We start from the raw sequence: 144179 nt of genomic DNA, 5'->3' as shown, positions 1-144179 counted from the left end.
GTGAAAGCCGTCCCTCTCAGCTGGACAACAGTGGACAGGCTTTGGAGGAGGATGATGTGTTCAACCATGTCAAAGGCTGCAGACAGGTCGAGAAGGACAAGGAGGGAAAGTTTACCTTTGTCACAAGAAATCTTACCTCAGCTTATTTCTGAGGCTGGCAAACATTTTCCTCATTTGCTGCCGAATCCTCTGATTATTGGGCACTATCTTGATCCTATTGTGGGGAACATGCTTTTCAGTGGCAAACAAAGTAATCTCCTTAGTGAAGGAAAAGCTCCACAAATACATCATTGAATTGAGGAAGTCTGTGTGAGTGCTCCAACTTCTCGGAAGTCCAACCTAAGCTGGATGCTTACAAATCTGATTTAATTGGATGATTTGGTGGGGTTGCCAGTGCTTATTGCATGCAAGAGCTGGGTTTGCAGAAACTGGGCCCACAGCCTGAATGCCAAGACCGGGAGATGTTTCCCATAGTTGCTTGAAAGGCCCCGGAATAGAATTTCTGCATGGTTTCCCTTGGATCTCCTGATGGATCTGTGGCAACAACACCTGGGAAATGGTATCCCTGGACCATTTAGGGAGTTGGGTGTCATTAAAAGTCATGGATGAGGCACGAAGAAGAGATTGAGATGTTAGGTTCAGTTTGACCATTATCCACAATAACAAAACTGGATTCTGCTTAATCTTTTTTAAATATATCCCAAATACAAATCAACTGCAAAATGTACAATAAAAACAGAACATGCTGGAAATGCTCAGCAGGTCAGGTAGCACCTGTGGAGTGAGAAACAGAGTTAACGGGTGGACTCTTCTGGACTCAGCTCTTGCCAGATGGGTGGATCATTTTCAGGTCAGGAACCCGAATTCCTATCGGATTGGCTTTGCCAAGCCTCTTTCCCAGAACAACAGCGTGAACATCCTGCCTCTGGGCTCCAGGGTCAGTTAGGAAGGGCGGGCAGGACGATGCGCCCATTCTGTCAAAGAAAGGATGTCTAATTAAAGGGACGAAGACATGGAGGTCCAAGGGCTCAGTAGCATTTGGATCTTTGAGATTTAACTCTCCCATCCAGGGAAAACCATCTACACTTGGCTGGGAAAATTCTCTCCAACATTTGACATTTCAGCAGAACTGGAAGAAGCTGGAAATGTGACAATTCTAAGCAAGTCCTGGGGCAGGAAAACTGGGGAAGGGAAGGTTAAACCATAACAGAAGGTGTATGATAGTATGAAAGGCAGGAATGATTAAATGACAGACAAAAGACAAAACAAACGATACACATCTGTGCTTCTCTATTTTGATTTAGCTGTAGTTTTGAAACAATTTCTATTTTTTTTTCTCATTGGACTGGAACTGATCAACTGGTCAACCATCCATGAAGTTCCACTTTTGGGGATTTGCTGGGGGGGTGGGGTTAGTGGCAGTGGGGGCGGGGAAACAATTGGTACTTCAGCCAAAAGCAGTAATCCTGAGTTGTAACAGCGCAAGTTTTGATTGGCAGTGTCACCATTCCACTTTAAAGATCAGGCAAATGCAAAGTTCTAGGTCATGGCTGTTTACAATAGAGAAATCTGCTCCTATTTCTTATGTTCTTATGCTCTCTGGCACAGTATAATAAAAAAGTGTCTGTATGCAGCAGGAAATGTGGTGGTGATGACATTGCGGTGTCAAATTCACCACATCGGCCTGTTTACTGTCAAATGGCAGAACATACAGAGCCTTTAAGTACATTTGTTAGAAGCCTGTACGGTTGATTATGCCATAAAAAGAGGGAAATGTACCTCATACAACAAATCCAAGTTTCGGCCAGAAGAATAGAGACCCAACCTTGGATTGCTTTGGGTAGATCTCCCTAATTGCCCTCCTACCTCTTGGTTAAGTCTCATTTTTTTACTGAAACAAACAACCCTGTTCAAGTTTGATCAAAGTAATCAAAGTTTTGTCAAACCTGCTAGGTTAGTCCAATTTTATCAGTATATCGTTAACAATAAAATCCCTCAGTGTTGAGGTGTGACCACACCTTAGACAGAGTCAGGGAGACTGCCTTCTAATGAGATGACTAACAGCAAGCACCCACACAAAATATGTGCTCGAAGGTTTAAGACAACAAAAAAAAAATACAAAGCAGCCTGGTCTCAATTTGTCAATAAACATCTTGGTGAAGACTTTGAACACAATTCTCCTTCGCAATCCCGTTCAAAATCGGGCAAGGTTGTACCAGGGAATGTGAAAAAATTCTGGCAGTGAGGCCCACCAATAGGCCGGTGCTGGCTGCCTCTTCCCTGCCTGCTACATACAAATGGCAGCCAGAGCCTGGTGCCTGGGTCTCCAGGCGATTTCCCTCTTACCATATTGCACATCCCAGGGTTATTATGGGATGAAGCCAGTAAGCCCCAGAAAGTGACAGTAAAGGGTGTGAGGCTCTTCCCACAGAGGGAGTGACCCCTATTATTGATTATAACCCTGCAAAATGCCATAGGATGTTTTTCTTAATTAGTGGCACTTTGTAAGTTGTTTGTTGTAGCAGTCTTTTCTCACTCCTGTCTAGCCCCAAACACTAAAGTCTCCAGTTTTGATCTGATCCCAGTTCTGGGACTCCAGTTTTTGGGGTGCTTTTGCCCCTGTTATAGAGTTGATTTTCCAGGCAATCTTTCTTGGTGGAAACATTGAACTTTATTTACAAGATAGCAGCAGCAGCTACATGTGTGCACCTAATTCAATGGGCGTGATGTTCCACATCTGCCCACCGCTGGGATCTTTCGGCCCTGCCGCAAGTCAATGGGCTTCTGGCTGGGGCGCCACCTCACCCGTGCTGGGTCCAACCCACGATGGGCCTGGAAAATCCCGGTCTATAACTAAAAAAGAACGCCCCTTAGAGGTTCCCTGCACTACAAACTGATTGGTTTACACAGATCATGTGATCTTACAACACAGGATTATTCTTAAAGCTACATTTAGGCTCTATCAAAACCTCCTACGTCTATCAAAACGATAATCACTACAGCCTCCTTAATGTCCCTCGATAACTCTTTTGGCCCAATTCCCACTGCCAATCTTCCCATTTAGCACTGCCGGAATCCCTCTTGACAGCTGGATCCTTGTTGGTTCCTGATGTGCAAATGGGATTGGGGCAGGTTTGATGGAGTGAATAGAGCCAACCAAGAGAATCTTTGTTCTTTTTACTTGACGAGACAAGTACGGGATGGATCTGATAACTTTAAAGCAATAGCAACACATGTGCAATTCGATCCCAAGCAATATTCACTCAGAATATTTAAATATGCTGGCTCAGTGCCTATTTTCAATGGTAATACTCTTACACCTGTCACTGGAACTAACCAGTGATCGTTGCCAAGACATTGTTGTCTGACTGACAGGACGTGCAGCGTCTTCAAAGAAATTAGCCTGGATCTCCCCACAGGGCACAAACATCACCAGAAAACAGCAAGGCAGGAATGGTGTTTACAAAATGTCACGAGGAAGAAGTATGCAGGGTCAGATGCATGTGATTAATTAAAGAAAGGCCTGCCATTGCAAACATTTGGAAGCTTCTCTTGTGAAAATTATGTGAATAAGTCCAGACATTATGCAAGAAATGGACTTTTATTGTCCAAATGCCAGAGAGGTACAAAGAGTACCCCCCTGACACACCCTTCCACCGCTGCCCCATACCCCAACAGCTTTACCGGTTCTGATTGGAAATGCTACTATGGGAGATTAAGCCAACAAAGGAGATGCTCTTTTGAAAGGACATAGGGAGTTGCTTAGGACTAGTGTAATGCAGCGCATCTAAGTAGTGAGTGTCCCAGCATATAGCCCATGCACAGTCACTCAATACTGCAAAAGGCTAAGTGACTTAACTCTGTCAGACAAGGCAAAATAAGCCAGCTTCACCATCTAATTATGCACTATATAGAGCATGTCTGTCACTTACAATCACTTCCTCTTCATACTATGTTATATTGCTGGATTTGCTCATGTATGACCCAGAGATATGATGTTATATCACCAGATTTCACCTGAAATTGTACCTTCATTCACATTCGTACATCTATTCACTCCATGTGGAATGGGATGCTTATTATTTTCACCTGTCAATTTATATCGATTCTTGGGTTTATTCATTGTTATGGCAACAAAAGGTAATTTTCACTGTTTTTCATCCTTCTTCCAAGAGGGATACTCTCATCCCCTAGGAAGAGGAAGCATATTCTAATGGAAAAGATCACAGAACGGGCTGGACATAGAGAAGTAGTGCTAACTAAGGGTGGAATCCCAGTGGCGAGTTTGGTGCTGGTGGGCATTTAAGTGGATGGGAGGGTGACAGGTCCACCACCTTCCCACCTCCACCACGATTAAGTCTGTGACGGGAAGGCCCAGGGATGGCCTTCCTACTCCGCCACCAATTGAGGCCTTTAAGTGGGCAATTAGTGTCTACTTAAGGGTCTCATCCTGCCACCTTCCCACCATCACTCACCTGCGCCTGAGTTCCTCTTCGATGCCAGACCTCAGGTTGGTATAGTACTGGCAGCAGCCACCGCCTTGCTAGTGATCCTGCTGAGTGCAGAAGAGCTGCCAGTCTCTGACTGGCTGGCAGCTGTTGGCAGGCAGAAGTACCCCCCCCCCCCCCACCCCTGGTGTCCTTGATCTTGGGGAAGGCTCGCTGCAAGTCTGTTCGGCACAAGATGCAGTGGGCCTTCCCAAAAAGAGATGACAAGGGAGCCTTACTGGCTCTCCAATCAGCGGCTGAGGCCCCTGTCACCTCCACAAGACTCCACTCCTGGGGTCTGCCTTTGTGTCCTGCTGCTCCTCCTGTCTCATCCTGCTTTAATATCAAGAAACCATATCACAAAACGTTAGTCTCCTTGTTGAAATTGACATGTAATTTTCATTCCTCAGGAAACCACTTGAACCTCCTTTCCTCCTTGAGGTGTGCCACAGGCTGTCAGATCAGAGTCCTCTGCATTTCCTGTCTTTGACAGACTTGGCAGCTGGTTACCATGGTCACATGTACTATATTCCTGGGTTCACTGATACCATTGATATCATTCGATCTGACTTCTATCAGGTCAGCTGTTAACCTGAACCGCTGCCCAAAAGTAATCGCATGACAAATACGCACTCACAGAATATACATGCCCTTCTGCCAGTTCCTTTTCAATGCCTGCATATGTGACAAAGATGGGCGCAGGGCAAGGTTGCCTATGAAGCAGCACAAGAGGTGGCAAGTCCATCTCAGGACAGCAGTCATGAGGCAAGGCTAGCCAATAGGCTCATAATTGGGTAACAGTAGCGGCCTAAGACTCATAATGGGAAACAACTGGAAGCCTTCTTATTCCTCCTGCCTTTGGAAATCCTGTCGCTGTAAAACTGCGCCACCCTGTCTGGTTACCACTGATTGTCTGGATGAACTGGCTTGCTTTAGCAAATAATATATCTCGAACAATGATCAACTAATGTTCGTGATATCTCCATAGTAACCTTGAATGACCCAGTAGCATAAACGTTTAGGTTGGTTTTGACCTTAACAGCAATTGGCAATCTGGCGTCTATGGGTCACGTTGGATAGGTCAAATTGCAACATGTTGCCAAACTCATTCCTTTAACTTTTCTGCAGTGGATAGCAACCTTGTTTGTCTATATTATATGGAAAACAACATGATCTGGGCAAACAAGGTTGGCAACTATGGAAAATGTATAATGTTGAGTCACACCCTTGGATATTCACTAATGGACATAGTATTGGAAAATGGGGAGGTGCTAAAATGTGCTTTCACTCAGGAATTCCTCCTCATTTTCTACCAGCTGGTAACTTTTACACCACAACAAGTAGCCAGGAGTAGAAGTCCCAAAATGCATCCTCTGTTGTTGTCAAATTTCTGTAACTCCAACTTTTTAAAGAGATAAATGATATGAAACAATGTGAAATGCTGCCAGCATCATTATTCTCACTGGAACGTTCACTAACATTTTTTTTTACTTGTAAGTGAAATAAGGTATCGCACAGGAACTTTAAAGTCCTTTGACACCACTAGCACAACAAGGAGGCAGTATGTACCCTCTACAAGATACACTGCAGTATCTCGCCAAGGATTCTTCAACAGTACCTTCCAAACCCATGGCTGCCACAATACTACAACACAATTACCAGCTCTGCTCTTGGTGAGACCCTGGCTATCTGTCACAAACAGCACCAGTATATTGTTGCTGCATGAGCTATTATTACTTTTTTATTATTCTTTGATGGGATGTGGGCATCACTGGCAAAGCCAGCATTTGTTGCCCATCCCTAACTGCCCTTGAACTGGGTGACTTGCTAGGCCATTTCAGAGGACAGTCAATAGTCAACCACATTGCTGTGGATCTAGAGTCACATGCAGACCAGACCAGGATGGCAGTCATGCTGCAGGTAATTTAATGCTATAATAATATGTTCCCCATTCCTGCCATGGTGGATTAGAATAGTATTTTGATAGTAGGTTTCTCAGTAGCATTGCCAACTTGCATTGCATTGCTGGTAGTTTTTAGTCCATTGCTAATAGCAATTATCTTAACATTTAATGGAACTGAATCCAGCTATTAGACCGGAACTCAAACATCAGTAAGATTCCTACCTGTCTGATTTTCGAATACACAATCCAATTATTGGGATATCTCAAAACACCTAATTTACAAACCAGGCAAAACCTTCTATGTCCTTTTAAATAGAAGTTTGTTTTTAAAACCACTTACTTCTGTATCTTAGTATTGGAAACATTATTTTTGGAAAATATACTTTATTCATAAAATATCTGGCAGAACATTCCAAAACATTTCAAAGTCGCCATCACAAAAGTACAGTCAGATTCAACTTTTACACCTGGATCACAAGGTGTATCAACACGGTCAATGAATATTACAATCATTTCAATATGGTCAATGCAGACAATCAGACAATGGTATTGGAGTTATCAACATAGATCATGTTGCACTCTGAGGTGCTTCAATACATTTATAATACACTTAGTATTCACTGCATACATTCATTTTGAGCTGTACAGTCCAAGGGGCTCTCAACAGTTCCCAGTCCCTTGGTGCACTGTGGCAGAAAGGTCTTAGACAGCGACCTTTCCCCATTGCGCCGGCTGCCCCAAGCTTTAGAGCGTCCCTCAGCCCGTAGTCCGGGACTTTGGAATGTGCCAGTCTGCAACACTCAGTCGGGGACAGCTCTTAGTATTGGAAACATTAATTATTAAGGCTTTCAGTGAGTTTTTTTGTATCAGCGGTGGGAGGAACGATTAGAACATGGCAGTACACATAACTTGCCCCTTGTCTGGTTTTGGACCTGGCAAGGAGTGACAATTCTAAGCATCAGGGCCCCCTTTCTCTCAGTTTACTTAAAAACTTTATATAGAACAGCTCAGTTTAGCTGGAAGCCACTTGTTTACGAAAATGTCCTGGAATAAGAGCTTAGCTGCTGATCAGCATGAGTCATTGCACCAGTGAGCTGGCCAATAACTGACTGAGTGCATCCCATCTGCAGTTGGCAGACTCAAGTGTCAGACAGCACGAGTACTAAAAACTCACCATCATAGAGTTGTAAATGAGTAATCTATGATGCCTCCTTCAACACCAACCCATAAATATGCATTTCTTTTTCCCTATCCATTTTGCATTATATTACCTATTTGGTAAACAGAGGAAAAGCTCCTAGTATCCGTTTACTGTGTGTTAACATTATGGGATAAATGCTGACCATGGCTGCGAAAGGCCCATGCCTTTAAAGGGAGTCAATGGCTTTGGAGAGGATTTATATTTTTTATTTTGAATGTTTACAATTTGAGATACAGGACAAAGTTTAGGGACTTCATCTATACTATGCAACCCAGTAACAAAAATACAGCCAATTGATAAATGCAGGAACCAACTCTGTAACAGAAACAAAGAAAGTAACCATCAGCCTAGAAAGTCAACCATGCTGTGCCCATTTTTCAAATGATGAACGGACGAAGTGATAGGTAGAGGAGGTGCACACTCACTACTACCCAGAAGTGCACCACCCACCAACTTGGTAAAGACAAAAGTCTAGCCACTCAGAACCCAAACTAAAATAGGCATTAGACACCTTTCATATGAATAAAAGAAGGCTAATGCCTGTTTGAGGGCTGAAGGCCACGTATATGAAACCTGACGAGTTCCCTTTGTTAGTTATACCCTCTAAGAATTCTAGTAAATTTGTCAACCACCTGTAAAAACGTGCTGACTGCTTTCAGGTTTCTCCTCATGCTTCATCTTAATGTCTCTTTCAGGATACTTTAAATGTTTTCCCAGCTAGTGGTGCCGAGCTAACAATATATGCTACAAAAACAAAAATACCTAGAAAAAGTCAGCAAGTCTGACAGCATATGCAGAGAGGAAAACAGTTAATGTTTCGAGTCCGAATTCATTAGAACTAAGGAAAAATAGAAAAGAGGTGAAATATAAGCTGGTTTGGGGGGAGGGTCAGGTAGAGCTGGATAGAGGGCCAGTGATAGATGGAGATTGCCAAAAGATTTCACAGACAAAAGGACAAAGAGGTGTTGACGGTGGTGATATTAGCTAAGAAATGTGCTAATGGGGACATTAAGGGTAGAAATCAGGATGAGCAAGGGACAGATAGCCCTAGTGGGGGTGGGGTGGGGAGAAGGGATCGAAATAGGCTAAAAGGTAGAGATGGAAGGAAATACATTTAAAAATAATGGAAATAGGTGGGAAAAGAAAAATATATATAAATTATTGGAAAAAGGGGGATTGGAAAGGGGGTGGGGATGGAAGAGAGAGTTCATGATCTAATGTTGAACTCAATATTCAGTCCAGAAGGCTGGAAAGTGCCTAGTCGGAAGATGAGGTGCTGTTCCTCCAGTTTTCATTGAGCTTGAACATTGCAGCAGGCCAAGGATGGACATGTGGGCATGAGAGCAGGGTGGAGTGTTGAAATGGCAAGCGACAGGGAGGTCTGGGTCATGCTTGTGGACAGATCGAAGGTGTTCCGCAAAGCGGTCACCCAGTCTGCGTTTGGTCTCTCCAATATAAGGTAATGTACCGACTATGATATTGGACTAGTAACCCAGAGATTGTGAGGTTAAATCCAACTGTGGCAAAACACTGAACTCCCTGAACCTGGCATCAGGAGAAAGAAATGAAAGCTGTTGGGTTGTCCCAGAAACCTAACTTCTTCACCAAAGTTCTTCATAAAAGGGATCCCCTCTTGGACTGGTACACATGTGATTCTTAATGCATTTTGACATGGCCCAGCAGACCGTTCAGTTATAAAGGCCCATTCACACCTTCTCAGAGCAGTAATAGGCAGTAATTGAGGTCTTGCCAATATCCTGAAAGGCAACAAAAGAAAACTATAGTTCCTTACATTATCCTTCTGTTCCTTCTCATGAAGCGGCATCCCAAACAGTCTTTGGAATCTTTCACTGTTAGCGAGCTGACTTTGACTGTGTCCACCATTTGCAAGTCATTAGGATTGCTGCTTCTTGTGTATCCCTTGGCCAACCGAGTCACAAAACAGTCCAAAATCATGTCTAAAAATAGTAATTCACTTTTCTTATTTCTGTTCTAATCCAAAACATTTTGAAATCCTCTTTCACAAACTGTATTACTTTTCTTATGCTTTCTCCTCTGCATGATGTGATGGTTGGGAACAGACTGGCACAGCTAGTTTGTTTTTGTTACTCAGTCTGAACAACCAATTTTCCAGGTTTTCTATACCTGAACTCAAGCTCCATGTTACTGTTAAATGATCTTTAACATAACCACTCACCTCCTATTTAACCCTTCAGAAAAATCTTTTTATTTGTAAGTACATATCAATCTTATTAAGCTACTCCTTATGATTACTATAAATCATATTCCTTAGCTTAGGCCTCTAGCTCCACTATTAATTCCTTCAAGCTTCTGCCATTTATATGTAGGGCTTTGACGCAAACCCTTTCTCCATCCTTTATTGTAATCAAAGAAAAGAGACAGAAAGAGAGCGAGGGAGATAGAGCGAGAGAGAAAGAGATTAAGAGAGAAAGGAAGTGAGAAGGAAAGAGAGTGAAAGAGAAAGAAAGAAAGGGTAAAAGGCAGAGAGAAAGAGGGAGAGGAAGAAAGAAAGAGTGAGAGGGAAAGAGAGCGAGAAAGAGAGAGAGAAAGAAAGGGAGAGAAAGAAAGAGAGAAAAAGAGAAAGAGAGAGAGAGAAAGGGAGAGAGAAAGAGAAAGAAAGGAGAAAGGGAGAGAGAAATGGAGAGAGAAAGGGAGAGAGAAAGAGAGAGAGGAAGGGAGAGAGAGAAAGGGAGAGGGAGAGAGAAAGAAAGGGAAAAAGAAAAAGAGAAACAAAGAGAGAAAGGGAGAGAGAAAGAGGGATAGAAAGGGAGAAATAAATAAATAAATAACTCAATCAATCAATCTAAATATTGCCTTCTGCAACCTCAGGAAAGTGCTTTACAGTCAATGAAGTATTTTTGAGCTGTAGTCGTCGTTGTAATGCAGTAAATGCAGCAGCCAATATGCACACAGCAAACTCCCACAAACAGCAATGTGACAATGACCAGATAGTCTGTTTCTGAGCAGTTGATTGAGGATAAATACTGGACAGGGCACCGGGGATAACTCCCATACTGCAAGCAAGTTTACGCTGGTGTTAGTCTAAGCTCCTCGCTGTCAGCTAGTAAAAACATTGTGTGACACGATAGAGATCATAAAGTCTCAAATTTCATCCGTTAACTGAGCTGAGTTTTTAATGATCATAAATGTGAAGGTTTTCCAAGGGTAAGGGAGAGAAAACTGAACAACATTCCACTCAAAGATATGTGGCTACAGGCAAGAATGTATAAGTAAAGTAGAAAATCTCTCTGAATTTGCCATTATTCTCCCCAAAAAAGCGAAGGCTAAGAGGAGATTTGATAGAGGTGTTTAAAATCATGTAGGGTTTAGATAATGTAAATAAAGACAAACTTTCCCAATGTCTGAAAGATCGACCCCTAATTTAAGGCGATTGGCAAGAGAACCAGAGATGACAGAATGAGTGGTTAGAATCTAGAATGCACTGCTTAATAGGATCATGGCTGCAGGTTTAATAGTAAAACCTTCTAGAGGGAATTGGATAAATACTTGCAGAAGAAAATATTGCATGGATATGGGGAAAGAGCGGGAGTGAGGGACTAACCAAACTGTCCTTCAAAAGAGCTGAAATAGACTTTTGGGTCGAATGGTCTCCTTCTGTGCTATACGATTTCATAACCTATGATTCTATGAACTCTCTCTAAGCATGTGGAACATTTCACTCATTCCAGAAATTAGGCAAAACTAAAATCCTGTGCCATCAAATTGGAGAAGTTTAGCTTCCCTAGAATTGGGGTTCTGGTGGCTCCAATCCAGGTGATCTATATGAAGAACTGAAGTTATGGTAGTCCAACCATGAACCTTGTTACCTCCCCCACCTTGCTCTGCCACCACAACTGAAATATCCCGAGCAGCAGGCTTCAAAATAGGTCAGGAGATACCAAGTGAGGGTCTTTTTTGTCTGTCTAGGCTCCATAACAAGATGCAACCAGACCCAGCTGGAGATGTCAGGTGAGGGCCAGAGAGAGTGGGAAGGGCCACAGACAATAGCATAGTTACTCTGCAACTGAAGATACAAAGATTGGCCAGTCGGTAGGAATGCTCGTGTGTTCTCATAGTCTCCTTCTGTTCAGCAGTTTAAATAGAAGTATAGGAAAGTGAGCCAGACATAAGAGGCTTCTAAGCAACCCCTGCCAAAGGAACCTAACAAACAGCCCAAGGGTGGAATTTTACGGCGGTGGGAATTTATGGTCCTGCCGAAGTCAATGGACTTTAGAATGGAACTGCTTGCCGCATTTTCCTATCCTGTCCCCACCTCTGCCACAACAGGGATGTAAAATACCGGCCTAAGTCTTTCTATTTCCATTGGCCCCTACTCTTAATACATTAGTTTCAGTGAGATGAGTAGTTACACAGAGTTCCCTCTCCCCTAAATGTATGCACATGTGGGTGGTAGGTATGAGCAGGACATGGTTTGCTGAGATGCTGCAATAGCCTATCGACACTCACCATCCATGATCCCAAGGCATCAGCAGGTACCTGGCCAAGCAAGCAAAGGGTAACTGCTGACTACAAAACTGCATCGCAGCATGAATTACCATTGAAGAACTGAGGGACAAAGGAAAAGGAGGAGATGAAAACTTGAGCAAATTCTCTCTCTACTTCTACCTCTACTTTGAGGCATCAGACTAATTGCTGAAGAGTGTGCCATCTTTTAACTTGGCACTACTTTAAACATCATCAGCTGCATTTGTATTAAAGGAGCTTCTATAAAATAGGAAGATGAAGCTGGACTAAAATAAGTTTTCATTGTGGCTCCTTCCAGTCTGGAAATATAATTGATTTTCAATGACCTACCTCACCTCATGAGAAGCTAAAGCGGGAACTAATTAAGAAATAAATTGCATTTATGTAGCTCTTTTCACAACCTCAAAACATTCCAAAGTGCTTTACAGCTAAGGAGCAAAGAAGCCCTGCAAAGAATTTGAAGTGCAGTTACTGGCACAGCAAGATCCCACAAACTGTTTTTAGTGATGCTGGTTGAGAGATAAATTTTGGCCAAGGAGTACAGCCCCCAGAATAGTACCATGGGATCTTTTTCATCCACCTGAGAGGGCAGGCAGGGCCTTGGTTTAACATCTCAAATGAAAGACAACACCTCCAACAGTGGAGCACTCTCTCAGTACTACACTGCAGTGTCAGCCTAGATCTTGCACTCAAGGTGGACTTGAATCAACAACCTTTTGACTCAAGAAGCAAGAATGCTATCACGGAGTCAAGGCTGACACTTACTGCACAAAAAAGGAAATTTGTAACATTGTCAAGACTCCAATTATTTCTGATGACCAAAAGAGTGGCCAGCATGACTTTCCAGTCAGCAGTGGAATACTACTCATTTCCATTTGTGCATAAGCTCTGCCTTGTTACATGCATCCTTTACATCTGAGATAAATGTCAAAAACAATTGTGGTTTCAAGCAGAACAAAGAACCCTTATAAAAGCTTAATGCTTCAATTTTACTCCAAGTACCAGTGTGATACTAGTACTGTTTTGAAGTGTTATGAATAGTTAGCATGAAATTATGTTATCTTCTTTCACAGTCCTTGGAATGGGGTTAAGGATCATGAGCTCAGGAATTCTGCGTTTGACTAAATGAGACCAAGAAAGAAGGGAAAAAATTGTTTGGCTTGAGCCAAAAATTGTTCTCTTCACATTTTCAGTCGTGGGGAATCATGATTCACAATCTACCCATGGCCTAGTGCCTTTGAAGCAGGCAACATGTAAACTCTGTGCTCCGTCCTCATTGGAATGATTGTAGCATTCAGCCGAGTGTGCAGGCTGCACACTAAACAGGAGCCAAACAGCATACACGGCTTGCACGTGTTTCAGCTAGCCTGTGCCACTTAAAGGCAGCCTGTCCCTCTTAAAAGGGAGCTGCACCCATTTGAAGGGAGCCGCTGCAGCTTGCTTGTAGTGCAATTGGCTGCAAGTCGAAGCTGAACAAATGGAGAACCAGGGAAGAGAGAGTGTTCCAGGTTCATAGATACAGTGCTGGAAGCTTTAGTGATAGAGGCCACCAGGAGGAGAAAGACCATGTTTCTGAGGGGGACCAGGAGGCTCTCTATAAACCCCCGCCAAAGGGAAGTGGGGGAGGTAGCTAGAGAGGTCAATGCCCGCTGTCTGGCCCCAAGAACCTAGCAGCAGTGCTGGATGAAGTTTAATGGCCTCATGGATATGGTCAAGGGCAGTGAATGCATCTTCAAAGGGCATCTCCTACCCACCACACCACCAACGTTTCACGCTGGTCAATGCAATATGCCCCATCACATAACCACCAGCAGTCCCTAGCAGCCGGTGCTCAAGCCTAATATTCGGGAGCTCCACCTTCCCCTCACATACCTTCCAATGATGTTAGATCACATCTGCCTCTCACAGCTTCCACATATCTTCAGCTATTCAGCTATGGCAGGCACATCATCCATTTACAGTGCAGCGTAATCACTGATTTTCTTCCTTTTGTGTTGCAGGACAATGTGGATCTCAATCGAAGGGAGCAGGGCAGAGCTGACCATCCATCTCTTGTTTCCTATTCCATTTCATCCTTTCTCACCCTGACCCTCCCTTCCGATTTTCAGCTTTCAGACACCCAAGAACGGCTGCCAGTCTGGTCTCAGGAGGAAGGGCATGAGCAACACCACACCATTGATGAAGAAGCATCATCGATTGACCTGACACTCACAGCTACCAGTTCAGATACTGGCACTGCGCAAAATGTAGAGGGTAGTATAGAGTTGGGATCTTGCATGTGATGAGTCACGGGCACAGTTGGGCTACAGGCAAGGGTGGTCCCTGTGCCAGCTCACCAGAGGGTGATTTGGACGAGTTCTGCTACCAGCAAGTCAGATGAAGAATTTGATGGGGTGACATATAGGACAATGCTGGTAAACATGCACACCAAGATGCTTGGTGCATTGGTGGATCTACCAGACAGCTTAGAGTCACCGGCAGGAGCAAGAACAAGTTCAGCTACAACATGGAACAGAGAATCATGCAGAACTTAGAGCCCATCTTTTCCACCATGGTGGTGGTGGCCAGCTGAGGAATCTAGAGCCACCTGGATGGGGAATCTAAGAACACAAGGTCACTGTCTTAGAATAAGGGGCCAAACATTCAAGATTGAGATGAGGAGAAGTGTCTTCAGTCAAAGGGTTGTGAATCATTGGAATTCTCTACCCAAGAGCAGTGGATGCTCTGTCGTTGAGAGTATATCCATATCTAAGACAGAGGTTTAGGGATTTTGGATACTAAGGGAATTAAAGGAAATTGGGATTGTGCAGGAAGGTGGAGTTGAGGTAGAAGATCAATGATCTTGTTGAATGGTGAAGCAGACACCAAGGGCCAAGTGGCCTACTCCTGCTCCTATTTCTAATGTTCCTATGTTCTTCCATCACTCCATGACAGCACGTGCAGACCCAGCTGTGATGCAGCATCTGGTGGCCGCTGTCTCAGTTTCCTCTGCAGCACAGCTGGCAGCCAGGCAATGTCTCAGTGTTACAGTGGAAGCTCAGACAGAGGTCACGGGATCCATGCATTCTGCTGTTCAATCTCAGACTGTTGCTATCATGAATGTGGATCTCAGTGCTCAAAGGGGCAGGTTCACTCAGCAGTCCAGCAACCTGTCCTCCAACAGATTACAAGGGTCACTGAGGTGCCACCCAGGTTGAGTGCCAGTGGCTCCATGGTATATGGTTCCCCTGCCCTCTCTCTGGATTACAGTGTTCATGCTTATGCCACCAGTGCCCTGTTGGTAACCTTGTAGGCAGCCTCCCAATACTGAGCTAACGCAGTCCACATCCAGGCCTTCGAATTCCAGAGCTGCTCAAAGGGGTCCCACATGGCCTTCTGCATTCTCCCCCAGTAAAGTCAGCAACGTTCCAGCAGCCATGCTGGGGTAACACTGCACAGGAGCACAAGGGCAGGCAAAGGCACCCACAAAACAAGTACTAAAGGATTGCACTCAGGTGAGTCATTCAGGTTTTGTTTGCATAATTGGATGTGCTGTTGGATAAATACGCTGTGGAAAGGTTACTGATAGTGGCTTTTATTGCAGTATTTTGGCCAAAAGGATGCTGTGATGGAACATCGCAGATGGGTAGGAAGGTGGGATTAATGGAATCATGGTGGTGAAAGGATGATGTCCTAAGGGAAGAGGAACATGCAGATAGCTCAACTGGAGTGAAAGAGTTCTGGGTCCCTCCTCCCTTCTTCCTCAGCTGTGGGGCTCAGTTGGTAGTGCTCTTACCTCTCAGTCACCAGGTTCTAGGATCAAGTCCCACTCCAGCATTTGAAAACAAAAATTAAGGCTGAAACTCTAGTACAATATGAGGAGGTGCTGCACTGTCGCAGGAGCTGTCTTTTCAATGAGACTTTAAACTGAGGCCCCATCAGCCTGCTCAGGTGGATGTAAAAGGTCCCCTGGCACTACTTCGAACAACAGCAGGGGAGTTATCCCCAGTGTCCTGGCTAATATTTATCCCTCTATCAACATCACAGGGACAGAATATCTGGCCGTTATCATATTGCTATTTTTGGGAGTTTGTTGCGCGCAAATTGGCTGCTGCATTTCCTACTTTACAACAGCGGCTGCAACTCAAACGTACTCAATTGTCTGTAAAGCACTTTGAGTCTGGTGGCTGTGAAAGGTGCTGTCCAAACACAAGTCTTTTTCCTTCTCTTCTTTTTCCTCCTGAACAGTGGTGACAATGGTTGCATAACAATGAGGTTTTTGACAGAGGCAATAGATTACGACATACTTGGAGACACAGTCCAGTGAGAATGGCAGAGCCCCTCTCCCAGCTGTCCAGACAACAGAAACATTGCTTAAGAATGCCATGATATTTCTGGTGGCAGTATGACTCTCATTGTACGTCTCATGTGGTCAGATGGTAGTGGTGGTGGGGGAGATGTCATTAGCCATGTGGAGAAGCATATCTGTTGTCTCTGAGCAACCAGCTTTTGGTTTGTCATGGTGACCCGAAGCTGGTGGGAACCATAACCCGCCTCAGGACGAAGACATCACAGCTGATGCAGGATAATGGACTTTCATGGATATAATGGTCTAGGCACGGTGGTACACTAACTGCAAATTAATAGAGAGGAACCCCTTGCATTTCCTGTAACTCTCCCCATTGACATGTGGGGCCTGCAGAGCTACAGGTGTGCAGTCGATGGCTCCCTGTGCCATTGGGAACCTTGTTACCTTGGCAAAGCCACCTGCCTGCTCATCCTGCTTCTCTCTGGCTAGAGAGAAAACAATGAACTCACCACTCCTCGCACACAACGCCTCTGTCATCTCTCAGATGCAGTGATGGACGGAGTGCTAGGATATGTTTGGAATATCGCCTGCTCCCATTTGAAAGGCTCTGGTCGTAAAGAAGTTTCAGAGTAACAGGGAACTTGGCAGCCACTGGCCATTGTAGAGTGAAGGGTTAACATCAGAAGCATACATGATACTGATGTGATAATGAGGTCAGATCACATGACTGAGAAGTAAGAGAGATTTGGAAGGGCGAGAAGCTCCAACCTCGTGTACAGGTCCAAATGAGAAAATACTTGCATTAAATAAAGAGTAATAGTTTAGAGAAACTACAGACTCCAATGGTATACTTTGGGAGAATAGACTATCCCCAAAACCCCAGTCTAGACCCCGACCACACAATGAAACATGGTGGCAGCAAGTAAAAGACCCAGTGAACCTTAAAAAGAACATACAGGGCTAGCAAGAAAAGAGATCCTCAAAGGAATGATAAAGGGAAAAGGTTGAAGTCATGCCCGGAGCAGCAGGTACAAGCTGAGACACAGACCCAGAGACTGGACAGCAATGAGCACAGGCCCAAAGCAATAGCACAGAGCAGGAACAATTCCAGGGCTCAGCAGAAGCGTGGAATCCATACTACCACTCCCAGAACCATTCTAGTGTGCAGCAGGCCCACAACAGGCCCAGAACTGGGACAGCTGGAGAAAAGGATTCACAAGGTACAGAACTGCTTCAGGATTACACAAAAAAAATCAGAAAGACCAGGTCAGTACCCTACTTTATGCTTATGGATCTATTGATGATGACATGATAGCGAGGTGGGGGTTGATAAGACTTCAACTTCTTACAAAGAAGTCCTGCATCCTTTCAACTCTCATTTCAGCATCCATAAGAATTTGATAATAGAGAGGGCAAAATTTAATAAAAGAAAGCAAAGACCAGGTAAAAGCATGGATTCATTCATCAACCATTTCTTTAGGCTGACAGGAAACTGCAATTAAAAGATGAGGTGATTCAAGACAGAATTATAGTCAGGGTCCTAGACAAAGCATTATCAGATCTCTTACAGATAAGGGAGGATTTAACACTGATGAAAACAGTGCAGATTGCAAGACAAATGGAACTCAGGAAAGAGAATCGGATGTTGTTCACAGGGAAGTAGAGATCCTGTGGGGAAGATCGAGTGAGATCATTCAGTTTGTAGGTCATAAAAGAGAAAAAGTGCCAAATCACCCATGACCTGATTGAGTGATGGAACTGGCACAAGAGCTTGCATGGCTTACTCCTGTCCTTGTTGAATAAAATGGTTGAAGGAAAGGGGAATAAACTGATATGGAAACGGGGCAAACCCATGGGATTAGGATTACTGCTGACTTGAATGATTAAGCACCAATATGGACTAGCTGGGCCAAATGGCCTGTGTCCATGTTGTAACTAATCTGTTTCTATTTCTGTCTAGCCCGCCAAAATGGGAAAAAGCACACCAACAGCCATCTTGGAATGTCTTTAGTGTGGCGGGAACAAACTGCCGGAGTGAGAAGAATGTCCGGTGGGGGGGGGGTGGTGGTGGGGGGGGTGCTACTAAAACTATTTATAAATATACTAGAAAGTATATAAACTAGAAGCTGTCTCCATGCTGAGTCTGCACATTGTTCTGTCCAACACCACACTGACTCCGAGGTGTGGGTCATGTGTTCTCTTACATCACTGTGTGGTCGGTAATGTACTCAGTCCCACATTAACCCCATATATGCCAGACCCTTATACCACACCTCCTCCAAGTCTTTATCCAATGTATTTAGTGTTATACTAGTTTACTTCATGTCTTACATTGTTATAACTGTATATTTTCAGTATTACTACATTATCTCTATTACTACATTACCACTACCCCATCTCTCCCCTTAAAGTCCTTGAATTCAAAGGCTCAAGTGGCCTAGAGATATTATAACCCTTCCAGATCTCATTCTCACTACTGTTGAAGAGTGGTAGGCTCTCTTCTTGCTGGATCTTCTTGTAGGTTTGGAGGTTGGGCTGCGTCTGGGTACATTTTCATCCTTTTCTTCCATTCATTCGTGTTGAATCGCACTTGGTTTCTTGCAGGGTAGATGAACATTGTAGTCGTCTCCTTGTTGCTCCTTTTGCTTTTTCTGTCGTCATGTGAGTTGTCTCGATATCCTCTGTGACTGAGAAAGAGCGTTCTCATGATGCGAATGGGGTTTAGTGGTACACTCAACTCCGTGTTTCACTGTCGGCATGGACAATGGCTGCCACGTTTCAGCATCTTTGTGGCTTTGGCATGCTGGCTGGGAGTTGCAGCATATGTCCAGTGGTTGCGGTGTTGACCTGCTGTACCGTTGTTGGCGCCGGAGGCTGAGGCTCATCGGACTGCTGGTCGCTCTCCTACGTCCTCCACTTGAGGCATTGTGGTTACCTCATGGGTGGTTGGCTGGTCTGACCATTATAGGCAACAAGGATGGACAAGCCTGCACTGCAAAGAGAGAAGACAATTCAGAGCTGAAGTCCCAGTCAGGATACTCTTTTTTTGTTTGAGTACTCAGGAACTTGCAGTTCTGTATGATCAACAACTGTGGTTGTCTTGACATCTTCTGCCATTTTCTGGAAGTCAAGGGCTACACAGGTATATCTACTCAGGAGAAAGAAAGACTGGTTATGGATGACATACTTCAGCTCGAATATTTGTTTGCCGCCACATCTTAGTGATTCCAGAATCATGCCTATGGCTGGAAGTTGGATTCCTCCGGGCCTATGGAATGGTGCGTCTGTTGTTTGAAGCCAGAGGTCTTTTAGCCAAGGTTCTTTTTTCCAACAGGACTGTTACACTGGCTTCTGTCTGAGACCTGCTGAGTTTTTCCAGGTAATTCTGTTTTTGTTTTGGATTTCCAGCATCCGCAGTTTTTTGTTTTTATCTAAAGATTCACCACCCTCAAGTGAAGAAATTCCTCCTCATCTCAGTCTTAAATGGCCTGCCCCTTATTCTGAAATTGTGTCCTCCAGTTTTACTCACCAGCCAAGGGAAACATCCTATCCACATCTACCCTGTCACACCCCGTAAGAATTTTGTAAGTTTCAATGAGATCACCTCTCATTCTTCAAAACTCTAGAGAATGCAGACCCAGTTTCCTCAATCTCTCTTCATAACACAATCCCGCCATCCAAAGGATTCATCTGGTGAGTCTCCACGGCACAATCTTACGGAAAATACACTCTTCCTTAGATAAGAAGACCAAAACTGTATACAATACTCGAGGTGTGGTCTCACCGAGGCTGCATACAATTGAAGCAAGATGTCTTTACTCCTGTACTCAAATCCCCTTGTGATGAAGGCCAACATACCATTTGCCTTCCTAATTGCTTGCTCCAACTGCATGCTAGCTTTTAGTGACTCATGAACAAGAACACCCAGGTCCCTTCAGACATCAACACTTCTCAACCTCTTAACATTTAAGAAACATTCTGCCTTTCTATTTTTTTCTCTCTACCAAAGTGGAGAACTTCACACTTATTCACATTATATTCCATCTGTCATGTTCTTATCCATTTACTTAGCCTGTCTAAATCCCCTTGAAGCCTCCTTGCATCCTCCTCACAACTCACATTCCCACCTAGTTTTGTTCTTCAGTAAATTTGGAAATATTACATTTGGTCCCCACATCAAAATCATTTAAATAGATTATGAATAGCTGTGGACTAAGCACTGATCCTTACAGTATCCTACTAGTAATAGCCTGCCATCCTTAGAATGACCCATTTATTCCTACTCTCTGTTTTCTGTCTATTAGCCAATTCTCAATCCATGCCAGTATATTAGCCCGAATCCCATGTGCTCTAAATTTGTTTACTAACCTCCTGTGTGGGACCTTATCAAAAGCCTTCTGGAAATCCAAAAACACCACATCCACTGGGTCTCCGTTATCTATGCTGCAAGTAACATTCTCAAAAATCTCCAACAGGTTTGGCAAACATGATTTCCCTTTCATAAATCCATGTTGACTCTGCCCAGTCATATCACTATTTTCCAAGTGTCTAGCTGCCACATACTTTATAATAGATTTTCTCTCTATGATGGCCAGAGTATAACAGCACAAGCACCTCACCATCATTGACGACTAACCAGCCTTCAATGAGAGAATAGTCATACGAGAACACTTCAGCTTGATATTCTTCAAAGGCTTCATCAAAGAGTATCTAAGAGTAGCAAAGTGTCATGCGAGAGCATAGCAATCAGTCTGGACACCAGGCATTACTCGCTGTATGGAAGAAATGATTTCTAACTGTCTTACGATAAACAGTCAAGAACAAAAAGAACTACTATCTCCTTCTACTTTTCCATTACGGCCATGGGAATGGACTTATTTGAATTTAGGGGGAAAGCTTCCTTCTTGTCACTGATTACTACTCATGGTGGATTGGAATAAACAGATTGCATAGTATCACAGCAGGAGCAGTCATTCAATCCCCCAAGAGAACTATGTAACAGATGGCATCCTGGACATTGTAGTGTCCAACAATGGGCTGCAATTTGCTAATGAGCTATTCCGCAATTTCACAAACGAACAGGGCTTTGTTCGTTTAACCAGTTCACCTTGCTATCCTCAAGTGAATAGAGAAGCTGAGAGAGCGATGTGAACCATTAAAGATTTATTGAAGAAAAATGAAGACCTTAATCTAGCCCTTCTGAGTTATCGAAACACATCACTACAAAACTATTTCTCACCATCAAAGTTACTAATAGGTAGGAGATTGAAAAGACGGTTTCCATCTCTAGCACAAAAGTCAAACCCAATATCACCAAAAACAATCACAAGAGGGTAAAACAGCATGAGGAAGAACAGAGAAGAAATCAGACTCAGAACTTTAATCACGAGCAGGCAGCATGTGAGTTACCAGTGCTGCAGCCGATGGAGAGAGTATGAGCCTGAGACCAACAAACGCAGGAACAATTATCGAGAAAACTCCATAACTAAGATCGTACAGGATTGAGACAGACCGGGGTATCATAAGGAGAAACTGCAGCGCCTTAATGTCAATGGAGAGAAAGCCAATAGAAACTTAGTCTTACTAGATCCTGATGAAGAAGAAGAAAGACTCACTGCAAGCTCTATAGTTACCCAGGAGAAGAACACTCGCATCGACAAAAGGGAAATTATGGAATATCCTCAACAACAAAAGGAGATCAGAATGAGATCAGGGAGATTGGTCAAGGCATCTCAGAGACTTAGCATGTGAACTCTGAAACTTTGGGGACAGATGTAAGAGGATGTTAATATGCTAGGGATAAAGGCTTGGGGGGAGGTGTAGAGTCAAGGGTTAACATCAGAAACATACATGATGCTGATGTCATAATGATGTCAGATCACATGACTGGGACGTAAGCGAGACCTGTAAGGCTGCAGGTCTTGAGAAAGAAAGTAGCACCATCTTTGACCTTGTAAATCTCAGGTGCCTCAACATTGCTGAGGTGGAGGTAAGAGAAGAGCTCCTGAAAACCCCAGGTAGATAGGGCCTTCTGCGTAGAGTCCTCCTCGTCCTCGTCCCTTGGCACCTCCAAAAACACTACACGACTTCCACAAACTTTGCGATGGCAGAAATTAATCAAAAGAGCCTCACCTGGAAGTTGGATGGTGGGCCCTTTAAATAGCGCTAGTGGGGGTGGAGGGGTCCCTCATGAACTGAACGCATATTCAGCCGTGAGTGATTAGCACAGGCATTCACTGGACTTGAGCCAAGTATCCAGAATGTGGGATGAACCATCTGGGATAGCTGATGGATGTCACGATTTTCCCACATCAAAATCTTCTGCTCATGCACAGCACGTCTGCACTAGCGCCCTTCCCAGCACTGCGGTGCCACAGGCATTATGCCAGCAGTGCCCGGGAGCTCTGCACATACAATGTTGTCACTTTGAGGCTTCCGTAGTGCCAGCACCAGCAGCACTACAGAGCCCAATTTAGTAGTCTTTATATTGATGCTGTTGCTATAACTGTAGTGGCTGTAGAATGTTAAACCATCAATCACTGGGACTAAAGGTGAGTTTATAGTTAGTGGCATTAATGTGACCTAACTTTTAAACTTTTTTTTGGGTTCAAGAATGAATTTGTTAAGTAAAATCATATTATATTGGAAGGTTGAGGAAACCAATAAAATAGAACTGATATCTACTCCGCTTGTTCTGGTGCCTGGAGAATCTTAATGAAAATGTTGATTTGAAATAAACAAAGAATATTTAACTTAGAGTGGGAGCATTGAATAACAATCAGGAAGTATCAAGATTAGGTGGGATGATAGAAGGTACAATAAAAAAAAGCTTTTTAAATGATGTCTCTCGAAAGAATCAATAGAGTTTCAGGGTGACTCACCAGCCATTTGTCCCACCACCCACAGGTAATGTGTGATCTCTACTCACTCCATCACCTTGCCAATGTAATGTTTTTAAACTTGACACCATTTGGTTGCAAGTTATTAAGGTTAACTGGGTCTTGGCACATTCAACGTCCAAAGGAATTGTCATGCAGAGTAATAAATGATATTACCTGCCTTTGCTCCGGATAGAGTTTGTTTCTCTCTCTATGAAAGAAACTTTATGATAAGTATCTTAAGAGGGCTCAAGTCATGAACAGTCATCCCTTAAAAGAGTTGTTTTTCATATTCTTAGCTGATCTCTTGACCATAGTGTTTTTTTTATTTGTGATATAATCTACTCTCTTATCTGGGAGACTACTGATCCTTTATTTTGTGTTCCTTGCTAACAAAAGACCTCTCCTTGCAGACAAAGCTTTCTCTAGCTAAAAGCCAGCCATACCCTGAAGAACTCTGTGAAAAGCAACATAACCATCCCATTATTTCCAGCTACAGCACATGTCCACAAGCCATTTATAAGTGAAAACAAAACAAAAACCTTAATCATATGATAATAAACAAATCAAAATCCTACACGCCTACATATGTGTATAAGAATAGAGTGGGCGGAATTTTCCATACCCGTTGGTATCGGAAGTCCTGGTGGGCGTGAGTGGACAATATGGCGAGAAGGCCAAAAATAGGTTTCACGGCATCGCGAAACCAGTTTGCAATTGTCAATGGCGGGCCACGTTCCCTGCTGCGTGCAGGACACGTCAGGAACTTCATTTTAATACACCTGCGTGTCACTATAAGCCCAGCTTGTTGGAATCAACAGCCCGCATCTGGATCATCCGGGCACATTGGTGTGATTTCATGCTGACGTGTTTCACAACAGCATTTATAAGGTGTGCACCTGGTGAGCTGCACTTCAAGGGGAACTCAGAGGTGAGAGCACAGTAACGTTGCACAGCGCTCACAAGGGTCGCCTGTTGGAGCTTGAGGCACTGCGCGTTCAGGCGAGGGCACAAGTAAGTCGCATTTTCCCAGCTGGCTGACAGTGTGGTGCCACGACAAAGGCTGCACTGCGGATGAGGTGAGTTTGGGAGGGTGGGGGGGTGGGGGGGGGGGGTGCGGTGGGGGTCAAGGGTTGCACTGTGGTTCGTATTAATACACGAGCATATGGGGGAGCCGTGCATTAGGGAAAGCTTGTAGAAAGTGAGCATTCCTCCACAGCTAAGACAGTTCAGGCGTAGCCAAATTGACATGCTTGGAGTCAGGCCATTAGCTTATCTGCCACTCAAGCAATGCAGACGCCTGAAAGTGCTCCAGAGCTTTTCACCTCTCGGGCACAAACTGCAAACTAATGAGTGTTTTAGAGAACTGCAGAACAATTGGATAACTGGGCACGTTGTACAATCCTCTTGCAGAAGACGGCCATGGTGCAGTCACTGCTGGAGGCGCTCACAGCCCCTTGCAATGTCTTTATTAAGGTTTGGACCAGTGTCCCCCCATGGTTCAAGCTAACAGTGCAGCCTTGCAGTGCGGGTTAGGAGAATGCCTGTGCCTGAGCTGAGGGCGCAGCATGTAGTCCAATGGGCAAAGCTGCCGCCAATCAGTCGGGTGGAGTGGGGCGGAGGTGGGTGGGGTTTCAGGCAGCCACACAGCGCACTAATCTCTGGCCAGCACTCTCTGGGCTGCGTTAAGGGGCCTTCAGACTTACCCAAGAGAGGTTTTTAGAACATCCAAGCTAACCCACGCATCTCTCTCTTTCATCCTGCAGGAGGAGTACATTAGGAGCATAGAGCCTGGTGAACTAACTTTATGCCTCATGGCTTACAGAGAGTGAGGCCGCAGGAGAAGAGAGTGACGGAAGTGCATAGCTAGGTAGAGGGAGGAGCAGCATCCTCTGGAAGAAGGGGCGGCTGGGGCTCCTGCGCACACTGCTGAGGAGCCACAGTGAGCCATCGCTGGTCAGCACCCAACTAGACCCAGGGTCTATAGATGGCGCTTGTCATTCCTGCAGATGACTGAGAACCAGTGTCGCCGAAGACTGTGCATGACCAGGGAACTGATCGGTCACATCTGTCACCTGCTGCAGGATTTGGAGCCACTGGGACTTGGAGGGCATCCACTGCCAGTGGCCATGAAAGTGACAGCGGCGCTCAATTTCTACGCTAGTGGCTCATTTCAGGGCTCCGCAGGTGACCTCAGTGGGATCTCACAAGCCTCCACCCACAAATAGATCCATGAGGTCACGAACACCATCTTCAGAACTTTGTGCATTTTGCACGGGATCATGAAAACCTGGAAGCAAAAGCACAGGGACTTGCCCAGATCTTGGGTTTCCCCACAGGTGCCGGGTGCCATCGACTGCACTCATGCGGTGCTCCGATCACCATGGCAACAAGTGTCAACTGCAAGGACTTCCACTCGCTGAATGTTCAGCTGGTGTGCGACCACCACAAACACATCTTGCAGGCCAGCACATGGGTCCCAGGGAGCGTCCACAACTCCTACATTCTCAGTAGGTCTCAGATCCCTGACATCTTGCAGGGACCACAGAGGCTGCTGGGTTAGGCTCCCTGGGGGACAATGGCTACTCACAGAGGACGTGGCTAATGACACCTGTGCGGCAGCTGTAGAGTGCAGCAGAGAAAAGGTACAACGAGGCTCATGCTGCAACTTGCACCTTGGTGGAGCAGACCATTGGGATGTTGAAAATGAGGTTCTGGTGCCTGGACCGGTCTGGTGGAGCCCTGCAATACAGTCCACAGAGGGTCTCATGCATCTTCGTCGCCTGCTGTGCCCTTCATACCCTGGTGCTCTGGTATTGCAACGTGGAGAGGAGCTGGCTGAGGAGGAGACGGAGGCACTGGACATCTCCTCCAATGAGGAAGATGTCGCTAGGGATGAGGGTGAGGAGGTCCTCGATGGCAAGGATGATGGCAATGAGGCCATTGCACTGGCCAGACAGGGCAGGCACACTCAGGAGGCCCTCATAGCTGCTAGATTTGTGGAGGATGATGACCACATGCAGTAAGGAGACACCATGGATCTTCAACATTGCATCTGTGAATGTTTGACTCCTGTCTGGCTGATGTCAGCGCACATAACTGCAGTGATAAGGCTCCAGTCATGGAGACACAGCAGATGCCCATAGTCCCTACATTCCAGGAGGATGATGATGAAATGCAGTGTGGACATTCCATAGATCCTTACATAGTTTATGTGAATGTCTGGCTTCTGTCTGGCTGATGGCTCTTCACTTGCACTCTGTGAACAGGGTCATATCCTGGAGATGCAGCAGGGAAACTTTAACTTCTCCTGATCCTATGGCATTTCTTGTGAGCTGAACCCTTCAAGACCACACTGTCACCAAACACAGATGCTGATGAGATGGGGGGGGTGGGAGGGGGGGCGGTTAGTCACACCTCAAAGGTGCTGAGGGCGCACAGAGAAAATGATGGAACTCTGTGCCACCTGGCCAGGGCATTCTGGCAGCAATGATAAGCCCCATCGAGGTGCAGGTATGACTGGGTTGTCTAGTGACTATGAAGGCACACTCTCAGTGTGCTGGGAAGGTTGCACAATATACAGGGAAGAGGCCCAGAACTAAGACACCTGCCTTTGTCTTGTGCAGAGACTGAGGTTTCACATCTGAGTGACACGGACACTGCTCATCAGAACAAGGAGCCATTGGCAAGAAGACGTCCCTGGAAGTTTATTAACAAAGTGAACAGTATGTACAAGTGATTAACACCCGTGCCCAGGCTGTGCAACTACATCTTCTTAACCTTCCTACCCCTGCCGCTACGTCTTGGTGCTCCCCCAACATTCACAGCGGAGTTGGAGGCGGTCTGCTGACTGCTACGCCCTGTCTGTGATGACATGACGGGCGTCGTCTGGAGGGCTGAGGCCAGGAGGGCCCTAGCATGCTTTCAGGGTCCTGTTGTGTGGTAGTGGCACCCTCCTCGGCCTGTGAAGCTGGAGTTGCTGGGGTCACAGGAAGAGGGAATTGGATGGCCCCTGCTGATCCTCCTCCCTATGGGTCCCTGACCTTGCTGACTCCTTAAGGAGAAGGGGAAGCTGGAGTGAGATCAAGCTACTCCACACTGTTGGAAGCCAACTATTGCATCAGCGATGGAGTTCAGCCCACGCAGAAGTGCATAAACGATGTCCTGGACCAAGGTCTCCATGGCGGCCACCATCCTACCAGTGTTGACCTTGGTACATTGGCATGCCGGCACTATCACCTCAGACTGAAGGCAGACGGACTCCTCCACCATGCCTTGCAATCTGAGGAGTGCAGCGGACATCCCTTCCTGATGTTTCTGAGCTTGCCTTTGCAGCTCCAGTATCTGAGGTATGACTGAGTCCAGAGGCTCATCACCTGACTCGGACTCAGCAAGGTCCTGGCCTCCGGCAATCCTCCGAGTGCCAGAAACCTGGGAAGACCTCGCGCCACCTGCTGTGGGACAGACTGTGTGATGTGCTTCCCCGATTGCAACCCTGAGGCTACTCTAAGGCTAGGTCCCACCAAGGTGTGTGTCTCTGCGCTGGTGGAGGGTGGGGTGAGCGCTGTGATGAGTCTTCAATGAGGGTTTCAGCAGATTCCTCTTCTGAGGTGTCTTCGGGACTTGAGTTGAGGACCTGGGTCGTGGACTCTGTCGGCTGTTTGGCTGATGTGCCTGCGAAAGCAAGAGAGGTAATTAGTGCATAGCAATGGCCTGTGAAACAGGACACATCACTCACAGCATGGTTGTCTGATATATGTTGCACTGCTGGATTCCTCACTTGGTAGAGCAGCGCTGACCTCACCATCGGCACAGAAACAGTCCAGATCCTCAGCAACCAGCTGGATGACTCTATTTTCAAAGTCCGTGAGGACCTTGATTTCAGGCATTCTTCCACCAGTCTGCGGCCTCTCCCTTTTGCTGTGTATCAGCTTGTCCTGCACGAAGACAGAGGAAGAGAATATAAGCAGAATGCCTGCCTGGCATGTGCGGGCGGCGAGTGGTCCCATGGATGGGTTGAGGACAGGGAAGGTGTGTGTGAGAGAGTGAATGGTGATGTCCCTTGAATTGGCAGTGTATGAGATCCCTGTGGATGTGTGAGTTGAGTGGTGATGAGTGACTTACCCTGGTGGAACGGAGGAGATCATTTATCCTCTTTTGGCACTGAGGTGGCTGTCCTCTTTTGTAGGGTGTTGGCACTGACCACCACTGCCACCGCCTCCCAAGCCAGATTGGTGATGTTGCTGCCCATCATCTGGCCAGAGCAACGGGCCTCCATGGCGTCCAGAGGATGTTCCAGGGACGCGTCACTGAATCGGGGGACCTGCAGTCTCCTTGTCTTTTAGGGCCATGTCTTCCAAGCAGCAGTCCTGGGCTGGAAGCATTGAGAGGTGTGCGTGTGGCTACACTTTAAATGTGGCGCCCAGCGTGAGGAAGCGGTGAGGTGATGACATTGCGGGTGAATCGGAGGTCGCCCACCAATGAGACGCCGTGTTTTCTGGGAATGCATGATTAATGAGGCAGACCTGCAAAAGAGGACAGCCACCCAGTGCCAAAAGAGGATAAATGATCTCCTCGGTTCCACCAGGGTAAGTCACTCATCACCACTCAACTCACACAATGACAAACCAATCACACATCCACAGGGATCTCATACACTGCCAATTCAAGGGACATCACCATTCACTCTCTCACACACACCTTCCCTGTCCTCAACCCATCCATGGGACCACTCGCCACCCGCACATGCCAGGCAGGCATTCTGCTTATATTCTCTTCCTCTGTCTTCGTGCAGGACAAGCTGATACACAGCAAAAAGCCGCCATTCTGGTCGGTAGGTAAAACGTTCTTTTTCCTGCCCGCTACCACATTTAGTGCAAATCCGGGACGATTCCGCCCAGTATTTTATACCACTGTGACCGAGATATTCAGTAGCCTGTGGAATTGTATGGCGAATCCATGTTCTAAGCTTGATTGCACTGTAAAGTGGAACATCAAACATATTTTGTCACTGTACACCTGTTAGGTTCAAGTTTGATTGCTAACACCCCATTACCCTGAGGTGTCACCAGGTATAAAGGGTTGGGAAGAGGTAAAGAGCAATTCTAGTGTTTGTAGTAAGGGAAAAGGGGTATTGAAGCCATACCAAAAATAATATATGGGAACATCCCTTTTTTTTCAGCACATGGTTACCCCTATGTTCCACTCACATTATGATGCAGCCACTAGAGGCAGTCCTGCTTTCAAATGCAATGCTGTAATGTGTACAAAGCAGTGTGGGTGACGAAAGAGGCATTATAATGCCAGATGGTTTCGTTCTTTGCTGCTGTGCACAAAGTAACTGATTAGCACAGGTAGCGTTGGGATGCCCCCTCCTCAAGATTTACCTGATGCTCAAGTTCCCGCTCGCACCCATTGACCTGCAGGTTTACAGAAGTATAATCCTAAATTTGGAAATGAGGTTCAGGAGCTAAAATCGCATCCGGCCATGGCATGTGTTTGTCACTTGCCCGAGCAACCCATTTCCACCCCCACTGCCCCCAACGTGCATTGACCCCAAAACAAAAACAAAAACAAAAACAGAATTACCTGGAAAAACTCAGCAGGTCTGGCAGCATCGGCGGAGAAGAAAAGAGTTGACGTTTCGAGTCCTCAAAACGTCAACTCTTTTCTTCTCCGCCGATGCTGCCAGACCTGCTGAGTTTTTCCAGGTAATTCTGTTTTTGTTTTGGATTTCCAGCATCCACAGTTTTTTTGTTTTTATCTCTGTGCATTGACCCCACCCTGAGTACAATGTGAGCCCCATGTACGTCTGGAATACTGCGTGCAGTTTTGGTCTCCTTATTTGAAAAAAAGATATAATTGCATTAGAAGCTGTTCAGAGAAGGTTCACTCAACTGATTCCTGGGATGAGGGGCTTATCTTATGAAGAAAGGTTGAACAGGTTAGGACTATACCTATTGGAGTTTAGAAGAATGAGAGGTGATCTTATTAAATGCTTTGAATGCTGACTGAGCTCTCTGTCCACCCAGGCCCATAATGTGGTTTTGTTTTCTTCTGGCATTTTGGTCTGCATTGAGAATCAAAAAGTCATGACTTCTGAGCGAATGTGTGTGCAACATTTTACTGCCAGAAAGATTTACTGCTGTGGTTCAGCTCTATAATCTAAATGGAACATGTCTGTAGCCAAACCATACTGCAGAACTAACCAGTGGAAGCACTAGGCTTTATTTTATCTTCAGGTGCTTGCGTATGCAAGTAACAAATTATTTTTGGAGACTGGCTGACTTGATGAGAAGCAAAAGCAACTCAATATTAAACCACTGATTTTCCTTTATTCTTATCTGTGTCTGACAGATTTTGATTTTAAATTGCAGATGGCAAAGACATGTTGGAAACATAGCAGGTCCTCTTATATATGCAGGTCCGGCTCTGATAACAACGCTGGGACCTGGTGCACCATTGTAACCTAATGCCCGAGCAGAGGAGCAATGATGGCAACCCCCTCAACCCAAACCTACCAGGTTCCAAATCAAGGAGCAGACGAGGCCCAAAAATGTTCACTGGTTATTTTTCTGTTCCTTTGTGGGCCAGGAGCAGCATGATTGTTCCTCTGGGCTGCACAGGAAAACATTGGGCCTCTCCCCCTCCCCAGTTTGGGATTCCCCTCCTCAAGATTTACCTGGCGTTCAAGTTTCTGCTCACACCCATCAGCCAAGTATTGATTCCTGCAGGTTTGTACAGAAGTATAATCCTAAATACGGAAATGAAGCTCAGGAGCTAAAATCACATCAGGCCACGGCATGTGTTTGTGACTTGCCCTGGGAACCCATTTAACCCCCTCCCCCCACCACGCATTGATCCCACTTTGAGTACAATGTGAGCCCCAGGTACATCTGGAATGCTGCGTACAATTTTGGTCTCCTTACTTGAAAAAAGGTATAATTGCATTAGGAGCAGTTCAGGGAAGATTCACTTGACTCATTCCTGGGGTGAGGGGCTCATCTAATGAAGAAAGGTTGAACAAGTTGGGCCTTTATGCATTGGAGTTTAGAAGAATGAGAGGTGATCTTATTCAAATATTTAAGATCCTGAGGGGATTTGACAGGGTAGATACTGGGAGGATGTTTCCACTTGTAGGAGAGATGAGAACAAGGGGACACAGTATAAGAATAAGAGGTCCACCTTTTAAGGAGGTGAGGATTTTTTTTTCTCTCTCAAAGAGTTGTTAGTATTTGGAATTCTCTTCCCCAGAAAGCAGTGGAGGTTGGGTCATTGAATTATTCAAGGCAGAGTTAGACAGAGTTTTGATAGACAAGGGAATCAAGGATAATGTGGGGAAGATGCAAAGTGGAGTTAAGACCACAACCAGATCAATCATGATCTTATTGAATGGCAGAGCAGGCTCAAAGGGCTAAATGCCCTACTCCTGCTCTTTAGTCAGTCCTATGTGCACTCTTTGCATGGCCCAGAATTTCTGATTTCTTCAAAAGGAGCAGACATCACCTGCAGCTTCCAGCTGGTGCAGACCAAATACTCTAATTGAAATAGAAAATGCCAGAAATGCACAGCAGGTCAGGCAACATCTAAGGAGAGAAAAGCAAAGTTAACATTTCAGGTTGCTGACCTTTCATCAGAACCGGAAAAAGTTTGAAATGTAATGAATTTTAAGTAAATAGAGAGGCAGGAGGAGGAGGAGGCTGACAAAGCAAAGAATGAAAGGAAAGGGCTGTAATAAGGTGGAAGGCAGTAGAGATTAAATAACGCTAGGGATGATGGCTCAGGTCAAAAGGGGATGTAATGTGGCAAGTAAAGAAACAAAATATCCATCTGGAGGAGGCGTAAATGACAATAGCAAAATCACTACCAACAGCTGCTGTCCAAAAAATGGGAACAGAGATAATTATATGAATTTGTTGTACTCCAGAAAGTGGTAAGATGCCTTTTCGAAAGATGACGTACTGTTCCTTGACCTTCCGTTGAGCTTCATTAAAACAGTGTAGCAGGTAGAGGACAGAGAGGTCTGAGTGGGAGCTAGGTGAAGAATTAAAATGGCAGGCAACCGTAAGCTTAGGATCACACTTCATAGAATTATAGAAACTTACAGCATAGAAGGAGCCCATTCACCCTATCATGTCTTTGCTGGCTCCTTTAAAAAGCAGTTTGCTTATTCCCATGCCTATGGTTTTTATCAATAATTCTACATGTTCCTCATCCTCAAGTACCAATTCAACTCCTTTTTAAAATTATTTCTGAAACCAGCTTGTGCCAACTTTTCAAGTACAGCATTTCAGATCTATAAGACATAGAAGCAGAAATTAGGCCATTTGGCCCATCGAGTCTGCTCTGCCATTCAATCATGGCTGCTAAGTTTCTCAACCCCATTCTCCCGCCTTCTCCCCGTAACCTTTGATCCCCTTACCAATCTTAGATCTTGGCAGCATTCTGAGTGAAAATTGTTTTCCTAGTTTCCCCTCTAGACCCTTTTCCAATGATTTTCAACCTATGACCTCTAATTGTTACTCCACTTGCCAGACAGAATTTTTTTATTTTATTTACTTTATCAAAACTTCTCATTATCTTGAAAACCTCTGTTAGGTCACTATCCCTGTTCCAAGGAGAATGATCTGAATTTTTTCAATCTCTCTTCATAAATGAAGTTCCTCATCCTGTTAACATCCATCCATAGACAGGTTGGGCCCAATGGCCCGCTTCTATGCTGTAGGCTCTTTGTAATTCTGTTATCTTCCCTGGATTCTGGTGCCCAGAATTACTCACAATACTCCAGCTGAGGCCTAACCAATGTTTTGTAAAGATATAGCATGATCATGATTGGCTTTTATATTCTATTCCTCTATTTATAAACTCAAGCAACCCTTATGGTCTTTTAATTACCATATCAACTCGCCCTGCCATCTTTTTCATACTTGTGCATATGGACACCTGTTAATTGTATATCAATTGTGTTTAATTATATGCAGGTGGAGGGTATTAATCGGGGTTTCACTTGAGCAGATATAACGAGACAGTCACTGAAACTGGGGGCAGTTAAGTTAGGAGCTATATGCTTGTAAATTTTTCACTCTGTAAATAAATGTTGAATTGAGTAAAGATTGGCTCCAGCACTACCCTTCACCAACTGGCTCTCTTGAATATAACAACATCCATGTCTCTTTGTTCAATCACACTTTTCAAAATCAGGCCATTTATGGTGTACTGTTTTTCCAAATTAGTCCTCCCAAAGTGCATAATTTCTCTACTTTGAACTCCATGCTTTTGCCCATTTCAGTTGAAATTTGCTGCTGTGGGAAACTGTAACCCAAAGGTTCTGAGGTCACTAGCTTGTCTTGCTGCTGTTGATATCCCAAAACTACAACTGCACTTCTGTTTCTGTCCCTGTTACCTGGCACAAGACCCTGTCAGGTATAGCCTCTGTGGTGGTGTAACTGAGCCATGCTATTGATGCATCTAACTATATTTAGGCATTCTGCCTATTAAGCACATAAGAACCTAAGAAATAGAAGTAGAAGTTGGCCATTCAGCCCATTGAGCCTGATTTCAATAAGTTAATGGTTGAACTTCTACATCAACTTCGCTTTCCTGCCCTATTCTCATATTCCTTGATTCCCTTAGGGTCTAAAAATCTATTGATCTTAATTTTGAATATGGAACAGGGAAGGGGGAGGGGGTGCAGGTGTTGCGCAGGCTTGGCATCTAGCTCTCTCCTGAATGATTGCTGAGTTTACATGTCTGCCACGCTAATTGGAGAGCATTCTGATAATAATAACTCCTTGTACTCCTGACATCAGTCCTCAAATTGCCTTTTACTAGTTTGCAACTATGTCCCTATGCTCTAAAGCTTTCCTATGTTTTAAATTTGTGCTTCAATTTAACCTTTACTATTCGATTTATTTACCCTGACAAAGTCCCCTCTTATTGGCATTTTGCCAAGGATGAAGAGTCCAATTTTTTCCAAATCTTTCCTCATAACTCAGCCCTCAGGAAATATTGATTGTTTTCGAGCAGCTTTGAGAACCATGGCAGTTAAGTGCCTTTACCACAAACTCTGGAAGTCAACTAGTTCCACGAGATATTTAATTACTTTACCAGGTCAAACAAGGATAAGAGGCAGCCACACCTTCCAAGAATGCACTGTACTTCTGCATGCCACATAAACTCCCCTGAAATGCTTCCAGAGCTTATCAGAAATAACTTGGCAGTTCCAAAAGGTTACTCACTGTTCAAGTTTACACCTCTTTATTTGTTCTGTCTTACTTGCATGAACTCCAAGGGAAATCTCACTTGGTAAGTAATCGCTTATTTCATACATCCGACATCATCGTATTTTAATCCACTTGCTAATAAGTGGGTTAGTCTATATACAACCATGGCATTATCATTAAATGGAGATACAGGTGCGTCGGATGCCTAGGCCTCTTCTGGCTCCTGATGAGCCAACCCTCTTCATTTCTTTTTTCTCCAGAATGCAAGATGTGAGGTAGTCCCAATAAGATACCATTACGGCCTTGTAATAAGAACTGAGTCAAAAATAGGAACCTCACAGTGGAAGGCACCAAAGTTGGCAATTTCTCACTCGCGACCACTATGCCAGTTTGTTGGCATATTCCCACCTCTGGCCTATTTTCAGGGAAGTGCCTTCCAAGGGTTGACGGTTACCTGTCAGAGGTGAGCAGCCAGTTAAAATGCCAATTGAGCACATTCTTCACACATTGCCTGGGACGTGTACACCGATGTGGCTGGAGGCCATGGATGGATTGATGATAGCCTACCAGTGGCAGGCTTGGGGTTAAGGGAGCAGAGGTGCATCCTGCAAAGTGGCCCAGCATGGACCCACTGGGCTGTGAAGGCCACAGCTCCAGCAGCTGGGCACCTTCTGAAAGGGCTCCCCTTCCACAATGATGGCCTGAACACTGTGGCCATAGTATATGTTAAGCTCCTTTTGAACTCTTTAAGGGACACCACAGGCACCCTCAGTGGCCCACACAGTGGCACTGCCCATGTGCCATCCATAATTGGATGGCGCTTCTGGAGGCAGCCTCTTAATTTGCCATCTCTGGTAAGATTGTGCAGGTGGGTTGATCTCATAAATCATCAGCATCAGGACCCAGAAATGGTCCCGTCCCTAGTTTAACAGCAAAAGCAGTAACATTCTGCCCCGCATGTCTAAATCCCTCCATGGCCTCGCCCCTCACTTTCACCATTGGAGAACTCTGTGTTCCTCTAACTCTGTCCTCTTTTGATCCAACACAATCTTTGTCCCACCATAGCAGCTGAGCTTTCAGCCATCTTGTCCCCAAGCTCTAGAATTCCCTTCCCAAACTGTTTGACCTTTCTCTTCTCTTTTAAGATGCTGCTTAATACCTACCTCTCTAAACAAAGGTCATCAATCCTAATGTCTCCTTCTTTGGCTCAGTGGAAAACTCGATCTGTTTTATGTTGAAGATACTTTATAAATGCAAGTTGTTGTTGTAATATGAAGAACTTGCATTTATATAGTGCCGTTTGCATCCTTGGGGTGTCCCAAATTATTTCAGCCAATTAAATGCTTTTGAACTGAGTGACTACTATAATGTAGACATAACACAGTCTCACAAACAGCAGTGAGGTCAATGGTCAGATAATTTGCCTTGGTTGAACGGTAAATGTTGGTCCGTATATTAAGATATCCCCTGCTATTTTATAAATAGAACTTGAGAGAGGACATACAGGACTTTACTTAAGCATCCATTTGAAAAAAAGAGCACTTTGAACAGTGCAGCACACTGCCAGCACTGCCTGGATACTGTCCTCAAATGCAGGAGTGAGTTGAACCCATGACCTTCTGACACAGGGGCTAGAGTATTACCATTGAACCAAGGCTTTTGGGTCCAAGCACTCTTTTCCAACTGGTCTACTGCTAAAAGATTGAGGAAAATTTATCTGACAAAACACAAGGCGACATTAGTTAAACCACGTTTAGCGTATTTGTGTACAGTCCTGGTCTCCATATTGTCCAATGGAAAGAGAGGCACTGGGGAAAGTTATACCTCACAGATAAAACTCAACTGGCCAGGACTCAAATTCTTTGAGGAAGAGAAGATTGAGGTGACTTGACAGAGATCCTCAGGATTATGAAACAGTTTGACATGACAGATGCAGAGATGTTTCCATGTGTCAAGGCAATCTGTGAGGTATAACCTCCCCAGTGCCTCTCTTTCCATTGGACAATATGGAGACCAGGACTGTACACAAATATGCTAAATGTGGTTTAACTAATGTCACCTTGACACCAATTTGCCTTGGTTGATGTTGGTTGCATGGTAAATGTTGGTCTGTATATTAAGATATCCCCTGCTATTTTATAAATAGAACTTGAGAGAGGTCATACAGGGATTTACTTTAGCATCCATTGGAATGCGCCTAAAACCAGGGGGCCATAAACATGAGATTGTCACTAAGAAATACAGGAGAAACTTCTTGATTCAGAGAGTGATGAGAATGGGGGACACAAAGTAATTGAGCCGAATACAATTAATGTGCAAGCGAGATAAAGAGGGGGCGGGTAAGGAAGGGTATGCTAATTGGGTTAAAGGAGGAGGGGAGAGCACTCTAGATACGATCCTTTGGGCCGAATGGCCTGTCTCTATGCTGTATAATCCAAATAATAACATGTTTAGTCTAACTGTCCCTTGCAGATGTCTTTCAGTTTGCAACCCCACCCCCCTCTCCCCCAGGCAGACCGGGGGCATTTAGCATTAGGGACGTTCCTCATCTGAACATTGACTGGGCTGGGCTAAACGCACAGTTTCCGCGTTGCAATGTCGATGCGATGCTTCGAAATTGATTAGCAAGTAGGTCCTCCTCCCCCCCCACCCCACCGCCCCCACCGCCCAATAAAAAAAATTTCCATTCTGTACTTCTCTCTGGCGAATCTCATGATCTTAAGGGTTCCGCCCACTCTCTCTAAAGTCAAGACTCCTGTGGTTGCAACCACCCCTGCCCAGATTGAAGGGGGTCGGTCATCTGCAAATTTTATACGAAAGACTGGTTTGGGAAGGGAAATTAGACGACACAACCAGGCGGCTTCAGTCTTACGCACTTCTTGGGAGGGGCGGCAGGATTCTGAGACTTGGGAAGCTGCCAAACTTTCCTTGGGGAGGGGGAAAAAAAAGAGAAAGAGAGATACATTTCTCTCTTGCGTCGTGTTTCTCTCTCTCTCTCCGGAGACAGGGGTTTCCACCGTCAATAAACGCGCGTCACCCCAGTGGCTCTGAGCCTGGGATCCGCCCGGCAGCGTCACAGCCCATTCGGAGGAGGCGTGGAGCACGTCTTCCCCCCCCACCTCCCTCCCTCCTCTTCCCAGACAAAGCATCGGGGCTCAGTTCACCGGCTCCTGCCCCACCGACCGGGAGGCTACAAATTTTCCTAACCCAGTGCCGCCGGCCAGATCCCTTTTTTTTTAAAAAAAAAAGGTGGTGGTGGTGGGGGGGGAAGGAAAAAGGAAGATCCCAACTATACACCCAGCCACCCCACGAGAGGAGAGACTGCATCCCCGGCCATGTCTGCGTTCGCCTGTCGCGACTACTTCGCCGCCGAGTGTCTGATGTCCATCTCCAGCGGGGCGGTGGTGCACCGCTCGCCGGTGAAGGAGGAGGAGGAGGAGGAGGAAGAAGAGGAGGAAAGTTCCGAGGTCACTTCCAGCGAGGACAAAGAGGTGAGCGACACGCTGAAAGACGGAGGAGGAGGAGGAGGAGGAGGAGGAGGCGGCGGCGGAGGAGTAGGAGTAGCAGGAGGAGGCGGTGGAGGCAGAGGAGGAGGAGGAGGAGGAGGAGGGGGCAACCTGCTGCTGGTGGCGAGCATTCTGACCGACCTGCAGAAATGCCGGCCCATGTCCTCCAACTCGGAGAGCAGCAACTCGAGCCTGGAGAGCGGCTACGCCACCCTGTCCGAGGGTCCCGGCACCCCGACCCTGGGCACGGCCGACGCCACGCCGGAGAAGCGGAAAAGCAGGCGGGCGGACCACCAGTGCGCGGCGAAGAAGCACCAGTGCTACCACGCCGGCTGCGACAAAGTCTACGGCAAATCTTCCCACCTGAAAGCACACATGAGGACTCACACAGGTAGAAAACCCACCCCCCCTCCTCCCTCCTCCCCCCTCCCCCCCCCCTTCTCCCCCCCCCCCCCCCCCTGGGGAGGTGGGGGGGGGAGTGGGGGGACTTTTACTCCTCCTGATCTTTCAGACCCAAACTTGTCGCCACGTTTCATTTTGCACCTTGATGACCCTGTTTCAGATTTTCTTTGTTCTTATCCACATTGGGGCATTGGGTTAGTCTTTGGTTACCGCGCTGCTTTGATAGTGTTAAAACTAGGAGCCAACTTCACGGCGATCAGCTGCCCCTTGGAGGTTTCCTACAGCAAAACCCACCCGGTTTTTAAACACACGGCAGTTTTCTTTCTTCCCTCCCTCCGAAACCGTTTAGTGTGATTTTTGTTTTTTTGTACTTTAATCCGTACCTTGCCAAATCTGTGAAAAAGGGACATACATTCTGCTGTAATTCCGAGAAGGGGAAGGGAGGGGAGGGGTAGGGCTGGACAATGAGAGGCTCTGGCCATTAAACGGTAGATGTTGTATTTATTAAAGTCGATTCAATTTGACGTTTGTTGCCGAGCGAAAGGGGAAGTGATATTTAGGAGTGGTTTCTGTGGCCCGGAGGGGGGGGGGGGGGGGCGGGGTGGCCGTTCTGTGTCCGAAGGGGGTGGGGGTGGGGGGGCGGGGTGGCCGTTCTGTGTCCGAAGGGGGTGGGGGTGGGGGGGCGGGGTGGCCGTTCTGTGTCCGAAGGGGGTGGGGTGGGGGGGCGGGGTGGCCGTTCTGTGTCCGAAGGGGGTGGGGGGGGGCGGGGTGGCGGTTCTGTGTCCGAAGGGGGTGGGGGGGGGCGGGGTGTTTCTGTGTCCGAAGGGGGTGGGGGGGCGGGGTGGTTCTGTGTCCCCGGGTGGGGGGGGGGCGGGGTGGTTCTGTGTCCGAAGGGGGGGGGGGGCGGGGTGGTTCTGTGTCCGAAGGGGGTGGGGGGGCGGGGTGGTTCTGTGTCCCCGGGTGGGGGGGGGCGGGGTGGTTCTGTGTCCGAAGGGGGGGGGGGGGCGGGGTGGTTCTGTGTCCGAAGGGGGGGGGGCGGGGTGGTTCTGTGTCCGAAGGGGGTGGGGGGGGCGGGGTGGCGGTTCTGTGTCCGAAGGGGGTGGGGGTGGGGGGGCGGGGTGGCCGTTCTGTGTCCGAAGTGGGTGGGGGGGGGGGGCGGGGTGGCCGTTCTGTGTCCGAAGTGGGTGGGGGGGGGGGCGGGGTGGCGGTTCTGTGTCCGAAGTGGGTGGGTGGGGGGGGGGGGCGGGGTGGCCGTTCTGTGTCCGAAGTGGGTGGGGGGGGGGGGCGGGGTGGCCGTTCTGTGTCCGAAGTGGGTGGGGGGGGGGGGCGGGGTGGCGGTTCTGTGTCCGGGGGGTTGCGGGGTTCTCTGGGTGGGGGGGGGGCGGGGTGGTGGTTCGGCGGGGGGGGGGGGCGGGGTGGTGGTTCGGCGGGGGGGGGGGGGCGGGGTGGTGGTTCGGCGGGGGGGGGGCGGGGTGGCCGTTCTGTGTCCGAAGGGGGTGGGGGGGGGGGGCGGGGTGGTTCTGTGTCCGAAGGGGGTGGGGGGTGCGGGGTGGTTCTGTGTCCGAAGGGGGTGGGGGGGGGGCGGGGTGGCGGTTCTGTATCCGAAGGGGGTGGGGGGGGGGGCGGGGTGGCGGTTCTGTATCCGAAGGGGGTGGGGGGGGGGGGGCGGGGTGGCGGTTCTGTGTCCGGGGGGGGTTGCGGGGTTCTCTGGGTGGGGGGGGGGGGCGGGGTGGTGGTTCGGCGGGGGGGGAGGGGCGTGGTTCTGTGTCCGAAGGGGGTGGGGGGGCGGGGTGGTTCTGTGTCCGAAGGGGGTGGGGGGGGGGCGGGGTGGCGGTTCTGTGTCCGGGGGGGTTGCGGGGTTCTCTGGGTGGGGGGGGGCGGGGTGGTGGTTCGGCGGGGGGGGGGGGGGGGGGGCAGGGGCGTGGTTCTGTGTCCGAAGGGGGTGGGGGGTGCGGGGTGGTTCTGTGTCCGAAGGGGGTGGTTCTCTGGGTGGTGGGGGGCGGGGGTGGTTCTGTGGGGGGGGGGGGGGGGGGGGGGTGTGCGGGTTGGTGGTTCTGTGTGGGGGGGGGTTAGTGGTGGTTCGGGGGGGGGGTGGTTGTGTGTGTGGGGGGGTTAGTGGTGGTTCTGGGGGGGGTGTGCGGGTTGGTGGTTCTGTGTGGGGGGGGGTTAGTGGTGGTTCTGGGGGTGGGGGTGGTTGTGTATGTGGGCGAGTGCGGGGTGGGGGTTCTGTGGGGGGGGGGGTAGTGGTGGTTCGGGGTGGAGGTTCTGTGTGGGGGGGGGTTAGTGGTGGTGGTTCGGGGGGCGTGGTGGTTGTGTGTGTGGGGGGGGTTAGTGGTGGTTCTGGGGGTGGGGGTGGTTCTGTGTGGGGGGGGTTAGTGGTGGTTCTGGGGGGGGTGGTTCTGTGTGGGGGGGGGTGGTGGTGGTGGTTCTGGATGGGGGGTGGTTGTGTGTGTGTGGGGGGGTTAGTGGTGGTTCTGGGGGGGGTGGTTCTGTGTGGGGGGGGTGGTGGTGGTTCTGGGGGGGGTTAGTGGTGGTTCTGGGGGGGGTGGTTCTGTGTGGGGGGGGGTGGTGGTGGTGGTTCTGGGGGTGGGGGTGGTTGTGTGTGTGGGGGGGGTTAGTGGTGGTTCTGGGGGGGGGTGGTTCTGTGTGGGGGGGGTGGTGGTGGTTCTGGATGGGGGGGGTGGTTGTGTGTGTGGGGGGGGTTAGTGGTGGTTCTGGGGGGGGTGGTTCTGTGTGGGGGGGGGTGGTGGTGGTGGTTCTGGATGGGGGGGTGGTTGTGTGTGTGGGGGTGTGCGGGTTGGTGGTTCTGTGTGGGGGGGGTTAGTGGTGGTTCTGGATGGGGGGGTGGTTGTGTGTGTGGGGGGGGGTTAGTGGTGGTTCTGGGGGGGGTGGTTCTGTGTGGGGGGGGGTGGTGGTGGTTCTGGATGGGGGGGTGGTTGTGTGTGTGGGGGGGGGTTAGTGGTGGTTCTGGGGGGGGTGGTTCTGTGTGGGGGGGGGTGGTGGTGGTTCTGGATGGGGGGTGGTTGTGTGTGTGTGTGGGGGGGGGTGGTGGTGGTTCTGGGGGGGGTGGTTCTGTGTGGGAGGGGTGGTGGTGGTTCTGGGGGTGGGGGTGGTTGTGTGTGTGGGGGGGGGGGTTAGTGGTGGTTCTGGGGGGGGGGTGGTTGTGTGTGTGGGGGGGGTTAGTGGTGGTTCTGGGGGGGGGTGGTTGTGTGTGTGGGGGGGGTTAGTGGTGGTTCGGGGTGGAGGTTCTGTGTGGGGGGGGGTTAGTGGTGGTGGTTCGGGGGGCGTGGTGGTTGTGTGTGTGGGGGGGGTTAGTGGTGGTTCGGGGTGGAGGTTCTGTGTGGGGGGGGGGGTTAGTGGTGGTGGTTCGGGGGGCGTGGTGGTTGTGTGTGTGGGGGGGTTAGTGGTGGTTCTGGGGGTGGGGGTGGTTCTGTGTGGGGGGGGTTAGTGGTGGTTCTGGGGGGGGTGGTTCTGTGTGGGGGGGGGTGGTGGTGGTGGTTCTGGATGGGGGGTGGTTCTGTGTGGGGGGGGGGGTGGTGGTGGTGGTTCTGGATGGGGGGTGGTTGTGTGTGTGTGGGGGGGTTAGTGGTGGTTCTGGGGGGGGTGGTTCTGTGTGGGGGGGGTGGTGGTGGTTCTGGGGGGGGTTAGTGGTGGTTCTGGGGGGGGTGGTTCTGTGTGGGGGGGGGTGGTGGTGGTGGTTCTGGGGGTGGGGGTGGTTGTGTGTGTGGGGGGGGTTAGTGGTGGTTCTGGGGGGGGGTGGTTCTGTGTGGGGGGGGTGGTGGTGGTTCTGGATGGGGGGGGTGGTTGTGTGTGTGGGGGGGGTTAGTGGTGGTTCTGGGGGGGGTGGTTCTGTGTGGGGGGGGGTGGTGGTGGTGGTTCTGGATGGGGGGGTGGTTGTGTGTGTGGGGGTGTGCGGGTTGGTGGTTCTGTGTGGGGGGGGTTAGTGGTGGTTCTGGATGGGGGGGTGGTTGTGTGTGTGGGGGGGGGTTAGTGGTGGTTCTGGGGGGGGTGGTTCTGTGTGGGGGGGGGTGGTGGTGGTTCTGGATGGGGGGGTGGTTGTGTGTGTGGGGGGGGGTTAGTGGTGGTTCTGGGGGGGGTGGTTCTGTGTGGGGGGGGGTGGTGGTGGTTCTGGATGGGGGGTGGTTGTGTGTGTGTGTGGGGGGGGGTGGTGGTGGTTCTGGGGGGGGTGGTTCTGTGTGGGGGGGGTGGTGGTGGTTCTGGGGGTGGGGGTGGTTGTGTGTGTGGGGGGGGGGTTAGTGGTGGTTCTGGGGGGGGGGGTGGTTGTGTGTGTGGGGGGGGTTAGTGGTGGTTCTGGGGGGGGGTGGTTGTGTGTGTGGGGGTGTGCGGGGTGGAGGTTCTGTGTGGGGGGGGTTAGTGGTGGTGGTTCTGGGGGGGGTTAGTGGTGGTTCCGGGGGGGGTGGTTGTGTGTGTGGGGGGGGGTTAGTGGTGGTTCCGGGGGGGGTGGTTGTGTGTGTGGGGGGGGTGGTGGTGGTAGTTCTGGGGGGGGGGTGTGTATGCGCGGGGGGGGGGGGGGGGTGGTTCTGGGGGGGGTGGTTCTGTGTGGGGGGGGTGGTGGTGGTTCTGGGGGTGGGGGTGGTTGTGTGTGTGGGGGGGGTTAGTGGTAGTTCTGGGGGGGGTGGTTCTGTGTGGGGGGGGTGGTGGTGGTTCTGGGGGTGGGGGTGGGGGTGGTTGTGTGTGTGGGGGGGGGGTTAGTGGTGGTTCTGGGGGGGGGGTGGTTGTGTGTGTGGGGGGGGTGGTGGTGGTAGTTCTGGGGGGGGGGGGTGTGTATGCGCGGGGGGGGGGGGGGGGGGGGGGGTGGGGTGGGTAAGGGAGGTCTCACGGGTTAAGTTTCTGCGGGGCCCTCCCTACATGTCCCAACTTGCCTGGTTACAACTCGGGACAACACTGACCTGTCCGAGCTGCTGTGGGTGACATGGTCTGGCCGGGTGGGAGGACCCGCCGAGCGTTCGGGGATCACGCAAGTGCTGATATAACAGGATTAGAGATCTGATACTGTCAGAATCCCAGTCGTGGTGTACGTACCTTTCCTCCTCCCCTTGAGCTCGTTCAGACCGTCTTGAAATTGAGCAGGAGTGGGGGGTGGGGGGCGGGGGGGGGGGGGGGGGGGGGGTGGGGGGTGGTGGGGGAGGGTAGACGACACTAAACCCTGTTACTGAACCGGCCAAACTTTGTGACAATTACAGCCATTTAGCTCCAAATCGGTAGTGGGGAAGGGGGCGGTCACCTCTGTAGCATCGAGGGGGCGTTGGTGCTGGTTACGAATGAGGTGGCAATTCCTTGCCACATGGCACTTAGCGGCCAGTGACCTTCTCTCTCTCTCTCTCTCTCTCTCTCTCTCTTCTCCCCCCCCCCCCGGGGGGGTGGGTGGGGGGGGGGGGGGATGAGCTGCTTCTAATCCAGGAGGCAGTCGAGCCAGGCCGGGTGAAACCTTTCCTCCGCCACATTTGCGGACTCCCCAGCCCGTGTCTCGTGTTAAAGACTGTCCGTGGCTTGCGTCATTTTCCCAGCCTTTTGCAGCGTGTGTCCTTGGCGGAGGGGTTTTTTTTTTTAATGATGATGATGGGGGTGGGGGTGGGGGTGGGGGAGTGCTGTTTGGTTGGATAGAGAGGCTCTGAGCCCAGCATCCTGACTCTGGCAGGCTGCCAGCATCGCCCTCCCCGCCGCCTCTTCAGTCTCCAGAGCCGGGGTGGGCAGAGCACGCGTTTCTCTTTTGAAAATAGGGGGAAAATGCCCATAATAGGGATAGACCGGAATTCCCTGCACACTGTACAGTAATATGCGATGAGTCAATGGATTTTGGCATTTTTTTTTTAAAATGGCAAATTCCTGACAATTTGGTCCATTATCAGGCACACACTTGGAAGCAATGTCCGTCGTCTTTGACACTGGAAACCTAACATGTGATGGGTAATTCTAACTAATCAAGCAAGACCTCTGGATTCAGACTGTGTGAATTTTTTTTCGGAGAAATACACGTACATACTCTATACATGTGTCTGCGCAAATGTAGTCGCCTGTTTGCTTGCTGGAGAGAAAATTGGGCAGAAAAGCTTTGACATCCTTTCAATGTAAAATGATGAATGCAGTAAAATGGTGAAATACGTTCAGAATCTGGATGGCTGGAAGTTAAAAGGCTGCGATCTGTATCGGGAACTGCAGCACCCACGGAGGAGGAGGAGGAGGAGGAGGAGGAGGGGGGGCGGGGTTCCAACTCTCAGCCAATGGTGAGCAAGCTAGGGCGCGGTTGGTGTGTCGTGAGCCAATCAGTGGGGGAAGGGGGCGGGGCCGGGTTTGTCTTGACCCACGTGTTAATTTCAGTTGCGCCTGAGCCAGCGGCTGATCATCGGGGTGAGTGAGTATCAGCTCGCACGCTATCTCAACGCAGGTCCATATACTGCTCCTTCATGGGGGTGCAGAAACTAGTGGTACCTCCCCGACTGAGATCAGTTAACTTGGCTCAAGCGCCAGGAATCAAAACCTGGGACCTCCTGTATGTAACTGAATTAATGTTTCCCTCAATCTCCATTTACTGCAATGAGAATGACACTTGGCCTCAAATTCTACGCCTATTTATTTACGAGTTAACCTCCCCATTCAGGAGGTTCCCTCACTGGGAAGATGCGATGCAACCGAATGAAGTTCCTACCAGCTGTATGATTTATAGTGGCCCTGCTGTCAAGGGCGCATCCTGCTTTTGAGGGGACAAGGCGATTTGGAATTGTTTGGCCAAACACACAATTGGATAGGTCAAATGATTATTGAAATATTGTACGGATTTTCAAATTCATAGGCCATTCTGTTTTTTTTTGAAGTTATTAACGGGGCAAAGTCCAGCATAAAGGACCAGTTGATCAGCCATGATCTTACTGAATGGCGGAGCAGGCTTGAGGGATCGAATGGCTTTGTATGTTCCAGTGAGCCGGTTGCTGCTTTCAAGGGACTTTATTAATCCAATTAAATTGTCTGTTTCTCTCTCCACGGATTGCTGGGTTTTTCCAGCATTTTCTGTTTCTGTTTTGGATTGCCAGCATTTTGCTTTGAACCTATTAATCTGTGTTGCGATTTGGAGTGCATTTTCTGATTGACCTACTAACTAGCAGTAGAATGTGGCTTGGGAGAATTATCCATACAAGGTTCAATGAAACTGGAGGCCATTCAACCTATTTTGTCCATGTCAGTTCTTTGGTAGGATACCAAATCCAATTTCCCAGTTGCCCCTCCACAGCCCAGAGCAAGCACTCCTGAATGGGGAGGTTAACTAGTAAATAAATAGGTGTAGAATTTGAGGCAAAGTGTCATTCTCATTGTAGTAAATGGAGATTGAGTGAAAAATTAATTCAGTTACATACAGGAGGTCCCAGGTTTTGATTCCTGGCGCTTGAGCCAAGTTAACTGATCTCAGTAGAGGAGGTACCACTAGTTTCTGCACCCCCATGAAGGAGCAGTATCGCCTGGAAAGTGTGTCTGTGTGTGGACAGTACCAGGTTCACCTTCAAAGCCCTATGTGATCAAACAGCTGCTAATGCTCACTGGGATCAGAAGGCCTAATGGGATAAGGTTCTGGACGTTGCCCATGGTGTGGTTCACCATTATGCCTTCAGGAAAAGAGGGAGAATAATAAAAACCCAACCATTAGATGTACAATCAGTATATTCACTTCATAACTTTTGCTGCAAATTCATACTGGGTATTTGCAGAAAAAATAAATTTTGTAGTGCACAGCCTGTAAAGGTCCTTCCAATAGTTCCCAGCTTATTGAAAAGAGCATGAACTGTGAAACAGTTTGCATTTAAAACAGACTTCATTGCAATAACGAGCAGTAGAACAATTTTGTGGTTCTTGTTCTGTGCAGAGTGATCCATAGGAATAGATGGGTCTTTTTCAGAGTGGCAGGTGGTGACTAGTGGGGTGCAGCAGGAATCAGTACTTGGGCCCCAGCTATTCACACTATATAGCAATGATTTGGATGAGGGAACTGAATGTAATATTTCCAAGTTTGCTAACTATGCAAAACTTGGTGAGGATATGAGCGATGAGGTTGTTAAGAGACTTCAAGTGATTTAGATAGGTTGAGTGAGTGGGAAAATACATGGCAGGTGCATTATAGCGTGGATAAGTGTGAAGGTTATTCACTTTAGTAGGGAAATACAGAATGGCAGGATATTATTTAAATGGTGATGTACAAGGGGACCTGAGTGTTCTTGTACACCAATCACTGAAAGCAAGCATGCAGGTGCAGCAAGCAGTTAACAAGGCAAATGGTATGTTGACCTTCATTGCAAGAGGATTTGAGTATAGGAGCAAGAATGTCTCACTGCAGCTGTACAGGGCTGTGGTGAGACCACACCTGGAGTACCGTGTACAGATTTGGTCTCCTTACTGAAGAAAGGAGATACTCACCATAGAGGGAGTGCAGTGAAGGTTCACCAGACTGATTCCTGGGATGGCAGGATTGTCATTTGAGGGCCGACTTGGCCTGTATTCATGAGTTTAGAAGAAAGAGGGGAATCTCACTGAAACATATATAAAATTCTGACAGGGCTGAACAGACTGGACGCAGGGATGATGTTTCCTTTGGCTATGTTGGGAGCCTAGGACAAGGGGTCAAAATCTCAGGATACAGGATAGACCATTTAGGACTGGGATGAGGAGAAACTTCTTCACTGAAAGGGTGGTGAGCCTATGGAATTCTCTACCACAGAAGGGGGCTAAGTCACTGAATATATCTAAAAGGAACTATATTTCTGGACTCTAAAGGTGTCAAGGATTATGGGGAGAGCAAGGGAGTACGGTGTTCAGTTAGAGGATCAGCCATGGTCATATTGAATGTCGGAGCAGGCTTGAAGAGCTGAAGCTGAATGATCTACTCTTTTTATGTTTCGCTTAAGTGACAAATGGATGGATGGATTGGTGGTGGTTTGGGGGGAATGAAGCTGGAGGTATTACCATTATTTGTTGTTATTTAACTGTTTATAGTTGAATAAGCCAGATAGACTATTTATAAATCAAGTGGGCCTAGAAAATAGGGACAGGTGGCACATGTAGTTAGTCAGCTGGATCAAAGAATTATTTGAATGCCTGAGTGCTGCATGGATGGCTACAAAAGCAAACTACTATCAGGCTGTTCTGTACATCAATAGGCCTGAACTCTTCAGTTATTCTAATTAGTATTTTACCAAAGAAGTCAATCCAAGTTTTTGTCCTTCCTGCTGTGGTAGTAAATCTCATTGCTATTATTTCCAAATCCAAAACGAAGATTAGCCTGATGTTGGTCCAGATTTAGTTATGATGATGAGACATGGTTTTGAAATGGACACGGGCAAATTGCCTGAGGGTCATGATTCTCAAACAGTTACATACTCTACTTCATGTTATATAGTTTGTGGGCTTCTATCTTTTCACAGCATTCCTAAGAGGGGGGGGGAATAAATTGCATTTAGTTTTGGTCACTTGGCCTGAACCTCCTGCCTCCAAGCAGAAGGTTTGCGCCCATTTGTGAAACAAAAATAAACTGGGTTTGGATTGGAGCTGAGAGAATTATTCTGCAAAAATGTTTGATACAAGTGAGGAAGGCCCTTCTGCTCACTAAGGTTTATGAATCCACTAATCTCCTAAGACGTTCATTTTTTTTCCACTGTGACATCTTACTGTGGTTTTTACACTGCTGTTATTCTGTGCCCATTCTGCTGACTCCCCAACTTGCAAGTCTGGGGTCAGGACCAGTCATAGGAATGGGAGTAGGCTACTCAGTCCCTTTGAACGATAGCAAACACATCAGATCATGGCTGATCTGTCCCTCCAATCCATGTTAACGGTGTTGCCGCATATCCCTTGATACTCTTGCCTATCAACTATCTACATCTTGAAAGCAATTGCCCTAATGCCCACAACTTGGGGGAGTGAATTCTGAGTTTCTGCTCCCTTTTGTGTAGAACAAGTGCTTCCTGATTTCCCTCCTGAGTGCCCTTGTTCTAATTTTAACATTCCTCGATCAGAGGATATAGATTATTTGTATCTACTCTGGCCTTGTAAACACCTCAAATCTCCTACACACAAGGGAGTACAAGCCAGGTTTATGTAACCTGTCCCTCAGTAATTTTGTTTCTCCCATCCCTTACCACTCACCTCTTCTTTGCATGGTACCTGGTATTGTGGCACAGTTTTGAGAGTGTCAGTCAGCTAAATACCAGGTTGTAGGTATCCTCCCCTGATGCGCCCACACAAACATCTCGCAGGGAGGTCAATTGATATAGCATTTGGGGTGGAGAACATGCACTGATTTCCTCTCTATCAACTGAAGACATTGGAACCAGTTATAGGGCTCCTATCATTGTCCAGTTAATTCATCACATTCCTGGTTTGTCTGGCTTAGTGTTATTACATATAGTTTTACTCACTGTGGCATTAGGGGAGTGATGGTGTGTTACAGTTCACTTGGAGCCTGAGTTGCTGTGGCAACATGCATTTATACATGCATGTTGTAGTCTTGAGCTATGGCTGGTGACAGTAGAGGTTCCAACGTTCTTCCTACCACATGGCTGACTAGGTATCTCTCCCGCTCTTACCATCTGCCAGTGGTGTGTGTTGGAAAGGATTTAGAGATTGATAATCAACCTGCTTGGCCATCGAATCCTGGGGTGGGACTCGAACCTGGAGCTTCTGGCTCAAAGGCAGGGATATGACCCACTGAACCACAAGATCTCCATATCAGGGGAGTATTGACCCAAAGTTTTGGTTTATCTTGATGAGCTTTTCTCTCAAAAAATTACATATTATGCTTGATTAGCCCCTCATTGGCCATTTAGTAACCTTCAGTATAGATATATATAAACATTGCTAATGCATTATACTGATCTACTCTTTTAAAATATAATTTAGCTATAAACTTTAGGTGTGACTTTAAGCTGTGGCACTATGAATGTCCCCCATTTTTATGTTGCAGGGTGGATTTCCCTGCACTAAATTAACAAACAGTTGCTGATAAGAACCTAATTTACTTTTTCCTTGTGCGTCCACTTGAACATTGAGATTTTTATTCTGAGCTGCCAGGCCATCTCTGTTGAGAAGGTCAACACAGCCCAGTGTTGAGGAAAACCTCCTCACTAATCTGTAACCAAGAAACTTGGCACCTTATCTCTGGTGGTGAGGTAAACCATGGGACTGATGATATCGTCCCAGCACATTTGCAGCAGGACTGCAGTGGTTTAAACCCTCCTGAACTGACCTCTCTCTATAATGAAAGCTTGACTCATTTGAGTTCTGGCCTGGTGCTCTGTGAAAACAAGGTGTGCTGGGGAAGACATGAGAACCAGCAGGTGCTGCAGCAACTCCGAAGTGCTGGCAACCCTTAAAGGGGAAACGACCTCAAAATGCAACTTTTTTTTAAAAATAAAAATGTTAGGTAGATGAGTTCCAGCTTTTAAATTGATGTGTACATTTTTCTTGGAAAGCAGTTTATCAGATAAGCAAAAAGAATAAAGAAGCACAAATAGGCGCAACAGCTACTGGCAACAAGTCACTCCTGTTACTAAAGAACTCCACACAAGGGAAGGGGTGATAGCTGTTACTGTTCATTATCATCCTAAAAGCATCCTTTACCCAAGCAGCTGCATAGACCAAGTGCGGGGTAATTTTTGTGCCTTGTATCATTAACCTGGCTTTGTCTTAGTGTTTTCAGTGACTCTGTAACAAGCTGTTCCTTAATCCAGGCTCAAATGCTATTGAAATGAGAGCTCTATTGGAGATTAGGTGGTGTAATGGATTAGAATGAACAGTCCTTTTAGTTTGTAACTAGACAGATGGATGAAAAGCATGGGGGATGGGGGAGGTGGGGGGGAACTGTGGCATGCAGCTGATGGTGCTTTTGAGCTATTGAACCCTCTGTGGTCTTGAAGGGCAATTGCATCTATTTCCTGGTTCAGTCTACTTTCAGTTCATTAATGAATTCAAATGATCAGGGAGGTCATTTTTTTACGTGCTAAATTCCCGCCTTGCAGTGCTTATTACTTGACTCAAATTCTGATTCTCTTTAGCTCAAAGTTGACTGAATTAATAGTAGACTGCATGTCGTCCCAAGAGACTTCATACCGAGTTGTGATGGAATGAGTTTGAAGTGAAGAGAGAGCATTCCAATTTACGATCATGTAAAATGGAAATAGGTTTTTGTGCGTGATGTTTAACAAGATTCAAGCTGGTTGGTGAAGTCAAAACTAAGTCACGGATCCTTTCCTTGCCGAGAGAGTTTGTTGACTTTGTCCAGTGTCCCAGCTGTCCCCTATGTGTTCAAATACCCATCACCTGTTTCCCTTAACAATAATTGATAAAATACTGTCACATGAGAGGTAATTGGCCTCCATCCTGAGCTTTCTAATGTATTACAAAATTTGAGTCTGTTGAGGATTTCTCTTATGTAGGAAGGAGTCAATGTTATGCTATCAACACAATCTTTATCTTCTAATTAACACTATCAAGTTATTACTCAAGGAACCTGATAGCTAAGAGTAATTTTTTCAAAGGATACAAATTACGGAAAATACCAAGTGTACTTTTAGCACTAGGATAGCTTGGAGCAAGGTTCCCTGTCTAAGACACACTGTACTGTTTGCTGAGATTAGCTAATTCCAGCACAGACCTCTAAGGTTGTGCAAATGTGTGCATGTCCACCAGAGCTCAGAATTTTGCTTATTCATGACTTTTACCTTTTAAGTAGTGTACTGACACGAAAGGGGGTGATTTTAATCTAACTCATCGTGTGGCAAACTTATTGCATAGGGTGTAAACCCGGCTTTATATTCTGCCCGGTTTTACCCTCCAGCAGAAAGTAATATTGGGCAGAGTGTGAAACTCATGTTCCCCTTGATCTGTGTGGGTTTCTTGCCTGAGTTAGGTTAAATTTACCCTCATTTAGCACTTAGGCTTACACACTGGGGAGAAAAGTACCAGCAGGCAGCTTGGAACTCCACCCAATAATTGGTAACTACCTACATGGGGGAGGAAGAGGACGATGAAATCCATGAGTTGAAACAAGATTAGACTAAAATCATTCCCGTGCTTTTGTTTAAATGGAGCTCACAATCACTGTCTAATTTTTAAAACCCCATTTTGCCTTTCAGGGGAGCGACCATTTCCTTGCACCTGGCCGCAGTGTTTGAAGAAATTTGCCCGTTCAGATGAGCTGGCTCGACATTATCGTACCCATACGGGTGAGAAGAAATTCAGGTGCCCAATGTGTGAGAAGAGGTTCATGCGCAGCGACCACTTGATGAAGCATGCTCGCCGACACCCTGACTTCAAACCCAGCATGATCGTCAAGCCAAACAGCAGAAGTGCATCACCCCCCAACATGCTGGCACCCACCTTCCACAGCCTGGCATCCCCTTCCATTGCCAGTCCTCCCCCTAATCCTGCTGGTCCTGTGTTCAATTAGACTGGAGGGCGGAGGAAAAAACCCAGTTTGTACCAAAAGTCTTGTTAAGCGTGAGAGTCTAGCACCCACCCTCCAAGCATGTGTGAACTGTGCTTGTAGATCTTTGCTTTTGAACCATTCGATCTTTGTGGACTAGTGTTGGGGGAAGGCCTTTCATATGCATTGTTTTTGCACACATAGTGACTGTAGCCAGCGACTGAAATTCAGCAGCTAGCTTCTTTGTTGGGTTGGTATGAGAGTAAAAGAGTGTGAGCTGTGAACCTTAAAATTGTGCCCATTATTATCCATCCTAGTTGGACCTGTTGCCCATTTTTACTTTTGAAATTCTAACTTATTGCAGTAACTCCAGACAGGTTTTGGAGTACATTGAAGTGCAACCATTGTTTAGTCAACCTAGTCAAAAGTTGACCTATTTTAGAACTACTTCTGGAATCAAAGAAAAGTCACGCAGACCGAGACTGATCGAGCCATAGCTTTACAAGTAAACTCAACAGCCACAAAAAGCTGCACTGTTAATATGATGTAACACATTTCAGGGCAGTTTTAAGTGGAGCAGGGAGAGTTTAAAAAAAAAAATCATCTTTTCAGGTTTTATAACAGCTTTAATACTATGTTCAAATATGAATTAAAAACCATAAGGAATCAACTTTGCTTGGTTTCTCACATCAGTTCACAGTGATCTTACAGCTCAGTTTAACTTGGTCATACAGTTTCCTTCCCTAGAGAGTTCTCATTGGGTTTAACTCAGGGACTAAATTACTGTAAATTGCAGGATTCCTACAGTGACAATGATTTGCAGCTATTTAATTGATCTGTCTCAGGGCTACAAAGGATCTTGCCGCATGTCATAGAAACAGACATAGCACTGCAATTCTGGACACTGGTATACCTCCTGCAGAAACTTCTTCGATTTCTCTGTTCTGGTTGGGGGTGCTGCTGTTTGTACAGTGAAAGTGCTGAAATCTGTTTCTGCACTTTTTGTATGCAAGTAATGTATAGTAATTGTACTGCTGGTATGATGATCCTTACGTGATGAGTAGGCCAGACTGGGCACAACAGCTATGTGATTATGAGATTACTACCAGCCTGTTGGAAATCTTCTGGTTTACAGCCCAGTTTAACTTTGCTGTAAGATTTTAAGATTACAAAAGACTGTACTACTCAATCTGAAACGTGGCTGTACACGTGATCAATCTTTTGAAGATAAAATATGACCCAGGTCTTAAACTAGCATGGAGAAATCAAACTTGTAACATGGTCTCTATGGTGACAATGGCTTGCATCTGGACTAACTTCACTGTGACCTGGTTTGCTAGAAAATAATTACCCAAGTAGGGCATCTTTATTCAGATTACTTGATTACAGATTGAGTGCAGTGTTTTGTATCCCAGTACATTGGAGAACAGTTCCCAACTTATGACCACTTTTTCTGGGAAACTTGCTCATGATGAAATTGGTAGAAAGAAGGCTAAATGACACTGTCCGTTATGATTCTAGAACAAATGCTACAAACTGTTTCCCCACAGAACCTTCAGACCCTTCGGGTTACTCTTGTGGGCTATTTACATCATTGGCAGCAATTGTGCAAACACGTGAAGAAAAGTGCATAGCCCAAGCTTTCACTGGAGTTTTATTGAAAGGTGATTGACTGGAGTTCCCGGTTCAAGTCATCTGTGTGCAAAAATGATATAGCTATGGGGTTGTGTGCATACTGCCTTTCTTAAAGTGCTCCTATATATAAGGTATTTTTGTAATGTTTCTACTCAGGGGGCCGTGTTGCTGATGCATGCAGTTTCACCATTCAAATGTGGAGTGTGTGCGTTTGTACCTGTTCAGTGTGTGAAATTGGAACAGTTGTTCCTAGTAATTTGCTTATGGTAAACTGTTGATCAGTTACCCAAAGGGAAAATATTCATATTCTTTATCTTAAAGTGTTCTACTCTACTAAAATTGCTAGCTGTGTGTTTGGGGAAAAAAAATGATAAATATAACTTTAAAAAGTAATGTAAATATTTGTGAAAAGCATGTTTTTAAGGTAGTGATTTAAATTTACACTAATGACTATTTTATCATAAATAGCTCGTGCACTAATGCGCACACCTCAAGTTGTGTTTCAGGAATTCTAGTATATGCTGTAATCCATAAAAATGCCTCTATTTCAATTCTCCAGGGAAAAAAAAAACACAATCTTACAAAATACTCTGAATAGAAAAACTCCACCGGCAGCTGTATTCTCACCTCCCGATTTATATTTTCATTCTTGTGCAGCTGGACATCATTCTTGAGAAGTCACAAGACAAGTTACCTGGTTAGCTTCAAGTTTTTTTTTAAAATTACTAGTACAGGTGCTGATGGTGGACACAATTCTGTTATTTTTATCTGTCTTGACATATTCAGTGGGACTTTGCGATAGAATTGTGGCAGGTATTATAGATTTCATGTTATTATGATTTCAAAATTCTTTCATGTATGAAGCTAGGGAAGGAAGAAAATAAAAATATGTATTGAATGACCCTTTTTTTGGCATCATGGGCTGAAATTCCTCTTTTAATGAAAAGTGGAGGAGTGACGCACTAACAAAATCACAAATACTCACCTTTGAAATGCTCCACTTTCTGTGAATGTAGCTTTAATAAAATCAGATACATATCCGTTTTGAAAGAGAAATTTCATTCCCTCATCTTAATATGGCTACAGTGCCATGGTTGGTGTGGTCCCTGCTGCATCTGGATATTTTGGGCACCAAACAGTGGTGCTCTGGTGCTGTTATCTTGTCTGTGGTTTTGTTAAATTCATCTAAAGAAGGTCATAATTACTGCACAACAGTTTTATAATTACAATAGTGTCAGAGGATGTGGAATCTGATTCATTCGAACGTGCAGCCAGGGCAGAAAAGGCCGATCAGCCGATAAAGCTCATCTATCTGGCGTCATAATTCTCATCTCACCCTTTAGTTTATCAACTGCGTTTTAATAAATCAGCCCTCATTGAAGCTTTTTAAATTGCTTATTCAATTTCATGAATTCAAAAAATGTTGCTATTTTTTAAGCAAAAGTCGTAGTGTCACTATTTTATAGTCCCATTGAGCAATGCACATTACTATTGGGAGCAGATACCCGATAGCACAGCATTTTCAGTGTTTTGAAACACTCCGTCATCAGGGTGCCTTATGACTTGGTGTTGCTTTAGCGAGAGAAGTTCTATTGTTCCCAGTGCCCAGCAGGCTTGCGATACTGGCAGTAGCATGGGCTATTTTCCAGTATAAAGATTGATTCTTGTGCCACTAAACTGATAGCTCATGACATATCAATCAACCGTATACATTTGAGATAAAGCTTTTTTTTCTCTTAGGGTGGATCACGTAATTGTCCACCTGTCTGACTGGGATGCCCACAAGCCTAGCTTTTTTTTGACTAAGATGACAGACACAATGTAGCTTGGTCACACACTATTCGTAGTGATATTGGAGAAGCTTGCTGCTTGGATTGCACCACCCTACCACTCAAGTGGTACTGCTTGGAGCTGAGAAACTGGAGCTGAAAAGTAACCAAGAAGTTTCTATTTGTAGTGTACTTTGTATTTTATTTGTAGGTGTTGCTAATGAGGTGTGAGGAATGCCATACATTGCGATGTTAGTATTTAAGAATGTAAGAATTGTAACATTCCAGTTTGTAATTCATAATCTTCATCCACAGCTGCGGGCAGCTCACCATTTATTTACAATAAGATAAATATCCAGTACAATGAAGCCAGTCATGGGGCATAGGTGAAGGTCTAACATTAGGATTTTAGATTAAACAGGCATTGTTTGAGCCAATTTTGCCTAAATTGTGTAAGTTGCCATTTCCACAAATGATGGGATAAATTACTCAACTTCTCAATCAGCTGCAGTGATGTGTGAAATCTGTAACGTTTTAAACTGAAGGCCAATTCTGACCTGATATTTCACATCTCCGGCTGGTTTTCAGCATTCTCTGAATTTTCTCCAACTAAGGTGGGCAGGGGGAAATTATCTGGTATGACTCCTGCATGATTGAGACCTATGAAAATATATTGGCTCTTGGGAGGAATCTTAATGGTAGACACATTTATTGTAAGGGATGCTCCTCTGGTTTCCAGAACATATTGCACATTTTTAAAATTCAACGTTATTGTATTCAATGTGTGTTTGTATTATTTTGACAACCTTTTATTCTTTTGTTCCCCCTTAATTTTTGCCTCTTCCTGTTTGTCTCATGAGAGTGATCACTTGTGCTGGGGTACAATTTAACATGCAGCCTTTGGTACTTTGTGTGTGTGTGTGTCTGGGCAGCAAATGTCTGTCAATGCAATAACGTCCTCACCCGATGTTCAAAAGTGTATAATGGTCAGGAGCAGGAATCCGAGTTGAGGTTTGTTTTTTTTTTTCTCCCCACCTCCCTAGGCAGTAGTGTTCCCATTACCCTGAGATCACACAACTCAGGGCAGATCTGGGATGTCCTTGATCTATTGTGGTAAATGCACCCCGCTTCCATCCTGAGTAATCAGGAAAAGAAGTTGTGACAAGGGATTTGCAATGAAGAAACAGTTCTTAAATTGGCCTTGTTTACAAGTATGTTATTTAAAGAAAATAATGACCTCGTGAGCTCTTTTGGAATAACATTGAATAATAAGTGCAGATTATTGTGGAATATGAACTGGATCTTTATATGTCGTCAAAGTTTGGCAATTTAAAATCTTTTTAATTTTCTCAAATAGACAGTTTTGAAAAGAAGCCTCTTATTCAGGAATTACCATTATATGTGCCTAAAGGAATCCTGTTCCTCACTCAGTATCCTTGTGTTTCAAGTCTGTATGTGTAGTACCCATGTAGCAGTTGGTATTACTGGAAGTTTTATTTTACTTTTTTAGTCATTTTATGGATATTGTATTTTATAACTTTCTGGTGATCAGTTATATTAGTACATGTGTTAATAAATACAGTGAGCTATGAAGCATTACAGAAAGACTGCTGTTTGAAATTTTGCATGGATGACTGAATTTTGTATACAGTGAATAAACAATGATGTCCTAATTAAAATACATGGATTTTTTTTAGGTGTATATATATATATATATATATATGTATAGGGATTAAATATGTGCCTGTGGACTGTAAATGCTGGCCTCTTTTTTTTAAGTTTATTTGCTCTCATTTTATTCCTCTCTCTGCTGATTTACACAGGGACACTGCTGCAGACACTGCGGTGGTTCAGTTGCAACTGTTGTGGTCCAGAGTGGCAACTGCTGCCCTGGGCCCTTCTTTGTGTCAGCCAGTGTTTTAAACAATTTGGCCACATGGGACTTGACCAACCATGTGCAGTTTTATTTATTCTATCATGGGATGAGAGTGTTGCTGGCAAGGCTAGCATTTGTTGCCCATCCCATATTGCTCTTGAACTGACTGGCTTGTTAGGGCATTTAAGAGTCAGCCACATTGCTGTGGGTCTGGAGTCACATGTTGGCCAGACCAGGTAAGGAAGGCAGATTTCCTTCCCTAAAGGGCATGAGTGAACCAGATGGGTTTTTAATAACACCAATGATAGTTTTATGGTCACTATTACTGATTAAATAATGCCAAAATCCCTGTAAGTTCCACCTCAGTGGGCTCTGATGCTAAGTACAACTTGTATGATACAGGCATACATGGAGTGTTGGATGTGGGGCTGAGAAATGGAGAGATACCACTATCCCAGGGACCAGCTTTCAAATCTGAATTTTTATTAATTTCAATTCCATGATGGAATTTGAACACATGTCCCCAGATTGTTAGCTTGGGCCTCAGTATAACTAGTCTAGTGCCATTACCACTACGCCACCATCTCCAACCTTAGTTTGCACTAAGTGTTGCTTTCACTTGGCACTCTTGGCTTAGAAGGTTGTAAGACCAAGTCTCACTGCAAAATGTGAGCACATAATCCACACTGACTTAAGTACAGAATGGAGGGAGCACTATATTGCATTTTTTGGAAGTGTTATTCTTTGGAAGGGCTTCAGATATACTGTCCCAATCAAGGTTACAGTGGTTCTGGTGCACATTACTAATCCTGTGGCACTTTTGATAGAGGAACAGGGAGTTCTCTGATGCCACTTATAACTCTGAACCACTTTCACCAAAACATGTCAACTGGTTGTTCATCTTTTGTTTGTGGGATCATACCATACAATGCTGCTTTGTTTGCCTGCATAATAGCAATAATAGACTGGTTACTTTCTGAAGAAATGAAAATAATGAATGTGATGCATTTTGGGGTTTTCTGATGGGTGTGATAGGTACTACATAAGTACAATATCTTGTCCCTGACAGTGCAAGACCACTGTTACCAAGGCTGGTGGAAAAATTTCAGGTACAGCCCAGTTATTGGTATTTGGGAGTCTACCCCTTTTTGTGTCTATTCTTAATTTGCACTAGAAATATTTGAACACACTTCTTCCATCTTTCCCATCCAACATTGTGTGGGCATGGCTGGCAGAGTTAACATTGATGAAATAATACCATCTGCCAAAATCCCTGCAAGTTCTATCTCTGTGGGCTCTGATACTAAGCACAACATGCATGATACTGGCATACATGGAGTGGTGGAAGTGGGAGCCACAAATGGAGAGGTGCCACAATCCCAGTGACATTCCAAATGATCTAATTAACATTTGGAGAGCAGCAAAAGTAAGTCTGCTCTGGGTTAGAGGTTTTCAATTTGCTTTAGCTGCTGCAGTGATGCTAATGACAAAAATTGTGCAGACACCTCCTTATTCAAATTACTCTGGACTGCAGAATGGGCCTGGAGTCATGTGCAAAGAAGAAGCAAAAGTTCTACTGCACCATCATCAGGCAGTTGCCCCAGGAATCTTCAGCCAAAGTTCTTTCATGGGTTGTTAATAGCAATTAGAGGAGTGGAAACCATGGCACCCTTCTGTCCTGCCCTCATTCACCTTTGAGTGTCCTTCGTCCATTTCTGCTGAGCGAAATGTAAAGTGCCCCCACAGTTGCTCTGATAGAGACCAGCTCAGAACATGCCAAGGATGGGACCCTGGAGACTTTCTCTTATAATAACACCAAACTATGGGCCATTGAGGAGTTTCTATGACTGCACTTTGGAGTTTAACTACAAAGTGACCAACACTTCCGTCTTTGTGGAAACCACATTCTGCATATAACAAACTGGAAAACCATCTCAAAAGATTTTCACACTCCAATTCAAAGATTTTGATGTGGCATTGGCAGAAGGTTTTGAACAATTATATTGGATATATTGGATATCATGACTCTGTTCCCAGAATCCGAATGCTACAGCATAGGAGACTATTTGGTCCATTGTGCCTGTGTCAACTCTTTGGGTGAGCTCTCTAATTAATCTTATTCTCCTGCTCTTTCCCCATGGACCTGTTCCCTTACAGTATGTACCCAATTCTCTTTTGAATGTTAATATTGAACCTGTTTCCACCTCCCTTCCAGGCAGTGCATTCCAAATCACAAGAGGTTACTGTGGAAAAATAAGTTTCCACGTCACCACCTGTGGTCCTTTTGTTAATCATCTTAAATTTGTGCCCACTAGTCACCAACCTTTCTCCCACTATAAACAGTTCCTCCTTATGGTTCCCAAAGTCAACTTTTCTGTATTTGAATTTGTGATTTTGAACACCTCTATCAAACCTCCTCTTAAACTTCTCTGCTGTAAGGTAAACAACTTCTCCAGTCTCTCCACTTTACTGGAGTCCCTTATCCTTATTACCATTGTAGTAAATCTCTTTCGTACCCTTTCCAAAGACTTCCCAAAGTGTGGTACTCCGAATTGAACACAGTCCTCAAGCTGAGCCCTTAACCAGTCTTCTGTAAAAGTTTAGCATAATTTCCTCCCTTTTGTCCTCAATTCCTCTATTAATAAAGTCAAGGGTGCAATATTTTTTCAACAGCCTTCTCAAATTGTCCTGCCATATTAAAATATTTGTGCACATAAATTCGCAGGCCTCTCCCCTTCCTGGACCCCCTTAAAAATGGCACCATTTACTTAATATTGCAACAGCAATTCTTATCAAAATTTACCACTTCACACTTGCACAAATTATATAGAATTTACAGTACAGAAACAGGCCATTCAGCCCAAATTGTCTGAATTGAACTGAGGAACAAAAATAGAGCAATCACACATTGGGTGCCTATAACATACTCCCAAAACAGTCAAACAGGGATGGAAGAGGAAATAAGTAGACAGACTTTGGAGAAGCCTAAAAACAATAGGGCAGTAATAGCAGAGAGTTTCAACTACACTAAAATTAACTGAATAAAATCAATACAAAAGAATGCCTTCAGGAGAACATTTTTAGCCAGCGTATAGGAAACACAACAAAAGAAGGGGCAGTTCTGGACTATATGGTCTGGGTAGGTGAAAGGGGTATCAGTGGGAGCATATTTTGGAGCCAGCGATCATTTTTCAGTTAGATTTAGTGTAGATATGGAAAATGATAAATATGGGCAAAGAAGCTTATGTCAAATGCTGAGAGCTCACTACTGCAGAAAGCCCAAAGGATTAGAGAAAGTGCAGAAGTGAAATTAAAAAGGAAATTAGGAAAGCAAAGAGAAGGCATGAAAAGCTATTGGCAAAAAAGTCAAGGGAAACCCAAAGATGTTTTGTATAAACATAAAACCAAGAGGATAACCAAGGGAAGAGTTCAAGACCAAAGAAGTAACATGTGTGGAGATGGAAGATGTGGACATGGTTCTTAAATGCTTTATATCAGGCCTGGATGAAAAGCATCCCAGCCTGCTAGGAGAAGCAAAGAGAGGAAATAGCAGAGACCCTGATCATCATTTTTCAATTGAATATAGAAAGTTCAGGGGGAAACAAAAAAGGAAATGAGAGGCAAATAAGAGAGTATGAGAAGAGATTGGCAGCCAACATAAAAGGGAATCCAACAGTCTTCTATAGGCATATAACATAGTAAAAGAGAAATAAGAGGAAGGCTGGGTAGATTAGGGATCAAAAAGAGGACATACACTTTAGAGAGGATGCAGAAAAGATTTACAGGATTGTTTCCATTGGAGTGAGATGAGGGACTTCAGTTACATGGATAGAGAGGCAAAGCTTAGATTGTTCTCCTTAAATAAGAGAAGGTTGAGAGGAAATTTGATAGAGGTGTTCAATATCATGAGGGGTCCAGACAGAGTTAATAGAAACTGTTCTAATTACTAAAAGGGTGGAGAACAGAAGGCACTGATTTAAGGTAATTAGCAAAAGAACCAACGGTGGCATGAGGAAAAACTTTTTTACACAGCGAGTGGTTAGGGATGCACCCCCAGAGAGTGTAGTGGAGGCAGATGAAATCATGGCTTTCAAAAGGAAATTGGATAAGCATCTGAAAAGAAAATAATTGCAGGGCTATGAGGTAAGGGTGGGGGAGTGGGACTATGTGAGTTGCTCTTGCAGAGAACTGGCAAGGGCACAATGGGCCAAAGAACCTCCTTCCAAGCTATAACTATTCTATGATTCTATGAATTCTCTCAGACCACAGGTGTAGTGCCAGAGTACTGGAGGACTGCTAACAGTACCATTGCTTAAAAAGGGGGAAAGGGATAGAGTGAGTAATTACAGGCCAGTCAGCCTATATTCGGTGGTGGACAAATTATTGGAAAAATTTCCGAGTTGTATGAATCATCATTTAGAAAAGCACAAATTAACCAAGGATAGTCAACATGGACTTGTCAAGAGTCTGTCGAATTTGTCTGATTTTTTTGAGGAAGTAATAGGGAGGGTTAATGACGGTAGCATATTTGACATAGTCTACATGGACTTTTAGCAAGGCTTTTGACAAGATCCCACATGGCAGACTGGTCAGAAAAGTAAAAGCCCATAGAATCCAAAAGAAAGTGCATGTTAGATCCAAAAAAGTCTCAGCAGCAGGAAGCAAATGATAATATTTTCGTGACTGGGAGAATGTTATCATTGGGGTTCCTCAGGGCTCAGTATTGAGTCCTTTGCTTTCTGTGGTATGTTATCAATGATTTAGACTTTAATGTAGGTGGCATGACTAAGTTTGCAGATGAGACAAAAACTGGCTGTGTGATTGATAGCGAGGAAGAAAGCTATAGGCTGCAGGAAAATATCAATGAACTGGTCAGGCGGGCAGAAAAGTGGCAAATAGAATTCAATCCGGAGAAGTGTGAGGTAATGCATTCGGGGAGAGCAAACAATGCCAGGGAATACTTAATAAATGGTAGGTTACTGGGATGTGTAGAGGAACAGAGGGACCTTGGGGGAATGTCCACAGAAGGTAACAGGACAGATGGATCAAGTGGTTGAGAGGCCATGCGGGATACCTTCCTTTACTAGCCGAGGCATAGAAGATAAGAGCAACGAAGTTATGCCAGAAATTAATAAAACACTAGTTAGGCCACCACTAGAGTACTGCATACATTCCTAGTCACCTCATTACCAGAGGGATGTGATCACACTTAGAAAGGCTACAGAGGAGATTTATGAGGATGTTGCCAGGAATTAAGAATTTTAACGATGAGGAAAGATCGGATAGGCTGGGGTTGGTTCCTTTGAAACAAGGGAGCCTGAGGGGAAATTGAATTGAGGTGTATAAAATTATGAGGGGCCTAGACAAAGTGGATATTAAGGTCCTATTTCCCTTAACAGAGAGGTCAATAGCCAGGGGGCATAGATTTAATATAACTGGAAGAAGAATTAGAAAGGAGTTGAGGAAAAATGTTGTCACCAGAAGGCTGGTGGCAGATTGGAACCCACTGACTGAAAGGGTGGCAGAGGTAAAAACCCTCATGGCATTTAAAAAATACATGGATAAGGACTTGAAGTGCAGCAACATAAAATTTCTGGATTCGGACACACAGATACCTAAATAGGCAACTAGTCACAAGTAATGTTAAGATAATTTATTGAGTTCATTAAGAAACAACAGTTTGGATATGATACATGAACTAATTAGGCAGAAAAAAAAGTATATGACCCGTAACAGCTCGTGATAACAGCATTCTGCTCTCTATTCGAAGTGTTAGGAAACTCATCTCTCGATCTTCCTCTTTCTTCTCTGGTCCATCTTCCATCTGAAGAAGGCAGCTGCCCAATGAGCACTGCCACCTCACCAGCACCTCAGCAGTCACTCCTCACAACCACCGGTATGACACCAATCCATATACCCTTTTTGAGGGGCTGGTAGTATACCCAGTGTCAATCACCTATCTAACTACTCTGACCAATGGATACAGGACAGGTACTCAAAATGTCAGGGCGGTTACCAACCCCCTTGCATGTCATCCCACTCGAGGTCAGCTTTTTAGGTTACATCTTACTGAGGGTTATATCCCCGTCCTTCTTAAACAATTCCATAGATAAGGGGGTACAGAAGATGCCATCTTAACTAAGGAATGACAACATCAACTAAGTGACTTTGCCTGTTTCCACAGACTGTTTAAAAATTGTTGCCTTTTAAGAAAGTTTTTTTAGCAGTGTTATATTGTGCAGCAAATATCTGTTTATTCAGCACTCCAATTTCTTAGAGCAGCTTACAGGGTTATGGACCAAGAGTTGGAAATTGGAATTAGGCTGGAAAGCTCTTATTTAGCTGGAACATACATGATGGGCCGATTGGCCTTCTTCTGTTCCTTAAATTTTCTGTGGGCAGAATTTTACGCCTCGTGGGCAGACGGGTACCCAACCCGATTGGGCATGAAATCGTGCGTGAAGACGTCAGGCGAGCATCCCGACCTCATTGCGCACTCGCGCGATATTTCACTCAGCAGACACGGTAAAAGTCGGAAGCGCGCCCACCAACAATCAAGCGGACAGCTAAGCACATTAACGGCACAATTGTCTGCGATTTTTCATGGCATGTCCAACCTTACAGTTGGCGGACAGGCATTTCAGCCAGGCGGCCTTTGCATTTTTCATCGAAACTCATCCAATGGCGGGATGTTGGGGGCCAATCCCAGCTGCTCCTGGGCCTGCCGATTGCACACACCTGCCAAGGGTAAAATTCAGGCCTATATTTCCATGGCCCATGCTAATGTTTTATGCTCACATGTGCTTCCTCCCATTCAACATCATCCAATCCTACCAACGTATCCTCTATTCTTTTCTCCCTCATGTATTTTTTTAGCTTCTCCTTCAATGCATCTAGGCTGTTTGCCTCAACTACTGCTTGTGGCAGTGAGTTCCACATTCTAATGTTAATCAGGCCTACTCTTGTGAAAATATGATACCAGGGAAGGTAGGTGGAATTAGCGTGGATAAGGATATGTTAATCCAATCAAAAGTACAAAACAGAAATCCGTAATCTAGCTAATAAATTCACTACTCATTAGAACTGACCAATGTTCTCTCTAAACTGGGTGGCTGCAAGGCAACCTGAACGTTCCAAAGCAGCTGGTGCACAAGTCAACCTCTTTAAGTTGCCACAAAACATTTTAAAGGGCCGCACGCACTTAAAGGAATCAGCCTCACACTTTAAACTAAAGCGAAGGTGCATTGGTACTGACCCAGGGAGGTTGGATTGTCAGTCTGTGTTGAAGTAGTTGAGATTAGTTGAGATGCTACAGTTGGCCTTTAACCCATGAGTTAAGGGAAGGAACAAACAGCCTGGGCTCCTGCTCCTGGTTCCTACCCAATGATCCAATCTCCCCACCCTCCAGAAAATTGGAGGGAGTGGCTTTTGAAAGTGGAAGTCATCAGGTTCGACTGTGATTTCACAATGAATATTCTGCCAACACCAGGATGTGGTATTGAAGGTCAAATGGAAGATGTAGGGATTATACCCCCAGTTTGTAAAAGTAACTAACCTTCATGCATCTGTGATCATTAGATATTGAATGCAGACTTACAAGAATAGGATTTTTATAACATTTACAAACTGAAGTCTTAACAAAGCAAGTGAGCATTTGCTTTGGGATGTCTGGACTGATGTAATAATGCACTGTCTAAAATGGTCCTCAGCCCAGGGATATCTATAGAGGACTGGATGTCCTCTGTGCCTTTCTATCATATACTCCCCTATTCCCCAAAAACATTGTTTTTAACTGTTTTGTGCTCATCAAGATGAAATACTAGTGCTGGGAAACACTTTCTATTTCTGGCGTCCAGCATTAAGCATTTCCCAATTGTTACAAAGTAATAGCTTCTGGCACTTTTATTTCCCATACTGTGCTGCGGTCATGAGGCTCCCTTACTGCAAGACGATGTGCAATTGGCCTTAACTGTTTACTCAAAGTAGCACAACAGTGGCCACAGCAAAGTATGTTTGGATTCCTGACACATGACAAAACAAGTAAATACCCTTAAGCTGAGGAGATAAGCCAAGCAAAACAGCAGGCACTTGGGGCATTCATCTTTCCAAAATAAAAGTTGAAACAGCTTATTCTAAACCATTGGGTTAAATCAGCTAATGCAGTGTGTTTTGTTTGCCTTGCAAGGTGTAAGCTTGTGATTCTTCTTTCCAAAACAAATAAAATGCCTCGTTTCTCAATGTTGATCTGGATTGCTTCTAGTTATACATAGGATTTAGTGACACTTCTGTGAAGAAATTAATAAGATTTCTATAGTTAGATATTGCATGATGTATGCAGTTATGCAAATCCTTGATAATTCATGTTTCCAGTTAGGAGCTGCAGCAATTGTTGACTGGCGACTGTTTGAATAGAAGGCACGGGGAATGCTGCCTCTGGATAGAATAAAGCCTGCAATCATTGATTTAACCATTTGGAGAAGTCCATTAATGCCTCAGTTGGCAAGCATAGCCTGTAACAGAGACACAGAAACCATTGGGTGCTGATCTAGTCAATCTCAGTCGGGGATGTTACAATTGGCCTCAAGTTTGGGAGGAGAAAATCAGCTACAGTTTCTAATTGTGATTGCTGAAAAGTGCATGTAACTAGATCTTGGGTGAAGGCAGGGTTTGGTATAGCTATGATATTGGTCAAGTCGCCTGCTGTCTTGGTTTACACATGAAGTAAAGGCCTCTTAGTCAAGATATTGGACACTAACTTGGCAAGTATGGAACATCACCGCTGCAGAAATCAACAATCAGCTCTTATTTCTGCCATAGGAATATTGATTATGAAGAGTAGATTTTCTTTCTGAATGCAATGAACAACTTGCAGTTAATGTAAAGTTTCAGTAGTGCAGGTAAGCATCAATGAACAATTCACCTGGACCTCGATACTATCCTAAAATCCTTCAATGTAACATGTAACCTGAAGTACATGAACTTAAGAGCCAGATTGCTCAACAGCACTCAATGTAGATTAGGTGTCCAGAATCTAAACTTACTCCACTTTGGTGGGATCCCTACAAAAGATGATAAATTAAGCATTACAAGAAAACTGATAAAATATTTTGAGTAAATTTTTGCACTCTCCTGATAGCATCCTGAAAGAAACTTTGAATGTTACCTGGGGCTCCATTGAACTGAAAAGGGAGAGTGCACTTACTTGGAATGTAATCAAAGGTTTGGGACTGAGTTACAGCACAAATTTACCAATCCCATTGAAAACAAATGAGATCCACAGATAATTAAATTCCTGGATTAAAATGTGACATTCATGCAATTTCCTTTCCCCCGACCATCACCAATTCCCTCCTAAATGTTGCTGACTCTGGTTGGTGTATGGTTCTGTAGGTGCCAGCTGCTCTTTGATATTTTTACTCTACCGCATAAGGCATTATAACCAAGCCTATCCTGTTCTCACCTGGCATCTGGATGCAGGTATTTTCCAGCAGAATTCAGTAATTAGAAATCAGGTTAGGCACTCCAGAGTAACCAGAGATACATTATTAATAACTCCACTACTGCACAACTCAGCACACACCAGAGACTGAAGCTCAATTTTTCTTGGTCTGTATGGCTTCTTAACTAATCCTCCACAAACCATCAGAAAATCTCCAGGTGATTTGTTATTGAAAGCAAAGTTAACTCAGAGATAGGCTTTTCACACCTTATTCACTTTCTAGCCATTATTTACCATGTTGCCAACTGTCTATGTTCACCGGTAGGAATTTTTGTATTTAGAAATAAACTTGGTAGTTTTGTAAACAGTTCTACGTGTAGGTTTACAGCCTTGTTGAAAGTATGGGTTTCCATTGCTTGCCTTGGATCACTGCTGGTTACTGCCTATGTGGTATAGCAGAAAGTCACTTAAAATGGTCAGGTAGCTCACTTCTGATATATAAGGCTATATTTGGAACAATTGCAACTGACAGATGTCAGTTGTCTTATCTTTCTGTCAGTGAAAAAACTAGTATTGTTGTGAAAGGTGATTCAGCAGTGAATGTGCAATGAAATATTATCCTATTCAAAAATGAACCTGCACCAAAGCTGTTCCACTCAGAGACCCCCGTCACCAACACTAAATTCCACCCATAGACTCAGAGTCATCACAGCACAGAATGGGACCTTTCAGCCCATCAAGTAATACATCTGCATAGCATTATTAGGCCAGCCAATCAGATTCATCCCTCCCCCCGCCCGCCCCTGCTGGATCACCTGTCCACGTCGGCGGGAACAGCATATATAAGGCATGCACTTGGCGGGCTGCACTTTGATGGGAATTCGGAGGTGAGTACACAGCAATGGTGTGCAGCACTTGCCAGGTTCAAGCTTGAGAATCATTGTGGGGGTCATGGGCTGCCCTGCCGTTGAATATAGCGTACAAGCATTCGGGGTGGAGGGGGTAAGGTGGGTGAGGTAAGTGGTCACGCATTGGGAAAACCTGTATAAAGTGACTGTTCCTTTGCAGCTGAGACAGTTCAGACGCAGCCACATTGATACAATTGGAGTTGGGCCTCTAGCTTATCTGCCCACTCAAGCAACACCCAAAAATCAAAGTGCCACCAAGCGCTCCAAAGCTTTTCACCACCACCCCCCCACCCACCACTGACAGCACAGATTGCAAAGTCACGAATGTTTTAACGGACTACAGAACAGTTGGATGCCTGCACATGTTGTACAATCCCCATGCTAAATCTGGCCATGGAGCAGTCACTGCTGGAGGTGCTCACAGCCCCTTGCAATTTAAGCATCTCAGTTTGGACCAGTATCCCTCATGGTTCAAGCTAACAGGGCAACATTGCAGTGCGGGTTAGGAGAATGCCTGCGCCTGAGCTGAGAGCACAACATGCAGTCCAATGGGCAAAGCTGCTGCCAATCGGTAGGGTGGAGTGGGTCAGAGGTGGGTGGGGTTTCGGGCAGCCATGCAGCGCACTAATCTCTGGCCATCCAAGTGGTGGCCAGCACTCTCCTTGAAGCGTTAATGGGCCTTCACGATTAACCAGGACAGATCCTCAGTACACCCATGCTAACCACGTGTCTCTTTCTTTCATCCCGCAGGAGGAGTACATCAGGAACATGGAGCCTGGTGAACGAGCTGTGTGCCTGATGGTCTACAGAGAGCGAAGATAACGGAGGAGAGAGCGACTGAGGCTCCTGGCTGTGCAGAGAGAGGAGCAGCAGCCTCAGGAAGAAGGGGTGGCTGGGGCTCCCACACGTGCTGCCCAAGAGCCACAGGCAGGCTGGTGCCTAGCGGCACTCAGGGTCTGTCAACGCCACCTTTCATTCCTGCAGATGACTGAGAACCAGTCTTGCCGAAGGCTGTGCATGTCTAGGGAACTGGTCGGTCACATCTGCCAGCAGCTGCTGGATTTGGTGCCACGGGGACATGGAGGACATCCACTGCCAGTGGCCGCGAAAGTGACAGCGGTGCTCAATTTCTATGCCAGTGCCTCATTTCAGGGCTCCACAGGTGACCTCTGTGGGATCTCACAAGCCTCCACCCACAAATGCATTTATGAGGTCACAGATGCCACCTTTGCGAGGGCAACACAACTTTGTATATTTCACCCGGGACCAGGACAGCCAGGATGCAAGAGCGATGGGATTCACACAGGTGAAGGATGTGATCCACTGCACTCATGTGGCGCTCAGATCTCTGTCTCAACATCCAGTGAATTACATCAGCCGCAAGGGGTCCCATTCCCTGAATGTGCAGCTGGTGTGTGACCACCAGAAATTCATCCTGCAGGTGTGCGCACAGTTTCCAGGGAGTGTGCACGAAACCTACAGTCTCAGTCGGTCACAGATCCCTGGGGTCTTCCAGGGTCCACAGAGGCTGCAGGGATGTCTCCTCGGGGACAAGAGCTACCCACAGAGGCCGTGGCTGATGACACTCGTGAAGCGGCCTCAGACTGCAGCAGAGCGACGCTATAATGAGACTCAGACGGCAGCTCACAACCTGGTGGAGCAGATCATCGGGATGCTAAGGATGAGGTTTCAGTGCCTGGACAGGTCTGGTGGAGCCCTGCAATACAGTCCACAGAGGGTGTCACGCATTATCATCGTCTGCTGCACACCTTACAACCTGGCGTTGCAACAGGGAGACGCGCTGGCTGAGGAGAAGATGGAGGAGCTGGAGGTCTCCTTTGAAGAGGGGCACGCTGACTGGGATGAGGGTGAGGAGGTCCTCGAAGGTGACGATGATGGGGATGAGGCCCTCGCACTGTCTAACTGAGGCAGGTGAGCTTGAGAGGCCCTGATAGCTGCTAGATTTGTGGAGGATGATGATGACATGCAGTGAGGTGACCCCATATATCTCCACATTGCATCTCTGAACATATGACTCCAGTCTGGTTTATGGCAGCGTGAACATCCTCGGTGAGAATGCTCCTGACATGAAGAGGCAGTGGAGGCCCTAATAGTCACTCAATTCCAGGAGGATGATGACGACATGCAGTGAGGACACTCCATAGATCTTCACATTGCTTCTGTGAATGTCTGACTCCTGTCCAGCCGAGGGCAGCTCTGTGATCAGGGTCATGTCATAGAGCCGCAGCCATGAAAATTTAAAAGCACCTGATCCTTTGTCCAGCTTCAGTACCTGAGCCCTTCAGGAGCCTAGCATCACTGGTCACAGATGCTGAAGAGATGGGGGCCAGTCCCACCTTAAAGGTGCTGACAGCACACGGAGAGAATAAGGGAACTCTGTGGCACCTGCCCACCACATTCTGGCAGCAATGACCAGCACTGTCGAGGTGCAGGCATCAGTAATGTTTACAGGGAGTGTGAGGCTGGACCATCACTGTGGCCTGAAGGCTGCACAGACACAGGGAGGAGGGCCTGGGCTGAGACACCTGCCTTTATCTTGTGCAGAAAGGGTTCAAATCTGAGTGACAAGAACACTGCTCATCAGAACAAGGAGCCAAAGGCAGGGAGACATTCTTGGGAGTTTATTGACAATAGTGAACAGTATGTGCAAGTGATTAACACCCATGCCCAGGCTGTGCAGTTGATTGTTCTTAACTTTCCTAACCCTACCACTACGTCTTGGTGGTCCCCAGACATCCATAGCGGAGGTGGGGGCAGCCTGCTGACTTTGACGCCCTGTCTGTGATGACCTTGGTGGGTATCCTCTGGAGGGCTGAGACCTGGAGGGCCAGGACTGCTTTCGGGGTCCTGCTGTATGGCAGTGGCATCCTCCTCGGCCCACCATGGATAGACATGTTTCCCGGGAATGCATAAATAATGTTGCAGGTTTGGGATGATACAGCCTGAAAACCCACCATCGCAGCCAACAGGTAAAACATTGTTTTACCTGCCTGCTCCTGCTCTAAATGCACATCTGGGATGAGTCCACCCATTGATTCTGTAAATAATGTATTCCTGTGCACAGTGCCCTCAGCTAACCAGAATCACTTCTGTGTTGAGTTGTTTTTGCTGCTCTGATATTGTGGGTTTGTTTCCTGTTTCCTGGTGCACTGAATATATTTGGTAAATTGAAGAGATTATTCAATAATGGTAACTGCTTCTTCTATATGTGGTCATGTGACATAATTCTTACATTGTGACTGAGTAAAATAGAATTATCAATATCAATCTAGTTAAGACGCATCATTGGAGATAATCTTCACACTGAGGGTAATGCGTTATAAAAATTTCCTTTCTCCAACAATGAGAACCACCTTTCACTTAACTTCTCAGAATCTTCCTAAAATGAAATAAAAAAAGATTTCACAATAAACATGCCAAAAGAATTAGTCACTTTTTTTGCAGTTCGGTTAGGATTTTTAACATTGACTGTTCCAAAGGACTTGGAAGCATTAGCAATAGTGGCATGAACCTAATAAAACATAAGTGTATGAAACTGATGTGTACAACTGGTGAGCACTGCCATCAACTAAAAGGTGGTGTGGAAGCTACTGGAAAGAACTGGAACTTGTAAAAATGCAAGAATGAAGAGATAGTATATAGAAAGTAAAGCAGTTTGTGAAGGGTTAAGCTCATGCTGTTAAAAAAAATGCAGCAAAACCCACATTTATGGTGGAAAGAAGCAGGGTGGGGAAGGACCCAGGCAACAGCTATGCAGATATCAGCCTAAATTCTAGTCATGGAGAAACACTGTTCTACTAATGATAAACGCAGGAGGTTCAATTGTGCCCCACCCGGACAGACCACACATTAGCCAAGTGTGTTCAGCCACATTGATCAGAACATTGCACAAATATAAACCAGTTACTTTTCCATGTTACATAATCTCTTTGTTTAGTTATTTTGCTCCTTTATCGCTGGTTCATGGTTACGGGGCATTGTTAACATCAGTAATTAAAAAACAGATTGTAGTACATCAACAATAAGAACAAGAACAAGTTTTTACATAGCACCCTTAACATAACAGGTCTCAAGCCACTTCACAGGAACCTTATGAAACAAAATTTGACACTAAGGCACATAAAGAGATATTAGAGCAGATGGCCAAAATCTTGGTCAAAGGGATAGGTTGTAAGGAACATCTTAGAGGAGAAAAGCAAGGTAAAGAGGTGGAGCACTTTAGGGAAAGAATTCCAGAGCTTAAAGTCTTGGTAACTGAAGGGTCAGCCACCAACAGTGGAACAATTAAAGTCAGGGATGCTCAAGAAGCCAGAATTAGTGGGGCTGGAAATAACAGAAAAAAAGATACAGACAAGACGTGAAGAATTTGAAAACATGTGTCAGAATTTTATAGTGGAGGCATGGCTACAATATTTGTAATGTGTAGTTATAGTTTATATATTTAATAATATAAATGGAGGACTTTGGTCTCTGTTTCTAAAGCTACTTAGGACATCAGTGCTCCATCTATCTAATAGATATCTACTTGGTTGAAGAAATGTGGATTGACTCAGCAGACTGCCAGAATATCCAATATGAAAGGAGGATATTCATAATAGTGATTAAAATGATTGAAAAACATATATCAAATTGAGAATATTATCCTCATAGATATCTACCCTCCTCCACGCAGGTGCTTTGGACAATGACTGGAAAACCAAGCATGTTTTCCTTACTTGAGAATGTGCTACAGATGCATAGCAATCCATTTTACACACCTCTCATCCTTAACATTTAATAATATGTATTTCAGTTCTGTCCACTTATTGGAATGTGTATGGCAAAAATTACCTTGGAGACATTATAAGTTGATGATATTTACTGACTTAAGCCATAAATATTGAATGAGTAAAACTTTGCACTGACTACTGTCAATTATTGATGCCTGCCCCACAATCCATAACATGATGTTTTATGTATACTCAACAAGAGAATCTCTCAAAGTATGTTGTTCAATTTGTCTTGTGTTGTTCATTCATTTATAATGCAAAGTAAACTTCTTGTAGATTGTACACATCCATTAAGATTTAAATGATTTCTTTGGAAATGGGACCATTTATCCTTTACAACTGATATTACTAAATGTTTGTGGGATAAAGTGCTTATAGTGTCAAAGTTGTTACTTCAGTCATACATTGGACTTCACCTTGTCTTATACAAGGCACTAATTATTCCACAATACATCCACTACAAAGCAATGAGTCATTAAAAATGTACAGAAGTCACGCTATCTTAAGTCTATCTGTAGTAGATTCACCTAATCCTACAGTGATTTTGTCCAACTGCAGTTGGTTCTTTCAAAATACAGACCCTTAGACTCTTTGGAATTTACCTTGAAAATTCCCCATAAATTCAAAGTATTAGAAGTTTTGCCAATATAGAATTCCATTGCCTCCATATTGTTCTCTTTGCTTTGTGTATGTATAAGTCAAGATCGTTGATCAGTTGCAGTCATCTGGAATGTCATCTCTCTGCTTTTTATTAAAGAATACTGGATTTACCAAACAGAACCTAATAGCAGTTGTCATGAGTTAACATTTTCACCAGGTAACCTAACCATTTTAATTCTCACTCCTCTCGAGGTCCTGACCCCATTGTCTAAACTAACACATCAGTGTGGTATTAAGAGACTGCTACATCATCAGAAGTCAATGCCACCTTCTAGGTCAGGATGTTAAACCCCTATCTGCTTGTTGGTAGACACAAAAGATCCCATGGCATGATTTGGAGAAGAGCAAGGAGTCTTCTCTGTGTCCTAGCCACTATTCCTCTCTTAACAAAAATCACCCAAAACAGATCAATCACCATTTGTTTATTGATGGTGGGATCTTGCTGTGTGAAAATTGGCTGCTGTATTTACTTTCAACATAACAGTGAATGTTCTTTATGGATCACCTTGAAGATATGATAGGATGCCATAGAATGCAAGTAGTAGCTGAGCTCAATAATATCCTACTAAGCGTGACTCAATAGCTTATCCTTTCTGTTAACGAAATCTTGTCTTTTACATCACACAGGTTCACCAATTGAGAGGAGCCAAATAGGACTACCCCCTCACACTCCTGGGCAAACAACCCTCCAGCATAAATCTAACAAAATGTTGCTCCTCTTGGTGTGGTACAAGAAAAATTTAAAGAATATCTTCTAAAAAGAGTTTTAAAAAAGGACTCGCCCGTGGACGAGGTTTATACAAATATGTCCTACCCACCTGCCCGTTGCACCTGTGCGCTGACCCAAAGATCGCATGGGTGCCAAAAAATTGTAGTCAATTGCTGCCTCAAGGGCCTTAACTACATGATTAATTAATGGCGAGTGCGCATCCGAGAACATCGTGTGCCCGCCCACCTAAATATCACGATACGCGTAGTGATGTCAGGACGACGTCACCACGCGTCATTTTACGTATTGACATGAGGGAAAATTCTGGCCTATGAGACCTAGTAAGCCCAACAGTGTCCAGGGACCCACTTGCTTTGAGCTCCTTGCCTGCATTGGGGATCACTCAATGTCCCAGCTTAGGTTTCCATTCCCAATTTTTTCAGTGAGTGGCACCTGAACTGTTTCAGTCACTACAATATCCATATGGGGAAATATAAAGGGAAAAAGAGAATCTGTAGGGACAACAAGGAGAGGTTTTACAGACATCTTTTGGGCATGATGGGGCTTCTCAGATCAAATAAGGAAAATCTGTTTTTGGTTTATTTTGAGAATATACTGTGAAAGACTGGCTGTGTGGTTCCGCATGTTGCTTTGATTTTATTTTACAGCTCTCAGCACTAGGCGCCAAAGGATTAGAGCTGCAGATATTATTAAAGAGCTTATTTTAGAAACTGCGCACATTGTGCTCTCACAACATCCAGATCCTCTAGCCACTAGGGGGCACAGTAAGAAATGACCTGAACATTGTGAAGCAAAGTGAGCAGAGGAAGTTCTAATACCACAAGAATTGACAATTAAAAATGAGCTTTGACATAACCTCACTTTCCATGAAGTCAGAAAGGTGCTAGGCTCCTCCTAAATGGGTACCTGGATGGAACTGGGTCAAAGGTCAAAGATCTAACTGCAGATATTCTTAACATATTCTGGTGGTGACTTTCTAAATTTGTTCTAGGATAAGGCCAGCTTTTTCTTGACCCCCATCACTAGCTGCCCTGAGAAAGTGGTGGTGAGCTTTTCTCTTTGAATCAATGCAGTTCTTGTGGTGAAGGTGCTTTTAGTGTTGGGTTAGGGAATACCAGATTACTGACCCAGTGACAACATAGAAATGGTGATATATGCCCAAGGTGTGTGACTTAGAGGGGAACTTGGTCCCATGACAATGCAGAGGGTAGACATTGAGTCAATGGCAGGGGTGCTGAGCAAGTGGATTGCTCTGTCCGAGATTGTGCCAAGCTTCTCAGTGCTGATGCAATGTCATGAGTGGCAAGTATTCCATACCCTCATGACTTGTACTTTGAAAATAGTCAGTTGGCTTTGAGGGTTTTGGAAGTGAGACACTCATTCCAGACTATCCAGCCTTTGCCTTACTCTTGTAGTCAATGTGTTGCTATAGCTGGCTCAGTCAAGCTTGTGGTCAGTGATTACTTACAAGTTGCTGAAGGTTGGGGGGGGGGGGATGGAGGTGAATGCTGGTGGGAAGTGGCTAGGTATTTTCTTCTTTGATATGATCATTACCCTACATGAAAGTCACTTTCAACTTTATAAGCTCAAGCTTAGATGTTTTCCAGTTTTTTTACCTGAGCTGAACATTGTGGAATTATCAGCAAACAGCTCCACTGCTGAGTTTATGGTGGATGAAAGGTCATGGGTGAAGGAGAGCCAAGGAGGTTTTTCTGAGGAATTCCTGTGGCAAAATCCCTGTCCACAATAGTTGGCTTCTGACAACCACCTTCCTATGTGTCAGGTATGTCTCTAACCACTGAATGGTTTTCTCTTTAACACCCACTGACCTCTCAGGTTCCTTGATGCCATTCTCAGTCAAATGCAGCCTTGATGTTGAGAGCAGCTACACTACACTCAACTCCTCTGGGATTCAGCTTTTGTATCCAGAATTCCATCACTCATTCTTTTGTCCAAATGATTTGGTTTGAGCGGTATAAGGGATAGAAACCCATATGAACAATGGACTGAAAACTGGGCTTCACAAATATATCTGTGAGTCTGTGATCCTGTGATATGTGGTCTGTAGGTTGTCTGGCTACTGCACCAGCCAACATCTCCAACCTGGGTTGGAAATCTTACAACCGTGGATGTTTATCCCACTTTCCCGAGGGCAATTAGGGAAGAGCAGTAAATGCTGACCTTGCTAGTGACACTCACATCTAGAGAACAAATAAATAAAAACAAAAGGAGACCGTTTGGCTCATCATATTTTTGCAAGACCAATCCATGCATCCACGGCAATGCTGTTTAATAAAACGGGCACATCCGAAACGGAAGTAATCTTAAACGTGACTAAATTCATAAATAAACTCAGGGTGAGTTAGGTACAATGGACTTACAATTTAATTTTAACTCCTCCCAACATATTATGAACTGCAGTTAAAACAAGGAATTTGGATATTTGCCAACACAGGGACAAGTCTGTTGCACGTTTCCAACCTCCTGTGAATGGTGTGTGATTTAGAAGGGAGCTTGAAGGTGGTAGTCCCATGGTCCCATGACGAGGCAGGGAATAGACATTGAGTCAATGGCAGGGGTGCTGACTATTAATTCTATCCCGAATAATTGTTTCTAGAAGCTTCCCCACCACTGAAGTTAAACTGATTGGTCTGTAATTGCTGGGCCTTTCCTTATAACCTTTTTAGAACAAGGGTGTAATGTTTGCAATTCTCCAGTCCTCTAGCACCTCCCCTGAGTCTAGGGAAGACTGAAGGATTATGGCCAGTGCCCCTGCAATTTCCATTCTTACTTCCTTCAATATCCTTGGATGCATCTCATCCAATCCTGGTGCCTTAACAACTTTAAGTACCGACAGTTTATCCGATACTTCCTTGTTATCAATTTTGGACTCTTATAGTGACAGTTTCCTCCTCTTTCACCATGACCTGGGTAGCACCTGCTTCTTTGGCAAAGACAGATGCAAAGTGTTCATTTAACACCTCAGCCATGCTCCCTGCCTCCATTTGTAAATCCCCTTTTTGGTCCCTAATTGGCCCTACTCCTCCTTTACCACCTTTTTATTATTTATGTGCCTATAGAAGACTTTGGGATTCCCTTTTATATAGGCTGACAATCTTTTCTCATAATTCCTCTTTGCTCCTCTCATTTGCTTCTTCACCTCTCCTCTGACCTTCTGTATTCCTCTCGGTTCTCAATTGTATTTGCTGCCTGACACCTTCTTTATCTTAACTTCTATCTCCTTTTTCATCCAGGGAGCCCTGGATTCGTTTGCCGTACCATGGCCTTTTGAGGGAATATACCTTGACTGTGCCTGAACCATATCTCCTTTGAAGGTAGCCCATTGTTCAGCTACAGTTTTTCCCACCAACCTTTGGTTCCAGTCCATCCGGCCCAGCTCAGTTCTTGCCCCATTGGAATCAGCTTTCCTCCAGTTAATTATTCTTACTTTGGGTTGCCCATTGTCCTTTTCCACTGTCATCCTACAATGATCACTGTCACCTAAATGTTCCATCCCTGAAACTTGATCTACTTGGCTCAACTCATTTCCAAGAACCAGGTCTAGCAGTGCCACCTTTCTTGAACTGGACACATACTGCTGTAGAAAATTCTCCCAAACACACTCTAGGAACTCTTGCTCCTCTCCACCCATTACACTACCACTATCCCAGTCTATATTTGGGTAATTCAAGTCCCCCATTATAACTACTCTATAATATTTGCACCTCTCTGAAATTTCCCTACAGATGTGTCCCTCTACATCCTTCCCACTAGTTGGCGGTCTATAGACTATACCGAGCAATGTAATTGCAATCATTTTGTTCCTTAGCTCTAGTCAAATTGATTCTGTCCTTGAACTCTCTGGGGCATCCTCTTTCTCCAGCATTGCATTGCTCTCCTTAACAATACTGCCAACTCCTCCTCCTTTTCTTCTTGTCCTATCTTTCCTGGACACCTTGTACCCAGGAATATTTAACACCCAGCCCAGCCTTTCCTTGAGCCAGGCCTCTGTTATTGCCACAGCATCATAATTCATAATAATATAATAACATGATATCATAATAACATTGGCAATCTGCACCTATAACACACCAACCTTTGTTATTATACTCTGTGCATTCACATACATGCATTATAACACTGATTTAGACTTCATTACTTTCTCCGATACTCCGACTTTGCCTATTAACTTAATCCTCTCTATTCTAGTGCTATCTGTCTCTCCCAGTATTTTGTGCACTTGATGTTACTCTATAATATTCTCTCCTGGTTCCCAAACCCCCTGTCAAGTTAGTTTAAAGCCTCTCAAACAGCATTAGCGAAATGCCTCGCAAGAAACTCAGTCCCAGCTCTGTTCAGGTGCAACCCGTCCAGCTTGTACAGGTGCCATGTCTCCCAGAGCCAGTCCCAGTGTCCCAGGAATCTAAAGCCCTCCTTCCTGCACCATCTTTCCAGCCACACATTCATCTGTCTTATCTTCCTATTTCTGTACTCACTTGCATGGGCACTGGGTGTAATCCAGAGATTACTACTTTTGAGGTCCTGTTTGCTAATTTTCTATATAGCTCCCTAAATTCTGTATGCAGGACAACATCCCCTTTCCTACCTAAGTCATTGGTACCAACATGGACCATGACCTCTGGCTGTTCACCCTCCCTCCAGAAGAATACCCTGCAGCCACACGGTGACATCGTTAACCCTGGCACCAGGGAGGCAACATACCATCCTGGAGTCACGTCTACGGCCACAGAAACTCCTGTCTGTTCCCCTAACTAACAAATCCCCCATCGCTATAGCTCTTCCTTTCTTCTTCCTCTCCTCCTGTACAGCTGAGCAGTTTGTAGTGCCACAAACTTGGCTTTGACTGCACCCCTTTGAGGAACCAACACCCTCACCAGCATCCAAAATGGAAAACCGATTAGCAAGTGGGGCTCCAGGGGATGCCTGCAGTGCCTGACTGATTCTCTTGGACTGTCTGGCAGTCGCCCATTCCCTTTCTGCCTCCATGTTCCTAACCAGCAGTGTGACCATCTCTTCTGAACGTGCTACCCGCATAGCTCTCAGCCTCGCAGATGCGCCACAGTGACTCTAGCCACTGCTCGAGCTCTGAAACCCGCAGCCCAAGTTTCTGCAGCTGGCAGCACTTACTACACATGTGGTCGTCTATGTTACCAGTAGTATCCTCAAATTCCCATATATTACAGGACATGCATTCCTCATAACCGAGCTGCCCTGCTATGTCTTAACTGTACTTCTCTTACGTTAACTTTATTTTACTTATATTGCTTTATATTGCTGGTCCTGACTTCCCCTTATTCCTAGTGTTTCTTACTCAAATCCAAGTAGTAACTTCTTTAAAAATAACATGCTTTTCTATTTTACAGCTAGTTAAAGACACTCCCCAACAGCACTTTCTTACCCCAATGAACTTATAGTTTTCCTGTGATGTCACTGTTTGATTTTTTTTTTCAAACTCAGCTCTGAAGGTGAGGTTTACACCCAGGTCCATTTCTGCTCAGTTGCTCCTGTTCCCAACTTAGAATAATTCCTATGTCCACCATACCTTTTTCCCCCATGTACAGAATTTCCATCTGAACCCTAATTTGCTGCTCATTCTGGCAATAGGCATCTGTCTCCTCACATGCATCTTGCTACTTAAGTTCTACTAGCTGCTATGGTGGGATTTGAACTCTTGTCCCCAGGACATCAGAAGTACTAGTGCATTGACATTACCACTATGCCACCATTGGACAATCTCATTAAATCTGAAAAGCTGGACCCCATCCTTGCAATTCCAAATTCCCCCACTCCACCCTCAAGCAAGTCTCATTGCACTCAATTTATCAACTTGAAACTACAGTGAAAATAAGGAGGTCCACTAATTGTGGAAACTAGTCTTCGCAACAAATTTCTGAAGCAAGTATCTCTTTGCTAGATACTTCGGAGGAAGAGCAGGGAACAGGAGGATGTCAAAAGGAAAAGTGTGACCTATCATGGCATTTGCAGAATCAGTGGTGCCTTGTACATGGGGTGCACCATATGACTGAAAAAATTGAGTTTGCCTCTCTAACCAACCCTGAATGCCCCACTGAACTTGATATTTGCGCACATGTAGTGAAAAAAGAACATCTGTTAGTTGTCTAATGCAGATAAATTGAAATTCATTGCTTAGGAGATGGAAATTTTGAATTCACTACTGCCAAAGATAAGGTGAGTATAGCAGACTGCCATCCACCTGGACCTCTGAGAGCAACAGTTTGTAAAGAGGCTGCAACTGGACAGGGATAAAGGCTCCAACATATTCAGGGAGGGATGTTCAGTGACCGGGATTCTTGGAGGTCCTGCTGAGTTTAACGGTAGGACCTGATTAACATTTTTAAAATCCATTTCCCAGCCTCAACCAGCCAGATTATGAGGATGTTGGCCAGATAGACCTGTGGCACCAGACTGTAGCAGGGGAACCACAAGGGAGGGAGAGTTCATAGTGAAGGATGGGGGTGGGGGGAAGAGGAGGGAAGGTGACGTAGTTGGAATTTCATCAGACTAGTAATCTAGAAGCCCAGGCTGATGCTTTGGGGGCATAGGTTCAAATCTCACTATAGGAGCTAGGGAAATTTAAATTTAATTAATAAATGTGGAATATAAATCTAGCCTCAGTAATGGTGACCATGGCAGCTATCATCAATTATTGTAAAAATCCATCTGGTATACTGGTGTCCTTTAGGGAAGTAAATCTGCCATCCTTACCTGGTCTGGCCTACATGTGACTTTAGTCCCACAGCAATATGGCTGACACTGAAGGGCCCCCCCCGAAATGGCCTAGCAAACCACTCAGTTCAAGGACAGTTAGGAATGGGCAAAAAATGCTGGCCTTGCCAGCGACACCTGCATCCCATGGAAGAATAAAGAAAGAAAGAGGGAGGGGAGATGGGCTTGAAGAGATCAGTTGGGGGTAAGAGAACGAATGGGGAGGAGGGGGTTCAGTCAGCTGTGGAGGGGGGGTGCGGTGGTTTACAACATAAAGCTTTGATGCAAAGAATTAATGGAGAAGATTAGGGTTTAATAAAACACCACAAATGTATGGATTATTCATCAGGCCTGGAGTCAGCTGGCAAAATAACTGTAATATGTTGCATGGCACAATTTTATCATTGGAAGAGGAGTACACATCATTACTTCACCAAGGTTGTTCCCAGGAAGACATCAATGAGGAACATGATTCCCATCAGGCAGGACCCAAAGAGTCACACACATCAACAATTCTTTCCCCCTGAGGTTCACATTTGGAAACATTGAATGCAGAAGTTTGGATCAACATTTTCACCATTCTACTAATTCTTTGTCTTATGAAGAAAATAAACGTTATATTTTAAACATCCATATAGAAAATTAATTACACTATCAAGCATCTTTTTTATTCATGAAAAATGAATGTGTCCAACATGGTTAATGTGTTGCACCTATGGCATTGTCTCCTGTTCCAAGAACCATCTCCTTTCTGAACTACTTCCAGGCAATTTGATGCATGATTCAGCAGCTTGATTGGTACTAATTCCATAAACATTCACTCCCTCCACCACCAACGAAAAGTAGCAACAGTGTGTACCATCTACAAGATGCCCTGCAGGAATTCACCAAGGCTCCTTCTACAGCACCTTCCAAACCCATGACTACTACCATCTAGAAGGACAAGGGCAGCAGATAGATGGGAATACCACCACCTGGAAGTTCCCCTCCAAGTCACTCACCATCCTGACTTGGAACTATATCGCTGTTTCTTCACTGTCGCTGGGTCAAAATCCTGGAACTCCCTTCCTAACAGCACAATGGGTGTACCTACACCACATGGACTGCTGCAGTTCAAGGGCAGATAGGGATGGGCAATAAATGTTGGCCCAACCGTGAAGCCCACATCCCATGAATGAATTTTAAAAAGTATCATTATTACAGGTGAACTCTGATTTGTTGCTCTGAAATCTGTTAATTCTAATCAATGCATCAGGTCGGTAAGACTGCACAATGACTAAACTAGTGAGTTCATGTGTGTTCTAAGAAAGGAAGAAAATGTTTTCTCATTCATTGCATAAGTAATGTGTTAAGAGCCTCTTAAAGATTGAGAAAAATGCTAATCTAAAATTAGTATCTACTTAGTTATAAAACAATTAAATGACAATACTTGATCTGAATTTGAAAAGCTGTGCGTCATTCCATTGACATCAAACCTAAAACCAATTGGCGATACAGAGCACGCTTCTTATTTTTCCATGAGAGGTACAGTCAGTTCGAGTAAAACTACATTGGCTGATGAATTACTGTAGAGAGATTAAGGTCACGGATTCTTTTAAATCTTAATGGCATTCAAAATATTTTTTTTAACTTATATAAACATACGTCGTTGCTGTTTTCCATATGAACTGAAACTCAACAGCCCAAAAATGAAATTTTATCATGCTGACCCTGTTCAAATTCAAGGTGAAAACTTTTACCCTTCAAACTTTCACTTAATTGCTCTTACTTCCTAAAATTGTGGAAGCTTCTGATAACCCTCAATTCTTTCATAAACTTGAAAATTCTGGCCTATTCCGCAACCCCCAGTCTAGTTTCTGGCATGGCCATTGCACTGATGATTCACCTCCGTAACACCAGACACATCTGCCCCTATCTCAGTCTATCTACTGAAGTCCTTATTCATGCCTTTGTAACCTCCAGACCTGACTATTCCGCAGCTTTTTTCTTTTTTCTGACTATTCCAATGATCTTCTGCCTGGTTTCCCAATAAACTTAAGTTCACCAAAACTCTGTAGCCCATAACTACCTGCCCTGGGTGGTCTCTGGCACTTCCAGCACAGAATCCCTCACCCTCAACATCCTCAGGGTTACCACCTACCAGAAACCTAATTGGACAAGCCATATAAATACTGTGGCTACAATGGGTCAATCTTCTATCCTCTTCACTTGAAGAATTCCTTCCAGCTGTTGCTGGGTGTGTCACCTCAGGACATGGGAGCTCTCAGCATCTCTCAAGCCTAAAGAGAGGAAATACCAGTCTGGTATCCCACTGTTGCTTTATAGTCAATCTTCCTACTGGAAGATAGGACTTGTTAAAATCAGTCAAGTTAAATCAGGTTGTGATTCACTTCACTGCTGAATAGCCTGCCAGAGATCACTCTCTAGGCTCACACTTGAAGAATAGCCCCAGGAACTAGATACAGGAGACTGCCATCTATAGGAATCACTTGAGAAATTGTTCCAGGGTGGATAAACTATTCCCCTTCATTCAGACACTGATCAATTTGCAATCAGCATTTTCTGTTTTCTTTAGATTTTCAGAATTCCTGGCCTCCAGCGTATCATTTTCCAGCAGAGGAGAGGAACGAAGGAAAACCATTGGAAAAAATAAATGGCAATGCCTGACCAGAATATGAAGTTTTAAGTTCTCATCTAACCAAAGATTTATTTTGAATTTTTTCCCACTCCCCTTTGCCATTACATTCCTAATGCTTCTTTCATGCAAATACTCCACCTCTAGAATAATATACATTTCCTTCCTTTTCCACTTTAGAATTTACATCAGATACAAACTCAAATTCACTCATACAAATGAATTCACCCATCCCCCAAGGAAGTTAAGCTTCTCTGAATTTTGGTTCACAGGAACCCCTGATTCAGACTCTGTGAGAGTCTGCAGCCTGCATTTATTCTGCTCTAAAGCCAGTTTTGAAGCCACAGTTTTTGTAATATATCATTTTTCATGGCTATTATATTCACAGAATCTTTACAGTGCAGAAAGAGGCCATTCAGCCCATCAAGTCTGCACTGGCTCTCTGAAAGAGCATTTTTCTTAGTCTCACTGCACTGCCTTATCCCCATAACTTTGTACATTCTTTCTTTTCAGATAGCAATCCAAATCCCTTTTGAATACTTGGACCAAACCAGTGGAGGTTTTCAAATCTCGTTTGGGAATAAAATATCTAGTGTTATTTGGGCCTCAGAAAGCTACAAAACTGAGTTACCAGTCCTTTATGATAAGTGATTTCTTAACATTGCAAGGGACCTATTTTAGGTAATGCTACAGGTCAGTTACAGTCCATGCTGACTGGTATGGCCTCTTTTGATGTGACACTTTCATGTTCATAGCAGAAAGCATTTGCGTTTAGATCTCACCTCTTGGCAGAATTTCAAACTGTTCAATCTTCATGGGCTTTGTAGCTTTTGTTCCTATCAGAAAAATCTAAATTTGAAAACTATTCCGCAGAAGCAATGAGTACACAGATCGATTGGATGGTTAAAATAAAACAGCTAAACAGAACTTGTAAAGATGAAGGAAAGCTGATTAATAGAACAAGATGTAAAGCTGTGTGGGCTGCAACCAGAAGTCGTTTTCGGCAGCAAAATGTTCATCTGTGCCAAAGGGTGAGAATTTCATGAAAGCTTCCTGTTTAGAAAGCTGATGCGGTCAGAACAGGGCGTAGTTACTGATTACAGCAGGCTGATATAGTTGGAAATAAGAAGCGTGCACTGGAAAGTGGCGCAGTGTAACTTGAATAATATGTAACGTTGAATGTTATGCTGAAAAAATAAACTAAAGTGAACAGTTCTCATCAATGAAAGTACAGTACATACTAAGCAGCTCTTTCTAAAGAAAAATATAATTATATAACAGAGCCTTTGATGTATTGTAATGCTTTGACTGAAGTGTAAATTAAATGGTCATTGTTTTTACACAAGCCAATGTATTAGTAATCACTGAGTTAAAAACAAAAAACTGCGGATGCTGGAAATCCAAAACAAAAACAGAACAGTTCTGTTGAAGGGTCATGAGGACTCGAAACGTCAACTCTTTTCTTCTCCGCCGATGCTGCCAGACCTGCTGAGTTTTTCCAGGTAATTCTGTTTTTGTATTAGTAATCACTGCTTTTTATCTCTTGATGTTAGCATACATTCAGGTGGTATAAATATACAAGCACTTCTTCCTTTTCAGAGGGAACCCAGTCTCTGCATCAATCAATAGGATTAAAAGTCTTATATTTAACATACACCCATTACACCATATCTACCATCACACCTCAGGGGATCAAACTCAACAATAGCATGTCCATTTGGCAAAAAAAAATGTGACCATTTAAAATGAGAACCATCCGTTAAATTAGCAAATACCTGATTGATTACATGTGAACAAATCAAAAGCTGGCATGAATACCAATAAGGAAAGAATGAAGAGCAGAAAACTGAGCAATCAAATTAGAAGATGTCAATCACAAACTGGCACATTGCAGAACTGACTAATCAAATTACTCAAAATATTCCAGAAACAGTCTCTATCCTTAGTTTTCAGCTACCTTTAATCCTGCCCATGTACATAACATTTATAAGAAACCCATAAGAAAATTCAGAACAAAATGTTTATTCTACCCCCTAACTGTGTAAATATTTGGCAAAGATTTTTTTCACACATCAGTTGTTTAACATGAAAAGACACCTCAAGACATAAACAACAACAATTTGCATTTATATAGAACCTTTAACGTAGTAAAATATCCCCAGGCATTTCCAGAGCATCGAGCCTCAGCAGCTGGATACACAATCAGCAATGGCGGAGTGATAAAAATTGGGGGTGTACAAGAGACTAAATTGGAGCAGTGCAGGGAGCTCAAAGTGCTGTGGGCTGGAAGAGAGTACACAGATAGGGAGGAGATGAGGCCATGCAAGGATTTAAAAAAGAAGGCTGAAAATTTTAAAACTGAGATGCTGCCAAACCAGGAGCAAATGGACGTCAGTGAGCGCAGGAGTGATGGGTGAATGGAATGTTTTTTAATTGTTCATGGGATGTGAGTGTCGCTAGTAAGGCCAGCATTTGTTGCCCATCCCTAATTGCCCTTGAGAAGGTGCTGGTGAGCCGCTTTCTTGAACCGTCGCCGTCCTTGACGTGTAGATATGCCCACAGAGCTGTTATTGATGGAGCTCCAGAATTTCAACCTAGTGACAGTGAAGGATCTGTGATATAGCCCCAAATTAGGATGGTGTGTGGCTTGGAATGGAAATTGCAAGTGGTGGTGTTCTCATGCATCTGTTGCCCTTGTCCTTCTAAGCAGTTAGAGGTTGCGGGTTTGGATGGTGCTGTTAAGGAGACTTGGTGAGTTGCTCAAGTGCATCTTGTAAATGGTACACATTGCTGCCACTTTATGAGTTAAGTTTGTAGATATTTTCCATTCTGCATGTACCCCTAAATGAAGGAGTACCCACGTCTTCAACTACTACTGTGGACATCCATGAGTGTTGAAGTACTCCTTTGCTTGATTTATCAATTCTTTACTTGCACTTATGCAGGGTTACAAAATAAGCAGTATAACCTGTGACATATACCTTGTATGCTACTCCAATAAGAGAATCTTCCTGGAAGGTCAGAAACATTAGTGTCAGGCCAGGATGGTGGACCCGGTGACCACCTCTTAATTGGTTGCCTCCAAAATCTCCTGGACGGGCGCCCTGACGGCCAGTGCAGGGTTAGGACCAGGAAATGGTCCCAACCTCATCTTCATATCCTAAGAGCATAATATTACACCCCATCTATGCAACTGCTGGACTGCATTACTTCATAAAGGCTTTGAACACTTGATTAATGGTTAAGCAGATTGATTTCTGCTTGAGGAATGCCAAAGGATCAGTAATTTAAGATTGGCTCTTTTTTACCTTCAGTCTGGTTAATGAAATTGTGTTCAACAAAATTGTATAATTTAAATCCACATGTTCCCAATGTTTTGTTAGCGGGTCAGTAATCCAATTTTTGGATGAAAGAAGAAAACATGGTCCTGGATGTTAAAGCAGATAAATATCTTTTTGCATCCTTATTGCAGAATATTCCTGAACAAGGACACAAATGTAGCCTTTAGTAACCACCTTGTCGCCAATAAACAAGAAGACCTATGCAAACCAATTAAACAGGTGTCTGTAGTCACAGTCATGACAACAGCAGAATCAATCATTTGCTTTGCTACTTTGTGAAGACATTCATGTCCTTGATAACATAATGTTGAAACAGGCTGCACAATCATATTTTGTGATTAATAAAAAACAACTCATTTTCCTGTACTACTCAAAATGTAATAATTGATTTCAAAAAGCCTTGAAGGGACAATTCAATATATTTATCTAATAGAAATATCCCACGTCAGCTACAGCAATTAACCCTGTCATTTGGCCAGTTCTGTCCATCGAATCATTCTTTGGCATGTATCCCCTTTATCAGTAGGAAGGTATGAAGATATAGTGTTTAATGGTGCTAGTGTTATGAATGGTGTATTTTTTTAAGTAACACCATCTAACCAGCTTGTGTCCCTTACAAATGGGAGAGAAAAAGTATTTTTTAAAATAAAAATATAACTAACACCCCATCTGGTGGCCATTATGAACAATGCTTTCCCTTTCTCCATTGCTTGGCGATGTTGCTCACCCAGATTCTCAGTAGACTTGAGCGCTGAGCAAAGCTGGATAAGCCTTTAACACTGTAACCCTGATTCTGCATCCTACAGTCTGGTGAGGCTCGTCTAGTACCTCCCAATTTCTGCCCTAATATTGGATGATATTGGGCTTCTTTCTAACAAAAGAGATGATGACTCCTTTTTGTAGCTTTTTTATGACCTATTCAAAATGATAAATGTGAGCAATTTTACTGTATGGCAATTCTTCCAATTTGAATACATTGGCATAGTGGTATTGTTGCTGGGCTAGTAAGCCATAGACCTGGGTTTGAATCCCACCACGGCAGATGGTGGAATTCGAATTCAATAAAAATCTGGAATTAAATGAAACCATTGTCGATTGTTGTAAAAATCCATCTGGTCACTAATGCCCTTCAAGGGAGGAAATCTGTTGTCCTTACCTAGTCTGGCCTACATCTGACTCCTAAATGCCTTCTCAGCAAGCCACTCAGTTGTCTCACCATCAGCTTCTCAAGGGCAACTAGGATGGGCAATAAATGCTGGCCCAGCCAGTGAAGCCCACATCCTGTGAATGAATAAAAAAAGGGTATTTAGATGCTAGTTTGGCCCTGGGGATGGGGACTATTCAAAAGGTGTAACCAAGGAAGGGACAGGCTGACAGAAGTATCCCACACTGGATGGGGGGCCATGGAGCACAGGCCAGGCGGAGTAGATGCAGGGACATCATGATCTTCTACCTGGGCAAAGCGGGGGATATTATTCATGATTGTTAACTACTGCTTAGACACTGTAAAGTAGCAAGCCTTGCTTATACTGAATTAAATATATAATTAACTGTCACCAACATTGTCACTTCAAATCTTTTGGAAGTTAGGATAGTGAAAGGGTTAATTGGCCTGAACCCCGTAAATAACCACAAGGTTTTAGATTTTGAAAGCATAGCATTTAGTGAATTGCACATTCTGGATGGCAGTGTTCAAAATAGCACTGATTCTCTCATGTATTCATTCATTTGTGGTATATGGGCGTCATTGGCTAGGCCAGCATTTATTGCCCATCCCTAGTTGTCCTTGAGAAGGTGATGGTGAGCTGCTTTCTTGAACTGCTGCAGTCCATGTGGTGCAGGTACACCAAGTGTGCTTTTAGGGAGGGAGTTCCAGGATTTTGACCCAGAGACAGTGAAGGAATGATGATATATTTCCAAGTCAGGATGGTGAGTGGCTTGGAGGGGAACTTCCAGGTGTTGGTGCTACCATTTATCTGCTGCCCTTGTCCTTCTACATAGTAGCAGTTGTAGGTTTGGAAAGTGCTATCTAAGGAGCCTTGATGAGTTCCTGCAGTGCATCTTGTAGATGGTACACACTACTGCCACCGTGCATTGGTGGTGGAGGGAGTGAATGTTTGTGGATTGGGTGCCAGTCAAGCGGGGTTGCTTTGTCCTGGGAGGTGTCAAGCTTCTTGAGTGTTGTTGGAGCTGAATTCATCCAGGCAAGTGGAGAGGATTCCATCACACTCCTGACTTGTGCCTTGTAGATGGTGGCAGACTTTGGAGAGTCAGGAGGTGAGTTATTCACCGCAGGATTCTTAGCTTCTGACCTTTTTTGCAGCCACAGTATTTATTCGACTAGTCCAGTCCAGTTTCTGGTTATTGGTAACTCCAGGATGTTGATTGTGTGGGATTCAGCAATGGTAATGCCATTGAATATCAAGGGGGTTAGATTCTCTCTTGTTGGGGATGGTCATTGCCTGACACTTGTGTGGTACAAATGTTACTTGCCCTTGTTGGCCCAAGCCTGGATATTGTCCAGATCTTGCTGCATTTGGACATGGACTGTTTCAATATCGAAGGAGTCACAAATGGTGCTGAACATTGTGCAATCATCAGTGAACATCCCCACTTCTGATCATATGATGGAAGGGGTGTCATTGATGAAGCAGCTGAAGATGGTTGGGCCGAGGACACTACTCTGAGGAACTCCTGCAGTGATGTCCTGGAACTGAGATGATTGACCTCCAACAACCACAACCATCTTCTTTGTGCTAGGTATGACTCCAACCACAGAGAGTTTTCCCCAATTCCCATTGATTCCAGTTTTGTCAGGGCTCCTTGATGCCACACTTGGTCAAATGCGGCCTTGATGTCATGGGCAGTCAGTCTCACCTCACCTCTGGAATATAGCTCCTTTGCCCATGTTTAAAACAAGGCTGTAATGAGGTCAGGACCTGACTGGCAGAACCCAAACTGAGCGTCAGTGAACGGATTATTGCTAAGCAAGTGCCACTTGATAGCACTGTTGATGACCATTTCCAACACTTTACTGATGATTGGGAGTAGACTGATGGGGCGGTAACTGGCTGGGTTGGATTTGTCCTGCTTTTTGTATGCAGGACATAAACAGACAATTTTCCACATTGCCATGTAGATGCCAGTGTTGTGGCTGCAGTGGAACAGCTTGGCTATGGATGCAACAAGTTCTGGAGCTCATGTCTTCAGTACTTTTGCCAGAATATTGTCAGGGCCCATAGGCTTTGCAGGAGCCAGTGCCTTCAGCCATTTCTTGATAACACGTTGAGTGAATTGTATTGGCTGAAGACTGGTATCTGTGATGCTGGGAACCTCCGGAGGAGGCCGAGATGGATCATCCACTCGGCACTTTCGCCTGAAGATTGTAGCAAATGTTGCAGTCTTAACTTTTGCACAAAGGTGCTGGGCTCCTCCATCATTGCGGATGGGGGATATTTGTGGATCCTCCTCCTTCAGTGAGTTGTTTAATTGTTCACCACCATTCACGACTGGATGTGGCAGGACTGCAAAGCTTAGATCTAATCCGTTGGTTATGAAATCCCTTAGTTCTGTCCATCATTTGCTGCAATGCTGTTTGGCACGCAAGTAGTCCTGTGTTGTAGCTTCATCAGGTTGAAGCCTCATTTTTAAGTATTCCTGGTGCTGCTCCTGGCATCCTCTCCTGCACTCTTCATTGAACCAGGGTTGGTCCCCTGACTTGGTGGCAATGGTAGAGTGGGGGATATGTCTGGCCATGAGGTTATAGATTGTGGTGAGTACAATTCTGTGCAGCTGATGGCTGCCCAGTTTTGAGTTGTTAGACCTGTTCAAAATCTATCCCAATTAGCACGGTGGTAGTGCCACACAACACTTAGTCCCCACAAGGACTGTGTGGTGGTCATTCAACCAATACTGTCATGGACAGATGCATCTGCAGCAGGCAGGTTGGTGAAGATGAGGTCAAGTATGTGTTCCTTCTTGTTCGTTCCCTCACTACATGCTGCAGACCCAGTCTAGTAGCTATGTCCTTTAGGACTCGGCCAGCTCAGTCTGTACTGGTGTTAAAAGCCACTCTTGGTGATGGACATTGAAGTCCCCCACCCAGAGTGCATTCTGCACCCTTGCCACCCTCAGTGCTTCCTCCAAGTGGTGTTCAACATGGAGGAGCACTGATTCATCAGCTGAGGGGGGATGGTACGTGGTAATCAGAAGGACGTTTCCTTGCCCATGTTTGACCTGATGCCATGAGGTTTCATGGGGTCCAGAGTCGATATTAAGGATTCCCAGAGCAACTCCTTCCCGACTCTATACCACTGTGCCACCAGCTCTGCTGGGTCTGTCTTGACTAGCCTGTGAGACAGCTCTCCCAATTTTGGCACAAGCTCCCAGATGTTAGTAAGGAGGACTTTGCAAGGTCGACATGGCTGAGTTTGCCAGAGTTGTTTCCGGTGCCTTGGTCGATGGTGGGTGATCCATCTGGTTTCATTCCTTTTAAACTTTGTAGCGATTTGATACAACTGAGAGGCTTGCTCGGCCATTTCAGAGGGCAGTTAAGATTCAACCACATTGTTGTGGGTCTGGAGTCAGATGTAGGCCAGGCCAGCTAAGGTAAGGACGGCATAGTTCCTTACCTAAAGGGCATCAATGAACTAAATGGGTTTTTACAACAATGGTTTCATGGTCATCATTAGACTTCTAATTCCAGATTTTTATTGAATTCAAATTCCACCATCTGCCATAGATTCGAACCCCAATCCCCTGCGTCTCTGGATTAATAGTCCAGTGACAATACTACTACATCACCACCTCTCCTAAACTACATTTGATGCTAGAGCAATTATTAATTTTAAATCGTATATCGATAGAAATTTGTTAACCAAAGCCATTAAGGGATATGGAGGAAAAGTAAACATTTGGAGTTAGGTCACAGATCAGCCATTATTTCACTGAATGACAGAACAGGCTTCAGGGGCTAAATAACCACTCCAGTTTCTATATTGTGACCAATTACTACATTTTTCTTTCCCTTTAATGGCAGGATGCAGCCTCTTAAGAGCTGTTTTCATGCCAGATTTTCTAATCCCTAGCTGATTGTACTACAGACCAAACTTGCTGGGAAAGCCTGTCATCTAAATGAGGCCTACTCAATTAAGTGGATGGCCTCCCTTAGGAAATTAAGTCAGCAGCTCAGATAAAGACAATTAAGCTTGGTAACTGGATCAACTCAACCCTATTTTTCCCATTGTTGGAAAATTTTGATGACCAAGTTTTACTTGGCTAGACCAACTTGTCCCACATGTAATCAAACATGCCTGAGGACTTCAAAAAAAATCATGCTTTGTAAAGATTGATTAGGAAGTGGAATATGTCCTACTATATAGAGTATTTGGATAGCAAGGTTGCATTTAAACACTTGAGGGATAACGGAATAGGATATGCTGTTATGGTCAAATTAATTTGGGAGGAGGCCCATATGGAGTATAAACAATGATGCAAACCTGTTGGGCTGAATGGTCTGTTTCTGTGCTGTAAATTCTGTGAATGTATTATAGCCTGAAAACAACACTCCCCCCCGCCCCCCACCCAGAGAAAAAATACAAGGCAATTATTAACTTCTTTATCAACAGCACTTTTGTAGAGTGAATGTTAAATATAGTTATGATCTCTATCATGTTGCACACAATAAGTTCTCTGCTGTCATATTTAATTTCTTACAGTGCTATTTGATTTATTTTGTTGTTATTTTCCCTCTGCTTGCTGTGTCCTCTCTTTTTTAATTTATATTTCTTGTGATAATCACTGTTCTGATTCTGTCCGTGACAGGCTGTCCCAAACTCTCCTTGCAGCAATCAGCTCATTCAGTTATTCTTCGCCATGACTATCAAACCCTTTTTCAATCTTCCTCTTTGCTTCCTTCATTTTTACGATCTCTTTTGTACATTCTCACAGGGACTACAATTGGATACAATGTGCCTCAGTCCTTTCTGAAGTATGGTTTTGAAAGTGACTTGTTGGCATGTGCACCACTTCGCCACATTCATTATTCATAAGGTTCGCTTGTGGATTTGTGTGTTCTGGGAAGCTGCTTAAAAAATTATTTAAAGGATCACAGAGGAGTCAGATTCCAATTAGAAGTTGACCACCAGTGGATTTAGAAATAATCATTTTGGATAAGTGGGCTGTGAGATCACTTTATCATCCTGTATATTAAAAAGATAAAGGCTTAAAATTCATTCTTTGTGATTAAATGGAACATATGTAATAGAGATGGTTGGAGCTGAATAGAATTAAATAGAGCACCAGTGGATTTACAAGTGATATTTTCAGCAAAGAGAGCTGATCGAGGACACTTTACCACCCTGTACATTAAAGAAATAAACGAGACTCACTTTTTTGGTCAAAGCAAAATACTGCGGATGCTGGAAATCTGAAACAAAAACAGAAAATGCTGGAAAACCTCAGCAGGTCTGACAGCTTCTGCGGAGAGACACGTTTCCAGTCTGTACGACCCTTCTTCATTTTTATTTTTGGTCATTGAGAAGAACACTCAATAGAGAGATGGATGTGGTAACACCAGAACCAGGATGGAATTAAATTGAACACCAGTGGATAAGTGATTCAGCAAAAGGTGTGTGTGTGTGTGTGTGTGTGTGTGGGGGGGAGGGGGGGGGGGGGGTGGGGGGTTGCTGAGGTCTCTTTTTATATAAAATAGGGCTCATGATTCATTATTTGTGATTGAAAGGAAGACAGATCATTGACTGATGAAGGCATGGGTGTTGGAACACCCACCAGAGCCAAAATGGAATTGAATTGAGCACCAGTGGATTTGTAATTTGAATGGGGGGGGGGGGAGGGGGAGGGGGAAGGGGGGGGGGGGGTTGAAGTCAATTTTAAAAAAGAATGAGGCTGACATGTATTTATTTGTGATGGAAGTGAAGGGGGGGGGGGGGGTGGTGAGAGATGGGGAGTTTGATCTGCCTTTAAGGAGGGCCATGCTCTGCAGCTGCTGTTTGTAAACAGATGCCACTTCAAGATGGCGGCGGGAGGGAGCAACCTCAGCGCCTGCAACCGAGTCAACATCCCTAATGGCGGCGGCTCGGGGAGTCCGAGCCTGGGCACCGGCTCCTCGCCGCCTCCCTCGATGTCGGGGACCGCGGCGGCAGCGGCAGCGGCGGCGGCGGCGGTAGGAGGAGGAGGAGGAGGAGGAGGTAGTGGTGGAGGTGGAGGTGGAGGAGGAGGAGCAGCGGCCGCCGCCGCCGCCGCCGCCGCGGTGGTGATTTACCGGGAGCCCATGTACAACTGGCAGGCCACCAAGACGACGGTGAAGGAGCGCTTCGCCTTCCTGTTCAACAACGAGATCCTGAGCGACGTGCACTTCCTGGTGGGCAAGGGGATGGGGACGCAGCGGATCCCCGCTCACCGCTTCGTGCTGGCCGTCGGCAGCGCCGTCTTCGACGCCATGTTCAACGGCGGCATGGCCACCACCTCCACCGAGATCGAGCTGCCCGACGTGGAGCCCGCCGCCTTCCTCGCCCTCCTCAAGTGAGTGCGGCCTCCGGGATGGGACGGGACGGGACGGGACGGGATGGAATGGGGTTGGGGGGGGCGGGGGGGGGGGTGAGGGGGGGGGAGAGAAGCCGGCTTATTAATCAAATTTACCCCGGGGGTCGAGGCCTGTCTGACACCCCTCCCCCAAATCCCGGGCTTCTTTTTCTCTTTTGGGGGGGGGGGGTGGGGGGTGGGAGGGCCCAACGGTTTATGGCTGAAGCAAGTATGTAGGTTTATCTTTTCTCCCCGCCCCCCCCCCCCCCTTTTTTTTATATAGTATTTTTGACGTACATTTAAATAGATCCTCTCCCCCCTCCTCCTCTGGATGTTTTATTTTAAATTTGTCTTCTGTTTATTGTGTTGGGAGTTCACGGTTGGGGAAGGCGCAGTTGAAGGTTTTTCTAGTGGTTCACGCCCTTTTTTTTGTGTGTGTGTGTGTGTCGTTGGGGGAGGGCGGATTTTTGTATCCCGAGGGCTTCATTCATACAGTCAGCAGAAGGTTTGCAGCAGCGCTGATCAAGGTGATGATGCTCTCTTGAGTCAATGGGGACTTGCTCTTAAGGCAAGACTTGGCCTTTTTATAAGGTAATGAGTTTGCATTGCACCACTCTGGGTTTTTGTGGGAGGGGAGATTGTAGTTTTGTGGAGGGTGATGTTGCAACACATGTGGGGGTTGAGCATTTCATCTACCCCCTCCTCCTCCTCCTCCTCCTCCTTCGGTTTGTTGACCGTGGAGAGTCTCATTTTCAATGCTTATTACGCAGAAAGAATGAAGGCAAAATGGCTCATTCGCTGCGGAGCTCATCAATCTGAAGATTTATTCCTGCAAACTCGATTCTGGTGAAAAAAAAATCACTCAAATGTTTGCTAGACACTTCTTAAAATTTATTTTTTTAAAGCAAGCGCGTCGGCCACATATTGTTTATGTTTAAAGAGGGCGCAGACTTCTGTGTTTATTGCCCCACCCAGTTCTTTTTCCACTGTTGCATCATTTATGGAATTGACAATCTAATTGTCGCCAGGTTTCTCACCCCCACCCCCACCCTTTTAACCTTTCGGTGACAGTGTGTTTCATGCCCCTATTTAAGCTGCCAGCTTTGTTGTTTTTTTTCCGAATGTGGCTGATACAAAATACACATCGTAACTCTTGCCAAACTTGCACTCGTTCGGAGTTTTGTATCCTGTAAATGCCACCTTGGTGTGATGCATTCTCCTGATCTTTTGGTGCGAAATTGTGCAGTGATGCACAGCTCAACGTGATGCAGCTTGTAAGTTTGTATGGCTTCCTTTCATCCCAGTATTCCTTCAGTCCCAGGCTTTCTAAAGCCTATTTAAAACATCTGATGTTATCAGATGCTAGTGGTACTGGAATGGTAGCATTTTTCACGAGTATTTTTGTCTAAACTATTCACAAATACATGCAATGTGTTGGCAGGCTGTTCAACTTGGGAGTCATTCCACTTGAGTCTGATTTTGTCTGATGTTGATGCACACTTTCTAGCAAGGGGGTCACTGGATGCTGAGCAGGATCTGGAACCTTGGATCATACTTTTCCCCTCCCTTAAGCTAGGGAGGGTAGTTACAGCTCTAGGAATTGAACCTGTGACATTTTTTTCTGTATCACTTAATATTACATAGGACAGGTACGTTTTCCCTATTCGACTGAGAGGGAAGCCCCCTCAGCATGTGGGTTTCCGCTCTTTCTGCCCTCCTTATCCTTCTCCACTTGGCAGCTGCAGTGGTTAGAGCTATATGAAAAATGTTTTAAAAAGAAAAGAAATGGTATAAGTGCATTAGCATGTTCGTGGTACTTGTGGATATTGCAGCAATATTCCTAAATTTTCAACCGTGTTTCATTAGCTGACCCCTGTCCAGCAGTGGTGATTGTAAGAAGGAATAAAATCCTGCTTAGGTGTACGAGTGGCTTCTTTGGCCACCCACAATGTTCTACCCTCTTGTCCTGAAAGTGGTGGTGCACACTCGGATACAATTCAGAGTAGTATCCACCTTTTGATGCACAGCACAAATTCCTGTCAGTTGAGCAAGGGCTAGATAGTGTTGGTGGGATACTTGCTGCAGAGGATTTAAGGAATTTGATTTTGTTCTCATCCAGGGTCCATACAGTTGTTATTTATTGACCACCATTAAAAAAAGCAATCCAGGTAAAAGAACCTTTAACCTTTAGTTACGGTACAGTTCTGACAAATTAGCATTTGTAGCTCGTTATTACATAATACATGTACCAGCCATAACTTTTACACTTGTGGAATTCATGAGAAAATGTTCCTGACACTTCAGTGACCCAATGTTCCTGTGAAGGGCCTTGGGATGTTTTGTTATGCTAAAGGCTCTCTCTAAATGCAAGGTGCTAAAGGACAGCGCAGAGTTGCTAAATCTTAGCATTTATTATTCCAAGTGATTGTTAGATTCAGTGAAAATAACATATCGAATGTCCTTTTGGGATTTGGAATGGTTCTTTTGAAGGATGTTAGGCCTTAAATTCAGTAGTGTGTTTTCATGCAGGTGAGTGATTTCTTAATTTGTCAAGTTTAAAATTGCAAAGTAACTATCCTGGTTCCAAGTAAAATATTTGTTCCGATACAAAATTAACAGTACACAAACCAGAAGCTAGTAATTTTAGTAGCATATTACCAATTGCAAAATTGTTTACTTATGCTAAACTTTATAGCTATCCAGTTGCTGCATCTATATTTTTTTCCAGCAGCTAACGCCCTTGGCTCAAATTTCCCTGAATTAAGGTTAAATGAAATTAAACCTGCTAGATTTTGTTAGTTGTTTTCCCTTATATGCCTTCCTCCCTTGTCCAACTGTACTTAGTGGAAGGACTGCAATTTTTGCGCACCCTCTTGATTTTTAAAAAAATATATGGCCCTGTTTCATATACATTTTGTGCACGGTAATATTAATTGGTAATGTGACAACATTGTGTTGTGCATGCATAGTGAGTAACTTGTCAGAAGCACTCTGCATGCTTTTCATCTTTGCAGCTAATTCATTGAGATAGTGTGAATCCAGAGAGTGGTGCTCTTGGCCGCATCAAATGTAGGCTGCTTGGTTTGTTGGAATTATGTTAAGTGACCTCACTCTCTGATTTTTAAAAAAAATAATTTTGCAAAGACTAATCAACAATTTTTATTGACGCCATAATCAAGTTGGAGCATGCTGCCTTAACTTCATTTTCCTACTGTATAGTGGCTGATCTGCCAGGATTATTAAGTAGGTTCTTCAAATTCTGATGATCTACACTGTTTTCTGATTTAGTTGCTGGAAGGCATTTTGTGCCCATCGGAACAAATATTTTACTTGGAACCAGGATAGTTACTTTGCAATTTTAAACTTGACAAATTAAGAAATCACTCACCTGCATGAAAACACACTACTGAATTTAAGGCCTAACATCCTTCAAAAGAACCATTCCAAATCCCAAAAGGACATTCGATATGTTATTTTCACTGAATCTAACAATCACTTGGAATAATAAATGCTAAGATCCATAAGGGTGAAGGATTCTATTTGGGAATTCGGTTTAACTTTTGAAAAAAATATATAGCAGGGATTAAACAAGAAATGTGAATCAAAATCATTTTTATCTTGTCTGATTTCTGTGTTTTTTATTGGGCTGGGTTTGGCAGTTTGCTGCAAAACAACAGCACTCGCCGCTGACCCTGAAGAAAGCTGCCTACAGCGATCTAATGATCACTGTGATGTGGACTTTCCTGACGTCAGTTTGATTGTGGCACCAAGTCAAGGGGTTCTCTAGATTCCCAGCAACAACGATGTCACCATGCAGGCTAAGCAACCAGTCATATTGAAGTATTCTCATGGACAGCAAGGAAAAGCAACTGAGTCCCTTTACTTTTAATTTTACAGAAAATGCCATAAATGATTGGAACAAGATTGAGACACAAGCTAAAATATCATAAACTTTTCTTAAAAAGAAGTATTTTAAAATGTGGAATTTTGTATAATGGAGAAATTTGATAGTCAAAAAATATGAAGTTACTTTTTCAGGGTCAGTGAAGCTGTTTAGCAATAATTATGAACTTATTGGTTAAAAAGGAAACAGTCATACCTCATTCAGACTGTAACTTTTTCCAGGGTTTTACAGCGTTACTCAGCGTGAGAGTGGAAACTCTTGTCAGTTCATTGATTTCTACCTGTTTGCAGTATAGGAGAACTTCAACAGTGCACATGCTGGAGAAGCATAGAATCACTGACAGCAGCTTCTGGATTTCCTGGTTTAACTGCATGGGTGTGGAATCCAGAAGTTGCTTTCAGTTTGAAAGGTAATGACAGCGAACCCTGATATTTTTGGTGTGATTACTACTGCAAAATCCAGGCCAATATATTTGTGAAGGGTTACTGGTGAAGATGTACAGGAATAGTTTGGAGCTGTCCCTGATATTTACTAGCTACTAAGTTCCAATTTGTATGTGTTTTTAAAAATCATCCACTGACGTAGCATAAGTACATTTCTCAAGCTAATTTTTTTAAGGGCATTGTTGTACTGATGACATGAAATAATACAAATGTGTACATGGCATTGTTTGGTGGATCTTTCTTAAGAAATTCAGTTTTTACCACTTCTGATAATTCAAGCCTAGCTTTTATACCCAAAGGACATGCACACAGTACAGCTACAGATTTACTCCTGTTAATTGTGCACCCAGCAAGGCTGCTGAGCTTGTTCATCACCGTCAGTAGCTTTGGCATTGCCTTTTAACAAAATCTTAAAAGAAAAGCAGCGAACCTAAGGAAATGTGTTACGCATTTTTCCAGACTACAGGATTGAGTTTGAGAACCCTCGTAACAAAAGACAGGAGCCTAGATTACAAAGACCGCAGCTAGCCTTTGATCAACAATGGCAAAAACCCCAGTAAAATAAGTGCATATAGGGTTATTTCACCTTTCCTAAGACCATTTTGGCATCCAGGGATAGAGCTGTGACTGTCTATTGGCGCACGAACATGGAGCTGAACCTAAAAATACCGTCTAGTTATTTGCTAGGACAGTTTATCCTTTTAAAAGCATTCCTGTCACTTGTGGATAAGGTTAAATAGGATGCACACACTGCATTCAGCCAGTGATGTTGCAATTTTATTAGAGAGATGGTGCTATATGCTTTATCGTGTTGAGTTTATTTTTTCTCCATTGAACTACAGCAACTGAGTATTACATTACAGCAGCATTTTGGGGCATCCAGAAGTGTGAAACCAATCATTTTAATTCAGTGATGATAAATACATGCAAATAGGAACATAGGACTTGGGAGGAGGCCATTCAGCCCTTCAAGAAATAGAAGAAGGGAACAAATGGACAAGTTCCAGGGAAACTTGCCACTCTCTGGGCTTGTATTATCTGTGTGAGTTGTCTATTTAGTTACTGAAATTTGATAAGATGGTTGCAGAGATTTGAATTTAGCCTAAAAACAGAAAAATTATAAAATATATATTTTATAAGTCCTTCAGACTCCATGGTTTCAGTATTATCAGTTATGTAGTCACCCAATACTGTCTACTTCTATTCATTCAAAGTTGTTTACTTTGGATTACTGGGTAATTCAAATTCGTAGTGTGCTATTTTAATGCAATTACTTAATTGGAATTATTAGAGGTGAGCATTTCCTGTTACTATTATTGACCTTCCCATATTTTTATACAAGGTAATCTTTGGGAGGACATTAAACCAAATTGATTATTTGGTACTCTGAAAATGTTGGATAGTCTATAAGCAACAATTAGGTGAATCAATTATATTCCATAATAAATTTCTGAAGCATGCAATGCCTAGAATAGCTATACCGTAGATATTAATTACATCACTAAATGTCACAGTTACCACAGAACATTTACAAAGGATGGTGGGGTAGATCTGTTTTACTCTGCTATTTAAAAAAAAATAATTATACAGTATGCTATCTGTAACTGACATTGGAAACTATAAAGAAGCATGTTAATATGCAGTGCATTATGGCTTATCTAAATGGAGGAAGCCATGAATATTTGGGTCTTTGGGATCTGTGTAATTGCAGGTTTTGTGCATGAATTAGATGGCTGTGAACGACGTTCATTGGGAACCCATGCAATATTCTGTAACAAGAGATCTAATAGAGAGGATAGTATCTATGAGAGAGTGTGTGTGTGTGTGTGTGTGTGTGTGTGTGTGTGTAACTGTTAGATCCTGTGTAAGACATGTTTTGATTTCTCCTGCTTTTGAATTTGGCAAAAGGAGAAAACACTAAATTTTGATTCGAAGCATAATATACTTGCATTGTATGAAACCATCATTATGAATTAATTCCTGTCAAATTCAATGCACAGGACAGTCTGTTATCCATTTTATAAGGCCTGAATTACAATTGGGTCTGGTGCATATTAATTTTATGTTTGAAGTTCCAGAAAAGTGATTGTTGACATATTTGTGTTTTTCTCCAGATTCCTTTATTCTGACGAAGTCCAGATTGGACCAGAAACTGTTATGACTACACTGTACACTGCTAAAAAGTATGCAGTACCTGCCCTTGAAGCACACTGTGTGGAGTTCTTGAAGAAGAACCTCCGAGCAGACAATGCGTTTATGCTTCTTACACAGGTACGTTGGAACATTCATGTCGTGCATGATATCTGTCTGCAGAAGAAACTGAGAAAGATGGTAAGTGTTGATCCTATTACTCAAAGTATATAAGCCTTCAGTTTTGTTTTTTCCCATGTGATATTGGCTACCATGCCAAAAAAAGAGTATTACAAAAAGTTGAAATTTAATGCATAAGTATTGGTGTAATCTGCCTTCTTTAGAATGAAACATATGCATTATAAGTACAGCAGGACTGGTTTTGATCTACCCAATTGCACTGTTGTGTTATGGAAATTTTTCTTAGCCTAATTCTGGTTCAGGCAAGGCTGTTTAATTAAAGGAATTGCTGGAATGCAGTTTGATTCAGTTGACCCACTAGTTTAATAAAAACCTAGTTCGTTGTTCAATTTCATAGAATGATGACCAAGCAGCTCAAAGCTGACCTGCATAAACATTGTGACTGTCTGATTGGGAATGTTCGGTTAGAATTTACTGATTAACTCTAAAATTTGGAGTGAGCAGTGGATGTACAGTAAAACATGATTTTTTTTCCCTGTCCAATTTCAGTGACTTGCAGTAGGATTCACAGAAGTATTAGGAGTAGCAATCCTATGCACTATTTCCACTTCCACTCCTTTCCACTCAAAAACTCAAGGTCATTAAGATGTATTGCCATCTGTAATTGAGATTAACAAATGCAGCATCTATCATGAGACTAACCCTTCTTGGTCTGTTTGACTAAGCAATTTTATTAATAAATTTACTGTATTGTTGGGAGGGACATTTATATTTTTAAAAATCTTCCCCTTTCATGGTAGTTAGGGATGGGCAACCAACACTGGCCTTCCTGAGATGTGAGCATCGCTGGCAACAAACAAGAAAACCATTAAGAGAGATTTACAATACACCAAAATGGGAGTGACAACTTTGGCATGTCTGCTGTAGAATTACATTCAACAGGAGTATTTTGGTTTGATTTGGTTACCTGGAGGAAAATTGTAGCTGTACAATACCACAGCTTCTAAGTTGCATATTTATGAAGCTAGCTTCAAGCCTAGTTGTTTCCTCATGATAATCTATACTTAAAGTTTTCTGTTCCTCAAAAGTAGTTTTGGTAGTGCAGTTCTGTTACGTGCGCCAATGATTCCCATGTCAAATCATGTTATTATTCATTAGAAGTAATCAGTTGATTTTGGCAAAAAAATTGTTAAAATCCAATTCCATAACTAAGCAACTATATTTTTATCCACTTTTCTAGCCCTTTTTCCTCCCCTTTCCTGAAGGTGGCCAGTTAAGCTGTGGCACCGCATTAGAGTTCAGTAGTCTACCTTTACCTCATTCTTCATATACAAAGGCAAAATACTGTAGACGCTGGAAATCTAAAATATAAACAGAAAATCCTAGAAATACTCAGGTCAAGACCAGATAACATCTGTGGAGAGAAATGGGGATAACATTTCAGATTGGTGACCTTTTCATTGGAACTGTGATTTTCCATGAAGTCCAGAGTTAGAGCATTGGCAGACTACCATCGCCAGTTCCAGTTATGTGAGTCTTTACGGCTCAGTACCACACTAGGCGCACTTATCCACAAGCTTATTGTGAGCCTGCCTATACTTTTTAGCTGTTCTCACATGTCACCTTGCAACTGGCTTAAAGCTGCATTAGCCGAGGACTTTTTGTTAGTTGGATGCAGATGTTGCATAATGCGAGGAAACGGGGGGAAAAGTAGAGGGGTTTTTGTAGGTGTTACCAGCTTTGAATCTATTTAAAATGTTGATTTGGCTAGGGTAATAAAATTAGAGACCAATCATTTAGCAGGAGGAGAAATTTCTCCACTGAAAGGGTTGTAAATCTTTGGAATTCACTAACCCAGAGGGTGGTTGATGCTCTTTTGCTGAGTAGATACAAGGTTGAGATAGACATATTTTTGGTGCCTCAGGGAATCAAGGGATGCGGGGAATGGGTGGGAAGGTGGTGTTAAAGTGGAAAGTAAGGTGTGATCATATTGAATTGTGGAGCAGGCTCGAGCGACCTTATAGTCTACTTGTCTTTCTTTTGTTCTTAATTCTGAAGTACCTTAATACAGTAATATAAATGGATAGTTGCCAAGCCGTAGGTTCCTGTGCAGTAGGTTCAGGTGTAACTGTCCTAACCTGTTTATACTAACTATCTTCCAGCTGTAGTGCAAATTAAGCAGATTTCATTGTAAACACCTGATATCATGCAGCATAACCTCTGATTTTGGGATATTTTTGTATTGGGTAAGCCTGTGGAATTTGTGTCTAAACACCAACATGACATTTTTAAAACATTAAAAATTGGGTTAAAAGCAAAAAACTGCGGATGCTGGAAATCGAAAACAAAAGCAAAAATACCTGGAAAAACCCAGCAGGTCTGGCAGCATCTGTGGAAGGGAGCACAGTTAATGTTTCGAGTCCGCATGACTCTTGAACAGAACTAAGGAAAAATAGAAAAGGGTTGAAATATAAGCTGGTTTAAGGTGGGGGGTGGTGGTTGGGACAAGAGAGCTGGATAGAGGAGATAACCAAAAAATGTCACAGATAAAAGGACAAAGAGGTGTTGAAGGTGGTGATATTATCTGAAGAAATGTGCTAATTAAGGGTAGAAAGCAGGACAAGCAAGGTACAGATAGCCCTAGTGGGGGTGGGGTGAAGGAATCAAAAAAGGCTAAAAGGTAGAGATAAAACAATGGATGGAAATACATTTAAAAATAATGGAGATAGGTGGGAAAATAAATATATATATATAAATTATTGGGAAAAACAAAAAGGAGGTGGAAAAATCAGAAAGGGGGTGGGGATGGAGGAGAGAGTTCATGATCTAAAATTGTTGAACTCAATATTCAGTCCGAAAGGCTGTAAAGTGCCGAGTTGGAAGATGAGGTGCTGCTGTTCCTCCAGTTTGCATTGAGCTTCACTGGAATAATGCAGCAAGCCAAGGACAGACATGTGGGCGTGAGAGCAGGATGGAGTGTTGAAATGGCAAGCGACAGGGAGGTCTTGGTAATGCTTGCGGACAGAACGAAGGTGTTCTGCAAAGCGGTCACCCAGTCTGCGTTTGGTCTCTCCAATGTAGGAATTAAAATTCCTACATAGGGAATTAAAATTGGGATTTCCTAAATCTTTTCCAATTCATATCTTGGCACATATACCTTGCAAGAAAGCATGTGCACTGCAAACTTACTGGAAAATACAGATTTTAGCTTGAAGGTTTTGAGCTAATAGTTTTACATGGCATTTAGGATAGATAACACTCATTTTAATAACGCCATCAGAAGTTGAGCAAAGAAAATTCTTTACAAGGAGTAAAGTGAATAAACCTTGCAGGAAATGAACATTGGAAAAAGGTATGAATTGGGAGGCATAGATACCGAGTGAAGGAGCATAGAGCAACCTGGAGGAAGACGGATAGACCTGGCAGGGAAAAAATGTCACAGGTGGAGAGGGGCACTGAAAAGGCCAGGTAAATTGTTCAGCAGTGTATCCCTGGGATAGCAAATAGGCCACAAACTTTGGTGACTTAAGTTTTTTAGTTTTGGCAGGAAGGCTGGAAAACTATGGTACTTTTTAACATTGGAAAATTTGATCCACTAAAATTCAACTAAAAAAAAAACAATACGTAGCATTGTTCAGAATCCATACGTGTTTTGTTAGGGCAGGATAATTAATATATGGGATACATGGTGAGTTAATAGGAAGCAAACAGTAGTATCAAGCACAATGATGAATCATAAGCTTTGGGTTGTAGGATAGTTTACTGTGCCAAAATTACCATTCCCTGTTAATTGTCCTTTTTATACCATACATAGCTGTGGTATTAAATTTTAAAATTTCAGTTTTTACAACTGTTTTTAATAATATTGCAGAGGCACAGAGCTATGTGTGGTAATACCTGCGTAAGGTCAGGCGAAGCAGTCGTGGGACAGCCGTCTGGATGCCAGGGTTCAGTTTCTGTATGGCCACGGAACAGGGAGGATCAAGAGAAAACACTAAACTGGGACGAGGAATTTAAGGAAGGAGACCAAGTTGGAGAGGGAGAGGTAGGGCAGGAGAGACTTGAAAAGCAATCTAGTGGAAAAATGCTGGTGGGACTTATTTCTGGAAGGGGTGATGGGGAAAACTACTGAACTAAGGGAATAAATTTTTATCTACACCCTGTTTTCTCTCTCTCCACCACCTGTAACTATATAACTGCATTTATACTGAATTGTGGGAACTTTTGATGGCAAAATAATAAACTTCTGTTGATACACTTGTATAGAATGCACAGTGTAATGTTTTGCATAAATCTGTTAACTCTGCATTCTGTTAATCTGTGTTATGCTACATGAGATCACCCCATTAAAAGAGCATTCCATCCTGATTACAATCTAAACTGCTAGACATTTGAAAGTAGACTTTAAAAATTGTTTGGTAATTTCAGTATTTCAATTGTTCAGGGTTTTAATGGGAGATGGAGGTACTCCTTGATGAAGACAGCACTGGGGACAGGCAAGGTCTACATGGTGTCACACTTACTTATGCAAAGAATTGTTTAGTGAGCCATGTAGTACTTTGGGATATGTTGAAATGGACTTTAATGCCAAACCAGTAACAAGATGACAAGAAGAGGCCGTTCAACCCACCTCTCTTGTGTCCTAATGACATATAACCCTATTATAGATTCCAGCTGTGTTTTGAACATTAATATTCTTGACTGTAATGTTCGCCAGGAAGATTACAACAATATTATTAAATGCTATATTGAATGTAATAAGCCTTCCAAGGTACTTCCATGAGAGGAAATGAGTTGGAGGGTGTAAAATAGGTTTTGAGAATCTTTTCCAGATGGGCAAAACGAAAGCCAGGGGAAGGGACCTGGGGACAAAGTAGGTTCACAATCGCTGAATGCTCTGTAGGCAAGGATATGCACCAGAGACAAGAATCACACAATCAAAGCAAATAGACTGAGGGTGTAGCCACAGTATGTGCAAGGAAAGCATGGGATTTGTATATTATTCCAAACATTTACCACCTTCTGAGTACAAAAATTTCATACTGATATCTTTTTCAAGTTGCATTTTCAATAATTTAAACTTATGTCCCCTTGTCCTACTTTGGTTTAATTGCAAGTACCATTCTGGATTTACATATCATCTTTCTAACACCTATCATGTTATCTAGTATCTGGGGCCTATTCAACACTTAGTCCTGGCGTTAGTCATTTGCCTTTCCTTACTATAAACAAATTCCTGCCTCCACTATTGGCTGCTTTCTCTTGTCATTTTTTTACTATTTATTTATACTTCCCTTTGAGCTAGTCCTTGTGCTTAGCTGTTTCAGCTGTTGAGTCTAATACAGATGATTTATGCCTGGTTCTGTATCTTTCACATTCTAAAATTTAGTAGCCTTGAACCCACATCTGCCATTCATTTTCTTTACAGAAGTGTTGCCTGAACTCCTCTGCTTTGACCCCAGCATACCTTTTGCATGCTAACCATTGTCTAAATATATTTACAAAATTCTCTCAATTATAAAATGGGAACATAATAAATAAGAACAGGAGTAGATCATATGGTCCCTCAAGCCTGCTCTGCCATTCAATATAATCATGGCTGATCTTCTGCCTGAACTCTACTTTCCAGCCCATTCTCTATATCCCTAGATTCCTTTGATACCAATAATCTGTCTATCCAGCCTTGAATATATTCAAGGATGGGGCATGAACAGCCCTCTGAGAGTTCAAAAAATTCACAGTCGTGTGTGAAGGAATTTCTCCTCAGCTCAAAATTCCTTTAAACAATCTAAAATATTCTCTATATTACTTATGTATCTTTACAATGATTTATACATCTTAAAAGTATCTTCTACTTAATTTGTCAGCTGGCACACAAACTCAGGCCTTTTCTGCCTGAGATGAATTGGCTCCACTCCTGATCTGCCTTCTCAATTAATCCATCCTGCTCCAGTCAATAATTAGGAAGAGTTCTCCCTGCCCAGCCCATCACACCAACTCCCAAATTTTGTCCCTCTTCTGACTCATATTGGAGTGAGGGTCTGTGGCATTAGTACCTTCCTCCTGTGGCCATTCTTCAGATGCAAATTCAAACAGGAACCATTGGAAGACTATTCCAAAGTGTTGAAAGGGCAGTATCAGAGTTGTACCTGTCTCTACCCATATGTGGTAGTGTTTGTTTGATGAACAGGAGAATGTTCAGGATATTTTAGGGTTTGTTTGATGAACAGGAGAATGTTCAGGATATTTTAGGGTTTGTTCGATGAACAGGAGAATGTTCAGGATATTTTAAGACTAACTGAATCCATTATCCTGAATGAGATCAGCTAAATCAGCACAAACCAGAATTTGAATCTGAGATCTTTTTATGCCTGGTATGCTTTTGCTGATACAGGCGATGTTCTCTGTTCGAATGCATTAAAAAAAAAACTGGTAAATTCAATCTCTTCTTGAAATCACCAGTATTGAATACTCCTTTAAAGCTTGCGTGTCAAGAATACTCTTTTTTAAAATCCTCCTTTAACAGGTGAGTGGCTAACAGTCTTGTATGTTTTCAGCTTGTATTTAGCTAAGTTTTGACAATTTTGAAATGTACATAAACAGTATTTGAATGCAATACTGACTAACAGGAATAAGACTTCAGCTTTACTATTTAATGAGTTATTGTTGATGAATCAGTCTGTGTTTTGATTCTTAGGCCTTTTTTTTTTTGTAGTCTGTTTTCTAAGTAGGAAACCTCTTAGCCCACTGATATTTATTCAGGAACTGGCAAATATGTGTTTTATAACTAAAATTAAATTTTGTTTGCTTCAAGGTAGCATTTCTTTTGGCTGTAGGTTGTGTGCCGCTCCTCAGTCATCATAATGTGATGCTCTCAGTTGTGGTGAAGTGCCTACTGTGATTCAGTCACACTTGGCACTAAAAGAAAATGGCTGGGAAGACTACTACTGCTTCCAATGAATTTTCCTGGAAGTTTGAAAGGATTATGTTAGGAATTATTTGTACTAATACAGCATGTTTACAGAAGTTATTGCTGTACAGTTAATGTATGCATTGTAGAGTAGCCTTAGCCTATAGTTTGATTTAATTAGTCAGTACTGTTTTTTTCTGATCATAAAGCATATCATCACTACAGAATTTCAAATCAACAGTAACTTTTTAAAAAAAAAAGCTTTCATGTTAACTTATCCAAGATCATCATGCAAATGGTTTGTATGCAGGTCAATTTTTCCTGTTAACAGTCCCAATTATTCCTTCCCAAGTTTTCACCTTATTGACAAGTGCAAAGCCATATTCAGTTACAAAGTAAACTGTTAGTTGCTTTAAGCTGACATTATTTTAAGTTTGATTCCAAGCAGTCAACATTCATGAGCCATTTTCCAGCTTCTACGTTGTTTTAATCTGGCTTCCTTATCTCACAGTAGACTTGTGGAGCTAGTATAAAGTAGGTCTGTGTTCAGATAAAAGAGTCAGATTTAGCAGTGCAGTGATTTGAAGGGGATACCGTGTATGGCAATCTAAAGCAAAGTCATGGGAGTTTCTACTTCTAGTGACATGTCTACCCCTTCAGGTGCTGTTAGTGAGCCAGGTTAAGCGATCAGTGATCACCTGTGCCCTGAAGTATTGTCAGGCATTCAGTCCCAAGTGACACTATTCCAATCTTCAATCTTCGAGCCAGTTAGATCTGAAAGATTCTGTAAATCAATGTGTGCATGATACTTGCAAGCAGCATGTTGAGCACCATAAAATGTTTGTTGTTGTTATTCTACACATTACTGAATGACAACATTTAAAACTGCAACTGCATCATTTTCTTCTCCGCCGATGCTGCCAGACCTGCTGAGTTTTTCCAGGTAATTCTGTTTTTGTCATGATAAATCTACCTGTTGGAGCAGCAGGGCTTCAGCAGAAAATCTTCAACTCTCTGCAACTCAGTGGTGAGTGGGGAATGAACTTGAGATATATAAATGCATATTCACACACCTGGCTTCCAGTTAACACCAGCTGTTGTTCTAAGCCCATGAACCAGACTTCTGCCTTCAGAGCAGTGCAGGGACTACTCAAAATATATAGTGATGTGTTGGCTTCCTTGATGATCTAGCTGTCCAAGTTCGTGCCACGTACCAGGCTTACTGGTATCAACTGCTTAATTTGTGTCCTGGTACCTTCTCCGTTCTGCTTGTGAGGAACAAAATTGCAGCTAAAAAAACTGGAAGGAGGCTTAGATTGGTTGGCCATACGTTAACCTTCATGTTATACCATCAGTCCTTATGAATTACCTTGCCTACAATTCTGTCTACTTGATTTGGATTTGAGGATGAGGTGCCTGGGCTGACAGATTGCTGAAATGGACCATTAGGAAGTGTCTTCAATCTTAAAAAATTTAACATCTTCACCTTGATTGTGTTGGCTAAAACTAACGATGTACTTCACTGAAAAGACACTAGACCATATCAGCAAGAAAAGGAGAAAATAGGAAACCTGTTCCAAAATAATTCTACCCCTGGCTTGTATTGAGTTAGGGGATGTGGGAACATTGCAATTAGCTTCTGGTCAAGTGGGGTAAATACCAATCTTGATATCCACTCCTGATCATTTTCTTCTGTTGGATACTGAGAATGGGAATGGACTTAACCATCATGCATCTAAGATTGAATAGCCTGCCTGCCAGCACTTGTTGCCCATGGGAAAATGGCAAATTGGGCAAGGTACTGGAAGGCTGCCCAGGGAATGGTCACATGATGCAATCCTCTTAGAAGGAAGGGGAGGGGCAAATGGGGGTGTGGGACGCAATTTTATCTAACCCCTTTGCTGGTTCTCTTTTTTCCTTCTGCCCCTTTCACAAAAAGAAAAACATTACTTTTTGGAGATACTACTCCAGTAGATACAAGTCAACTTTTGCACACTACATACTAAATAGCTGAATTTGAAGTGTGGTGCCACAAGCTGTAACCCATTTGTGCCTTCAGATGAGGCCCCAGAGTCATTAAGCTTTTTCCTATATTGGTTAGTATAAGTGTTATAGTGACGGAAGATGAACTGATACCTATGTGTACCATTTTTAGTTGAGCTAAAAGTGATATTAGCATTATTTTACAGCTATATAGAGCAATGCCACAACATTTACATTAATACAAACCTTTGTTCTTTCAATAGGGATATGCGAACAAGATGGACAGGTAAAGACCTTCTGGTCCATCCAGCCTGACCCACGTGATTGCGATACCTTGTGTATCACAGTATAAACACTCTCTATCCCACCCAAAGCCTTATGGTCTCCTGGGGGAGGTGAAAAACCAGATTAAGAACTCAGATCAATTTGGGGGGAAAATTCTGGGTGATTCCTCTCTGGCCCCTCTAGAAGATCACTTTGCCTCTGAAGAGGTGATGTCTGCCCCAACCAGAAAAGAGTTTGCTTAAAGGAATTCAACCAATCGGTCACTGTGCAAGACCGCAGCCTGTTCCAGAAGTTCACTGTTATCTGGGAAAAAGAATCATCTCCGAACATCTTACTCAGATCAGGCGTGGCAAAACCTAAAATTGTGCTACCCCTCCCTAGCCTATTTAAATGGAACAAACTGTCAACAGGAACACATTCTGTTCCCTTCTTTATCTAATAATATAAACGGGGCTTTGAGACCAAGCCTGGAGTACTGTGTACAGTCTCAGTACTTAAAAAAGAATACTTGTCTTAGAGCTGGTACATTAAAAGTTCACTAGATTCATTCTTGGGATGAGAGGGGCTGCTCTCTGAGTAGATTGGCTCTACTGGCTCTGGAGTTTAGAAGAATGAGATGTGACTTCATTGAAACATGTAAGATTTTGAGAGGGCTGAACTGGATAGATGCTGTTCCTTCTAACTTGAGAGTTTAGATCTAGGGAGTATAGTCTCAAGATAATGGATCGATCGTTTAGGTCTGAGATGAGGAGAAATTTCTTCGCTTGTTTGGTTGCAAATCTTTGGAATTCTCTTCCTCTGTACGTGCATAGTCGTTAAGTATATTCCAGGCTATGATAGAGTTCTAAAAATAAATTGAAGGGAACCAAGGGATATGGGTGTCAGGCAAGAAAGTGGAGATAAGATTGAGGATCAGCCATGATCTTGCTGAATGGTGGAGCAGGTTTGAGAGACTATATGGCCCACTCCTATTGCTTTTAAACATCAACCTATGCTTCTTTAAAATGTAGATTCCCAATTACTTTAGCATATGTTGATAACTTAAGATTCTTTATACTGAGATTAGTCCACTGGCCCTCCTTTGCACTCTTCAAAGCCATAACACGCACTGTATGAAGATCTAACAGTGTTTCAATTGAGGCCTGACTAATTCTACCTGTTATACAAGGTCAAATAGTATATCATGAAAATGGCAAATGATGGAAATACCCACGTCAAGCAGTGTCTGTGATTAGAGAAAGAGTTAATTTCTCAGGTCAAGACTTTATCAGAACTGTAGCCTATAGTTACCCATGTCCATCTTGTCACCTTTTTCAAAGATGGGGACTACATTAGTTTCCTTCCAGCACATGGGAAGCATCTCAATGTGCAGCAAGCTGTTAAAATCATGGGCTAGGGGCTTGTACAACTCATGTCCAATCTCCCTGGGACCCCCCTGGCAGATATCATCGACCTAGCTGCTCTTTGTATTTTCACTTTCCTCATTGTCTAAAACACTGTGTTCTTCATCTAATTTAATAGTACTAGCATCACTCAATTCTAATAGTGAAGCATCATTTTTAAGAACAAATCTATTAGTCCTACTATACCCAGTGAGTCCTTTGAAGGATGCTCAAGGACAGGTTACGATTACTGATGGCCTTTGATTGTTCTCTGACACATCACATAACAGAAAAGACTTTTTCCATTGCTTTCACAATTCCCTGTGATCCTCTTTTCCATAGCTTTTTAGCTAATCTAATAGCCTTTGTTTTTAGCTGTTCCTTATACTAAACTGAGTATTAGAGACCATTAATTTGCAGAAACATTTTTTTGTTACCTCTTAATGTTTATTTGCAACCAGCTTAAACCACAAAAGTAACGGGCATGAGAAAATTCAAAGGGAAAGCTTATTAATGAAGGAAATCAGCTTATCCTAGAACTCCCTACATAATGAGAGCAATAAACTTCATCGGTCTTAATTTAGTCTAGTTTATTTCTACTGCACTTGAAAACACATGAAATTAAATAACTAACTTGTTAAAATATTTAATAAGAATATTTATCAGTTGAATTGAGGTTTTGTTTTTTTTTAAATGTTACACTTAGTTTCTGGGGTTGGAAGGTGCACTAAGAGCAAATTTTGATGCCTAGAAATGTTTTGCACTTTTTAAACTGTTTATTTGCAGGAGGAAAATGGATGCTTGATTCTGAATTGTGCAAGACTAATACACCTGTTTGTTCCTCAGGCAAGACTCTTTGATGAACCACAACTTGCCAGCTTATGCCTGGAAAATATTGATAAAAATACTTCAGATGCAATCAATGCAGAAGGTTTTACAGATATTGATTTAGGTAAGTGTATTCATCCAACTGAAAGGAAAAATGTTAGATTTTTTTCACAAATCTGGGGCTTTTTGCACATAATGAAGGTTGACATTGCTGAGATGTGTTGGGAAATGGGAAAAGTTGACTTTGTTTTGGATTTTATATGTTTGTTAATTCTGCTAATTCAAAATGTGTATGACATAAGTTTGTGCCACAACATTTATTTTTTTTTTTAAAAACCTCAGCCTTGGTTTGATTGAAAACATTGGTTTTCAAAAAGTTTAAGATAATTATATTGTATTTGAAAGATTCGGATTCACAAGTCAGACTCCAAATTTAGAGTAATGCAGTTTAACAAGGCAAAAAAAAACTCGGGACTGAGATGACAACTTAGGCTTTGAGAATGAAGCTTGTGTAGTTTTGTCGATTTCTTTTTAACCTTAAGATGTGCTGCTAAATTTATAGCTGGCTCAAAATTTACTTTTTTTTTAAAAACAAAAATAAAAATACCTGGAAAAACTCAGGTCTGATAGCATCTGGGGGTGGGGTGGGGGGAAGGTATCGAAATAGGCTAAAAGGTAAAGATAAAACAATGGATGGAAGTACATTTAAAAATAATGGAAATAGGTGGGAAAACAAAAATCTATATAAATTATTGGAAAAAAGGGTGATCGGAAGGGAGATTGTTTTCCCCCCCCACCCCCCTTAAACCAGTTTATAAACCAGCCACAGTATAAATCCAAAATCCATTTAAAAGAAAAGTGAAAGCATATGCGATTAAACCAACTCTTAATCCTATATACGCCTGAGATATCGTGCAGTCCTCTCTTTGAGGATGATCCCTTGCTTACGATTCCACAACCCAGCCAACGTTTTTAATCAATTGTCTTAGAGTTTTAAACTTCTCTCTATCCTTATTAGTCATTGAGGCTACATTTGCTGCCATCTGAACAATGAGGAACACAGGAGACAATAACTTCATCCAAGGTGTTGTTTCTCCTGCATTGTACACATTTTGCTACCATGAATGAGTTCCCATGAAATAACTCTCTTGATATGTTTTTTGTAATTATTCTAGCAAGTTTTAAGTAATCTGTTTTCTTTTTTACTTACTTTATAAACCACTTAACTATACATAATCCATTTTGGCTGAAATTTACAGCCAGCCATAAGGCTTCTGACTAGAGAGTAACTGAGGTAACATTGCAGACCCTAACGGGCACCAATATTTTATCCCCATATTTAGTCATTCTTGTTTTTCTTTTTGTTAGTGTAATACAAAAGGTTAATCACCAAACCATATAAATGGTGTATAATGTATATCTTCCTTACTTTGAACATTAATTCTCATCAAGTTCCATCGATCGACCTGCATAACGCAGAATGAAACCACATACTGATAATGAACTTCACAGTGCGTCACAGCCACGTAGGCAAGTACTACTTTTCCTGAACTGTGTATGAAGCGTCTGGTGCAATTCAGAGCCCTTCTTTTCCCCTCACCAGCATCTTCAAAAACATTACAAATTCCTGTGTGTATCTTCCTCCATTAAGCATATGATTCCATTTTATTGGTATCTGATGATAAACTGATATAGTCTTTAGTTTCCCATTATCACAGGAATAATAGCTAAATGATATTACTTTGCTTGCAAGGCTTGGTGGCCTAATGCATCAATCCAAAATCTTCCTGCCTATGGTTTTCATTTAATATAAAATTATAAATCCAATTGTTTATAATACTGAAATTAGACTCAAAATCGGGTTAAATAAGATAACACTCCATGTATAATCGCTTTTGAGATTAGTTCGTAATAGTATTTTATATTCCATTAATTACTTGTGTATTGATTTATCAATTGCCCACATTCTTGTCAGTTTGCCAGATTCTCTTCCAAATTGCTCTTAGTAGAATTTTGTGCTATTTCTCATAGCAATGAATGGTTTAAAATTAGTTTAAAACACCCAACTTTATAAGATACTAAAAAATCATAAGAGGGGAATTCAACAGATTGAGAAAAACCCAAATCTCAAATTACTGTAGGTCCATTATTTTGATTCTTCTTGTCTTAGACATTTAATTGTTACATCCTGGTCCAATTTAGTTTAGTTATCTTTGTGATTTTGCCTTGTTTTCTATTGAGAGTCTGAAGTTCAAACAATTACTACAATTGATGAATGTTAATTTATTCCTCTTCATGTTGTGTGAAAGATATAAGGTGGGTGATTCTACTAGATAAATATCAACCCACCTGGAACCACTAGTTGTCATTAGCAATAGAAGTATTTAGGTACTTTGGTATCTGCTTCCTCGGAACAGCAAGAAATATCTGCACTAATGATCTCAATCTAAAAATTAATAACTCTCCATTTGTTATCAATCAAATTTTTGAAGAGTAGGCAGTACCTTTAAAATGAATGGTTTGTTTTAACACATCAGACTTTGAGGTAACATGTATTAGTAGTATTGCATCAATCCCATGGCCACTTATAAAGCACAAACAGATTTTAATACAAAGATACCCTCCTTTTTGTCCTGCACTTGAATTTAATATTTTTACATTTTTGCAGCTATTATCAATTTTGATCATTTGGTGCAAATAAATTGGTTGCTCTTTCAGTGCTGAGGTAAAGTGCTGGTGACAGGATCTCTGTAAAACTTATGTTTATGTGCTTTGGATTCCTGCATACATTGCTTGTGGATTTAGCTAGTCATACATAATCTGCTGGCCTTCTACTGCAGTATCACCTTTGCTCTGGTTTACTTTGAATGGCTAGACAAGATGGCAGTTGTCCAGGTGGATTTTCACAGATTTGTCAGAGCTGTCTACTGACATTCTTCTGATAAATTAAACTTCTGGTCTTGGACACCAGTTTCTGGATGTTTGACTTGCACTACAGTTACTTTATCTATTGGCATCCGCCTTTAACTGAGGCTTTTTGGACATTTTTTTTGAAGTGGTGTACTTTTTACTAAGAAATACTTCTCATTTTGTTACCTTTAGATTGCTGGCTTTAATGTTGTCTCCGTTTCAGATACGCTAATGGCAGTGCTAGAACGAGATACTCTTGGGATTCGGGAAATTCGGTTATTTAATGCTGTGGTTCGCTGGGCAGAAGCAGAATGTCAACGACAGCAGCTTCAACTCACTCCTGAAAACAAACGTAAAGTTTTAGGGAAAGCGTTGTCACTGATCCGGTTTCCACTAATGACCATCGAGGAGTTTGCAGCAGGTGACTCTGAATATGACAAGTTATGACTTAATTTAAAAGCATTAATTGAACTTGAAATATTTTATGATGTATTTCTGGCTGAGATTAATATAGCTTGACAACAAACAGTAAAACCTTTTATAATTTAATTTAATAATGGGGAATTCAGAGGTCCATGGTGTCATGTTCCATCTAGACAGTGAACAACAGTATAGAACAAAATTGGGTATATTCAGATAATATCAAATTATTGAAAAGATGTTATCTTTTTACCTTTATACATTAATTGGACCAAAGCTTGTAATGATGCATTATGTTGGTTTATCTCTAATAAGAGCCTCTTGTGTAAATCGTGCTCTTATATTGGTTTCCAAGAACTAACTGCTCCATCCAACCAGTCCTATTTATATGTTCAAAGCCTGCAACAGATGTGAAACCCCTAAAAATAAACTTGAAGTATCGGGCTGGATTTTCAGAGTCAGGAAGGCCACGGACCTTTAAAAATGTGCAGGACCCAGATGCAGAAATCCTGCCCTTATTTTCAACAGATTCCCCCTTTTGCCAGTGGTGGGAGGAGAGGTGTGGCGGGGTTCATACAGTTGGGAAACCTGAACTCAGCAGGGCCATTTAAATTTAGTGCTGACTTCAAACAGACCCCATTTTGGATGTTCCAGGGGCCTTAACCCATAGTGTGGGGGTGACAAATTGATGGAGTAGATGTAATGCCCTAGAAGGGTGAATAAGGTCTTTTTTTAAGTGCCATAATCTAAAGTTTAAGTATGCCACTCTTTAAACTTTTAAAAAAGGGTCTTAAATTATCGGAGTTAAGAAAAACAATGCTAGACAGCTTTGATTGAGAGGCCATCTGGTGTAGGTTAGTTTAAAATAACATCTGGGGATTCAATTTCCAATAGAGTTTTTTGTTGACATTTCCCAAGAGGAGGAGTTAGGACATTGAATACTTGGCTTGTTTTCAAGAGCTACAATTATCTCAGGGTGGTGGGTGGGTTCCGAGTTCACAGCTTGACAGTTTAGTGCTTGATGTGGGGTCTAATAGAAGTTTGTTTTTATGAGATTGAAAACTTAGAGTGGGTTTCATGAATGGGTGTTCTTTTCACTATCAAGGAGAGCGGTATTAGATTGTTAGTTTAGTTTACTTTTTTATATTTCTACATAGTTCCAGAGGTCTAGATACTGGTGAATGGCTATGGAGTTGACATGTGTATGGTGGTGTGGGTGTGAAGGATGAGGACTAGAGGGTCTAACAGTTTCTAAAACATTGGGCTAAAGTCCCAGGGAACAGAAGTGGGCCTTCTAACCGGCTTGCCTTGGCACTCGCCCACCCCTGTGGCCGCCTAGGATCTGCTTACAGGGTTAGTGGTCCTGACTTTTCACACCTCCCCGGTGTGAAAATTGGGTCTAACAGGCCCTTAAATTCGAGGCAAGTCTACCAAGACGTGAAATTTCCTGACTTGAGCTACCTGCCCCCATAGCAAAAGCCTGGTTCATAGTCTTTGTGATACTTGGAATCACAAAGCAGTGGCTTGTAAAGAAGAGCAACTGAGTTGATCCTGTATTCACCCAAGTGCAATTGAGGGTGAGCTACTAAAATTCTTTATATAAGAAATAGGAGTAAGCCATTCAGCCCTTTGAGCCTACTCTGCCATTTAATAGGATCATAGTTGATCTACCTCAGTTTCACTTTCCTGCCCTATCCTCATTCTTTGATTGTGTGATGCCTCACTTTGGTGATTTTTGTCACTAACTTTCACAAACACAAACTTGTCTTTTGTCAGCCAATTACATAACATTATGGACTGTGAAATCAGAGACTTGGAGTGCCCTATTGAGTAAAAGGAGTTTGCATGAGTGCAAGTGGGTTCAGAGGAGAGAGAAGCTATTGTATGGGTTCCTCATTATAGTTAATTGCCTCCATGCAAGTTCATTTTTCTCTTGTGCTTTACAAGGTAATCCTAAAAGGAAGTTCATACGGTGAATTTCTTTAGTCACTGCTGTCATCAGTTGGACAGCCCTGAAGAGAGTAGAAAAACCTTTTTATTAATGGGGATGGGAAGGACAAAAGGAAAGTTTTTTTTTATTATGGGTGCCAATAAATTGAAAGGCTGCTTACAATTCTCACCTTCAGTTTGTGACAAAGTGTTCCATGTATTGTTCGGAACAGGCTCTGGTAAATTCCAGTTGTCATTTCAAAAGTTGCCTGTCTCAATGCAGCACCACTTACTTCTCCACCAACCCCAATTTTCTCTCCTCACTTGATAATAGCTGCATCCTTTGATACTGTGCTAAAATACCCATTCCTGATATAAATATAGACTGAATGTACAAATGAGCTACTTGATTATGAAGATCACAGTGGGGCCGGATCCTGTTGTCACATGGCTTCCACTTCCATATGTTATAGGAGGTCATGATATCACAGGTTTTTTTTCCCTCCCCTTAGCATAGGGATACTGAAACCAATTGTCAGTCCCCTAATACCATTGTGGCTAAGATTAGTTTCTTGATCTTTCTGTATCAATACTAAATAGAAAATTAGTTCTGCTGATGACTAATTTCTAAACTCTGTTTGAACAGTATCAAGCATAAACTGTTTCCCTCCAACAGGACCTGCACAGTCAGGGATTCTAACAGACCGAGAAGTTGTTAGTCTCTTCCTACATTTTACAGTCAATCCGAAGCCTCGAGTAGAATTTATAGACAGACCCCGCTGTTGCCTGAGGGGCAAAGAGTGTAGCATCAATCGTTTCCAACAGGTGGAAAGCCGCTGGGGCTACAGTGGTACAAGTGACCGAATAAGGTAAAATGTTTCTGTACAGATGTGCACCCCTGAGGGTTCAGTGGTGACTGGAATCTGTGGTTTGATGCTAAAAATTATGGTCCAGAATGCCCCACCCCATGTGTTTGATCCTCCTCCATCTGTGAGAGTTAGCTATGTAAACTGAGATCGTGATTGGCGCATAAGAATTAGCCTATGTTTGCTGTGGACCTGTTAATCATCCAGCATTCCTGCTCCAGATTGCTACCTAATGACCCCTAATAGAAGATTAACTATAAGATCCACCTTTCATGCCACCTCTCCCCCCGCCACACGAAGTTCAAATAAGCTGCTAATGGTGTCTCACTTTCAATGAAGAAGGGCTGCCAGTGCCATGGAACCACATCCATCAGCAGTTGTTGCTGTTTTCAACAAAGAAGAAAACAGTCTGAGGAAATATGAGCAAAAGGCCTCTTTTCAGAAACCAGTTCTTAATGATATAAATCCTTTTAGACATGTGTAACTAAGCTTGGAAATTCAGTGTTCCCAGCTAGCCAGTAAATTAAGATAATTGGCAAAAATTCTAGAGGAATTTTAAAATATATGTAGCAAGTTGTTACACTCTGGAATGTACCACCTGAAAGGATGGAGGAAACTGATTTCATAACTTTCAAAAGGGAATTGGATATATACTTGAAATGTGAAATTTGCAGGATTATGGAGAAAAGACTAATTGGATTGCTGTTTCAAAGCCATGATGGGCAAAATGGCCACCTTCTGTGCTGTTTGATTCTAATGCAGTTGTAGTATAAACTCTTTGCATATCACTATCCTGTTAAAACTAGGGTATCCAAACTTAATAGGCCGTCAGTTGCCTTAGCTGGAGGAACCCCACAGGCCATATGTAAACAATTGCAATATCAAACAAACACTGACTTCAAGGAATAAGTATGTCATATCGGTCCGGTTAAATATTCATTTATGTACTAGAAGTCTCTTTTCCACTTGAAGTGTGGAAAGGCCTGCTATCTCATTGGTGGATTTAGGTCCCAAATCCACCAATTGCCTTTCCACAAATCCAATAAGAGCATTTTCTAATCCTGTAGCCTTGCACCATTTGAAAAGAAACTGAGCAGTTGAAGAGTAGCTTAAATTAAGCTAAAGCATGGTCGGGAAAAAGCAGCATTAGGACAAAGACACTACAGGCTGGATTGCTAGAATATACTGAGTGCTGCAGTTAGGACACTCTAGCGTTAAAGTGTAATTTGCAAATCATTCGTGGAACACATTATAATAGTTGCAGTTTAAGTTGTAAAGTGTGGGCAGGAAATAGGTGTGGTTTGGGAATTGACTGGTCAGTTTTGTTCTGATTGGGAGAGGAGATATATTGAACTGTTCTAATGTCTCTTGTATGCTTTTAATTCCACAGGTTTACAGTGAATAGGAGGATATTTGTGGTTGGGTTTGGCTTGTATGGATCAATACATGGGCCCACAGACTATCAAGTGAATATACAGGTAAAAAATATTTGGATTTATGGAACCATAAAAAAGTTACAGTGCAGAAAGAGGCCATTCAGCCCATTGTGTCTGCCCCATCAAAAAAGACCCCCCCCCTCAATATCCTCCCGTTTATTGAGTATTCCCTTGCTTTGTTTGCCCTCCCCAAATGCATTACCTCACACTTTATTCCGGATTGAGTTTCGTCTGCCACTTTTTCACCCGCTCAACCAAACCATTGATAGCATCCTGGAGATAACAGCTATCGTCTTCACTGTCGATTACACGGCCATTTTTAATGTCTTCTGTAAATTTCCCAATCATGCCTCCCACGTTTGAGTCCAAATCATTAATATGTACAATAAACAGCGAGGGCCTCACTGAGCAGTGTGGAACACCACTGGAAACTACTTTCCATTCGCAAAAACATCCATTGACCATTACTTTTCGAAGTGTCTTTGACGACCTAGGCATGTCCTAAAGGATTTTACAGCCAGTTATATACTTTTATGAAGTGTAATCGTTGTTGTCAGGTAGGGAACATAGTTAGTTTGCTCATGAAAGGGTCTCTGAAATGAATATTAAATTGAACACGTAATGTTGGCTGAGGGATAAATATTGTCTAGGATTCTGGGGAGAGCTCCCCTTATTCCAACATAATGCAATGTAAGCTGCTATGACCACCTGAGAGGGCATTTGAGGCTTCATTTTAACACTTCATCCAAAGGATGGCATCTCAATGGTGCAGTGGTCCCCCAGCAATGCACCAAGGGTTTGGCTGGATTAAATGTTCCGGAGTTGGACCTGAACCCACAACTTTCTGACTCTTGATGCGAGAGTGTTACAAACTGAGCAGCAGCTGAAACTGTAACATGATGCTATGTAATTATTGCCAATGTTAACATAACTTGCTAATGTGCAAACAAATTTGTGACAAATCAGCAATGAACATAATTTATTAATAGATGAGTTCAGAAATTAGTGAAAAGTGAGAGGATACTAGGAGAGGGAGAATTTGAGTGCTGGAGTAAATGGAATTAAGTGGGAAGGGCAACTAATTGCATTCTTATTGAAGAATTTAAAACCTTTTTTAATGCAAAAGGAAAGCTTGCTCTTTCATTTTAGTATGTTTAAAATGATTTTCTTTAATTTCTAAAATGAATGTAATATAAAGTAAAATTAAAGATTTCTACCAGATCATCAAACTATCTCGAAAAAAAGCCTTGAAGTTTGAGATGTACCAAATGTTTTTTTTAATTGTGATGGAATGTGGGGCTGGCAAAGCTACAATTATTGCCCATCCCAAGGTTTCTTGAGCAGGTGGTAATGTGCTTTCTCCTTGAACTCATGCAGTCCTTCTGGCGATGATACTCAAAATTGGATTAGGTAGGGATTTCCAGGATTTGATTTAACAATGAACAGCAGTAAATATACTGATCAGGATGGATGTGTGACTGAGAGAAATGTGGAAGTGATCAGATTCCCACAGTGTTGCAGCTCTTGTTCCTCTTTGTGATAAAATTCATGGCCCTGGGTGACACTATCTGAGTGAGTTTGGCAAGTTGCTAAAGTATTATGTGGAGATGCATCTTATTTTTTACTAAGATTAGTGAAAGGTTAGCATGAGTACAAAACAATACTCAACAGCAACATTTTATTTTACCAACATTGACAAAGAGAAAGCTCTCTCGTAATCTCTTAATGTCAGGTTGGTCTGCTTCAATATTCAGAAACTTATTTTGGAGATTAGAGTTTATTTGAAGATGAAAACATGTGCCTTTCTCTCTCTCTTTTTCTCCCCTCTCTCTCTCTTTCTCTCCCCTCTCTCTCTCTCTCTTTCTCTCCCCTCTCTCTCTCTCTCTCTCTTTCTCTCCCCTCTCTCTCTCTCTTTCTCTCCCCTCTCTCTCTCTCTTAGTGTCACATGTCTCTCTCTCTTTCTATACACTCTCTCTCTCTCTTTCTCTCCCCTCTCTCTCTCTCTCTCTCTCTTTCTCTCCCCTCTCTCTCTCTCTCTCTTTCTCTCCCCCTCTCTCCTTCTCTTTCTCTCCCCCTCTCTCCTTCTCTTTCTCTCCCCCTCTCTCCTTCTCTTTCTCTCCCCCTCTCTCCCTTTCTTTCCCCCTCTCTCCCTTTCTTTCCCCCTCTCTCCCTTTCTTTCCCCCTCTCTCCCTTTCTTTCCCCCTCTCTCCCTTTCTTTCCCCCTCTCTCCCTTTCTTTCCCCTCCCTCTCCTTTCTTTCCCCCTCTCTCCCTTTCTTTCCCCCTCTCTCCGTTTCTTTCCCCCTCTCTCCCTTTCTTTCCCCTCTCTCCCTTTCTTTCCCCCTCTCTCCCTTTCTTTCCCCCTCTCTCCCTTTCTTTCCCCCTCTCCTCCCTTTCTTTCCCCCTCTCTCCCTTTCTTTCCCCCTCTCTCCCTTTCTTTCCCCCTCTCTCCCTTTCTTTCCCCCTCTCTCCCTTTCTTTCCCCTCTCTCCCTTTCTTTCCCCCTCTCTCCCTTTCTTTCCCCCTCTCTCCCTTTCTTTCCCCCTCTCTCCCTTTCTTTCCCCCTCTCTCCCTTTCTTTCCCCCTCTCTCCCTTTCTTTCCCCCTCTCTCCCTTTCTTTCCCCCTCTCTCCCTTTCTTTCCCCCTCTCTCCCTTTCTTTCCCCCTCTCTCCCTTTCTTTCCCCCTCTCTCCCTTTCTTTCCCCCTCTCTCCCTTTCTTTCCCCCTCTCTCCCTTTCTTTCCCCCTCTCTCCCTTTCTTTCCCCCTCTCTCCCTTTCTTTCCCCCTCTCTCCCTTTCTTTCCCCCTCTCTCCCTTTCTTTCCCCCTCTCTCCCTTTCTTTCCCCCTCTCTCCCTTTCTTTCCCCCTCTCTCCCTTTCTCTCTCCCCCTCTCTCCCTTTCTCTCTCCCCCTCTCTCCCTTTCTCTCTCCCCCTCTCTCCCTTTCTCTCTCCCCCTCTCTCCCTTTCTCTCTCCCCCTCTCTCCCTTTCTTTCCCCCTCTCTCCCTTTCTTTCCCCCTCTCTCCCTTTCTTCCCCCTCTCCTTTCTTCCCCCTCTCTCCCTTTCTCTCTCCCCCTCTCTCTCTTTCTCTCTCCCCCCCCCCCCTCTCTTTCTCTCCCCCCCCCCTCTCTTTCTCTCCCCCCCCCTCTCTCTTTCTCTCCCCCCCCTCTCTCTTTCTCTCCCCCCCTCTCTCTCTTTCTCTCCCCCCCCCTCTCTCTTTCTCTCCCCCCCCCTCTCTCTCTTTCTCTCCCCCCCCCCTCTCTCTTTCTCTCCCCCCCCTCTCTCTCTTTCTCTCCCCCCCTCTCTCTCTTTCTCTCCCCCCCCCTCTCTCTCTTTCTCTCCCCCCCCCTCTCTCTCTTTCTCTCCCCCCCCCTCTCTCTCTTTCTCTCCCCCCCCCCTCTCTCTCTTTCTCTCCCCCCCCCTCTCTCTCTTTCTCTCCCCCCCCCCTCTCTCTCTTTCTCTCCCCCCCCCTCTCTCTCTTTCTCTCCCCCCCCCCCTCTCTCTTTCTCTCCCCCCCCCTCTCTCTCTTTCTCTCCCTCCCCCTCTCTCTTTCTCTCCCCTCCCCCTCTCTCTTTCTCTCCCCTCCCTGTCTCTCTTTCTCTCCCCCCCCTCTCTCTCTTTCTCTCCCCCCCCTCTCTCTCTCACAGTTTTTGTTTGTGTTTCATACTTCTGTATTTTTCACTTCTTCAGAGCCACTGGGGGCTTTTGGAGTTTCTAGTGTCGAAGGCTGGTGATGTGTTGGATGCACAAAGAGTTATCTGTCACTCTGTTACAATTAAAGTTCTGTGCTTGTGCTGATTTTAGATTAATTTGCATATGATCATAAAGGATGCAAGTTGTGTACATTCAGCCTGTCTTCATAGTAATAGCTTTGTTCAAACTGATTTATAAAATTATCGAGCTCTTTACTGACGACAGTTGTGAAGGTTTACTTATTGCATTTTTTTTAGATTATCCATACTGACAGTAACACAATTTTGGGACAGAATGACACTGGTTTTAGCTGTGATGGATCATCCAACACTTTCAGGGTTATGTTCAAGGAACCAGTGGAAATTTTACCCAATGTTAACTATACTGCATGTGCTACATTGAAGGTATGTCATCAAACTTGCTTTTTAAAAAAACATTTTACTGCTTGCATTAATTCCTGGAAATCAGTGGTGGATTATCACCTAAAGAATTGGCAGTTAAATCACTCTTATCAGTGCATGAATTTTGTGGACGGTTATAGCCTAATGTTCCCACCATGAAGATGGCAGTAAAATAAAATGGAAATGAAGATAAAATGTGGCACATGAGCGCAACAATTTATATAATTAAAAAAAAATTAACTTACTGTAACTTAATCATGTTGGGATCACATCACTTGTGTATCATGAAAGCAAAGTGGTTCTTGTTATCCGAACATTCTCCAAGATTTGATGTCTTTAAATCATTCCCAAATATTGTCCTCCACTTCCTTCTCTTCCTTTCACTTCTCTCCCTCCTCTATTTGTACTTGTAAAAAAAAAAGTAAACTTATGAATTTCTCTCTGCTTGCACCTGTTCAGATCATTTGATCAGGTGGCTGCTCTTTACCTAGTAGAAGTTGTGCTTTCTAAAGGAACCAGCAGTAAAATAATTTTGTAGCCCCTCTTTTACCTCCTCCCTAAGTGTGAAAGTGTCTATATTTTTCTCCCCGTCCACAGCATAGAAAATGGCCCCATGATAAATTAATCAAGCACGTGTGAGTTCAGTATACTCTGATTCAACCTGTATTATGCAGTAGCACAGTCTGCTGCGTCTTGGCTTGTTAACTAGCGTTTTACTGTTTTCAAAATTAATTTCCATTGGGTAATTTTCACAGTTAAATCAAAGATGGCAGATTACCTTTGCAGCACTACCATTTTCAGTGCAAATTTATTTTGGGTTACACAATTCCAGAAGATGCTTTTATCTGTGATTCTTTATATGTTTATATTTATGTAGGGGCCAGATTCACATTATGGAACAAAAGGGCTTCGTAAAGTCATCCATGAATCTCCGACAACGGGCACAAAAACAGTCTTCACTTTCTGTTATGCTGCTGGAAATAATAATGGAACATCAGTAGAAGATGGACAGGTTCCGGAGATTATCTTTTATACGTAGTCAAGCTTGGTGAAACCTCAGAAGAGACCTTGGCTAATCTGTCAAATACAAACTGGTTGTATGCTACTGTATATTTGAAATGAAGAGTGATGTGCCTACTGCTAGGCACAAGTTTTTGAATATTGTGCTTTATTTTTAAATGTTATTGGCTGGCAATGTAAAAAAAAAAAAAGAGCTTTTTCTTGTTTCTTTCCCCTCCACCCCCCCCCCCCAGCTCTGTATTGTCGCAGAATGTGGGAGTATTGATATTGTGGTGCCAATTCCCTAAGCAAATATTTTGCTTACTGATGTGTGAAAAGCACTTATGTAACCAGGGCTGTAGCAAAGCTGAGTATTTAAGCCTTGAAGTTTCAGTTTAAACAACCAAAGCATTATTACAATGAAGAAGGACCTTGATGGTGGTAGTCAAGGCCAAGACTGCATAAGAGGAGAGCTTCAAATAAGTATATAACACGTTATTCTGTAAAAACCTTGGATTGGACCAGCAGCTTGTGATACAAGGAACAATAATCAAGAGTTAAAAAAGGGAACGTGTTAACTTGTTAATGTTTAATGAAGTGAATGAGTAAATAAACATGAGCATGTTCATCACTAAATTGTAAGTTGAAAGCTGCAATATGTACAACCTATTTTCAGTGAACCAGTTGTTAACATTTGTAATTGGTGTATCCAAACATTTCAATAGGAAATTAGTTCAGACTATTATCATAATTACCATGTGTTTTGCCAGCAATTTCTGGGGAAGTTACCTTATTGACAACATTTTGTAATATTGTAATCAGTGGTATATTATACAATGAAAACAAAAATATTCACGTTGAGTAAAATATCACTGCAAAATTTGCATGGTCTTCCAAGTTAAAGGTGATTTTGTATTCTAGTTTAATAAATTGTCAGTCAATATCTGGAGTATGAAATATAGGTCACCACCCACTCAACATCAAATTCTACCGTTATGCTGCCAACTGTAGAATGGAACACTGAATTTCATTGAAGATACTATTGAGTCTCCAGACCTGCAGCCTCCCTTAGTCTGCATGAACAGTTGGAACTGGAACAGAATTATAATAGTTGCATATCTGTGGACAGCAGGACATAAACAGGACAGTTAGAAGTAGAAGATGCCCTCTGATTAGAAGGAATAGCAGCATAAAAGATGCAGATTCAGCAAAATGAGCAGAATCTAGGGTGCTGGGGCAAATGTAACACAAACTAAGGAAAGTAAATAAAGTAAAATGGTTTAAAATGAAGATTCCATTCCACCACTCAAAAATTGATGTAACTAACAGCCTCTTGTGCTAACTTATTTCACGCTTTTTTCCAGAAACCCTGTACTGCAGTTCCCCTGGGCGCCTCTTTGCTGTTATGCATAGATCTTGCAATAATTTACTTCATTTCTCTCCCTCCTACATCCACCCACCCGTTAAACCTGGGGTGATTTGTAAAGGTCTGTTTTGTAGAAGAATGTAATTGTTATGAACTGCTATATTGTGCAAATTGTCATGCAATGTTTAACTTGGGTACTGCATTGGTTTCAAATTATCACCAGGACAGCATTTATTTTAATAATGCATATAATATATATTCACACAATTGAAAAGGATATTAATTTCATCACTGAAAGAAGCTCTGGCTCATGTATCTGTACTAGTGCTAACTGCACATTGAACCCATTCACTCCAATCTTATACCCCTTTGTACCTTTTAAACTACTGGAATCAAACCACTGACCTGGTTCCATTTTAGCAGCAAACCAACACAAACATATGTACCCAAACAGCCATGCAATGAAGATGGTCTATGTTTATTTTCCATTTTGTGTCCTATCAACTGTGAATCACAACGCAGTAAAATATTATAACGTATGCTAAAAGTTTGACCTCTTAGTGCTAGCATAATTGAAGTAACACAATAATATCAAGGATGCTCCCTATTGCATTGTATTTAGAAGGACAGTGGAATAGTTTGCATGTTTTTTGTTTTTTAACTGCCTTGGTGCTCTCTTCAAGGGTGCAACTCTTATGTACATGTTGCTCTACAGCCACCATTTGATCTTAACGAAACTAGGTGTAGAAAGCTCCTTTTGTAGCTAATGACATTGTAATTACATTTTTATTATTAATACAAAGTTGCACATACAAGGCTAGAAATCACAAAGGTGCTAATTGGCCATCCATCTTGGTGTAAGACTGGTAGTTGTGGCTATTTGAAATTCAATCCTTGCCTTGTAAATAAGATTTAGCAGTATTTACTTTTATCTTGCAAATTTCAGGAAAACCAATTTGGTGCCTAAGCCTGTGTATAAATTTTGGTTTTCCCACTGTTATAAACCAGATTTAATCCCAATGAGATGAATTGCTTTCGTTGTACAAGTTCTCTCCCCTCTCACCCTGTCTACTGCTTGGCCCCTAATAATTCTCACGATTTGTAATCCTCTCGACCACTTTCTCTTTACAACTACAAAAGTATCTAGAGAAGTAGAATTCAGGGACTTGCAAAATGCCGATTAATTGCCAGTACTGTGAAATGGCTAACATACCAGCTTACTTTTATTCTTGAATTTGATCACCCTGAAGGGTTCAAGTTTATGATTGGTTTATATTGAACAATAGTATGCTGTGCTACATAATGCAATCTGCCAGACAGAGTTCACTTCAGTGCTGTGACTGTAGGCTTTTTAGGTTTAATTTTAAAATTGTTTTGAACCTAAAGAACTGTTAAAATATTTGTGTATTTGTGAGGCAATTTATGTTGCAGCAATAAATTGTCCTAAGGTAGTTTAATGCTGCTGATGTACAAAAATAATTAAAATAGCTGGATTAGAGAAAGGTGTGTTATGCTAAAAATAGTAAGATGTGAATGTAGCAGTTTTTTTGTTTTCCCACTCCATCATTGTTGAAAGTCTAAATCTTCTAATTATTTGAGACAACCTTTTAAAAGATGGGAGACACATCTAAAACTGGCAACTGAAAAATCAGCTGAATTCAAAATAAGAGTCAAGTGTGTAGTCCTGCATAACAGAAGGACAGCATCTAATCAATTTTTTTAATGGTACCTTTTTTACAATTTCAGACAATGACATTTACAGTCGCTCATAGTTGCTGATCCATTGGGCTAATGAATTTTCAGCCATAAGGAAGTTCATATTAAGAAATGTTCTTCTAAAATGATTAGTCGTTCCAAGTCTATGACAAGGGAGCTGAAGAAAGCTGTTTTACACTTGCTCGATGCTACCAAAACAGACAAGTAGCTAGGCTGACAAAGTCTGCTAGCGGCAAACGCAAAAAAAATGCCTAATTTTGAAGCTAGGAGGCACCTCTTGGTTGATGCTGATTTCTAAAGTGTCATTGCTGTGCAAATTTTTAAAAACTACATGCACTTTTTAATCTACTGGAATCAGCACCAAGTTGAGCTTTGTATAATTGGAAAACTGGAATAAGAACTTCACACCTGCAGTTAGCCATCAAGGTGATGCACTGAAACTTAAAGGCTTGTTGAACAGCAACTTTGTTGTGGCCCTTCCATCAACCAGTACACAAGCCATGGCATTAATTAAGATAATTTTTGCTTATTTAGACTGTATGAATGTATCGGTAATTTTATTTTAGAAACAGCCTGTTTGCATTCACAAGCAAATATATCATGTAAATTCAAAAGGAGTACTTTAGAATCTTAGATACTGTATGATGAATGTATAATATAATCAGTAAACTTATCCTAAATGTATTCTCACGTCATAAGCTTTGAGAACCCATTTTGTCAAGATGTCTACAGTTCAGCAAGACTGCGGTGGAAGTGTATGGTGTAGTATTGTGTATGATCGCATCAGTGTAGAAGTTCACAAACTCAGTATACAGACATCAAAAAGGCTTTGTATTTGTAAGTTTTAAGAAGGAAATTAAAAATCTTGAAAATAAGCTTTTGTTACAAACTGAAACACATTGAGTATCCAAACATTCCTAAAAGAGATAAAGTGACAATATAATTCAGGCTATATATACCCTGAATGTGAAGCCTTATAGTATTGAATCCAAAAAAAACGTCCTAATTAATTTTAATGTCAAAGCATTGTGGTCAACTTTACAGCACAAAGTTCTGACAAGCTCCTTGATCTGTTTCATTATCCCAATCTAGGAAAGACACTACAGTGGGGGTATCTCTATTTCGCTTGTTCGGGTGATTTACAGCTCTCTGAAACTCTAGGTGATGCTATGATTTCAATGCACTCCAGACATTTTCTGTATGTCCTGTTTTCAGTGGAGTATTTTGAGTTTTAAGGAGAAATTTAACAAGTTAGTAAATGCAGTAATTTTTGTGGCCATTTAGCAATTTTAAAACTGATATTGCATGGTCATAAAATGTAGTTACCCTATATTAATATGCACTTTACAAACCACTGTAGAACCATGAGCTGAGAGATCATTGTTTCCAGCAGCACCATGAGTTGGCCACGAGTGGTACTACAGTGCAGTCCTGGTAGACGGCATAGCAACTTAGAACCACAGTGTATTTTCTTTGACTCATTTTTCGTGTCTATAACTTCGACAGGTGCACAAAGTTCTTGGGATGTACCATAATCTAATTGCCTCTTGCAGGAGGTAGAGAAGAAGACCATTTGGTCAGTGAATGTTGGGATTTTTGGGTAAGAAATTGAAAGTTCATTATGGATCTCCTCACTTGGCACTGGAAATTCAACCCTGAGTGCAATTGAGCAAACAGTTGTTTTGAATATATGCACATGGGTTGCATTAATGGCATTAAGTGTGTATAAGAGTGGCTTGTGTTTAAGGCCATTTATGATACTATTGATTATACCGGTTTGAGGTAATATATAGAATAATAAATTTGTAGGAGGGGGTTAGCCTAGTAATTATACCATTCAGGGGTTCTGACTGAAGCTTGAATGATGCATATGTATTATCAGCCCCAGAGACTCTTGATGCTTTTACTCCACTCCTATCTATTATTTTTATAATTCGATACAGTTTGAATCTTATTCATGGATTTGTATGAATTCCTGAATTTAAAACTGCTTCAAATCCTCAAGTGATGTCAATGTGTGCATGTTATAAGTAGGGATGATACCATTAAAGGAAAATCACTGGCATACAAATGTGGGTTAATACATCCTAACGTTGGTATGATAGTTGAAGTACAAGCTCAGAAAAAGTTGTGTTTCACAAATCTACTTTGTTACAAATAAAAGTTTTAAAAAATCATTCCTGTGTATAATTCATTTTGTAATTCTTTGTACTTTTTGGTGATCTTTTCTGGCAATCGGCAAGGTTTTTTAATTTGCCCGTCTTCTGCCTCAAAATCCAAACCTTTGAAAAATAAGGAATTCCCATCCATGCACCATTCTGAGGCGACAGGATATGAACTCATGAGGCTTATCAACCTTGTAGGGAATTTAGGACATTTAGGACATTTCATAAGGGACATTTCAAAGCACTAAAGAGATTTGAAAACCTGGGCCATGCTAAACAGGTATACAATGGTAGTGACACATCAAGTTTATATGTGTTTATATTCAATTTATATTAAGTTTATATCCCACAGAGTTCAGGGGAATCAACCGAGTGGCCTACAAAACTAAAATGTTCGAACCTGCTTGCTTTAAGAAGAGAAGACAAGGTAGAGGATTGACCTGCCAAGAAGGCATTTTGCAGGAGTCCAAGGGCATGATGTGGATTTCATAAACAGGACTCATTGAAAATCTGCAATGCATTCTGGACGTGAAGTATTACCCTCAGCCCCCCAAAGTAAACACAGAATTGCACCTAAACTGTTAACTTGTTTGCTCTCAGCACAGATGTTGACTGATCTGCTAAATGTTACCAGCATTTTCTGTTTTTATTTTACATTTCATCTTCTGATTATAATGGTGGATATTGCAGAAACAGTTTCCCAATCAGGGTCAAAATGGCCTGTGGTGCTGGGTGGATCTTGGTGGTAGAGCGTAAGCCTGAGACAAAGATTCCAGCAAGTTGGCTTATTTAAATAATTTAAAGACGCACCTTGCCACACTTTACCCATTCATTGAGAGCGTTGTTTTCCCTGAGAAAGCAGGAGTTGAAATTGGGGCTGGGATTTTCCGCTCCCGCTTGTGGTGGGTGTTGTGGCAGGTGCGAAAGCTAAATCTCGCGAGAAGGCCCAAAACCAGTTTTACGATGACGTAAGACAAGGAAGCGATTGCACTTCAGCCGTCAATGGTGGGCCCTGTTTCCCGCTGCCAAACATCACAACTGTCATTAACATAAGTCAGCATCTCATTATGATGCCTGCTTGCTGGAATCACCCCTTCACGCTGGATTAAGGGCCTATTGTCAGTGTGCGATTAGAACGACGTATATCACAACAGGATTTCAACGACACGTAGCTGGTGACCTGCATGTCACTGGGGACTCGGAGGTGAGTTCACATACCTTTCATCATGCAGCGCCTGCAGGGGTCAGCGCCAGGCTTGGCAGACCACCGCATCAGTTTCAGGGGTGGTCTCAAAGCAAGTCTCTCTGGGCACCACAGCAGGGTGCAGGTGGGGGTGAGGGAGCTTTTACTGTGCTGCTGGGAAAGGGCCAGGCAGGACTGAGGGAAGGGAAGGGGCTGCAGGGTAATGGCTCCACTGGGGACAACGAGTGGGGAAGGTTGCACTAAGACACATGACTGGCGGGGGAGGGGGTGGGGGGGGGGGGGCGCGGCGCAGGTATTAAAAGGCTACCCAACTGAAATGATAGTCCCAAACCGAGTGCAGAGGTACAGCTGAAACAGGTTGGCGGTTGTTCACTTGACATGCAGGGAGTCAGGAAAGTGAAGCAATAGTACCCATTCATGCAACACTGATCCCTCAAATTAACAATGATTGTTTCCCTTGTTTGCGGTCTTCAAGTTCACCAGAGTATTATGGAATTGCAGAACTATTGGGTGACTAGACAAGCTTGAGAATCCCCTTGGAAATGTGGCCAGTGGCCACTCACAGGGGAGCTTTCAGACCCCCTAAATTAATCTCGTACTCGCTGTACATTAATCCACATGTTTGGTCCAAACAGTGCAGTCTTAGAATGAAGGTAAAGATGATCCCAGCACCTTGACTGGAAGCAGAACACCCAGTTGGCTGAAGCTGCTGCCAGTTGGTCATGTGGGCTTGTTGGGGGGGAGTCATTGGGTGGGGGGTTGGGGGGGGTTGGTGGTGGTGGGTGGGGGGGTGGAGGGGGGGGGTGGAGGGGGGGTTGGGGGGGAATGGTTTTGTGGTGAACATTCTTGCACACCTCACACTGGGCATCATTTCAGGGGCCAGTATTCTCTGTGTGCGTGAAATGGTCTTAGGCCCACATCACAGACAGAAAGTGGACCTTTGGCAACTAATGCTGACTCTTGTGTATTTCTCGTTGATTCTGCAGTGAGAAGACCATCAGGAAGACAGATCCTGGTGTTGTCGCTGCCTGTATTATTGTTTATAGGCAGGAGAGAAGAATGAGAAGAAGAAAGCGACAGAGGCACCTGGCTCGCCAAAGAAAGGGCAGAACCTACAAGACCAAGGGGCAGCAGACCCTCCTCCAGACACAGAGGATGATCCTCAGAGAGCCGTAATTCGTAGGCGCCTCGCTAGACCCAGGGTGTATGAATGACACATGTATAACCTGCAGATGAGTGAGAACAAATGTTGTAGACACCTCTGCATGTTAAGGTATCTGGTGAATCACAATTCCCACATTCTGTAGGATTTTGTGCCACGGTGTCTTGGAGGTCATCACAGTGGCTGTGAAAGTAACCACCGCATTCAACTTCTACTCCAGTAGCCCCTCCCAGGGCTCCACTGGGCACCTCTGCAGCACCTCCCAAATGCATCCACCTACAAATGCATCCAGGAGGTCACAGATGCCCTTTTTGCCAAGACCAACAATTTTATCCACTTTGACTGGGATCAAGCAAGCCAGGATGCAAGAGCACTGAACTTTGCAGAGCTTTCCTGTTTCCCACAGGTGCAGGGTGCCATCGACTGCATTCATGTGGCTATAAAAGCTCCCTGGCAACAGACAACCCAGTACGTCAACCAGAAAGGCTCTCACTCGCTCAATGTGCAGCTGGTGTGCGACCATAACAAACTTATCATGCAGGTGTGCACCAGATACCCAGGTACTGTCCATGACTTGTACATCCTAGTAGGTCTCAGATCCCTGGCACCTTTGAGAGACAAATAGGATTCAGGGTTGGCTCCACAGGAACGAGGGTTACCCACAAAGGACGTGGCTGATGACTCCTGCAGAGAGAAGGTACAACGAGGCTCAGGCCGCAATCTGGACATTGGTGGAACACACCATAGGGATCCTGAAAATACGATTCCGATGCCTGGAGAGATCTGGCGGAGTGCTCCAGTACACTCCCCAGAGGGTTTCACCCATCATTGTGGCTTGCTGCACGCTACACAACCTGGCTCTACAAAGGGGGGAGAACTTGGCAGATGACGAGATGAAGGAGCTGCACGTCTCCTCCGGTGAATAGAGCCTTGAAGGGGGTGATGGTGATGAGGTCTTGGAAGCCAAGGATGCAGGTGAAGGGGCCATTGCATGGACCTGACCAGGCAGGCGTGCTCATGAGGCCCTTACTGCCAGCAGAATTCAGGAGGAGGTTGACGAGAGGCACTGAGGATCCTCCTGGACAACTCTCCTCCATCATTGGCCTGCATGACCACCAGCATAGCTACTCCTCTAATTTTACCCATGAGCTTCCAGATGACAGTGCGCTATTGCACAGGATGCTCACAGAGCTCTGGCGCTGTGAAGTGTGAGCAAGCCTCAAGGGCATGTGTCCGTGCTGAGATGAGGTGCTACCTGGAGGAGGATTCTCCGGCATCAGACATCGGAAGGTGTTGCCTCTTCACATGTCTGTCCAGCATCCCAGTCGCAACAGCACCTACAAGACACGGGCACTTTCACGATCCTCAGTGACCTAGTGGCTGCGTGCTGTCGATCTGGCAAGGCTACTCATGGAGATCCATCGGAACCAATGCAGCCACGCACCATGTGTCACATCGATGATGACACAGAGACTCAACACTTGGGACACGGCAGTTGATGAAATACTGCTCCTGTGAGTGCACTTGGAGATGATTCAGCCAGCTGTGTTACACTCCCTGAAATGACAGTGACATCTGGCAGTTTAAGTTAGGGATCCCGAGCTACATTTCTCCTAACCCTTATATGGAGGCGGAACACCTAAGCATGACGAGGTCAGACACTTGGCTGCCTGATATCAAGATGCCGCTGCTTACACACAGCCAGCATGCCCACATGGCCAGCCCTGGCCCTAGCCAAGTCCAACATGAGCAGAGAACATGAAGTCCTCAAGGGCAAGCACCATTGCTAACAAGGAGCACTGTTCTGCTTCTTCACATACTCACTCTATCCCTTTGGTCCCCTCCACATTGTCCAAAGCAACAAATTGCAATTCCAGAGCATGCCTAAAGGCTGTTTTGACCTCTAGAAATCACCATTTGGAAGTAGCATTAGTAACCTCTTGCAGTGTCAAGGTGATGGGATGCATACCACTGTCTACCAACTTTGTGTCCAGACCCTTCTCCCCACAATAGTCACAACTACAGGGTGAGAGAGGCTTAAGGTTGGACATCTCAGTGCCTGCACACAAATGTGCCATTGCTTCACCACTTTGAGGTGGCAAGATTGTCCCAGTTTTTGCTGAGCTTGGCAGATTGACACTGGGAATGTCATAAACCTGTTTGGCTGAGGGCAGCACACATAAGCTCCGAGTATAGCTCAGATCATTATACCGCTGCCGAGAGACAGTGGGCATATGGAGTTGGATGGTACATGAGCCTTCTCCGTGCATTAGCACATCTCTCCTTAAGCACCATACCTTCGCCTGTCAAGAATACAGATGAGATAGGGCATACCCCTGACTCAATCGTTCAGAGCCAAGAATGCACACGACAGGACCCTATGAGGAATGGCAACGAGGTTCGTTCCACAAGCACACTTAGCATGAAGATGCAGGTGTTACCAATATGGAGCATTATGTTGAAATGGGACACTCACTGTGGTGAGATGGTGGCACTGCACAGAAGAGAGGCCCTGGATTAAGGCCATTACCATAAGTGGGCGCAGGAACCAAGGTATCACAGGTGATTGACAGTAACACAGCTCATTATAAGAAGGAGGCATGGACAATAGGAGATATGAAATGATTGTGAGTCTATTTATGTTTATGAGCAGTATATACACCCATGCCAACATTGTGCATCTACATCTTCTTCACTTTCCTTACCCTGCTGATATGTCTTGGTGCTCCCCCGACATCCATAGCAGAGGTGGAGTTAGCCTGCTGACTGCTACGCCTTGTTGTCTGTGATGACCTTGGCCTCTGGAGGACCAAGACCTGGAGGACCCCGGCCTGCTTTCTGGGTCCTGCTGTGGGGCTGGTGCACCCTCCTCAGCCTGTGGAGCTGGAGCTGCGGAGGTCACAGGAAGAGGGGATTTGGACGAGCTGGACACTCCCGGAGTCACCTGGGTGCATGGCCCTGGGGTGTCGAGTTGCTGGTCATCCTCCATATGGGTAGCCAAGGCTCTGGCTGACTCCTTGAGGAGAAGGGGCAGCTGGAATGAGATTAAGATGCCCCACAGCCCTCTCGCATTGACACTGATGGATGCCACCAATAGCTACAGTGATGGAGTGCAGCTCCTGCAGCAGTGCAGGGCTGATGTCCTGGACCAAGGTATCCCTGGCAGCCCTCAACCCACCAGTGTTGACCTCGGTGCACTGGCATGCTGGTGCTATCACCTCAGCCTGAAGGCAGACGGACTCCTCCATCGTGCCTTGCAATCTGAGGAGTGCAGCGGACATCTCTTCCTGATGTTACCGAGCTTGCCTTTGCAGCTCCAGCAACTGATTTAGGACCAAGCCCAGAGCTCATCATTGGACTCGGACTTAGCAGAATCGTGGCCTCCAGCAGTCCTCTGAGAGCCGGCAGCCTCTGTTTCCCTGCCTCTGCCTGATATGCAGCAGATGGTGCGCTGTGCTCACCAGATTGTGACCCAAGGCTACTCTAGAGCTATATCCCACCGAGGTGTCTCTGAGCTGGTGGAGGGTGTGGGTGAGCGCTGTGACGGGTCTTCAAAGGTGCTCTCCTCAGCTTCCTCTTCCGAGGTGTCATCGGGGCTGGAATTGAGGGTCTGGCTCGTGGTTGCCCTCAGTAGCTTCCTAGGGGTGCCTATGAAAGAAAGGAGAGACAATTAGTGCCTGGCAGGTGACTCTGAAACAGGAGAAGTCACTCACAGCAGGGTTGTCTGATGGATGTCTAGTACAGGATCCTCACTTGGGTGTGCGCCACTAGCTTCGCCGTCAGTACAGGCCTGGTCTACCTCCTGTGCGGCCAGACCAAGGCTCTGTTCCTGAAATCTGTGAGAATCTTGATCTCGGGAACTCCATCCCCAGTCTAGGACCTCTCCTTCTTATTGTGAGCCAGCTGGTCCTGCATGAAGACAGATGGAGAGAGTGCGAGCAAGACACATGCGAGGGCAGAAGATAAGGATGCCTGGCATGTGTGGGTGCTGAATGTAGCCTTGGACAGGATAAGGATGCAATCTCCAGAGGAGATGAGGCCAGATGGAGATGTGAGGTTGTGTGAGAATGAGTGGTGATGTCCCTTGAGACGCCAGGGAATGAGATCCTTGTGAATGTGTGATGGATTTGTCAGTATGTGAGTTGAGAGAGATGAATTTCATTGCAGTATTTAAACCAGATGGATTTTGATAAACATGTCCACACGGCAGCAAAGTCCTGACGGCAGCAACAACCTGGTGTAACAGGTTGTTCACATCAGAACAGAGGGGCTACCGTGCAGGTATATTACTTTAACATGCCAATGACTCAAGCATCTTTGACTGTACAACCACAAGTTGATGAATGTTACCTGCCAGCCCACTGGAGAACCCAACTCCAGGGTGCAGAGATCTACCAGCAAAGCAGAACAGATACATCCCAAAGGTGGATATAAGGAGCATGTGTATTGACGTACCTTGGCAGAACAGATGAGATCATTCATCCTCTTCCTGCACTGGGTGGCTGACTCTGCTGCAGGGCGTTTGCACTGACCACTGCTGTCGCCGCCTCCCAAGCCAGATTAGCCACCTTGGTGGAAGGCCAGAGCGGGGATAGAGGGCATGGTGGTGGGCCTCGGCTGCATTCAACAGGCGCTCCGAGAGGCGTCTCTGAGTTTGGGCGCAGCATGCTTTCTGTCTTTGGAAGCCATGTCTTCATTGGAGCTGCTGCAGGGAGTGCGAGCGCAATGCAGGGGTACCATTTAACTATGGCACCCGGAGTTAGGGAGCGCTAAGGTCACAGCGGGGCAGGCCAATCAGTGGAAAAGCGTGTTCCCCATGGATGAATAATTAATCAGCTGCGATATGGATGTTTCACTGCAAAAAGCTGCCATTGCATTTCCTACCCGTTAGCCAACTTTGCGCATTTCAGGGAGATTCCTGGCCTGGGTTACTTGGTGTGCAGAACTTCTTATTAAGGATGCCAAACTTCTTAAAGCGAGACAGCTGGTTTTGGTTTGGAAGCCAACTAAACCTGGCTGGAGGAATTCCCAAAAGCCTATCCTTTGCAGAGGAGAGCCTGGAGGGTTTACTGGCAAAGGTGGCTATGAGGAAAAAGCCTATTCTTGGAAGACGGGAAATCCAGCAAACGTAGCTCCAGTAAGAGGCAGGTTGAAGGTGTCCATTCGGATGAATGAATGAACGTTGTCTCCTCTACGCATCAATCTAAGTTCTCTAGACTGGTGAAGTGTCAAGTGGCCAGTGGGTACCTATTCAAAGCAAATGGGATGACTGTATTCCGCATTGTGTGCCTCCAAATCTTTAATGTTGTCTACAAAGCATTGGCTCCACTTCTCACTTCTTAAAGCTTGTTGTCCCTGAACGTGCCCCTACAACTTGGTGGCTGAAAATGTGGCTGAGGATGTGTGGCACCTAGCAGGTGCCGATTCTAGCGTCTACAGCTCTCACTTGCGGCAATCTTAAGGAAGCATTTTCTTCATTACAGGCACAAATAGAGCATGTGTCAGCTTTGTTGGAACCTGAAGCAGACCCACAGCTGATCAGCGGCCAAGAATCCACCAGACATCAGTCTCCATCATCATAGAAGTACATACTACAGCTGTGGTGACAGTATGGTAGGGAATAAAGAACAGCCTGCAGAATAGCTTCTAGACTGTGGCAACTGTAATGTATGCTGCTAAATCTTAGAGTATTCTAAACCTGCCATTAGACCAGCCATCAGTACATTGAGGGAGTGAAAGCCATTTTTGTTGTGGTAGTTCAGGGGGGAGTTCAGTGAAAGCATGCAAATATGGATTCCCCTAGGACCTTGAGGAAATCAGCAACCCTGTAAAACCCCATGGCTCTGATTCATTGCTACCATCTTTGGATGCCAAAGTTAATTAATTCACTTGGCCTGCTGTAAAGGGCATTAGTTACAAATGAATGCCCTTGCTGCAGTTTAGGTGGTACACCTATACCATGTGGACTGCAGCAGTTCAACAAGACAGCGCGCCACCATCTTCTCAAGGGCAATTAGGGCTGGGCAATGAATGCTGGCCCAGCCCACATCCTGTAAATGAATTTTAAAAATTACACTACAGAGACAAATGACTGCCTGAAATAAGTACATAAAACTTGAGTGCCATGAGCATCTTCATAGCTGCTGAAAGAGGAGCAAGTGCAAATGAACAAGTCATCATGCAGTAGATCAAAAAGAATTAAATAGAATTTTACAGCACAGAAACAAGCTATTCGATCCAACAGGTCCATACTGATGTTTATCGTCCACACAAGCCTCATCCAAGCTTACTCCAACTCACCCGATCAACGTATTCCTCTATCCCTTTTTCCCTCGTGTTTAACCAGCTTTTCCATAAATGCATATATGTTGTTCATCTCAATAACTCCATGTGGTAGAACATTTCATACCCTCAACATTCCCTGAGTTTGTACTAAATTTCCTATTGGTTTTATCAGTGACTAATATTTATGGTTTTGAACTACCTCTCAAATGGAAACATCTTCTCCAATTCTACTCTATTGAAACCCTTCATAATTTAAAAAAAACCTCTATCAGGTTAACTCTCAGTCTTGGCTTTTCTAGGGAAAAGAGCCCCAGACTGTTCTTGGGTCTTTCCTGATAGCTTTACTCTTGTGGTATTGGTATCATCCTTGTAAATCTTTCCTGGCATTTTTCCAGTGTTTCTGTGTACTTTTTGGAATATATGTTTCCTCAAGTAACTAAGCAAACCACATTGGACTTGGATTGTACCAAGATCTACAAAGAAAAGGGAAGAGCATCATTAAGATATTTTAGGTGAGTTTGTTTCACAATTTCCGTTTAGTTATGCCAACAGCTTGATAAACTTGGAAAAAATATCCAAGTTTTAGTGTTTCTTTATGTGGCTTAAAATTTTGCTTCATTCATTAATTATTTTTATTACAATCAAGGTCATTCCCTCTTAAATATGAACTATTTCCTTGGATGAAGTCCTTCTGCTGCTTTTCGTTGGGTTCAATTCTGTCAGCATGTGGAGCAATATCATCGCGCTCCTTTTCATGTCTGGTATGATAACTTATTACATGTTGTGCCTTTAATTTTGTTACTAATTGACTACACGGATGTAGACATAGAGTTTTTGGAAATGCAGTTGTCAAACTAATTCACATGTTATAACCAATATCACCAATCTAAATTTAACAGTTGTATAAAATAATTCTAGCTTGCTCAGTTTCTAGGATTACAATAGCTCTCAAATAATTCAAGTCTATTCATTGAGCGTCTTAGATCTTAGTTATAAATAAGTTTCATTCATGGTAGGTTTTTTTCTTCTTTTTCATGTGTTTAGGTTATCCATGTATTTCTGAAAGCTTAGTCTACAGGTTACAAAGAATAGCAAGATCCTTTGAAGGTTCTCGAGCATATTGTACTAGGCTATTTGATGGACTAGCTGAAGTCTACAACGCAAAACAGCAGCAGGATCTATCATTAATTGCAAGTGGCAATAAAGTCTGGATCGGTGTGTCAAAATGTAATTTAAACTGGTGCTATAGTGGCTCAGGTAGAATGGTCTCCTATTCCAACTGGGCAGAGGGAGAACCCAACAACTACTACTCTTACTTTTTTGGAGAAGAGAGCTGCGTTCTGATGCTCAGTAGCCATAAGTGGAATGATGAAAATTGCTCTACGAAATACTACTTTGTGTGCCAACAATGTAAGTACATTGTATTGCTCTCTCATATCTACCTTTGCAAAGCAGGTGCTATGATATGTACAAGATGTCCGTGAGATGTCATCAGACTTCTTCCTTTAGTTTTTATTTTGTGACACCATTAAGATTTTTCACCAATTTACTGTAAATGGGCTTCAGTTGTGATTATACCAAGAAAATGTGTTTTCTGGCAGGAATAGGATTGCTTTCCCTTCAGGTGGTTATAATCTGGCTCCTGAAAGTCAGTATTAGTAGGGGGTTCTCCACACAGAAAAGTTTTAAAGCCACTGCAGGTACCAGTAAAATGCTTTTCGGGACAATGAGAGTTTTTTATATGGGGGCTGCTAAAGCAAGGCTTCAGGTTACTTGACAAGAATGAAAATCTGTGCAGGAGGTGAAAAGAAAATGAAGGGCTGGAGAGCCAAAGGATGTATGAAGGAATAGGTTTGATGAAACTTTTGCAAGAGGGGATTGCAAGGCAAGTGGTTAAGGGAGATAATTCCAATGAGTAGAACACAGTAAATGAAGAATTAATTGGCAAACAATAGTTCAAAATTGTAAGATCACAGTGTGCATCTGGGACTTACAGCTAAAGATAGCTTGAATAAAGTGAGGTTTTGAAAATTAGTATGAGGCCTTGAGATTGTTATTATTGTGATCAGAGACCATGGACAATGTGGGTGTGACAGGGCTACTGGATGTGTAGAACAAAAACAAAAATACCTGGAAAAGCTCAGCAGGTCTGGCAGCATCGCGGAGTGGAACACAGTTAATGTTTCGAGTCCGTATGACTCTTCAACAGAACTAAGGAAAAATCGAAAAGAGGTGAAATATAAGCTGGTTTAAGGGGGGGTGGGTGGGACAGGTAGAGCTGGATAGAGGGCCAGTGATAGGTGGAGATAGTCAAAAGATGTCATAGACAAAAGGACAAAGAGGTGTTGAAGGTGGTGGTATTATCTAAGGAATGTGCTAATAAGGATAGAAAGCAGGACGAGCAAGGTACAGATGGCCCTAGTGGGGGTGGGGTGGGGTAGGGGGAAGGGATCAAAATAGGCCATAAGGTAGAGATAAAACAATGGATGGAAATACATTTAAAAATAATGGAAATGGGTGGGAAAAGAAAAATCTATATAAATTATTGGAAAAAGTGGGATCGGAAAGGGGGTGGGGATGGAGGAGAGAGTTCACGATCTAAAGTTGTTGAACTCGATATTCAGTCCGGAAGGCTGTAAAGTGCTTAGTCGGAAGACGAGGTGCTGTTCCTCCAGTTTGCGTTGAGCTTCACTGGAACAATGCAGCAGGCCAAGGACGGACATGTGGGCATGAGAGCAGGGTGGTGTGTTGAAATGGCAAGTGACAGGGAGGTCTGGGTAATGCTTGCGGACAGACCGAAGGTGTTCTGCAACGCGGTCACCCAGTCTGTGTTTGGTCTCTCCAATTAGAGCACCGAATTAGTCATTGATGTACCGGAGAAAGAGTTGTAAGAGGGAGCCGGAGTAGGACTGGAACAAGGAATGTTCCACATACCCCATAAAGAGACAGGCATAACTGGGGCCCATGCGGGTACCCATAGCCACAGCTTTTATTTGGAGGATGTGAGAGGAGTTTAAGGAGAAATTGTTCAGTGTGAGAACAAGTTCAGCCCGATGGAGGAGAGTAGTGGTGGATGGGGATTGTTCGGGCCTCTGTTCGAGGAAGAAGCAGAGAGCCATCAGACCATCCCGCTGGGGGATGGAGGTGTAGAGGGATTGGACGTCCATGGTGGAGAGGAGTCGGTTGGGGCCAGGGAACTGGAAATCGTTGATATGATGTAGGGTGTCAGAGGAATCATGGATGTAGGTGGGAAGAGACTGGACAAGGGGAGAGAGAATGGAGTCAAGATAGCAAGAAATGAGTTCCATGAGGCAGAAACAGGCTTACACGATCGGTCTGCTGGGACAGTCGTGTTTGTGGATTTTGGGTAGGAGGTAGAAGCGGGCTGTCCGAGATTGGGAGACTATGAGGTTGGAAGCTGTGGAAGGAAGATACCCAGAGGAGATGAGGTCAGTGACAGTCCTAGAAACAATGGCTTGATGTTCAGTGCTGGGGTCATGGTCCAGGGGGAGGTAGGAGGAAGTGTCTGTGAGTTGACGCTCAGCCTCTGCGAGGTAGAGGTCAGTGCGCCAGACAACAACAGCACCACCCTTGTCAGCACATTTGATGACAATGTCAGGGTTGGACCTGAGAGAATGGAGTGCAGTAAGTTCAGAGAGAGACAGATTAGAATGGGTGAGAGGAGCAGAGATATTGAGACGACTAATGTCACGCTGACAGTTCTCAATGAAAAGATCAAGAGAAGGTAAGAATCCAGAGGGAGGGGTCCAGGTGGAGGGAGAATATTGGAGGTGGGTAAAAGGATTCGTTGCACGGGGAGAGGGCTCCTGCCCAAAGAAGTGAGAATGGAGACGAAGGCGGCGGAAGAAGAGCTCGGCATCATGCCGAGCCTGAAATTCATTGAGATGAGGGCGTAAGGGTATGAAACTGAGTGGGTGTGTAGGGTCTAGTATGAGAGAGAGAGAGAGCAGCAAATATCTGGACTAATTGAAGATTAGAAAGGAGGCGTTGCCCTATGTAGACCAGAAAAATTTCCCTAATAAGGTACAAAAGCAAAGTACTGCAGGCGCTGAAACTCTGAAATAAAAACAGGGAATGTGTGAAGTACTCAGCAGGTCCGACGGCATCTGTGGAGTGAGAAGCAGAGTTAGCAATTCATGTCTATTGGGAAAATTAGAAATGTAGTAGGTGGGGAATTGGGGGTTAAAAAGAACAAAGGGAAAGGTCGGTGATAGGGTGGAAGGCGGGATTAAATTAAATGATATAGGGTTTCATGTTGCAGGGCCAAAGGGGGTGGTAATGGGCCAAAAAAGCAACAAAAGGTGTGTCTAGAGTGGATGTGAATGGTAGGATCCTGAACAGCTGCCGACCGAAAGTAAAGAAGAGGAAATAAAGGAGAGCAAAACCAGCACCAGGACAATCTCAGAACTCTCCACTTCTTCCTTGAAAAGAGGCCCAACCAGTCCCTAAAAACCACCATCCTCCTCCACCTGGCTGAACTAACTTTCACGTTGAACAACTTCTCTTTCAACTCCACTCACTTCCTCCAAATAAACAGTGTTGTGATGGGTACCCACATGGGTCCTAGCTATGCCTGCCCTTTTTTTGGGATTATATGGAACCTTCTTTGTTCCAGTCCTACTTGGGCCCTCTCCCTCACCTCTTTTTCCAGGACATTGCTGACTGCATTGGTGGCGTTTCCTGCTCCTGAATTGGAAAATGTTATCATCCATGCTTCCAACTTCCACCCTTCCCTTGCCTTCACATGATCCATCGGTGACACTTCATTTCCTAGACATCATTTCTGAGGATAGGCTATCAACCAATGTTCACTATAAGCCCACTGATTCCTACAGCTACCTTGACTACAGTTCCTCACACCCTGTTTCCTGGAAGGACTCTATCCCATTCTCCCAGTTTCACTGTCTCCATCACATCTGTTTGGACGATGCAACCTTTCATACCAGCGCTTTTGGGCTGAATGGCCTCCTTCTGTGCTGTAACTTGTCTGTGGTTCTATTAAGCTGCAGGGCTATGGGCTGGGTGGGATTAGAAAGGGCACCTGGGTGTCCTCGGGCTGGCATGGACAAGATGGGCAGAGTGGCCTCCATCTGTGCTGTAACTTTTCTATGGTTCTATGATTCTGATGTGTCTTCCTTTATCCTTAACCAAGGATTCTCCGCACCTCCCTCCCCCACCACTGCCCCAATGTTGATGTGGCCCTTCACTGTATCCTTTCTATTTTATGAACTTCTGCTCTCACTCCTTCCCTTCCCTCCTGGAACCAGTGTTTCCTCCTGCTCAGACCTTTCATCTCACTAGTCTCTGTTTTCAAAGGATTGCTTTCCTCCATTTCTGACACCTCCAGCATGATGCCACTACTCAACACGTCTTCCCCTCCGGTCCCCCATAGCATTCTAAAGGGACTGTTCCTCAGTGGCAGTCTAGTCCACTCCTCAGCCACCCACAAAACCTTATCTCACCACACTTTTTCATGCAAGCAACACCTGCCACTTACCTCCTATCTTCTCACTGTCCAAGGCCCCAAACACTCTTTCCAGGTTAAAAGCAATCCATGTGTACTTCTTTCAATTTAGTACTCTGTATTCGCTGCTCACCATGTGGTCTCCTCTACATGGGAGGGATCAAACCTATGTGACTGAGTAAACACTTTGTGGGTCATGGTCATTCAATCTGCAAGCATGACCCTGAGCTTTCAGCCACCTGTCATTTTATTTCT

At 43.9% G+C, this 144179-nt stretch overlaps 2 protein-coding genes, 1 long non-coding RNA gene and 1 other non-coding gene across 7 annotated transcripts; 2 read left to right on the top strand and 2 right to left on the bottom strand.

The window, feature by feature from the left end:
- The first annotated feature begins 37472 nt into the window (after positions 1–37472).
- zgc:153115 (uncharacterized protein LOC768186 homolog) lies at positions 37473–56899 on the top strand. The gene is made up of 3 exons (XM_041204325.1): positions 37473–37997; positions 38094–38382; positions 51527–56899. Exons 1-3 carry the CDS (start codon positions 37821–37823, stop codon positions 51838–51840), a joined length of 780 nt encoding a protein of 259 aa, XP_041060259.1. The 5' UTR covers positions 37473–37820; the 3' UTR covers positions 51841–56899.
- Positions 56900–70681: 13782 nt separating this feature from the next.
- On the bottom strand, positions 70682–93661 carry LOC121286801. The gene is made up of 3 exons (XR_005945063.1): positions 93629–93661; positions 83788–83841; positions 70682–70843 (listed from the first exon to the last, which is right to left on the bottom strand). It is a non-coding gene; the product is annotated as an uncharacterized LOC121286801 (long non-coding RNA).
- LOC121286800 (BTB/POZ domain-containing protein 2) lies at positions 93584–129800 on the top strand. 4 transcript variants are annotated; one of them, XM_041203846.1, is made up of 9 exons: positions 93584–93888; positions 100350–100506; positions 104378–104551; positions 111913–112018; positions 115028–115225; positions 117830–118022; positions 119410–119497; positions 123399–123545; positions 124420–129800. In XM_041203846.1, exons 1-9 carry the CDS (start codon positions 93638–93640, stop codon positions 124579–124581), a joined length of 1476 nt encoding a protein of 491 aa, XP_041059780.1. In that variant the 5' UTR covers positions 93584–93637; the 3' UTR covers positions 124582–129800. The 4 variants fall into 4 exon arrangements, with proteins under 4 accessions (XP_041059780.1, XP_041059779.1, XP_041059782.1 ...); XM_041203845.1 differs by having other exon boundaries at positions 100350–100566; XM_041203848.1 differs by lacking the exon at positions 104378–104551 and having other exon boundaries at positions 93586–93888.
- Positions 129801–136348: 6548 nt separating this feature from the next.
- On the bottom strand, positions 136349–136598 carry LOC121287710. Its single transcript, XR_005945240.1, has one exon. It is a non-coding gene; the product is annotated as a small nucleolar RNA SNORA53 (small nucleolar RNA).
- Positions 136599–144179: the final 7581 nt, after the last annotated feature.

This window comes from Carcharodon carcharias, chromosome 14, assembly GCF_017639515.1.
Source record: "Carcharodon carcharias isolate sCarCar2 chromosome 14, sCarCar2.pri, whole genome shotgun sequence".
NCBI classification, from domain to species: Eukaryota; Metazoa; Chordata; class Chondrichthyes; order Lamniformes; family Lamnidae; genus Carcharodon; species Carcharodon carcharias.
Note: the sequence above shows the minus strand (reverse complement) of the source record. Positions and strands in the feature narration are given on the sequence as shown.

Coding starts and splice junctions, on each gene's coding strand:
- zgc:153115 (XM_041204325.1), top strand. CDS start 37,821: ATGTCTGCGTTCGCCTGTCGCGACTACTTCGCCGCCGAGTGTCTGATG. Junction 37,998..38,093: donor TGAGCGACACGCTGAAAGAC/GGAGGAGGAGGA, acceptor GGAGGAGGAGGA/GGGGGCAACCTGCTGCTGGT. Junction 38,383..51,526: donor ACACATGAGGACTCACACAG/GTAGAAAACCCA, acceptor TTTGCCTTTCAG/GGGAGCGACCATTTCCTTGC.
- LOC121286800 (XM_041203845.1), top strand. CDS start 93,638: ATGTACAACTGGCAGGCCACCAAGACGACGGTGAAGGAGCGCTTCGCC. Junction 100,567..104,377: donor AGAAGAAACTGAGAAAGATG/GTAAGTGTTGAT, acceptor ATAATATTGCAG/AGGCACAGAGCTATGTGTGG. Junction 118,023..119,409: donor GGTACAAGTGACCGAATAAG/GTAAAATGTTTC, acceptor TTAATTCCACAG/GTTTACAGTGAATAGGAGGA.